Genomic DNA, 144,179 nt, shown 5'->3' on the forward strand with positions numbered 1-144,179 from the left:
TTTGCCCAGTACTTGCTGGTACACATTACTTTGCCCAGCACTGGGAGGTACACATTACTTTGCCCAGTACTGGCTGGTATGTATAACTTTGCCCAGTACTTGCTGGTACACATTACTTTGCCCAGTACTGGGAGGTATGCATTACTTAATCCAGAACTGGCCTGTACCCATTACTTTGTCCATTACTGGCTGATTACGTATTACTTTGCCCAGTACTGGGCGGTACGCATTACTTTGTTGATTACTTGCTGGTACACTTTACTTTGTCTGTTAGTGGTTGGTACACATTACTTTGTCCAGTACTTGCTGGTACACATTACTTTGCCCATTACTTGCTGGTATACGTTACTTTGTCCAGTACTAGTTGATATACATTACTTTGTCCGGTACTTGCTGGTAGACATTACTTTGCCCAGTACTTGCTGGTAAGCATTACTTTGTCCAGTACATCCTGATACTCATTACTCTGTCCAGTACTGGCTGGTATACACTACTTTGTCCAGCACATGCTGGTACACATTACTTTGTCCACTACTGGTTGGTACACATCACTTTGTCCAGCACATGCTGGTACTCATTATTTTGTCCAGTACTGGTTGGTATGCATTACTTTGTCCAGTACTGGCTGATATGTATTAATTTGCCCAGTACTGGGAGGTACACATTACTTTGCCCAGCACAGGGAGGTACACATTACTTTGCCCAGTACTGGCTGGTATGCATTACTTTGCCCAGTACTTGCTGGTACACATTACTTTGCCCAGCACTGGGGGGTACACATTACTTTGCCCAGTACTGGCTGGTATGTATTACTTTGCCCAGTACTTGCTGGTACACATTACTTTGCCCAGTACTGGGAGGTACACATTACTTTGCCCAGCACTGGGAGGTACACATTACTTTGCCCAGTACTGGCTGGTATGTATAACTTTGCCCAGTACTTGCTGGTACACATTACTTTGCCCAGTACTGGGAGGTATGCATTACTTAATCCAGAACTGGCCTGTACCCATTACTTTGTCCATTACTGGCTGATTACGTATTACTTTGCCCAGTACTGGGCGGTACGCATTACTTTGTTGATTACTTGCTGGTACACTTTACTTTGTCTGTTAGTGGTTGGTACACATTACTTTGTCCAGTACTTGCTGGTACACATTACTTTGCCCATTACTTGCCGGTATACGTTACTTTGTCCAGTACTAGTTGATATACATTACTTTGTCCGGTACTTGCTGGTAGACATTACTTTGCCCAGTACTTGCTGGTAAGCATTACTTTGTCCAGTACATCCTGATACTCATTACTCTGTCCAGTACTGGCTGGTATACACTACTTTGTCCAGCACATGCTGGTACACATTACTTTGTCCACTACTGGTTGGTACACATCACTTTGTCCAGCACATGCTGGTACTCATTATTTTGTCCAGTACTGGTTGGTATGCATTACTTTGTCCAGTACTATGTTATTCATGCTCTACACAGAGACACAGGATGTCCCACTTATGAGAAGCGTACACTGTATGCGCATGTACACCTGGCCAATCAGTGCTTGGACTGTTTTCTTATGCTCAAAGCCAAGGGCATCCGCACTAAGATTCACCATTACAAATCCTCATTCAAAGTCATAAGCATGAGAAATTCCACGTACTGTGATTACAATGACATTTATTTCTCTTTGTGTTAACAAACGTTTACAAAACATTACATATTTTTCCCATGGGTAACTTGTAGCTGAGAGAGTGACAGGAGTGGAAATAGCTGCAAGCTTTCCTCTTCAAACATGTTTAATGTACATCTTGGTGTCACAAGGGTTTTGCCATATCAACGACACCATTACACAGGGGCATGCTGGGTAAGGTGAGGGTAAGGGGGGTTGGGGGGGAGGGCATGGGGGGACTGTGCAGTAGGCTCTCAAATACTTTGATTAAAAACATTGCTAACATTCCCAAGTTCGCATATATGGCGACAAAATGAATTAGTGAATATTAGTGAATACGACATCAACTTGAGTGGGGCAGGATGATGACTTCATCAACGATGGCTTTTTAACACAGCAAGTTTGCGTCGGCGTTACCAGAGTGTACAAAAATGCCGTCCTTAATAGAGTCCACCAGAACAACGCTCACAATGTTCAGATTTCATCAAAATGTCATTCAAAATTTATGCATGAATAATAGATATACAAAGTTTACATATCATATATATATTTAACATGAGCTATAACTTACTGTTATAATAATATCTACAAACCCTATTATAACTTGAATATCCACTTAAAAACTAACCCAATCAGAGATAGCCTTAAATACTCCTTAGGAGCATAAAAGTTTGTGTTCTGGTATAGGATTGGCTCACAAAGCCAAATAAAATTGTAGACATCCTCTTTTCACCAGGAATCTATCTTTTTCTTTTTCAAAATGGAGATAATGAGTTGGGATTCACCACTTACTGAAGAAAAGCCATAACTAGAAGCGTGACTGTACATTTTCATTTAGCAAATGACATTAAAGCTACAAAAATTGCAATTCCTTATCTCTTCAAAGTAACATGATTAAAGCCTTGAACGTCCGTTCAGGCCTCTTCCTGTTCATAATTTCTTACCAAATGTAGGACTTCCTTTTTATAATTCATTATTAAACCGGCATTAACAGTAACATTTGCAATCCACAACAACAACAACGTGTGAGAATTATGCACATTAACAAAGATACATGTAACTTTTACAATATTAATAACTACAAATCTTCACAGACTCATTCACCACTGGCACATTTTGTGGGGTTATTTAATGGTTTTGTTTTTGTTTTTTTATAATTTTTTATTATTTTTTTTTTTATTATTTTTTATTCTTTTTAGATATTTCAATCAGCTTTCAGATGCCAAAACAATTTCAAATGTCAATTTCACCTGGTTAATAACAATTGGTTTTTCTGAAAAACTAAGCAACTGATAAAAAACACAATCAGGAAAAATGACTTTCCTAGTAAAAACAGATAAATTTGAAGATCATGGTCTTAGAGGTATGAGCGATAAATAAAAGATCATTTCTGCACAGCAGGTCTTGCCCCAGGTTCACTTACCAGCCAAAGCTCTGGGTGAAATACACTACACAATAATGTGTGTATAAGAATAATATGTTTCTGACAAACTGCATTACAAACAGTTTGCCCATGTCATTTAAATAACTGAAAATTTGGAAATATAAGTAGAAGAAAGATAAAAACAGGTATATGAAAAGATAATTTACAAGTGCAAAAAAAACCAAAAAAAAAACCGTGTTTAATATGCAAGGGTGGGGTGGTGTGATGCTGTAGTCTGCTGTAGGACAGTATGTACACAACTCAGACCTAATGATAATATACTAGCCCTTTTAAACCAGTAACACACATGCAGAACTTGCACAGGGTGAGTATCAACGTATTTAAAACATGAGAATTTAATATCTAATTTATAAACAGGCTAGATCAATATACAAGGCCTAGATTTCTCTTTGGTACTGCATTTAAGCACAGGAGCCAGTGACGTACACTTTTTTGGTACCCTAATTCAGACAATATGTCATTAAAGCAAAATTTCTCCACCACCAAATAGCCGACTAATTTATGTGTAGAAAGCTGTTATTAAGTGTAAACTGCCAATAAAACAATCAGAGTAAAAAAAAATCCTTTTCACATCAGAAAAAAAATAAATAAAAAAGTTGAAACAAACATAACCTGACAAATGTGAAGAGGCATGTAGTAGCTTACAGTACAGAATGTTAACTCCATGTAGTCTGTGTATATTTCTAATAACAAGCAACTTTCACAACTACCAACTGTACACACAGGCTTAACAAATACATTTCGCTGAACAATCAATGTCCGGGGTAGCGAAAGACTGGCTCTATCAGCCAGTGCTCACAAGGCACTCAACTGCAAGTATCCAACCACTTGCTCTAACCAACAAGGTAACAAAACCAAATATCTATATCAACACTTATGGTCGCTTTGCCATCCTTGATGTCTGAGATATTGTCATTGGCATTGTCATTTCTCACTGATTCCGCAGCAGGAATCTCCTAATTCTGACCAAGTAACTGTAGCACTGAATAAGGTTGGTTAAAAAAAAGTTTCAAATTATTCATTCAAGGGAGATCATCCACACATTTCCTTTTCATCAATTCAAATGAAATGGGCCATTCTTGAGTTTTGTCATGAAGAGCTCAATCAAGGGAGAGCACCCACAACACAGTGACCACTGAAAAAAGACATAACATTCCTTAAGTTAAACTATATCATCATGCCCATCAGGCCACGATTTCATCTCCTCTTTCAGTCCAAAGTCAATTCTGCCAGAGTTTCTGATTACACTGCACACGAAAACCTGTGACGATTGATCAAGAGTATCCCAACCGCATCTCTGATTGCACCGCACCAGCAAGTCTTATCTGCACCAGGCATGCTAACAGCAGAAGTTGACAAGAACAGTTACAAACTTGAGGCCCATAAAACAGTACCAGTGTGTTGTCACATTTCAAAAAGCAGCATGATAACATTAACACAGGTGCCCGCGAAGAGCGACGGTGCACAGTGAGACTCCAAGCCTGCTGATTGGCTAGTCACTCCTGCCTCTATGTGGCCCAGCCCTCCAGTCGGGGCCGCTTTCCGCTTGGGCCGTCGTAATCATTGTGAGTACTGCCTGTGGGTGAGGAGTTGCTGCTGTGTGACACATGCCCCGGCGACAAATGCCCTCCCCCTGATGATGGGGGGCGCAGCTGGTTAGGGGTGTGGGAGTCTCGTGGAGGTGATATGGGCTCGCTCTTTATACTGATGCCATTATTTAAGGTGCTCACGTTTAGGGCTGCCATTTGCCCAGCTGATGATGTTACAATCCTGCAAAAACAAACAAACAAGCCTCAGTACGCATGTAATCTGAAAAATACCCTTTTTTCAGATAAATTTGGAATTGGAATTTGGAGGAATTTGTAGGACAATTTGAATGTTCTTCAAAATTCACATTATATCCATCTGAATTAGTAAGCTGATGAGAATGCGCGTCTTTGCAATGGTCTAACAACTGGCTATGTAGTTGCCTTTGTAAGAGATGTAAACAAGTCACATAAATGAGTTTTCTAAAATTGTTGCTATTTGTCATCATTTAATTCACACATTGCCTCTGCAGTCTACATGCATGTGAACGTCTGGACGTACCCTGGTCCTGTGATTCCTGCCGCTTGAACTGCGGCAGATAGAGGGGTTTGAGCTGTCCAATGAGGAGGCAGTATTCCAGGTGAGTTAAAGCCATGCAATCCAGCCAGGTCGCCAGTGTTCAACTGAAAATCGTCTGAAAACCAAACAAATGTAATTCCTTAGCTGCTATTCAAATCTGTTTGACGACCGATTATGGAGCAGGTTACCCTATCGACGTTGTGGCCAAGAGCAATCCCTTATGTTTCATTTCATGTACTAGTACAACTGAATTATTTCCCTTTATTGGCTTCCCATACTCTTAATCATTTACCATACTGCTAAATCAAGCAGGCCAATCTTGAACCTTGGAATAAATACTCGAAACATGTTTTGCATGTATCTAAGTACATTATACTTCCAGAGTACGTGTTTATCTCCCTTTTCACTGTTTCCTCATTCGTCTAAATTTGACACAGTTTTTCCACCTTTAGTTTGTCCTCTCTTTAAATGTTTTCGTTTATTATAATCTAAATTGGTTGCCCAAGAACAAGTCTCCTCCACATCCACTGCCAGCATATCTATGTTAATTTTTCTTTACTGATTCAAGTTTTAGTTTCTCTAACTTACTGGGGTGAAATCCTGAGGGTAGGGCGGACGGATAGTTGGAAGAAACAGGGATGCTAGGTGTGGCCACAGAAACAACAGGAGTAGCTAGGGGTATATTGGCTTGTCTTCCTTGCACCTGTAAAATAGTCAAATATACACATAAAAAATTGATTTCTTTATTTGATTGTTGTGTAACACGATACAATAAGTTTTTACTTATGACAATGGTATTGTTTTTTGGTTTGAGGAAACCAGTGAAAACCACCAAAGACTGGCAAGTAACTGACAACCCTTCCAGTTATGTGATGTACAGATATGCACCCCGATATTGGTGGAAGAAAAGTGGTCTTCAACAAGTGATTTCTGAGGTAGAGAAAAACTGCGATGTCCACATCAGAACAAATAAATTCCCAGCATCCAGCATTTTGTAGGGATGCACCCAGGCAGAGCCCTGGAGAAACCCACGACCATCCGCAGTCTACTGCCTTCAAAGCCTAGAGGTTAGCAGGCTAATCTGCACATGTCACATGTATTATCATTCAAGCTTTCCTTCACACGTTGGAGGAGGTGGGGGAGATGAAGAGATACATTGTAAAGTTGACTTACCTCTGTATTGCCCACATCTCCTCGGTTGTTAGGGATCATGACACGTAGGTTAGGGCGACCAGGGGAAGGGCATGGCGACGGCACCTGTTGGCGACTTTTGTGCATGCTGGGTGAGGCCGGAGACGCCCTCTGCTGGGACTGGTATCCATTTGTCGTCAAGTCAACCATACCGCCTGCAGAAAGACAAAACGATTATATATAAATAATGAAAGGTCTGTACACACCCGTACATCGTGAATAAGAACAAAAAGAGTAGTTCAAACAGAGTTAGAATGATGGCTAACTTATCATTCAGTTGGAGGTAAATAAAAGGATGTAATTAAGACTTTCCCTCATATCATATCAGGCATCTTCACCCACAACTTTACTGCATAGATCTTTTTTTTTGTCAAGACAAATGTAACATCACGATCCGGATCTATAGTCTCATCAAAACTGTTGTAATATATAAAACTGAGTCTACTGTTGCACATTTTTCTGTGTTGTCTCACATTTAAGTCTTGTGTACATAATTGTGTAGATAACGCGCGCGCGCGCGCGCACGCACGCACACGCACACGCACACACACACAATCTGCCATTACAACAAAAACAATGACTACTATAGCCAAGAATTTGTCTTCCATGAAATAAGTGTCTCGCAATGTCTATTGCTTGGGAGTTTCATGTAACATGACACCAATCCCTCTTAACAATTATTCCTGCTGGACATTTTCTTTTTTACATGGTAAGCTTTATCTATCAATCGATTGGGACAAACTAATAATTATGAGCCAACAGGTTTAATTAATGGAGATCTTTTCATTTTGGGGCATATTACTTTATAATTAATAAATGACATTGTCAAAACTTAATTGGTTTTCAGGTTACCATAGAGGGGCATGTGCCATCATGCTGATTAGATCATGAGTAGACCCTCCCCCCTCCCTCAACCCACCCCTTCAAGCTATATAGAACATACCACAAAATTAAGCAGAATAAAAAAAAAAAGAGAGACAGATCCATGTTAGGCTCATCTACAATAACGTGTCTTTACTTTTTTGACAAAAGATAGAAGCAGATGACTGCACTTTGTGGCGAGAACTTTGATACAATTTCTTGATACAATCTCATTTCCTGTTAGTCACACAAATAAAACTCACTGGTCTCATAATGGTTTTAACATATTTCTTTTCCTCTAATTATCCTAATATACCATAACCTAGAGGCTTTGCAGCTGCATAAAATTATGATCGTATTGTGCTTTTTCACATTCAGAGTTTTTCCTTAAACACATGGGAAAGGTTTTCTCATGATAAAGCATAAATGGGCCATTGTATGTTATTTTACCTACAATATGACTGATCCAGTCTTGACATCATAATGAAATGTCAATCTAAACCTGCATCTTTATGACAATGAACTTTACACAGTATATTATTAAGCTGTCAGTTCTATATATGTCATTTTTCTTTGCAGTCCCAATAAACCATACCACTGTTTGATATCTATCAAAAATCCTGGGCTTTGGGCGTAACTGATTTCGAATGATAGGCCCAGAAAAACTGGAACACGACTTCCTTATGGCATCTTAAAACCTTTTATGTTTATATAAGCTATAGTAAATGTACCCCTTGCGAGTCAGGTAGACTACACTGTGTCTATGCTTCGACAGAATAAGTAGGAATATGCACAGTGATCTACATGAGTGAATCATTTTCTCGGGCTTGTTTGATTTAACAAAAAAAATGCAGGCTAACCAACTTGATTTCCAGACTGAATGCTGGCGCCTCAGGAAACTGTACCTTAAAATCATTTTTACATCCCAAGAAAACAGCATTTTTTTTGGGGGTACTTTTCCCTACATATGAGTACGCTGTACTCAAGTAAGCTGAAGATGTGGGACACATCTTTAATTGTGTATTGCATCCTTTAGCCTTGGTGTTACGTACCTCCAGAGCTGGGCCTGGGGCTGACACTCTGTGGGATGGCCTGTGAGGGGTGGAGTAATCCACTTGACTGTGTGGTGATGGGGTGGGGATGCTGCTGGTGTGAGGGGTGGGGATGGGGACTGCCCGCCGCCTGTGTGGAATAAGGCGAGTGCTGATGCACTGGAACCGTTACGGGCATTGATGGGTTGTGATACGGCGACATCTGTAACTGCAACAGGACATCATTCTGTAAGGAGGTACAATGGTAACACACTTTTAGCAGCTGTCAATGGCAGAAAAAACATAATAATACCATAATGTAATACACTATACAGAGAAGAAAACACCATAACACCATTCTGCAGATAGATATGACGACAGAACACACCAAGCCCCAAGAGATATAATGACAGGAAAATAACATTACAAAATTCTGCAGACAGATATGATGACAGGAAAACGCCATTACAAAATTCTGCAGACAGATATAATGACAGGAAAACACCAAGCACAAGTCTGCAGGGACACAGAATGACCAGAAAACACCATAACAGCATTCTGCAGACAGAGATGACAGGAAAACACCATGACAGCATTCTGCAGACAGAGATGATGACAGGAAAACACCATAAAACCATTCCGATGAGAGATATGACAGGCAAACACCATTCTGAGGAGAGATAAAATGGCAGGAAAACACAATAACACCATTCTGATGACAGACACGATAACTGAAAAGACCATAAAACCATTCTGATGAGAGATAAAATAACAGGAAAACACTTTAACACCATTCCACAGAGATATGACACCAGGACACCACTCTGCAAAGAGACATAATGACAGGAAAGTTCCATTCTGCAACAGATACAGATATAATCACAAGACAACTATGACATGAAATAACCATTACAAAACTCTGCAGAGAGATATGATGACAGGAAACCACCATTACAAAATTCTGCAGAGAGATATGATGACAGGAAAACACCATTACAAAATTCTGCAGAGAGATATAATGACAGGAAAACACCAAGCACAAGTCTGCAGGGACACAGAATGACAAGAAAACACCATTCCACAGAGAGATATGACACCAGGACACCACTCTGCAAAGAGACATAATGACAGGAAAGTTCCATTCTGCAACAGATACAGATATAATCACAAGACAACTATGACATGAATCTACATAGAACACTATTCTGTCATAAGGTACACCTACATCCCGTCCCTTCATATTGTACACCTATGACAGGAAAACACCGGGACATTGTGTTTGGAGGTACAGTGACAGGAAAGCACCAACACACCAAGCTGTAAGGCATTATAAGGACAGAGACATGATATCAGGAAAACACAGAAAACATAAAGACACCAAAATGTCACATTAACAGCAAAGCACCAGGATATCTTTATGAACTCGTAACTACAGCTAAGTACTATATATATAACAAATAAGGAATACAGGCTATAACTTATCACACTCAGTAATGCTGAGGTTCAAAGCCCTTTATTTAGGACACATCACCAGTTACTTCCTACGGCGCTATACATGTATGTACCCTAATTCTTCAACTTCTTCAATCGCCTCTGCAACCAATATTTGGAACATTGTGAGATGACTATGGGGTGTGGGAAAGTACTTTGCACAGTTTTAGGACGCTTTCATTTTTTGACACAAACAAATTATTTTAGCATTATTTTCATAACAATTGCATGCATAAATTCCACTGAAAAAAAAACCCCACTGCTTTTGAGGCTGAACAGGTTGAAGATTTACAGTAAATACATGCAGATTTAGCTGAATATATAATCCACAATTAAGCAATGAGATTTACCAAGTTGCCTGGTCCAACAAGACAGATTCTTAAAAGTATAAAACAGGGGTCAGATTCACAAAACCTGTCATAGCATTTACGCCTAAAAGTACAGGAAACTACCACGTCAAACAGCACTGTAGGCAGTGTCACAAAGACAGTTACAGTGTACCTGCTTGTAACATCAAGACAACTTGGTGAATCCAGCCCCTTGGACATTTGTTCTTGTCTTCTTAAAATAGATCATCTTCACACTAATTAAACAGATGCTGATCTATACATATATTATATGTTAAGTATATTTCTTTTCAACTGTCATTGAGAACATGTTTTCATTCTGCTGAAAATTAACTGTGAAAATGTCTGATCAAGTACTCAGGTTTTTTTTTTTTTTTTCGGATGAAGACAAAATCGTTATAATTCTTTACTCAACTCAACTCACAACCTTTCATAAGCTTGAGGAATAGATATGAAAACATGTTCCCTTAGTGCATGTGTCCTTACAACTAAATTGAATCAAACACAAATACTTTCCATATCTTGCACAGCTTGCTTTGTACATGTATCTATCTCATTCAAACCCAAGCCGCAAAAAGAATGTATTACAGTACAACAGGTGACAGAATAAAAATCTTGAATTATGTTCATACTCTAATCTTGAATCATCAAATGATAAATGCCAGCACGAATTGCAGGCATGCACGACCTTGTGGGTTTCCATGCAAGTCACCTGACAATAGCCTGGGGAACATTCCTTCTACACACAGCTCAATTAGCACATTTGACATTCATTATGGCTGTCCTTAAGAATTATTAATTTGGCTCCATGCCATCATGAAACCTTCAACAAATTTTATCAAATGCATGTCAAACCTTTTGGCCAGATTTCTAAAAATAGCCTCCAAATTACCGCTTTTAGCAATTTGAGAACAAGTGGTTGGGTTCATTCATTAGGTTTGGTCTGATTACCTCCCTGCATCTCTACCCTCCCCTACATCCCTTAGTCATGTAATACCTTATCAACCTCCCACCCTCATCGACCTCTGCCAAGTGATCAGCATGTGGGCATGTTATGTCTGAACCCCATTTACGCCAAACAATGCAGCAGGTTACGAAAGTCATCTTAAATCAGCAGACAACTAAAGAGACTGTCACAGACTAACAATGGCCTACCCTGGCCTCAAATCAGTTAAAGACTGGCACTATACCATTCACTGGTCATTAATGTATCAGATTCCATATGCTTCACCTGAGCAGGCTGGCAGGGTAAGTCTGGCCTGCCATATAGTCAGCTGAAACTTGCAAGCACAAGATGCACTTGTGCAATCTCTTCTACCTTGTTAGCAAAACAGTTTGTTTTGTAACTTTGTTTTGTAACTTTTCTAACTTTCTTTTGCCCTAACAAGCCATTTTACATACTTCTTGATGTATGGGTTTAATTGAATGTGGAAACATTTAGTCACCTTTGTTCTACAGCTACATCTCCATCACAAGTTGTCAGAGCAACCAAGGAATTCTTTAAATTGTGCTCTCTGTTTTCAAATTGGCTTGGGTATGAAGAATGACAGACTTAACCATAATAAAAAAAAAAGAGAGCAAAATGCAGAGTGATTGACTTACCGGTACTCTTGAAGTCATGACCTTGCTGAACTCCTGATTGATACGTTCATATTTTTCTTCAGTCCGTGGGGTCAAATTGAATGTGTCTTGATCTTGCTCTTCTGGGCTTTCACAACCTTTGTGCTCTTTTTTGTTTAATGCCTACAAAAGAGAACATACGCACTAACTTAACAAATTTCAAAAACTGATGGAACTATATAGTGAGTGTTTTGTTTACACAAAATAATAAATAGTGAAAATAAGAATTTCTTTTTGTCTGCCTTTCTATCTTCCTGTGGCTCCTGAACAGGGGCAAAATTGCACCATTTTCCAGTATCTGCTTTTTAAGGCTCTGAAAATAAGTGCCATTGCCCACTGTTTTGTAGATTATACCTCATTTTTCCACAGTTTCTTTCCTTACTTTCCAAGTCATATTGCGATAGGTAACTTTGATCATATTATAAAGATTTAAATTGTGTCTTATAAATCGCTAAATTATTTATGACAGAAAAAATACCTGCACCACTTAAACGAAAGTTACTCATAATATTAAGCAATCTGCTTGCAAAATTTATTTGGAATTAAACCGCGTATCCAATAAATTACTACAAGTTTCAATTTAGATTACCAAGTACATAAACCTGCCTTGTTTTTGTTTTGTTCTTCAATAATGCAGGTTTGTTCAACAGTTCTACACGAAGCGGGAAGACATGTATATACACTAAATCCTGAACCGTAGACAAAGTGAACTGGTTTGGCCTATTACACAAATGTTACCTGATCTGCACTGTTTGTTTTATCATTTGGGTGATGTTCTTATCTGCCCCTAGATGAACAACACATTTTTGTAAATCTTTGAAATTTTATGAATTATGTTTTCAAACTGCATCTGTAGTTAAACTTCATTGCACAAATATGTTCAGGATTTAGGGCAATGTGTTATGTAGCACACTTTAGGGGCACGTGAACTTCAGGGGCACATGGTTGTAAAGAAATTTCCCTCATGATTTAAAAAAAAAACAAAAAAACATCAGCATAATGAAAAGAGATTTCCAATTAACTTGGGATGAGTGTTTAGATGACAGAACACGATGTCGTGCTGTGATTTCATTGTTTATAATGTATAACATGAGAATGTTCCAACTGGTGGACTCGGCTGATAAAAACAGTGATATAGACGAAAGATAACTCGATAGTGTACGTGCCGCTCAAAGTAACAATATTTCGCACTATGTTTTTGCATATTTGTATCCATGTGTTCACGGTAAAATGTCTGCACCAGACGAACGGTTGGCTAGTGTAGCATGTCACACAGAATAGGCCATCCTTCTTATTAGCTATACATTAATATGCCAGACAAGCTGTCATCATTGACTGCAGCTCATTAGTATGCGTGAAAAGTACAAGTAATTTCGTGGATCTCACCAAAGTGATCCATACCGAAGGCAGAGCTAATATCAAGCCTAAGACTAGCTCCTTTGTTAGGGCATTAAGCAGTACAATTATCCACAAGTCTTTACTGATGAAAACTGCCTAAAAACAGGACATGTAGCCTATTATACAGAGGTTTACAAGTACAGAACGCCTCTGTCGTTCACCCCTTCCTTTACTTTATAGTTTTAACTCTATGTAAAGTTAATGAAATATATAGAGTTGCTTTTCTTTCGCCTCCTTAAAAAAAATGGCTGTATGAGCCCTCATTAAGGCACACAGGAAATCAACTGGTCGAGTTAACTGAAGGTGAAAAGCTCGTACAAATTAACATACAAAACAAACAACATTTATGTCTATAACGGATACCACAGCGACGAAAAATATACACTCACTGTGTATCGCCAAGGGCTGAACCTGAATTAGACGCGTAGGAGCAGGAATTACTCTGGTGTGAATAGGTCATACAAGTCCTAACCTCAGCTCAGTAAACAAGTGTAGTTGAGCTGCACAGAAAATTTTGTTTTCAAAATATTTAACTTTTGGAATAACTGCCAGTGTTGAACTATGCGTCTATTTCTGGACCATGTCTATTTCAATCTATGTGTCAGATATTTTGACATATATTGCAAAGTGTGCTAAAGAGATATTGCTTTTATGTTTGGGTGAACTGAAAATACTTACTCAGGAAATCTAGTTTATATTGCAAAAATATTTTGTACAAGAATTCTGTATAAAATTTAGAATTTAGAATATATATAATTCTTGTCAAAAAATGTCACTGTGGTGTGAATTTTCTTATCATTACAAATTATCAACCAGTCAAGGGTTAACTTCAGTGACAAAGTGGGTGGCCCAGTCCAAGACTTTTCTGTACTTATGCTAAATGTGTGTCAGAAGTACTTAACTTATCTACATATACAGTATTTGCTAGAATTCATGGACAAAGTCCTCAGTCTGTACTTTACATGAAGTAAAAAGTATGTCCTCTTAAACATCCGCACCCCAACTATTGTGATCTATGATAATCTTGAAAAAATTTCAGAGCTGACAAAGGTGTAATTTCAGTCTAAAGTTTGATGTGAGGGGCAATGTCGAGGGGCAATCTCCAGGTACAAATTTTCCTGTCACTTATTTACAGCCCTACAAAGAATTTTTGAAATAAATTTGCCTAATACAGATCTGAGAGCGTAAGCTTTGTTTCGATACCTAAGCATTGATAACAAAGCCATTTACACAGGTGGTTTATCTGACAGATGTTCCAACTTTCTCCAGGTGTCAGTTATTGAGCAGGTAACACAGAGCTAAGATAGGCTGTGACAGATGAAGAGAACGTAGTTCCAGAAAATTTTTTAGCAATGTACAAAGTTTTTAGAAGGAGGTGCGTGATCAGAAAATTTACAAAGAATAACAATGGTGATTCGTCTACATGTCTCATACCATTTCTCATTAAGTGTGTTTGTACTGAGGTTAATTACTTCAAATTTAACCAGGTATTCCTGACTGAGCCAGTAAACTTAAAAATTTGTTAATACAAATGGATGAGAAAAAAAGAAATACAGGATTTCCGGCAAAAATTTATGGAGTTGTGAAGTTTATTGAAACAAACTACTGTAAGCTGGCCAGCAATTCCTGTTCTTATTGGATTAGGGTTTTTAAAGTGAGGAATTTGTCTTGTTAACACATCTCTGTCTGACAGCTGTATGTCATGGCAACACAGATTTACCTAAATGCGATCAAGCAAGGACAGACTCTGACTGTGACCCTGGCGAAGTCTATAGATCAAGTGGTGTAGAGGGAGAGTAAAATGCAGACTGGGCAGCTTACAGAGCATTGCCTCATTATTGACTCACGAGAACGCTATTTTAGCCGCTGGCAATTCTAAAAATACCCCAGCAAACCAAACTGCACCTATTTCTGGCCAGTAGATCAATACTCAGACCCCTCACTTAAACTCGGCCATATTTCGGCCCCCTTCCACACCTGTGGTGCCACGACCCTTTCTCGCGCTCTGGAAAGGAGCAAACCTGAGAGTTCTACCTTAGAGCAAAACTAACGCCATACCTGGCAAAGGCTCGCCCTATATTCTAAGCCATTCATACGTCTTCCAGGGCTATTTGGGTTGCCATGGTTTCCATACGCATGTCTCTAATTTAATGGAGCCGAGCAGAAATTTGAAGGTGGAATCTGGAAGGCATCATCAGATCAGCCTGTGGAAACTGTACTGCCAGACTACAGCTTAGAATGCTGCTAATTCCCGAGGCAAGTGCACAACCTTTCCAGCAACAACTGGGCCACCGGTAGGAACAGTACACCCAGGTAGAGAAGATGAACAACACTTAACCATTACCTGCTGTCCGTCCTCACTAGAGCCAGAAATTGATTTTGATAGGGAAACCTGATCTTAGCAAGTTACGTGCCCACAAATAGGTTTTGAGTCCTATTATATTGAATATACTGACAAGTAAAATCAGCACAAGTTCATTCAAAATCTTACACATCTACCACATTCCCCAATCACTTAATATACAACTTTACAAGTTCAATTTCAGTCAATGTTAAACCCATGACCTATTGTGATAGTTGCCAACTACTTTCATCATCAAACACGAATATCTAAAAAAAAAATACTCATTTTCTTTCTTAATATTTTAGTTACCCATTCACCACACAAAAATTTCTGCATACCATTTATTAAGTACACATGTACTGTGTACAAAACAGCATAATTTTCATGTTGACATTCAAAGTTTAATTAAACTTTAATTACTCTCATTCTCTTTTGATCCAATGTCCTTAAAGCTGGACTGTTTACTGAAGAAAATAGTTTTTAATTTCAAATACATGTTTGTTTATGCACATTATCTTATTTACTGGATAGCAGTTCATTTCACCAAAATAACAGATGTCACAAAAATACACTTTTTTCTCCCTGTTGAATCTAAAAATTTACTTGCTGCTATTACCTTTTGAGTACACGACCCTCATAAATAAAACCGCAAATTTCAAATTCAGTGACTGCATCATAACGCACCATAAAACAAAAAGCACTGCATCATTTCCACATGCTGCCCGACTAATCGATTTTTCAACACAAATTAACACTTACTAAACCAGGTTTTATAGCCAGTTCAGGTAATACTACTTACAGTTATTACATGGGGGTATGCCTGTCATATGGACCTTTGACGTCATTCAAATAATGGTAATACGACAACAGCGTGGAAGCAAATCAATGGGCACATGCACCATCTGATACATTAAACGTGTTGGAACCAAGATACATGTACCAACTTCAGCGTCTGCGACGTCATACGCGATGTATTAATAACTTTATAATTAACTATTCACAGCCGCTTGGGTTGTAAGTTTAACACTTGAACAGAGTTAAGGGTGATAATTCGTGTCATACCTTTTTGAACACGTTTTATGAAAAATGCATTATGTCCGGTCTGACACACAAGATATCGGCAAATGCCAAACTGGCTACAAAATAAGCTGTAGAGTACATTGGCTTATACAAAACACGATTTTCAAACTTTCAAATCAGATTTTCCACGAGTCTGCATACTATAAAGACTAAACTCTTCTTTGTGGGTAGACCAGTTTTAGTCCGATTTATGCCCAGTATGAAAACCAAAAACTCCCCGGTCTTAATCATGTTAACTGTAGGCATGAGAATGACTGGTAAAAAACAAAAGATTTGAACATGGAAGGCGCTTGCACATTCTTTACACATTATCTGATTTATCTGATTTGACAAAATCAAAATCCAAACACATCAGTCACTGTTCGGCACAGAATTAATCATTACTCTACCTGAAACATGATGCTTCCCACCCTCAAATTGTCCACTTCGGTTTTTTCAACTACAGAAAGCCAAAGTACTTTTGTTCACAGTATACACTTGGAAAGAGTACAAAGTTTTGTGTTGCGCAGTTTGGCATCGGTCTTATCTGAACAAGGTGCTGCCAGTCGCGACAACAGCATGACTGGTTTACTGTACTACAGGATTTTTGACACAAAGACCAGTTGAAGTGATGGACATCCAACGTAAGCAAGTATATGTACGTCAAATCAATTATTAAATGATGGCATCTTCTTGCCAAACGGAGCCCCTTGCCTCAAATTTTCTTCTCGGATTTGCACGACTCTCAGAAATGATCTTTTCAAGAAGGAAAATTCTCACGCCTGTAATTGATAAAACAGCTGTAAATCTTCCAGCTTTACAAATATTAAAGAAGCTAAAAGTGAATTTCAGCCACCCGACTGACAACAGTGTTCCACTTACCTCAATAATGTCTTTATTTGTTCGACTCTCATGGGGTTCGTTGTACTCAGTGTATTTCAGAAGCACTTTGTCCATGTCTGTGCTGGCATACTGAAACAGCTTGTTAGCACTGTTGAAAATGATAAGAGCGATTTCACAATCACACAGCACGCTCAACTCGTACGCCTTCTTCATCAGGCCAAACTTGCGCTTTGTGAACGTAACCTGAAAAAGTGTGCAAAACAACCAGTAAACATCTGGGAAATAGCATATACAGTACATTTTTCTGAAAAACTCAACTACCCACTTTCTTCTAATTTTTGAGCCACCTGAACTGCTCATTTTAGTCGTAATATATGCCATTGTAACAGGAATTTTGATTTTTTTTCTCACATGGTTAGACAATCTAATGACTAACATGCTCATATCCTTTCTTTTCCAAAAGACTGGCAAGGAAATGTAATATTCTACTTTCAACACTACTAATTCAGTGTCTGTCACAAAAATTAGAAGAATTAGGGTAATAACAGGAGTATGATTATATGCTACATTAGTATCTCTCAAAACAGATGATTCCTCTATGGCCTCAAATTTCAACATTTCCATGGAAACCTACTATATCCTTGTAATTTAGACTACAACTTGCGTGATGATTTTGTTTGATTATTATTGGCATTATACACAACAGTTTGAAATTCCAGCATTTTAACTGGACGATAAAACACAATATTGGGACATTAGGTAAGTAGACAAGTTGACATCCTTTAGGAGTAAGACATCAACTTTACACTTTAAAGTTTTAGACACAAGTTTTACAACAATGGACATAGATGTAATATATATGAGAGAAAAAAAAAACAAAGTTGAAGTTAACAAGGTTAACTTTAATAATATTCTAAACTTGATATTATCAACTACACAAAACACTCTACAGAGATATAATACTGTACACAGTATGTAAGAACAAAATTCAAAAGTTTTTTCTAAAAGAGGTCAACAGGCTTTTCTTTGATAAATAAACGCTGGCATATCTTTTGAAAAGCATCCTGTCAAAACAATTGGGAGCCCACGAAGTAGCTGTGTTTTTCCCTCAATTTTGTGTGTGTATGACAAAAAATTGCACATACTCCATCTTCTAGATTTCTTTTTTACCAGAGCACGAGACTCAGCTTTTCTTATACATGATGTGATCGCTGATAATAATTATCCATGAAACAAATCTTCCGTTTTTGCCGTTAGCCTTTTACAGGTACATTTCAGGTGTGTGTTTTGTGTAGTTGATAGTATGGCTGAAAAACTTTGCTGAATGACCTAATGAGTACTGAGAAAAAACATGATGTTGATGACAACCCTAGTCCTTTGCTCAGGCAATCACATATCTATGGAGATTCTTGCTCCCTTAATTAGATCACAAGTTTGAGAGGTCTGCTTTGTTCTCCAATTTTTTCTTTGTTAATCTCTTAAGGCCCTGTTAATCGAGCACAACCATTCCAACAGGTATGTCAGAGATATATTAATCTGAGGGGCTAATATTAGCTCAACTTGAGGAATTAGGCTTATTTATAGATTAAGCTGTTTTGTTTAAGAAAACAGAATAACACACCGAATGACACAGTTGGCAATTAATACAACTTGCTGACATCCTACCTTTGCCACAAATTTTTTTTTTTTTTTACACTGCCTTGTTAATGCAACAAAGTTATCAACAATTTGCCCCGACAAATGTGTAGAATCTCGTCACAGTTGTGGATCAGTACATATATCCCAGAATTAACTCAGTTGAAATTAATTGTGACGACAAAAGGGTGTTATTGTTCTGAAAATGACTCACACACAGCCTAGCCAACCAAATTAAAAAAAAAAAAATGCATACTTATACTCGCATGTAACACTTGAGAGAAAAAAAAAAAAAAACAGCTCATTAAAATGCTAATTTCACATGAGTGAAAGCCGCACCTTTTTTTTGTTGAAGACTAAGACTTTTAAATTTACATTTTCTCTCCATGATCAGATCATTAATTGTAACAAACAATTTTTAACTTATCTGAGGAGAAATTTAGAAATTTAATCTATTTGGAATTTAGTCCTACACCTAACTTTCATGCCTTGGCAAAATTCATAATAAATCTAATAAATTAACAGCTAATTTGAATGCACTTTTAATAAAGCAAAAGTGACACAAAAATCTTAGATAAAGCTGAAGATTTTGGCACAGAAGTTGTTTTGTTACGTTGCCCCTGTGATAATGAGGTAGACAGGCCTAATTAAAACTGTCATGGCTGGACTGGTAGCTTGAACTATTACTCCTTCTCACATAGGCAGATTGTAGACCACTGTAAATCCTACAGCACCACCATGAATCATTCTCAACAGACTTAAAAGGTCTTACAAAGGTGATGGAGAAGCATTCCACTTCAAAAAGTTCACATTAAACTACTTAAGCATGTGCCGCCAAAGCATGCATATGTATGTATCAAATCTCTCTTGATTGGACTCTTGAGTGATCAGTGGAAAAAAATCGGCGCGTCGAAATCCCCAAGACAGAAAGGCTATTCATTAAGGGAGACATTAAAGACGAATAGCTCATAATGACTTGAGAACAATGCCTGTATTATCACGACACAGCAGCTGAAAAAAAAAGCCAGCTATCTGACATTTTATGTAATGGAAGAGTCTTTCCTGTTGGCGCTCTGTCAGAACATAGACGTGTAATTGTGCCAAGGTGTTTGTCAGCGTAATAGCGCCCTGTTCAGGTACACCACAACTAATGTACTGCATGCACCCTCCAGCCCGGTTTAACCTGATGACTGGTGCCAAACTGCATGAAGATATATCATGAATCATTTTGACCTCTGCTTAAATCCACGGAAACTTTAAAAATAAATTAAAAAATTCTCCTTTGAGTTTGACTACAACAAGACTTATCCATTGCGGTAGTGCGAAAAAAAAAAAAAGAGTTGACAAACGAAAGGCTAAGATTTCTCTACTGTCAGAAATCAAATTTGTCACCCAAAGAAAATGATAGTGTCAGAGAATCCTGCCACAAAAGATGTGTACAGTCTACAGATGTCACCTCCCACTCCCCTCACTACAATCTCACCTTTGTTTTTCATTGTTTACCAAACTATTGCCAGTCCTTCAATCAAAATATGCCATAACATGCACCTGTACCAATACTTCACATTTGGAAGGGTCATGTGATGTGTGTACTGACTATCGGTCACTATGTTTATCGGTAAACTATGTTCACTTGTGTGTGATCTGCTCCAGACTCACCTGTCTGTTACGTTCGTCTCCAATCCTGGAGATTTGTATTTTCTTTCTGCCCATGTTGTCCTATGTCTGTTGTACTTTACAAAATGTCGTGAATGACAGCAGACGTCTGTCTCGTCTGCTTTGGTCTCCTAAACTCTCGTCTTCCGATCTCCTTCAGATTTGTTTACACCTGCAAAGAGATTAAACAATTTCATTAATATACAACGCAAATCCGTCTGAGACAGAAGAAAGATCTATTGACAAAAGAGCTCCCTAATTAGCGGGGAAGAGACATTCATTGAAAAACTAAACCTGGAAGTATCATTACTGAATAATTACTGCCACAGAAACGCAGCACACTTTCCAGGTACAGATGTCCTCAGTGTCGCCAATATGCTGTCATTACACATATAAATATGAGAGCAAAAACAGAACAGGTGATATATATCTACATATATATGTAGCTCATCAAACGAAAAGACTTAGATTCTACTCAGCTAACAGAGAGATGGACATTCTTTTGTGAAAAACATCATTCAATAACAGTGTGATCCACTAGAAAAAAACAAGCAACCCCTTTTCTCAAGAAAATCTGTGGAATCTGTCATCCAATGAATGAATCCCTCAATGACTTGGTTATGTTAACAAGTTGCAGCAAAAATGCAACCTTTGCAACATTAGCAAACTGCACACAAACACTACTTGCTGTATATTGTTTTATTTTGGTGGACAAGACTGCAGTGGTTCACATAGAAATCAGGGCATTTTCTAGTTAGGTGTCAGTGGTAAATTAAGCACATATTGCACAATGCAACGTGAGGTTGGGCAATGTAATGTCAGCTTCTTATGTCCAGTGGCAAAGTGTGACGGCTAAGCACAAATTGCGACTGAGACAGTCAAACAAGTCCCCCGCTGCTTGGGGGATGTCATCCATGTTAATACCCTGGTTTACCACCAGGTGGCCGAGGAAAGACGAAGGGAGAACGTAGGCAGATGACCTGGTAGTGAATCGTCGCTAAGTGCTATAACCAATCAGAGCTTGTTTGCACAGTGTCCACTGGAGTTCCACTAAAACGAGACTGTCGTTCACATCACATGGCCAGTGCTACCACTACACAGGTGCCAACTGGACACAGGCTGGGAATCATGCCTCCACTCCTGCCATGTAAATCTGCTAAAAACTTCACTTATATCTTCAGCTTATAAAACAGAAAATAAATCCTCAAAAGACTCCAAAAATTTGGAAGTGAGTCTGACATGGTCAAGTGCGTCAAGATTTTGAAATTCTGCAGATGTTTTAGTCTATCAGACTGTGTTTAGATAAGTCACCACATATCACCATCAATCAGAATATGTGCCCACTACTAATTAGAATACAGAGGGTCCAAAATGCAGTGTGTCTTACTCTCCAGTATTAGAATTCACCACAAAGCTGTCCTAAAACACGCTTGTCTATACAATGCTGTCATGCACACCTCTCCACAGTACATTGTGGTTACATACATATGTGAGGGAGTGCACCCGATCATAATCAGATACTGTAGAGGTACAGTACAAGATCTGGATTACAAGCAATTATCTTACTATGAAAACGTCACTCTTCATGAATAACTAAATCTAACACATGAAACACTGTAATCACGTTTGGTTTAGTTTTAATCAAATCTGAATTGACCATGTCGCACCCTTGCAAACAGTTCACATCCTATATGTACATGTTTGCTTCTTGATATGTAATTACCACGGACGCCATATACAACATTACAGCTATGAACTAGTGACCTTTGACGTTATTCTCAGACATACAAACTGCCATTTTACACCTATTTAAGAGTGCAAGAAATACGGATACTCCACAATATCCCATAATAGTATACTACACAGTAAATGTGAAACTCAAGATATTCAGTCTTTCCTTCAAGTTATACTCGTTTAAAATCATTCACAGATTTGACTATTTAGAACAAAGCTACAATGTACAGGTATAAAAGTAATAGCTTAGTGCAAATCATCTCAGTTATCTGAACTGAACGACAAAGCCTATCAAGCATGTCGTATGCATGTCGCATGTGTCAAATGCATGTCGGAATCTGATAACCTCCTGCATGTGAGAGAGCGGATGTAGAAGAGCCTACGATCACGAGAGCAGCTAGCTTCCTGAGGAACACCTCAACAGCACGAGCCAGAAAACAACAACATCCTAGTAAAGAAGGGAAAAGTGACTGGCTGACTGGTTGACTGACTTACATCCTTGATTAATTTACTGTTCTGATCTGTGAGAAGATCAAATCTGAAGACTCATAACAAATACCACAGTTTTTGTTCTTCCCAATCAACACAGGTAGCATAAATAATAAATGTACTGTCAAATAAATGTGTCAGTACCCTATACCACCCTAAATGACCTAAAATTTTGCACACAAAAAAGTGCATATTTAGAAGCAAATTAGTGCCACACAATATTATTTTCAGTGGTAAAACTACAATTTTCCAGAGGAATATCATCCCATATTCCTAGCAAACATCAATGCACTTTTCTAAAATCAACAGAACTCTCAGAGTGAGGGCAACTGTGCATGTTGGTCATGGACGAAATATGTGGTCATTTAGGGTATAGCCAAGCTTCAATATGATGACTTCAAGTGTTACAGGTTTTAAATAGTATCAAAATATCTGTAAATCAACCAATCTTTATTATTTTCTACACATTTCAGAAATTCAGACGTGTAGAAAAGTTAAAACTTGAGCAGGTTCAGTGAGCAGAAGACATAGTTGAATCAGTCAGTAAATCATTTCCCTTATGGATAGGACATCCTTCCCTCCACCATCTAAACCTGTGGCCAGCCAGACCACACCTTGGCTATGAGACTCAGAGCTTCAAAACTTAAATCCTAGTCAGAAAGGGAGTGACACTTTATATGTGGTTGTCAGACCACCTCATCACAAGCGAATGCACCTTATCGCACTCTCATCCTTCGCCCATTTTTGTACACCTTTTGAAAATTTTCACAACAATCACACAACATTTTGAATACTTAGTGATTTGTATAGCACTGCGGTTATGTTGCATAAGCATCTCCTCAGAAATTGGAGTACTACAGTAAACAACTGAAGAAAGTCACACCTGGCAGTTAGGTGTGAAATGAACAATAAAGCATACTGTACCTGTACAAAAATACAGGAATACTAAGCACTGCGGAAGTACATACAATCCAGTCCTAATCACTGTAGGTCACCAACCCCCATTCAGGTCATGCAATTTTCAGAAGTAAAATTTTCAGTAAAATGTCAGCACAATATATGCCTAAACTAAATAATGTCCTGGGAGTAGCGTGCACAAAAAAACACCACCACAAGACTGCCAATACCCTATGAACAGCAGCACATAACAGTATAAAACAGACCAACCCTGTCCCTGTCAAGCCTTCAGCAAAGCTCTTTTGATGTAAGGAGTTCCACTTAGTCAGAGAGTGTACAGGTAACAGAAAGGTCACCGAGGTCACCGTGGACATGGTTGTTTGAGCAGGACAGTCTTTATCTACAACATCAGCAATTACCAAACGAAAGCTCACTGATGCGCTCACTCAAAAGCCCCTTACCCTTTTTCATGCCCTGCGCTCCAGCTGAAACTAAACGATCCCTCCCGAGAGTGACTACCTAACTGAAGGGTTATGGGTTCACACGAGTTCCAGGAAATAAAAGCAGATGAAGGAAATAAAGCAGAACGGGGGAGTACCTCACGAACTTCTACCACAACTGAAGACTGTTCTTAAACCAGCAGAACAGTAAAGAGCAATACTATTTTTATCCAACATCAATATTGTATTCACACTTAAATACTGAACACCAATCAATTATTAATCTGTTCCTGGAACAGACGAAATGTCAAAGCACATACATGTGTAAGAACTAGTAAATCAGAGTTATGTAAATTTTCAACCCTGAGGAGGTGGCCTCATAAATCTGTCTTCATGAATCCACTTAATAAAACCAAATGATAGTGTGACACGGTTGATTGCTGTCATACGTTACACAACTGTGAACCTGAATGGAATAATAACTGATTAATGTTGTAACATACAAGGTAAGACAACGTAGTGAACGATCTGCACATAACAGGCAGTCTTTTAGACATCAAGTGTGAAAGATATCAAATTATTGCACAGTAGTGTTATGAGACTTCAAAATTTCCAACCAAGTTCATTTGGACAGGGAGCAACCTACATTATGTGCTCACACTGTCTATAACACAAAGATATCTTTTTATACATACAGGATAAACACATTTACACAAGAATCCCTGTGAATCTGATGATTTTTGTATTTAGAAAATAAAGGAATAAGATTTTGAGTGCTGTGAGCATGTAACAAAACAGTATTGTGACATTTTAATTCCTATCTTTCTGAAGTAAACATATATTTAGGAGTACGTAATTTCAAAAACAGACAATTTTGGCATATTTGGAAACTCCTGTCTGAACGACATACACATGTACCCACCCATTCAACCAAAAAGCTGAACCTAATTGTCTTGTCAGCATGGCCCTTCCCTCCACACCTGTAAATCAGGGAACACCTATAACACACACACAAATATGTAATGGTAGTACTGAGCTGGACAGGAGCTATCATGTGTGTAAATTGACTGTCACAGCCACTTTTCTACCTGGTCAAGAACAGATGTCCTCATTAGCTAGGCTCCTGCTCCTTACTGTACCTGCCTAGGGGACTGAACACCTATAATACACCTGTATATAACCATCACACGGGTACACTCGCACAGTTTTACCCACAGATCCCCTGGTTCCTTCTGCACCAGTATTCTTGTATTTACTATAATCTTTTTAGGCCAGTCTTTTTTCTTACCTCTTTTAAATCAAGGTCTCACTTTTCCTAAATGCTACCAATGAATCACCATCACCAAAACAACATGTTTTAACAGTGTTAACTACACTCTGATATGGTCAAGACTTGTTAATGGTCCAGTGAAGATTTTCTTAACAAGTCTAATTAAATGATTGGCCATGAGCAATACATTAAAGTTCCTCTCTCTTCCTGCCAATTTACGAAGAAATTTTAAGTTCATGTTTGATTCAGCTGATAGACATGTTTAATTAGTTGAGAGACATTACACTGTGAAGACTGCTAGCAACTAACTAAGACTTTATCAAATGAAAATACGCAGTTAAGCTCTCTTCAACAAGCATCAAGTCTTTTATATTGAACAGTGTCTCATAAACCCATCAACCATAAACCACTCTGGCATCAATACTTGAGCACTTGTATCTGCAAAAAGCATGTGTGAAACAAATGTTCAGAAAATACATTTATCCACCAAATCAACAGGTAAAAGTCGGACAGTTGAATGAATAAAATAATGAAACGCCACCAAACGGATTTTAATGCGTTTACAACCCGTCACAAAACAATTCTTTAAAGCAGCAAAGACAAAATTACAGCAATTTAATTGACTTAAGAATTTTGAGGAGAACGAGGTTAAATGTGAGAATTACACAGAAAATCCATACATCTTAATGACATAAAAAAAACTTCTAATCAAAGCACAGGCTAATCCTAAAACACAAGAGTTTCTTTCTGCCCTATTTTGCCACGACTAGAACCTAGCTGTTTGACAGATGAATTGGTTTGTTTTGATTACATCTTAAGACTAAGTATGCAACAAGCTTACAAGTGTACTATTTATAACCATACAAGTAAATATAAATACACCTGTAATGCTACATATCACCATGTTTTGCGTTTGTAGGTTTCTTTCATCAATACAGGTATGTCATTGTGACACCTAACTGTTTCTGAAGGCCGACAATGGACTGACAAGGTGTGGATATCAGAAACACAAATCACCGTGTCCATTGCTATCAATCACGCCTAAGCATAATCAGCCATAATTACAGGTAAAAACAACTGATGTAGGACAGGTAAATAAATGTCTGGAGGGATGAGGCTATACTGTGGCCTATTACTGTTGACACTTCATCTAAAATAATGATAAATGAACGTGATACATACAGCAAGTCAGCTGCAAACAATAATAAAAAGAAAGGGGAAAAAAAGAAGAAAAAGAAAAGAATAGAGGTTAAACCAGGAAAATAAAGATAAGCAGGATCATCTAACCATCAAGAAATCATAAATTCATATCAAACCAGAAGTGAACAGAACCTCCAGTTAATAGGAAAAACACCTGGAAACCTCTTATGAGTTAACCAATACTGTAGGTGGACACAACGTCCTGTAAAACACCTTCATTTAACAAGAACACAGACAGTTGCACTTTACCACGCCCCGTTTCTTTTCTACTCTGTGACAAGTGGCATTGAAAGTTTCAACACATGCGACCTGTCCACCTGCAACCATTTGATCCCCACCAATATTCTGTTTACAACAAAACTGGGAAGTCTGAAATCTTTCACCATAAACTATGTGACCCGATCAGTTCGCCATATGTCACCTGAATACCTGTGGAGTTTGCCAGTAGAATGTTAATGACGGCAGCAGCATAGCGCCAATTTACACTGCGTATTACAGGGCATCTATTGATTAGAGATGAGGGTCGGTGCAGTGACCCCTGTCTGACATCCGTACACATCAGGGTACCAATCAACGAATACTCATCCACCCAAACCAGAATGGTTACTTTGTTCCTGAGGGACTCCTGCGTTTTCTGTCAAACCAGCAACAAAATTATGAAATCATCCCACGAATAGAGCCAGAGAAAAGTCAGATAAAAGGTGCGAAAAATTCATTATGCAATAAGCAATTAATAAGTTTGAAAGGCTTTATTGGCAGCTGGATTAAAGGCCTGCCTGTATTTATGTGCTGGTGATACATGCAAACGATTAAGGATTCGGAGCTGATTGTCTCTGCCAGCCTGTTTGATTGTTTAGGAGGCCTCACTTAGCGCGATTATATCACAAGGTGACGTTTATTCCTTAGGTCAGTTAAATTTAGAATCCTGCCAGACTGAAATAACGTGATTTCAGTTAATCAGTGTGATCCTTTCTAGTTCGTTACTAAATGTAACCACTTGTTGCTGTAAATTTAAGGACAGTGGTAAATGAAACTCTTAACAAATCTGTGTAAGCATTTTACTATTACTATTTTACTATAAAGCCTCTTATTCCAGTTTGTACTCTCTTATTCACCACATCATTCTTTGACACATCTTGTAAATGTCTTGCACCAAATTTTCATCTGGCCGTCACTAACGAATATCCTCAGGAACAGAATTCGTAGTGAAACCATTATCTGTATTAAATATCATGGCCACAGTTTAGAATGTTTTGGCAGACCAGATGATGACACAAGAACATGACCAGTCATTAAAACCTGCTAACCCACATATTACAAGACTCAAATTGTTTTAGAAAGTTGGATCACAATCTGTCCATAGGACTTATGTTAGCGCATGATACTGTATGAGCTACTACACTGCAAGTACTGGAATTAATTTGATCAACCTGGACAGTTACAGTGTTATTTAACTTCAAAGGTGTTTTCAATGATTACAGCAAGTAGAGCCTCTGTTTACCCAGATACTCGTTTGTTGAGGTAGAAATAACACACAGGTGTGTCAAGAATAGCTCACAGGTAAAGAAGCGCACCTAAGTGGGTGTCTTCAATCAATCCAACCCATTAAGCTTGGGTAAGAGTAGACACGGCTACAAAGATTTTACCCAGCGGGAACAATGGCATGGCATCGTTACTTCCAACTCGTCCCCAGCAAAATCGCTTGTAGGTAGGACCAATCTCAACAGGTGACAAAGAGCACAGATACTTTGATCTGCTACAAGATGATTAAGGCTGCTTCTCATATTAGTATTCTTAAAAAAATCTACATGCTTCTCCCGAGGAATCAAGAGGACAGCTTGGACAGCGGGACAAAGATTCTGTGAAAAATCAATGTGACCTGGGAGCTTTTCTGTGTCAGTCCTGACGTCTAACGAACATCCCGAGGCATTCGCCTTGGCCCAACAGTTCTTCAGGTCATTTCATGATGCGACAACAGACAGCGGATTAACAATCTGCGTACATCAGCCCGAGCTAGACAGCTATAGAACATACACTTGCAAACTACAACATCATGCTATAGGGCTAACCTGTCAAACACTGAAACATGTTAGCTGTCTTGATGTGTCCAAGTGGTTTGAACCTGCACAACAGATCTGTATAACCCGTGCAGGTATTAAAGTACCAAATGACCTGAATATTTCACTCATTTTTCTGTAAATTCAGGAAAAAGCAAGGCCTTCAGTCAGCATTTCCTTCAGTAAACATCTATGTGACCAATCTCTCTGAGCTAGGCTTAGAATGACACAGAACACGTAATCAACCTCAATTTCCGTATATCTGAACATGCCTATGCTCTTCTTATCAACCAGATAATACAAACTGATGCACGTATTAAAGTCTGACAGCTAATTTAAAGTGACACTACTTGGTTGAAATTTTCAATCATGTTTGCTTTACTCGAAAGTATTTGTTTCAATTTTCGCTCTACAGTCTTCGAAATGTAATTCACGTTAACAACAGATGACAAATGTTGCTCTGAATATGTATGCTTACAATTCACATCCTTCTTAGGCTTAGTACGTCGCCACATACCATAAATCCGATGTAAGGTAATCCAAATGTGGCTTGAGTTGCCATACATTTCTTACCTGTATATCACATAATGTCCCAAAAAATGAAATGAAAATGAAAGTCCAAAGTGTTTAGCAGACACAGTTGTAACTTGACACATATTCTCAGTTCAGGTCGCACAGCTTCAATCAGATTAGCCATGATGCTCATAAATAGACATGACATTAAAACAATGATAAACTAAATTTACCAAGATCCCTACTCACCTTACCTGATTTCCACCTGCACTCCACAGACTTCTATAAGATGTGACTAAACTTGACCGTGACAAGGTAATGACCAGTGATGACCGCTACGCATCAGTTCTCCAGGTCAGGACCACACTGTACCTGTGTCCTTATCTCTTACCCCCTTGTCAGAACTCTTATTGCACTGATCACAGCCCCATCTGTGGTCTCTGTGAACCCTAAGATAAACCCAGGCTTTTTGAAAGTTGCTTGGCTAGAGCAAGTCTTTCATTCTCATTACAATACAGAGTGGACAGAGCAAAGTGCCTGAGGTAATAAACAGGCAGAATGCTTTCTTTATCTGACCACTGTCTTTCTTCCACTCGAGTTCCCTTATCCGATGAAGCGTAGCGATTCACAAGTGGACCTTATAGACTGCCTGAACAATAGGCACATGTGTAGATAGTTCACAGGTCATGTCAAGTTATAGTTCAAATGTGCATGCCACGCTCAAATCTGTCCAACCAGAAACTCAAGATATAAGCACCTTACAAAGGAAAATGGCCAAGTAAGTTTTACATTGAGCAAACAAAATAACTCATTACCCAATGACACGTCGTGTGCCGTAGCCACATCAAAGGTAAATCAACAGCAGGTAAAATACAAAGAATTGAGGTCAGAGGAGCTTCCGTAGACAATGACTGATTCATACAGGTTGAACTTTCCAATTTACATAAAAAGCTGATTAAAATATTCAAATATATGGTGATTATCAATAGCTTCCACATCTAGTCTAAAGTACAATGAATATATTAGAGACTATCAAAAGGTAGCCTGTGGGAAGATATGCCTAACCCATATGCTAGCATACATGTGCCTTCCAGCTTTATGGAAAGCCTAGCTGCTAAAGGTGATGGTTATGTGCATATCAGACCATGTACTTAAAGAGGCCATAAGACATGTACAAGCTCCCATGGACTGCACAACCCAGGTAACCACAGTTAGCATATGCATTCAATCCACTTCAGCCCTTAAGGCCAACACTTTTAACTTCTCCTAAACATTTACATAAACCCCAGCTGCTGGAAGAATTTATCGTAATAAATCACTTCTATAGAGCGACAAAACAGTTGTGGGTACATTTCTAGAAAATTATGCAGGAGGACTAGATTCAGCCACAAGGGTAGAAAAACTAGGTGAGGGCACAGAAGAAAAGGTTCACTCCTCCACACCCCCTACATACTCCCTCAGATAAATTTACATTCATGGCCATAATGAATAAATTGTGAATATAAAAAGTAATCCAACAGGTGTACATGTATGCACTTATGCTGAGGGAGACACAAAAACCTGCACAATGGTAAGGTTGGTGTTTGTTTACACACACAGCCAAAGCCACAGGCATGTAGCCACCGTCACCCAATCGCCCGATATTCCCCTCTACCTAAGTTAGATGTGTTTGATTCTAGAATTAGCTCAGACTAAAATACCTTGTCGGTGGCTAAATTTGCCCCTCTAAAAATACATGTTACTACAAGTGAGAGAGCGTGAAGCTGAGGAAGCTAGTAAAAGAGAAAACAGACTTGGGATCAGACGGAGGGATGTTAAAACATGTACCTACCTTCAGGAGTCTTAACTACAGCCACTAACGGCACCTAGGAATTCTCCCAAAGCTTGGTCTTCCAGTACAGTATTACAATCTCCACAAGACCCCGGATCTCCTCTCTACCTAGGCCTCACACTGTTATCAACTCATCACCAACCATAGGCCATACATGTACTAAACCATCACCAGGAATTAATCTTTTTTTTTCTAAAATGGGCGGAGAGGAAAACAAAGCCTGAGCCGTCCGTGGGAGTCATTAAAATCCTAGAAGATGTAGGCAAGAGGAGTTCACCTGTGGGAAAGGGAGATTTGACGCGGATGTCAGAGGTCAGTGATGAACTAGCTGTGGTTAGTGAAGGGGTGCAGTACAAATAAGGGTTGGTAGTTGACTGCCTGCTAACCAGCCAAAGCTGCCTGCTTGCCTGGTAGACCTGTAGACTTGCTACAGCGCTCAGGCTCAACCCCGCACCATCCTTTATCTACTCAGTAGGCCTTCACATCTGGGATGACTACTACAGAGCCCAGGAAGTAGGACGCTGCAGCTTCATACTTACTAGAGGAGACTCAGACACTTTTTTCTTTCACCTTGCGGGTAAGTCAAGAGAAAAAAATCCCATCAGACTCTGCAGGCACAGAGAACAGGACCATCCTCAGCACCTGAGAACATGGCTTCCATCTCTAAGGTAGAGATAGTGCAGCAATATCCAGCCAATCCTTAGCTTCTATCATTTCCTATACCTGTACCTACTTAACAGTTAGCCATAAAGAATGTCCCACAGTAACTTCTACAGAAGACAGTGGAAATACTTATGCCAGTATTTGCCAATTTGAAACAACAATGAAGATTTGGATATTTTCAATGAATAAATGTCAATTACTTTTGCAACTGACCATCATACTCACATTTATATTGGCTGCTATAGAACGTCACAACCTCATTGCTAAGCTAGTAGACTTACTACTAATCTCCAGAATATATCAATAAAATTATTAACTGCTCAAAACTAAAAATAAAATGTGTGGAAAATATTCATTTTTCTTTTAAATTTCTTATCTGAGTACCTATGATTATTTTATACCATTTACGAAAGAATTACTCTATGACTTTGGTCAAAAATTTTAATATAGACAGAAATGGCAAGCCTTACATACATGTACCAAGAAAACGCCATGTTTGTACTCTAGTCTACAGGAATATTCTGTACTCTATAACATCTGAAACAAACTCATTCTGCTTTCAAAAGTCACTACCATATTTGTGAAATCCTCTCTTATTCTACATTGTGCACTTTTACTATTCACGGGGTATCACTTTCCATACTCCACCAATTCTGACAACAAAGTCATGTCAGGAAGCCCAACGAATCCTTAACCCTTTCCCTTCGGCAGCTGTAGTCACAACTGTGCCCTACGGATTTCCTCACACATTTATACTACTTCACAGAACTGTCAACAGTATCAATTGCTGAACTACCATACAACTGTACAGTTAAGTTTCTATAATCAGTCTGTTTTTTGTTTTTTTTTTGTTTTTTTCACCTAATACAACCAGAATTAAAACCATAGAAAATATTTATATTTTTTTCTGTTTACAAGAAAAGTATTACAAATCTACCTGACAAATCCCCTCAAACAAAACTGCAGTAGAGTCCGCTTATAACATTTGACTTTGTTGTTTTAAGTGCTCGTTGGGGCTTGAAAGGCCATACAAGTTACAACCATATACATGGATGTTGTATGCTATCCAATAGCCTGAGAGATAATAAAATCAGAGTTATACAACGCTGAATGGTCTATCAGTATTTCTGTGTCTTAGAATGTACAATCTCCATTTACCCTACTGTTTTACACATATACGCATTCAAAGTACCTGTTCTACATACTCACAAATCCAAACAAAAACACTACAGCTTACTGTGTTTTTACTGATGTAAATGGCAATGAAAACATCGCAGGCCAGAGGCAAAATGTTACAGGCAATATTATTCAAAACAGATTTAATTCACATAAACAGAGTGCCTTGGTAGTCGACCCTAGAAGATAGTACTTGTATAAAGCTGGCTTATCCTACTGGCCATTATGTTCGCTATCTAAACGGTGATTGTCTTACTGCGCCAACCCCCTTCGCATTCCTCTTCATTTCACGCTTGAAAGATTCACGAACCTTTTAATGACCCTCTTTGGAAAAATCATGACAAAATCTGCGTGGTTTTCAACTCCTTAATTTTTTTTCATCTCCTTTTCAATCATATGGTTTAAATAGGTGTGCACAGTTAATGAGACAGACATTTGCCTCCAACTCGTCAGTGATAAATTCAATACTACTACTGTTAACACTACTTAACAGGAAATTAACTTCAAAACAAACCTATCTTAACAGGTTTGTAATGACTTAATGAAAAATTTAACAAAAACAGCATCTTGGTTACCAGAATTTTTTTATAGTCTTTTTCTCAAAAATCAAAGCAGAAAGTTTCTTTTCAATATCCCCAATTAATAAATATCATGAACTCAACTTGAAAGCAATCACATGTTGATGAACATAATGACAAAAAAGTGCAACTTTTAGTAAACTCAACTCAAAATGTATTCTGTTTGTACTATTTTTTTTTCTTAATACATCAAAACTTATGTATCCTAGTATATACATGTGAACGCTCTCAATAAATGCAACACGGAAAACGACCCAAGAATAAAATGCAATTTCTGAAACAAAAATGTCATCTCACACGTACATCCATTGTTTGTGGGGAGGGGATTAAAAAAAAAAAAATGAAAGACTATAACAGAAAAGCCGTTGGCCTAATTAGAAGCTTGGTAAATTCCACTTAAAAAACAGGGACTTGAAGTAATCAAGGGGGAAAAAAATAACAAAACAACAGAATCAAATGCTTTCTGATTAGTCAGAGCAGAAGTCCTTGTATTTTCACTAACAGTCAAACAGTACACACATGTAACCATGCGGAAAATCCTGGTTTTGATTCCTAGACGTGATATTTTGATTACAGTGAATAACAATGTAGCATAAAGTTTGTGTTGCCTACACTGGCATGATAAACACCATTCACACATTAGTTACTAAACTCAAGGCCATTCTCATCACAAAAAACTAGAGCCCAAGGGCTGTGAAAAGGGTCTATTGCTGTTTTATTATTTTTATTTTTCTTGTAACTGACCAACTGTCTTCTAGTACAATTCATTGGTCATCTCCACCCATAAAGAGCCTATCAAGGCAACATATTGCATGAACCATTGTGGAGAGCATCGCATACGTTAACTAGTTTGGAAGTCTACTTTCAATTTTGACACGACTGCTTCCTTTGAATCTCGCATGTACACAATAGCTTTCTTAAATTTAGGCGTACACACACATCATCATGGGTATTCAGTACACTCTATTTTAATTTTGCAGCGTATCATCTAATTTTTAAGCATATTTATGCCTGCATGCCCCTTATCTGTAGCACTGGGGTCAAGGTCAAATGGCATATCCGCCATCTGAAAGCTTCCAAGAATTCTTTATTTTCACCATTTTGGTGACTAACACAGCGCTTGATTGGCGTAAGGTAGGTCTAAATATTATTAGCTGTTAAATACAGGAACGTAGGCTACCTTACATGGTGTAAATATTTTCGCTACGCATGCCGTCATAGGCAATCAAAGTACCGACTGGTATGTGACATTTACCGTCACAATCCTCAAAATAACCTTTCCAGACACGGAACTTAAATAATAAAAATAAATAATAAATGAATACACGCCTCCAAACATAATTAAAATTTTTATTCAATGCATAATCATAACACATCAATTCCAAGAAAACAATGAAGAAATCTTCATGAAAGGAAGCTAATAACTGACCCTAACACACCGTCAAGTGTCAATGAAACGTCGTACTTGAGTGAAACAACTTCTGGTAGTTTCTTCACATTTTTTCATGCCTCTATAATGGGCCTCTGGTGATTCTCACCAACAGACCCATAATGAGGAGCGTGAGGGTGGCTAAGTGTCATAACTGTGACGGACATCCTCATATTCTACCTGACAGAATGGCACCAAAGATGTGACAGCCTTGTCAAACTGTGGAGGTGAGAATTCATGAATCGCACATAAGAGTCTATATTTGGACGAACGCAAGTTGGAAAAGCATGAAACCATCACCATTCTATCAGACAGTCCCTCATTTGGACAAATCATTAAAAAATATCAAAGACGTCACAGATGTACAATTTTTGAAAGATGTCATTTGGAACATTCCATTTTCAACTTGAAAATAAGAGAAGTGGTGGGAGGGTGAATTTGACAAGTAATGCTGTTCATATCAACCCCAGTCATGTATTACCACTACATGCTGATGTGACGTCACTAATTTTCTACTATTACTTTTAGCTCGCATTGGTGCTCACAGATTTCAGCGAATCACCAATTTCAGGAATGAAATCAGATGAAAGTTTAGAAAAGTATGGCCAGAGGAAATGTGTCTGGTTGGGAAATTGTGGGGACTTCCGGGGCTGTGGCATCCAGGGATAAATGATCAGGACTAATGGATTTATCATATACAGCTGTTGTCTGACAAGACACCCATTAAAGCCTTACTACTGAAGCCGTCCATTAAGCTATAAGACACATTAATAGGTCATCCTGGGACACAGGGCCTGGTGTGATACCTAGCGGGGCCTACGGGTGAGATGAGAAAGGGCACCCTGCCACACAACTGTCCATTCATTGCTCGTCCATGTGGAAGTTCTGGCATCTCCTCTGGCTAAAATTCACAGAAAATGTTGAAAAAGAAATCATCTGTCTAAAATTAGAAGAGCTGTGGCTAAGCATAGCTTTAAGCACAGATTGAACTGTCTTACCCAACCTGGCTGATCGGATTAGTGTTCACACTAAGGCTATGATCCAATCACAGCTTAACTCCAGACAAAATCCCACCTGATTTGCTGCCCTATCACACAGGTAAACTCACAAATACACCCACTAAAATTCAACCAATCTCAATTTTCGTCAACATGTACAAATTTTTTGTCTGATCTATATAACTGCAACAAAACTGGAGGCAACTAAAATACAACCTTTTTTGAAACATGCTAAATTCTATACACATAGATGTATACCATAAAAATATTTTCTGAAACATGTTTCTTTTTCCATCTTAAAGGCATCTGCTTTCCTATGTAATTTACATTTGCAATATAAACACAATACATTCATTTTCAACACACTGAATTATTAGGACAAATGACAGATAACACATATCAAACCTGCTCTTGTCATTCTATGACTGCACACATGAATACAGAAGATTACTGGTAAATGTGAAGACAATGTCATATGTTAATCATTTGTTTCACAACCCATTTACAGTTTACTGATTCTAAGCATCAAGAAAACAAAATTCACTGGTATTCTAATCTCTGAGCTTTCAGCAGAGTTGATGTTACAGTTAATTCAGCCCACCCAGGCGGCTGCGGAGGGGCATTTAGTGTGCCCACTGCAATGCAGGTCAAAACTTAATGTCGAATACAATATCATTTTGAAAGGGCAAAAATGAAAGTGCTGAAAAGCTACCACTATGACACCAGACAACAACAACAACGAAAGCAGATCAGAAGTCTACACCAACAATAGAGCCGTGCCTCCAAAAATAGGAGGAAAGTACCCTGAAATACACCAATACTTGCCTGTAGAGGCACAGAGCTCCTCAACGACCCGTGCTGTTACTATTTTAGTAGAGCGGTGAGTATATATAAATACACGATATAACGAGCCCGGCCTGTTCCACCCGTGTAACATTTATGTCACAGAAACCAGCCAACCAGCTTGGAAGGCCTCGAGATACCCTTCCTCAGTTAAAGTGGGCTGAAATCGGATCCTGTTCCCTGTCTTCTGCGTCATTTGCTATTTAAAGCCAGGAAATTCCCTACTGGATGTTAAATAGCAGTGTCGGGTGTGCTGGGCTCTGACGTCAACTGTCAGACTTGGAGGACAAAAAACCTGTCGGCTGTGCTCATGACCTGAGAGAGAGCCAGAGCTAGTGAGCCCCCACACATTGTCCTGTCTCCCAGCCTCCCTCCTTACTCCACACATCTCCTACCCACAGGCTACTGTACGAGTGTGCACCACGTCACCTGTCTTCACTACACAGGTATAATATGTCACTTACTTCACTGCTATGGTCAGGCTGTACTGCACAAATGTACATGAACACTGACGACAAGTCACGCTAGTTTCTGTACACAGCTATCATGGAACAGAATGACGCAGAATGGTAAATGTCTCGTTGATATGTTAAAACTTGTGTGTGCATTTTTATAAAATATATATGAATACTAGTAACAGTATAAAGACATCATATACACTGGCCACTGTAAGAGGGCTACTTTTCATGCTAGCTACAGTATGACATACTGTCCACTGTACAATGGTATTAATGTACTATTTATGGTAAGATATACAACCTACAGCTACTGTATCACGGTAGTAATAAATACATGTATACAGGGTGTTACTACATCTGTGTTAAGGATCTGCTACATGAGAGCTGTGCATGCCTGCTACATGAAACCCACACCTAGTCATAGGCCAGTACACCTGTATTATGATCTACGTTACACATAGTCCCTCAAGAATGAGACGCTGTGATGTCACCTATGGTATAACACTGAAATTCAGGCTACATGAAAATCTCAAACAGAAGTCGAATTTGTGCGGACTCTTATACCCATCCACACCCACAGCATGGGAGCACTGGTTACCATTACTAAGCACACACCTGTTATACAGATGCAGTAGGCCTCTACTATGTGCTACTTTTCACTATCTGGCGAGGGTTGTTGTATGGACATATGTATTTACTGTTTCTTTACTGTTATGCACAATAGATTTCTCTGTTTATTTCATTGAAGTCTATTTACTGGACTCTTTTGAATACTCAAGAAACTTTATTAATGAAGTGGCAGGATGAAAGATAAAAGGTAGCATCAGGAGAAAGCCTCTGATCTTCTCCAGGTGCCTGACAAATCTTCTGATTGAAAGCCTCACTGAATCCAGCCAGAGCTAGGTTTTGAAATTTTTGTAAACAGCTGATTAGCAAGACTGGCATTTAGCCAATGTGCCAGCCAGGGCACCAACAACAATATTGTGGCAAAAAAATTTAAATTATCCATTTAAGATAATGAGTTTTGATAAAAATGCACATAAGACTGAAACAAATTTATGACCTGAAATGATACATTCTATGAATCTATACAGGCCTATATGTAGAAGTAAGTATACAACTATACACACATATTCTCTTGTAAGCTTGACAATTAGATGAAATCTACTGGGGAAAGTACTATAGACAGGTGAGCCAGTCACAAAGACACAGATACAATCTTCCTCATCTTTCTTCACCCACATCAACTGAGTTCTTTTCCTTTTTATGAAACGTCAAATAAAAAAAATAATGACAAATCAGAAACAAGTAACTTCAAGGCAGTTAATTTCCGGTGTAATCAAAAGCTGTGGCTCAAAAAAAGGAAAGCCAAGTGAAAAAAATAAGTTAAGAAACATTTTCGAAATAAATGAAGGAATTATAACATATCACTAGGAACAGTAAGAGTTCACCGTGTACACAGATTAATATTATGGTGGCCTAGTATTGAACACGTTAGTGCAGCACAATCACCCAGGAGCCTTTATGCTGTCTTTGTGAATTAAAGTACAGCTCATGCTGGCTTCCTCGCCAGTCGTATATGGAAAGGTCTGCCAGTAAACCTGCGGACGGTCGTTGTTTTCTCCTGAGCTCTTTCGTTGCCCAATCATTAAAAACACTATTATGTGCTGTCAACATTCTCAAACATACAAACATTAATGTTACGCGCTGGCACATGAAGATTTATTTTGACTTTTGATTTAACTTCATAAGGAAGAAGGTATAAGAACACCTATGTTCATGAATGATCTATCTGATTTTGAAATAAATAATCCTCACTCGTGTTGCAATCTTTCATTGTGAAGCAAGCTTTTGCCATAAACACCTGATCTCTACAAGTGGACCGGTAAGTTTACTATGGGTGGACAGCCCACCACACTGCAATGATCACCTCATCCTGAAGCAAGTGATAATTTCTGAATGGAGGAGAGTAGAAATCCTTCCCCAGCTGTGTGGCCCGAGCCTCTTAGTCTGGCACACAGGTGCATATGTACATGTACGTAGTTAGCTGACCGTCACGATTATTTCACCTGATTCAAGCTCGTTAAGATTACTTTCAGCAGCATAACTTTATACCGCAACCAGCCTGCCAGCCGACAGCATATGAATTCTGACGGCGTTCTGTCACGCCTGCACACTCCACCACCAGATGGCGCCGTCTAACCGAGTTTTCCTGGCTGGTTAAGGAACTAAGGACAGCTTATCTGTCGCCAGTCGCGTTGAAGATCACTGTCAATCAACAAAGCTGTGGTCGGCTTGATCTTCCAAATCCACACGATCTGTTGTTGACGGCTACTGCAGTCTCCCATGAGCCTGGTCCAGAAGATTCTCGTTGTTGTTGACAGATGCGGGCAGCCATGTGCCCCAACTCCCTACTCCCCCCCCCACTCCCCACCAAGTCCTTAACCAAAGGTTTAGAGAGAAGCCAAGCCACAGTTCAGACAAACATTCTTTGGGACAATCTAAGAAAAACATAACGACAAGATGTCTACTGCCTTTGTCCAGTTGATGTAATAGGCAATTCACAAAAGGGGAGTGGACAGTGCAAACCTCATGACTACACAATGCGGACATAAACCTGCCGCAGAGGCTGCGAGGGCGAAAAAATGCACATTCCTCTGGAGCGTGTCTTAATCCACACAAACAAAGATTAATATTCTGTTTGCTGTTCCCATAGTAAACCAGGTCATTTGTTTACCTAAAACGTAAGCAAGGAGAGTAAACAAAAACAACTTACTACAGTACATGGACATAATAAGAGAGGTGTTTATTTTGTACCCCCTGATCTACGGGCTCATTCTGTAAGGCTGGTCATTATCTTTCTCAGGACAATTAATCAGCTTTCACACGTACTTGTGTATACTGTGTATGTACAGGAACTTGAAATATTGGACACTTAAATATTTTAAGAAGTAGAAAACAAAAAACAGAAAATTTTACTTGAAGAAACAGAATGCAGGTCATCTTATTAAATTGTAGAAATGTATAGGACAGGATAAGAATATACCAGGATAATGATGACAGAGTGGAAGGCCTGATTTCAGTTCTGATATTTGGGAAAATGACCATATCCAGGTCTCAATGTACATGTATGTTTTATATGCACTGTGAGACCATTCCTGTAACTGGTTCACTCACTGTTCATCCATCAGTGTTCAGGATGAGGTTAACAGGGAATGAGAACATATGTATAGTCAATAACCAATTAGAACCCCATGGATTACCATATTTTGAAATATATTAACTGAATGTGTGTACAGTCATCACTGTTTCTCTGCCAAAAGCTTGGGTTGTGAGGACGGACAACTTTCTTTTATTTTGCTGCATGACACAATATGGGTGGGTAGGGAACTGTGACATGAATGACATGACGGATACAGTCCATTCTGCACAGCATGAAATGAATGACAAGAGAGCCCAGCAAAGTAAACATGGGAAAAGAGTGCCCTTTCATGGGGGGGGGGGGGGGGCAAATATCTGCCCAGGCCTGACGGAGCCCCGATGCCCCAAGGCAGCTGATAAACCTCACAACACTGAACAGTTACGGATCAATGCTCCGACAGGAGAGTTTTCCAACAATATTTTATTGCCTCTTCTATAGGTACATACAGGAACATTAAAGGGCGTAACATACGGCCAGTTCATGACCTCTGAGGTGGGGAAAGTTTTCCCAGCTTACAAAGAGTGATTGCCATATGTCCTAAGTGCACTTACCTGTTCAACCAAAGGTGTAAAAATGCAATTTTGGCATGCTCTACAAATATATACAGGGGTCTCCTAAAATATTACATAAGTAGTCTGATATCGAACTTTGATCAAACCAGCTACTGTACAAACAGGTGAACCAATTAAACCAGGAGAGTGGATATTTTTGTGCATTATGTGCCTAAGGTAAACAGGAAGTGTAATTCTGCCTTCAAATGATTCCCTTATTTAATACAACAGCAAACTTTTGCCACCGTACAAATTAACCACTGTTTAATGAATCTACAAAAAGGTTTTCAAATTTCACTGAACATTCATTTATTACGTTTAATTTATTAACTGCCAATATTTCATAACTGTTTAAAGCTTCTTAGCAGTAAATCACAGTCTACATAACTGAACATATGATGTTTGTTACATTTTTCTCTATAACCAAGATATTTTCATTTTTCGAACAGATATATTGGTGCTTTCTTGCAGACTATGATATTTACTTATCAAATTTCAAAACATATATATATTGATCGTCTTACACTTCTTTAACACTCCTGCTCCTTGATATTCTTCCAGGCTTCTTTTTGAAGTATTACAAAGTATTATCCCGCAACAACAAGAATTTTCCTCTTCAAACATACTGTCTGTTTAACAAGTACAGTAATATGTCACAGATTTTACATATTAGAAACTTACAACTGTTCACAGTTTAGTGGAGCTGACCTCTGGGGCAATGTGTAGGGGTCAGGTCACCCACATGCATGTCACAAGGCCAGGCTAACCTATAGGTACATGTACCTGGGTGACCTGGTGATATCGGTCATTCTGGGCAGGTGGGCTTCTCACACCACACCACCACTGACCACTAGATGACCAGTGTCACGCCTGGGGCTACTCTCGATATTGACAGCTCAGGCCACCACCCACAGGATTTCTGTCACACTACATTTCACAACACTCAAGTTCTAAGGAGACACACCCACTGATTTGGGAAAATAACACAGCAATCCTAATACTTCAACAGTTTATGTTCAGCATGAAATTTACCATATATTCGTGACCTTTTTGCAGTGTTTGGGAAACTACATCTTGTTCTATGTACATATGTTTTATACTTCAGCAAACCAGTGAAGTGTGAAAATTCAGTAAAGGTCTTTGCCCTCTAGTACGCAAACAGGAACACAGCGCAAAGAATGTGTCTTCACAATCTATTGTATTCCATGTGATGAGGAATTGGCTCAAGCTAAATTCAATCTCCATAAGGAGAATAATTTTATTGCTCTACACAGCAACCAACATAAAAGTAAATGTATGTTTAAATTTACTTCTTGAAAATTGGCAAAATGGTTACAGAATTAATGGATCTGTGAGACCTGTCCATGATAAATACATCCTCATCTTGTTCACATATATTGTTTGATAAAATCATTGTTTATAGATACTACTAGATATCTTTTGTACTCTTTTGTACAAAAGTTGGACAACCTGGAAACTGTTTTCTTAAATTCACAACAAATAACAAACCAAACTGACTAAACTGTTTTGAAAAAGAGCTTGAGCAGAGGTCAAGCTTAGATATTGAGGGAATTGTCTGGCATAAACCATCACCCTCTGGCGGGTACATATACTTGACAAACCTGCATAATTAAAGCCATAAGCAAACCAGTGGATTCGAGCTTTCCACTTCAATGGACACAGGCTGATCAAATGTAGAAAAAACTTAGGCTAAATCAGCCAGTGACTGCTGCGTGTATGAGAAATGACAATTTAGTAGCTATCAGTTTGTTTAACTGATTGATCAATCACTAGATGGTTTAACGTGTCATCTCATCGAAGGGAATGGATCATTGTCAACCAGTAGGTTATGGCAGATACCCACTCAGACAACATGTAGACTACAAAACAAATCTGGACAAAACTGTTTGTGATTCTGCTCTTTAGTTTTACAAAAACATTTTTTATATCATCATATGTTAAGCTGAAGCTTGATCTGAAAATCTCTGCCACAGCATCTACTGGTTGTACATATGACGTGTGCTTCAGCTCATACTACACTTGCATGTGAAGCATCCATAGTTCAATATCCTTGTTAATTGTAAACATGAGAATGAGACACTTTACTTAAAAGGAATGCCTTGCGCCATATCCGTGAATACCTGTTGCGCCATATCCTAGACTCCTTCCTACACCCTGTATCAAGTCCCTGCTGTAATTGAGTGAAATGTAGCACATATTCAGAGTACATGAATTTTTCTTAAACCTACATGTTACAGATGTTTTGAGTCTCCAAAGTATGCAAACATAAAATCAAGATGACATCACAGGCAAAACATTTGCCATAAATCAGATTGCAAAGATTTTAAAAGAATGCCTAGAGCAATCTATAACTGTCTTGACATAACACGTAGATAGAAAAATTTAGCAAGAGACAATATTATCACTTTAAAATTTACATACAAAAAGTATTATATCTCTACACCTTTAAATGACAGTTCACAATTTCATACCGTACATTAAATTTGCATTAATCAAGCGCACATTATAAAACCCTCATTTATTTAAAATTCAGAACCTGTTTGAAACATGTTCTTTTTTGTCAAGGTGCCACCTCGTGTATGCATCAGTAATCCTGGATTCTAGTTAGCTTTCTCCTGTCACAGAAGAAAGCAACAACCGTCACGTAAAACAATCTATTAACACTTAAAATTCACGATTGTAATTGGTCTTAACCAGGATTACCTGGGGTATGGTGGGCAAGATTAGACACACCTCCTATAAACTGACAAGGTTGGGTAATGAGAGAAATAAGGCTGTTGACAAACAGGTTCTAACCACCCCGCTTGACATCCTCCTCCCTTCAGTCCATATGCACCGCTAACACTCTTACAATTGTATAATTAATATAAAATTATACCCGCACCTTCTTATTATAACACAACTAACGTTAGTCCCTATTAGGTAATTCAAATTTCATATCATTTTTTGATCTTCAGGCAAATGCCAATATATATTCACAGAGAAATAATTTTACCTCCAAAACATACCTGAATTTTTTAAGTATATCTAATAAAGAAATTATTAGGAACATTCGTCAGGCAATTGAATACATGCTTGAATAGAGTCAGGTTAACAGCCACTAAATCTGAATATGCAAGGTAAATAAAGAAAAAAATACTGATATTGTGATATTATGCTGACCAGGCTTATTAAAAATGCTTCACTCAAATGTGATCTTTCAATGTTTTAAATTTAACCAGTAAAAAAAAACAGATAATTTCGTGTTGCCCCTGGAGGTTTTAAACTTTGATACAAATCAAATTTTACATAACATTCACAAAGTAGGACAAATAGGAAAATATACATTAGATCCTTAAGAGGTAACTTTAACTGCACGTTCAGTCAGCAAGTAATTAACACGTGTACATGAAGTGCTGGACTAGGTCTTCAAACGTCTTTACAAATGACATTCCTACATACATACGTTAGTGAAGTCTTCATACAGCAATGCAGGTATGTTCAGGTATCTACCATTCACTATTAAAATTATGTATGTAAAATGTAAATGACCATACCTTTAACATGATAGTTTGAAAATTGAAAGAATTACATTCCTAAATTACAGTCTCCTGTTTTTCACCGTTTTACCACAAGTCACACTATAAAAGTCCCATACAGATATGTGTAGTGTCTGCTATACATTAAGCAGTACATATTTAAATCATACATTAAACAGTACACAGGTAAATGCATAAATTCTGTATTAAGCAGTACAAGAAGTGCAGTAAACATTAAGCAGTACACCCACACCTGTGCCTGACATCAATACTTATGTAATACAGATATCCACTGTAGATCAAATAGTACAGAAGTGTATCCATACACAACTGGAATTTTATCTACATAACTTACTTGTGAAATTGTGATACCTTGTACCTCTATGAAGGTGATAAACCAAACTGTGCCTCGTCAACAGGAATGTATATACACATGTACAATGGTGAAAATTTCCCCTCCAGCCTTCCCTGTATACAAACACATGTTGTCATCACCCATACCAAAACCCACGTGATAAAGCATGATGTCACATCTAAATTTAAACTTTGGGGAACTACCTTCTTTCCGGAGGCACTTATGTGTCCTGGTTACGGTGAATACCTGTCAAGGGTTACTGTTATGATAACAGCCCCCCACCCAATCCCTTGTCTTCCTCCAGCAGTGCTGTTGTTCAATGGTGTACACATACAGGTAGGCTTACATATGAACTGCAATACAGGTTCAGTTTTGCTCCATTCATACCTGTGTGACATTGACATATACCATACAGGGTTTCAGTATATATTAACGTGCTGCCACTAACAGACATGTACAACTAATAAATGATTTTTCACGGTTTCCTACCACCATAATGCTGGCTGCCATTGTATAAGTAAAATATTCTTGAGTACATAGCAAAACACCAATAAAATAAATAAATAAATAAATATAAATGCTTTTTCATTTACCTGTATGTACTACACCGCAATACTAACTTGTATACAAACCTCCTGTCATGATTAATAAATGGATACATCTGAGATGGTATTTTTTTAACTGTTCAAGTCACTATAATATCATACCACCTTCAAACATAACCCTGCTGGTACATGTACCCATGCGTATCTGAATGACTCCAGCCGCACAATCCTGCTGGTACATGTACCCATGCGTATCTGAATGACTCCAGCCACACAATCCTGCTGGTACATGTACCCATGCGTATCTGAATGACTCCAGCCACACAATCCTGCTGGTACATGTACCCATGCGTATCTGAATGACTCCAGCCACACAATCCTGCTGGTACATGTACCCAAGCATATCTGAATGACTCCAGCCACTTTATAACATTAGCACCACATTAGTTTTGACAGAGTTAAGATGAATCCAAAGCTTTTTTCTTCCGATCAGTCATTCTGATCTAATTACAGATGCCGACACCTGTCGTATCAATTCCCCCTTTTGTTTCCCTGCTCATTACGCACCAGACCACATTCCTACATCTCCATCCGGTGTCCAGGTGACAAGGACAAGTGTCAGGTAATAAGGTAACAATTTTTCTACCTACGTCAAAGCAGCCATGGAACACACTGTTCAAAAGATTGAGATGTGCACTGAGCCTTGTGAACAAGACCGTCACTACAGAAAGTACCAACAATGGAATCACTATTATCCTTTGCGACCCCTCTTATTTCTGTGACTATCAACATGGGCCGTCAGGAATTCAGGGTAGCTCACTGGTTAGAGTTGTAACAATACTATGATGGAACAAAAGAATCCAACTGGACAGTTCATAGCTTGATGAACAAAGTAGAAAATCAAACATATACAGTATACACATGGGCCCAGTTGTTCAAAAGTGTATTAGCACTTAAGCCCGGTATAAACGTTAGTTCAGACTAACTTACTCTCATTTTCTTTGTATTAGGATGAGATTAGTATTAAGATTTAAGCCTGGCTTAACTTTAATGCAATTTTGAACAACTTGCCCCTGATCCTGATGTGTGAACATACACACTCAAGACAAAATACATGTAAATTGTGTACAACTAATAGTGGCTTAACCAACCACCTCTAACTGAATACTGACAACACAACCTCTCAACATGATTAAAATACAGTACCATACCGTGCCTAACTTCACAACAGCAAGTTAACTAATGACAACCCACATTCCCCTTACAGTGAAGCATGAACGACACTCAAAACAAATACTGGAAGATACACCACAAGAAAATTTAAATTATATACAAAAAATTTTGAGCATTAATTCAAATTACTTATGTGGGACAAATTCACTTGTTTACTGACATCACCGACATTTTCCCTAAATCCCCAAGTCTTATATTATGACTCTCCTCAATTTCATAAAACAAGCTACAAGAAAAGTCTTACAAGATTGTGACAAATAAACAGAATCACCCGGTAACACCCAAAGTTTTCACAGCTGAACATCTCCCATGGTCAACCTGGCGATATTAGCAACTTGATCAGTCGGCTAATTTGATGGTCCACTGCCAAAGTTGACAACACCATTAATCACAATCTAATTACCATGCTGACCTTTAATGATCTTTTACCTGGCAAGACCCTCGTTTAGCTCAGGTGACAATGACATTCCATACATGTAGGAAAGCTAATGAATAGTAATCGACATTGAATGCGTAACTGTACAAGTTCATTACCTGACCAGAAGGGAGATCCAGTTACTCTAGCCAAGATGTTTTATTTCACATGCAGTACATGTAACAATAATATCTCCACCACTGGTAACCCAGAGGAATTGTTTTGCTGCTAATAAGAACACTGCCCATAGTCCTTCTGTTTTAGAAAGGAAGGTGATTAAAGCTAACACAATACATGTTTATACCCCATATAAAACTAGCCAAAGGTGATCATAAAATACACCGATGTCACATAAGTAAGTTCTATGTTGTAAAAATAATTAGGATTATGACTTCAGCAACATGGATATGTCATCATTAAACATCTACATAATTTTGTGTTCACGTGTCTTTACGGACATCAGAAAATTGATTACAAAATACCTGCTAGCCGATATTTTGATTTATTTATTTCCACTGGTGTTTTACGCCATAATCTAGAATATTCCTGCTTTTGTGTGACTCTGCTCCTTGGAAGAAATCTTGTCTACCAAACTTGGCAGGCTCAGGTCATCCACAATCACAACGGACATGAACAGTATATCACAGGGCACAGATCCTAACATTTACCCGCCATGTACAGGACACAAATCCTATGACAATGGACATAAACAGTGTATCACAGGGCACAGATCCTAACATTCACCCGCCATGTACAGGACACAAATCCTATGACAATGGACATAAACAGTGTATCACAGGGCACAGATCCTAACATTTACCCGCCATGTACAGGACACAAATCCTATGACAATGGACATAAACAGTGTATCACAGGGCACAGATCCTAACATTCACTCGCCATGTACAGGACACAAATCCTATGACAATGGACATAAACAGTGTATCACAGGGCACAGATCCTAACATTCACCCGCCATGTACAGGACACAAATCCTATGACAATGGACATGAACAGTGTATCACAGGACACAGATCCTAACATTCACTCGCCATGTACAGGACACAAATCCTATGACAATGGACATAAACAGTGTATCACAGGGCACAGATCCTAACATTCACCCGCCATGTACAGGACACAAATCCTATGACAATGGACATGAACAGTGTATCACAGGACACAGATCCTAACATTCACCCGCCATGTACAGGACACAAATCCTATGACAATGGACATAAACAGTGTATCACAGGGCACAGATCCTAACATTCACCCGCCATGTACAGGACACAAATCCTATGACAATGGACATGAACAGTGTATCACAGGACACAGATCCTAACATTCACTCGCCATGTACAGGACACAAATCCTATGACAATGGACATAAACAGTGTATCACAGGGCACAGATCCTAACATTCACCCGCCATGTACAGGACACAAATCCTATGACAATGGACATAAACAGTGTATCACAGGGCACAGATCCTAACATTCACTCGCCATGTACAGGACACAAATCCTATGACAATGGACATAAACAGTGTATCACAGGGCACAGATCCTAACATTTACCCGCCATGTACAGGACACAAATCCTATGACAATGGACATAAACAGTGTATCACAGGGCACAGATCCTAACATTTACCCGCCATGTACAGGACACAAATCCTATGACAGTGGACATAAACAGTACATCACAGGGCACAGATCCTAACATTCACCCGCCATGTACAGGACACAAATCCTATGACAATGGACATAAACAGTGTATCACAGGGCACAGATCCTAACATTCACCCGCCATGTACAGGACACAAATACTATGACAATGGACATAACCAGTGTATCACAAGGCACAGATCCTAACATTCACCCGCCATGTACAGGACACAAATCCTATGACAATGGACATAAACAGTGTATCACAAGGCACAGATCCTAACATTTACCCGCCATGTACAGGACACAAATCCCAACCCTGGACACAATCTCTAACTAAACTGCACTTCACTCATTCCGCCAAGAAAAAAAACCACCGTCGGTTCAACAAAGACAGTTTTGATTTGCAGTGAAGACATTACATGGAATTTGAATGCTTATTTTTGGAACTTTTGAAAGACAAAGGTATCCCAATATGGGTCGTAAACTGTGCATCATAACGAAGCATAAAATTTAAAGAAAAAAATATATAAGAGAGCATAAATCTAGACAAGGTATCACGACTACATTCATGCATGTACTATAAGAAACTGGGTTAAATTCTTAAGGTCACCTGATCCCCTTGACTGAAAGCGGATATTCCATGAGAATGGTTCTACTATGTAATTCTTCATGCTCTCTCTACACAACAAACACGGCAGCCAGATTCCAGTTTGGGGAATTTAACAGATAAAATGAAATGTTTTTTTTTTTTTTGCACAAAGCATTTACATGTACTTGCTAATGCTGAAATGGCTGTGTATGTATTCTTTGTCTTACCCAAATAAAAACAATTGTTTTAAAATGTCATGAAAGTATTTTAGAAAGTCACCCACTGAGCCACTGCAGCAACGAAATGTTTTAATATATTTGTTCATGTGGTTTCATGACAGGAATTTAAGAAATTGATGCTAAAGTTGCTAATAGCCAAAGCTACCATGAACAAAGATACACAAAATACACAACAACTATGACATCATGTGGGAAGGATTTCCAGCCACGAAGAAACCTAGAGCATAATTAAACAATAAACTCTCCAAGTATTTGGTTCAACCCTTGACCCCTCCTCCCCTACAACTTCTCCTCTCTGCCCTTGAGCAGCTGTCAGTAATGAGGATGTAGGGTAGCTGGACTTGTGTTTGGTTACAGTAGCTGGAGGCAGGCAGTACTGCAACCTTGGCCCTGTCCATCTTCTGGAGGAGGCTGCTAAAGGGGTTCCTGACAGGCATGATTTCCATGCACAACACTAATGCTACTAAATAGATTCATCAATATTCATTTATGTAAAAAGATACAGGTGTACTGTGTAATCTTTGACAAAACACCATCTTTCCTATCAGCACAGATCAATTTTCACTTGAAAAATACAACTACAAAGCTGCAAAAATCAAGATATGAAAATAGCATTTTTAGTACTGTTCATGTAAAGGTTTCGACATGCTTTAGAGATATGTCATGCCACACCATAGTCACAAAGTTGCACTGTAATAAAATTATATCATCCTGGGCTGATCCTTCACCATATGACATAATGTAGGCATTAACCTGGATTCTAACCCAAACCTCCGTCCCCTAGAGTGCCCCTGTCAGACTGAAACTGGAGGTAAACCAACACCAGCCCCATCATTAGATAGCCTCTCACTGGTTTCTCCAATCCCCATAAAAAGGCTTAGAGGGCTATCCTAGCTGGCAGACTGGACGAATCCCTCACAGATGGACAGACACTCTATTCACACAATAACTCATGGGTCACCCAGGGCTTCTTAGGCATAACAGCACCCCTCTCTGAAATTCCCAGCAAATAAGACAAATTATGAACTTCTGGTCCTGCACTCATGAAGGATAAGCCTGTCATGACTGTGAGACAAGTATAAGCCTCTGGCTTCCAAACCATAACCAGCATTGCATTTGTTGACTGAAAGGGTCTCTGATAATGATGGTAATAGTGTGGCAAAATTTTTGGAATGACCGATTAAGACCTTGGTAAACCTTCAGCTGACCTCAAACAAGCCTGACCCTGCCTGCCCTTGTGATTTTGATGGTAGGGAAAACAGTGCAGTCAATACATGCAGGTAATCGAACATTCCTTCAGGGTAACACATCCATGTTACACCCTTAAACTGTATCTAATGAGCAGATTCTTCAAAATGACAACTAATTAATAGGAATAATTACATCAGGGTGTTCCCTTTTCAAAGCAAATTAATGAACAGCTGTAACCCCCAGTCATGGCCAATACAGTTTTGTCATCAAATAAATCTTATCTGGCCAGGGACAGGTATGCTCTACATTGCATTCAAACTTCTTCTTAGACAGAAATCATAAATAAAGGGATATGCGGTGTTTTGGGTTTGTACTGTGCCATGCATGTAAAAGTTGCTAGCTTTTGTGCTTAGGATAAAGTCTGACAAATGGTCAACAGCCATAGATACAAAAAGGCCTTTCATTAGAAACCACTGCTGAAGCTAAGCTGACTAATGATTGGCTGGTTCAGACTGACAGGAACATAAAAGTAAAAGACTATTGGGAACTTCTAGTCTCATGTCAGTACACTTTAGATGCATGCAGACAAACAGATCATTAAACATGTAAAGAATTTTATAATTTCTCCAAGCCACGTTCCACAAGTACATGTAAATGTACATAGTGCATGACCTCACAAGATATTTTATCAAAACACAAAAATATATTATAATTTTGATTACAAAGATACAAAACATCTGTTTCTCAACAGTATTTTTGGTAGAAGAGGATGTCAAGAAATAAACAGCTGAGGACAACCTGTGAAATGATTGTAGAAGTGAAGTCTAATGCTGCAATACTTTGAAAAGATTTGGTTATTTTAATTCAGACCATTTCAAGTTCACACCACTGTCAATCAAACCTGAAACTAATCCCTGAAAGCTGCAAGACATTATCTGACATTTCTTTTCACAAAACAACATCAAGAGCGAATTCTCTCAACAGCCAACAGTTCAATAAATTATATCACCACAATCAGTAGCATAATAAGATGCAGTGTCACACAGCATTTCAGAAAATATGAATATAAAACTATGTTTAGCTCACCGTTCTGATGATCACGTTTAGATTTACTGGAAAGATTAAAGCTTAAGCATTCTCAATGACTTAATCTTAGGAGAAAATCTGAAATCTGCCAAGCCCTAGCATTTGGGAACCAGCATGAGAGCCTCTCTAAACATGATGTAGCACATACCTCGATGCACAGTATCAAAGTACACGTAGACTGAAGAATTACATGTTAAAAGTTTCATAGCGTTATGTTGAGAAATAATCAAAGAAGAACAGAGAGGACCTTTGGACAAATACCTTAGAGCAAACAAACAAAAGAAAGTGCCCTCTCCTTAGTGAACATGTGCATTAACCATCTTAAAATTCTGATGGAATTTTTTGTTGTCAGATCCACATTCCTGTCGCGGAGTTGGTACATAGCAGAGAAGCTATGGCCTATATCGCACCTGCCAGCCAGCACAGGTAAATACATGTTCCACAAACAGCTCATAGCTAACCTACTGACCAGAATTTGACGGCCAACGTACAAGTGAATAGCCTCACCTTAACCCCCGAATTCCAATCTCACCTTGGTCTTTCTAATGAACCACAGAACACTGCACAACTCTCATCCAATACAAACCTTTGCTACAGACCATGGCACGTGGCAGTCAAGGTGGACAAGATTCCCATCATACACAGGATATTGCCAGAACAATGCTGATTCCAGACAACTGACATTACTACTGCACTCTACACCTATGGATTTACACTCTATAGTAGTTAGATATTCGCCACTAATTAGGCAAATAGTACAGGTATACCAATGTTATTACTACCTGTTCAATATTACCCTAGTTGGGATAACTGAAATTGATTTAATAATTCACCTGGTATACATTTTATGCCAGCTGAATTTTGTTTTAGAGAGGCAAAGAAGGACAACAATATAGGTGAGAATGCAGTTCCATACGGCTTCTATCCCTGATAATACCACACTTATCACCCTACAAACCAATGGGTTCAGTATTACCTGACCTACAGTGGGCTCAATGTTACTGTAGATATGATCAACTCAATATTACCCTACATACCATTTTGCTCAATATTACCGTAGATATATTGACGAGCTCAATATTACCACTTTCTGATGGTGAGTGAGTCATTGGGATTTAACATCGTAATTAACAATTTTTCAGTTAGATGACAACGAAGTGCATGTGCATGTAATGTGCCTCCTTGTTGCGGGATGGATTTTCACTGCTCTTTTATCTAGTGCTGCTTCACTCAAGACGACTTCCCAAAGGTAAATAAGTCGCTCAAACCATTATACTAATACAGGTCAACCAGTCGTTGCACTATCCCCTTCATGCTGAACTCCAAGCGAGGAAGCTACAACTTCCTCTTATAAGGTCCTATGCGTGACCCAATCCAGGATTGACCCTGGTTCTACTGCCTCCCAAAGCGGACGCTCTACCAACTGGGGCAGGTACTACATTCCAACTGAGACAATATTACCATACATGAATGGGTTCAGCAATACCCAACTTACCTATGAGCTTGTGTTACCCTATGGCACTACAACAATGGACTCAATATTAACAGGTACACCCTACGTTGTCCTCTGTACCAACGAAATCAGACCTATATCTTACTGGTACTGTATACAAGTTGCAATCTGGCTAACCAATACATATTTTTGTCACAAAAATGGTTACAAATATTATTTTTGTAGAAATTTTAAACATTAAGATATGTTTAGACTCATTATTTATCTTATACAAAACATTACATGATGTTGAGGACATCATTGTAACAGAGATTTTAACACTGTAAGAATACATTCTATGATATATTAAAAAGCAAGGCAGAGCACATTGTTTGAAATACTTGATGCAGACACTAGACAAAAAGAGCCCTACACTTCAGAGTATGCAATCACCGGCTTTTGCAGACGGCCTGGCAGTAATACAAATGACCGAAGACAAATCAATCCTCTCAACAGGTGAAAGATAAAGGAAATTAAGAAATAATAACCACAAATTTGCTTCCCTTTCTTGAAAACTGAATGCCTGAACTCAGGCTTCAAACGCAAGATGACTGCTGTAATTACCAGCTCTACCAGCCACCCAGCAATACCCAGGAAATCACATCTCCTCGATTTGCTGCACCAGAAATTAAAATCTCCCTAAGGGAAAGCTGAGGCAGGGACTGGAAACATGCTGTCAAGATTTATCTTACTGTTATTCTGATTTTATCGCCGGCATTAAACACATGTTCTTACTGCGCAGGAAAGTGCTTTTCTCTCTTCCTCTTAAACATTGTCTAGTTTCCTGAGCGTAAATAAATCATGACTTGTGGAATTATGGAACCCCCACCCACACGATTGAACTGTGACAAGCAGATGCTCTGGGAGACAGGGAGAGTGGGGTTGACGGACTGTACCTCAATAATCTTACGTTTGTCCACCCCCTCCCCAACCTCGTCTGTCTGTCTGTCTCCCTCCCTCCCACCCAGGTTGGACCTGTCTCACTCAGGATATTGTGTGTCTGGCAAACACCGGGAATCAATGTCTAACATCTTAAGGTATTTTAATAATGAAAGTTAAAGATAGCTAATTCATCAGCACTTTGCGTAGGATGGCACATGCAGTAGGGTAAGCAGTATGTGAGACTTGAGGCAGGCCAGCCAATACTGGTGACTGGTCACAGTATGTAACATACAGCATCACCCCCCCCTCCCCCCCCCAGGTAAACATCTCAGCCTATTAACTGACAGTCTACCTGGCTCTTAAGTTCAGCAATAAATCACCGACAGAAGAGAGCCTTCAGAACTTCTACACGACAATGAAAAACGTCTACTGTAGCAGTGGACAGGTTGTTATAAGAGACAAGACGGCATTCCTGCATGTTGGGATGTTACCTCAGTCTGAGACACCAGTCACCCCATTAAGTGATAAACCACGTAGACCCCCAAGACCCGGCAAATAACACACATAGTCCACTCACCTGAGTACTGCTAAGAAAGTCCAAGTGTGCTGCCAGTTGCTCGTGTGTCCAGGTATGAAGTGTGTTGTTGATGTTGAGCATTAAGACCATTTCTCAGCCAGTCCTACAGGGTGAGGTGTAAACAGAGAGACTGGCCTGTCTGCAGTTGACTGTAGTGAAAGGGAAAGTCTTTACATGCGGTTAAAGCCACAAATAGCCAACACAACATAGCCTCTCAAAACTTTCTGACCTACATCTGGAGTTGAGTGTGGATTAGGCAAGATCTTGGCCAGTTAGCCAATCAGATCCCTTGACTTAACATGCCCCCCCCCCACCCTTTCCCCAAACTCCTGGCCTTAACCATAGGTGTTTCACTGGTCAGATGAAGTTTGGTCAGCTGACCTATTACAAGGCTTCTTGAGGTTCTCTACTGCCTTTCTCAAATGTCAGGAATCATATTAGGGGTAAAAATGAATGACGTCAAACTGCTGTCATCAACTTAAGAACTATCATATAAACTCATTTTTCTTACATTCACATATGGTCAAGCACAAAAATTTTCTAGAATCGTATTGTGTCATGAAGCCTCTGTTGAGGGGTACCTCACTCTAGAGCCCCTCATTTGCACATCTGGCTGACATACCATGCACAGGGAGCAGGTAAACTGTGGGTCTGCAGCAGAGTGCCAGCTGAAGAACACACATAACTCCTACATTCCACAACATTACACAGCCCGTGCCCCCTCCAAGACAGCGCAGTGCAAATAAGTTTCCTCGTGCCTAATGACGCTTTTTCGCATGAGGAGGGGTGAGGACCTGGCCACGCTTCTAGTTACTACCAGGTAGAGATGGAACGTCATTGCTACCCCAACCCAGCCAAGGTGTTGTCAGGATGTGGTCACCATGACAACGTGAGGTCTATCCATGCTCCCCGCACTTGCCTACATGTCTACATGCATACAATCCTAAGATAAAACTTCAGGAACTGCTTTCCAGGTCCTAAAATGTACCTTAAAATCATGAAATTGAGGACATCAGGCAGAAATGCCTTTGGTTAAATAAGACAAGTTTATTTACTTTTTGAACAGCATTCCTTCATAGAATTTTTATCCCCGACTGTGTTGGAGATTATTTTACATACTCATCATGCTTCTACTCACCAAAAATAACTCCAAACAAACCTTACTCTGATATACATGTATGCAAAATTATTTAAGTCTTACAATTTCAATGAGACAAAATCTGATAAGTCCATTAAATTAAAAACTGTTATCATAACATGACGGGCTTAGATTAAGTCTTGATTCAAAATTCAAATGTTTTAGCATATTAGATGAATGTTCTGTGAACTGGATAGGTTATTTTACAACATCTGTGAAGTTCATATGTGGCCCTCCCTGAACAATACATTTTACTCTTCAAAACCTTATGAAATCTGTTTTAAAACTGAATCTAAAGTTTTACCTTAATGGTCAAATTTATTGAGGATTTAGGGTAGCATAATACTCATCAAAATAAAAAAATAAGTATTACATTCTGTGGGCAGAAAATCTCTCAACTACTGATGTTTTCCTAATGCAGAATGTCCATAAAATCATAATTACAGCCGAAGCTATACAATATTCCACATTATTTGTCCAGAACATGACTGACTTCAAGGAGAGGCGAATCTGAGATGTCCTTGGTGAGGACAATGGCAACAACACCTCTGCACGAATTGTTCTGCTCCATACCAACACAGTCAAACTACATATATATGGCTTCACCAATTCAGATGATGCCAGTCAAGTGAGAAAATCAAGAAGCACAACACAGCTCACCGCACTGATCAACACTGTACATTGTACCTGTTAAATACTACTCTTGTTACTGGATCAAAGTAGTCGAGCAGTTTGTCATATCAATGCAAGAAGATCCTGTAACTCAACACACCTTTACACATACCCAAACTACCAATACTGCGTGGCAACAACTCACCTGACAATTCCGCATTTTATATTAACATACACATAAATTTGCTTTTCAGATTCTTTGGAACAAAAAATGAGTCACTTGTGTAGCATTTTCAACGGGATGTCAAGCATTAGACAACAACAACCCAAAATTGTAGTTGAAGCTACAACTTCCTCTTTTAAGGTCTTAGGTGTGACTCCACCAAGCACTGACCCTGGATCTACAGCCCCCAAAGCGGACGCTCTACCAACTGAGCTATCGGGCCACTGTCGTCATTAAGTGAATGAATCTTGGTGAAAGATAGGATGTCAAAGGCTTTGAGCAGCGTATAGAGCTGCTTGTCGCAGATAAAAAAAACCAAAAAAACACCTACATGTACATGTCCATTTTTCTTCAAAAAGAGTTAATTGAAGGTAAAAAAAAATGCTCTTTTTCCAAGTAACTTAACAATGCACAATATAATCTGAGGAGAAACAAAGAGAAAAGATACACCACAAAGTACATAAATTAAAGGTTTTCATGTATATGTTGGCCCTTACCTATATGGATACTTGACTTAAGAGGGCTTAAGAGGAATGGTGAGACCTGGGAGAAGAGAAGAGGATAGATGGGAAAGGAGGGGGGAGGAGGGGGGGGGGGAATGGTAACCCAGTAAACTGGCATATTTAGCGGACTGACTCACCCTGGTGCCAGAAGCCAGAGATCTCTGGGGAGAAGGGCTGTATGTATGTATGTAAGGCTTTCTTGACCATTTCTTGCACCCACTGCTGGGCACCAAATGATAACCATGTGCTCCTTTCTAAACAGTTGAGGAGAAACATGTACCCATGTCTAAACTGTGTCCTTTCTATGCAAATAAACATTGACATGTTCATGTCAGCATTTTATGTTTTAGGATATCATTGGGCTCTATATATGTGTGACATATCATATTTAATACATTTATCCATGATGGATTTAAATCTTTGGCTTTAAGTCTTAGGTTAAGTACATATATATAACTATAACTTTAAAAATAACAGCCATTTTTAGTCATGCGTATTTTGAAAATCATAACCATTACAACATTTCACTAATAAGTGTCTGCTATATCAAATATTTTTAAAATCATTCCACATGTAGAATACGCAACAAACGTCAAAATATAAAACCAATTCGGTAAAAAGTGCCTCTCTTCTACTTTTCCAACGCTTACCTTTGTTCCAGTAAGGCTGTCTTTCTTAAGTTAAATGGAGAGTATTAAAGTGTCTCAAAGTTTTGATTTATTTATTTATTTGATTGGTGTTTTTTGACCAGCATTATGGTGAGAGGAAACCGGGCAAATCCCAGTGGAAACCCACGGCCGTCCGCAGGTTGCTGGCAGACCTTCGCACATACGGCAGCTCAATGCTGTGAGCATTATGTCAGAGTGATTAAGCATGGAATCCACTGGACTGTAGCTAATGCTAAACTTGACAACATCAGATCCACATGAACTTAATGGCAGATTTACAAGACATGTACTATTATGAACATGGGTCAAACCCGTTTAAGTAGTAGCAACTGCACTATTTAGCTTCTAGTCAACCGTACATATTACCTTGGCAGTTTCGAGTGCTCAGCTTGCATCATATGTGTACCACAAGGCCACAAAAGCTTATCAGTGCAGCCAGCAGAACTCTGACGTCAATACAGATTCCATCAACCAACATGCCTTTAATGGACTAGAACTTCCAGCTGTATTTAGTTACTGCTTTTTAACAAAAAGAACATTTCAAGAGTACATGTATTGATCATTAGTGCTTATAGGGTAAGGAATTCCGTTTCCAGGCGTTGGTTATTATTTCTCCAAATATGTCTGTGAAAGTCTGTGAGGAAAGAGGCCACTTTACTGTGTATCCTGTGGGCAATTGTGACCTCAACTGGCCCACATGGTGTTTAGGCACATACATGACCATGTGTAAAAGAACATTGTCACCTTTTTTTTGCGGGGGGGGGGGGGGGGGGGGGGGGGGGCTAAGGTCACGGAAAAAACTCCTAATACAGCATTTGGATTCCCATTATATGTCAGGAGAGCTGTGTTATAGCACCGCCCTGAAGGACAAATGCGGTAACAAAAGAGAGCAAGGAATTCAATGACGAAAGTTATGACATCATGCATGCTGGTAAGGGAAGAAGTCTCTGGAAGCGTTTTTGTATCAGCTATTGTAACCAGGCACTAACGCAGCACAAGTGTACAAAAGATATGTACACCTTACCAGCAGGTCAATAGAGCGCAGTATGTGAGGTGTAGGAGTAAGTCTAATACTATCTAACACTGAAGTAAGCCCAGAGAGGGTCTCCTCACACTGACACACTGACCTGTTTCAACAGTAGCAGTTCAGGCCTTACTAACTATACTTAGCTGGGGGGAGATCAATAAAACTTGGGAATCGCCCCATACTTCTAAATATACAATCCCAAATATAAACAGCTCCTTAACAGAAATAGCTTAATACAAATATATATTTAGTCTGCACTGTAACAAGTTACCAGACGGGGGTGGGGGAGTCACAATGTAGACTGGAGAGCTGGCTGGCTATCGGAGAGGGGTTTCATCTCACGGAGGAGACTATGTAGACAAAAATTAATTGAGCCAGGCGCGTGGGAGTGATCAGAGAGGCAACTCAGGGGAATCCAATAGTTAGTGATTACAGGATTACCCATATAAGAGAACTTGGGGAATTCCTGGAGGCTGGACACAAGCTGGCGGTGTTCTCTACTGATGTCTGACAGACCACAAGTCTATTAGATGGCAGGATTGGATGGATGGTAAAGACAACCTTTTCACCTGAATGAAGCTTCAAATGACATAACCAATAGTGTGGTGGGCATAGGGAATCTCTAGTGACCAGGAACATAGGGTGAAAACAGGGCTGTAGTCATGTAGTGTGGACCTCAATACAAACTCCAGACAGATGGGAGAGCTGGATGAAGCAGAGTGTGTAAACACTGCTTCCCTGGGTCTATAGCTCACCACCAGGACACAAGGCCCCTGCCCAATTCTCTGTGGCATCCCTGAGCAAATGAAGGGATTGGAGAGGAGAGGAGAGGGGGGAAAGAGGGTGAGGGAATACCCACACACATACCCAACTAACTGATGGTCCCTCACATTAACCAGTACAAGGTCCGTACTATTCTGTGGTCTTTGTGCTTCCTAATGGCTGAATTTGGACAAGGAATTCAATGTATAATCCCACAAGGGTTCTATCTACAGAACAACCTCGCAGCAGAATCTGTGCCTATGTGCTCGTGGGGAGGACAATCTAATTTGGACTTCAATCACTGTATGAGTTCTCAATTCACCACAATTATCTGTCTGTATTCAGATAATTAAATGATCTCAAAACCACAACACCTCAAACATAACGGCACAAGACTGGACAAAACTTTACCATATTGTTTTCAGTTTCGCTTACTGTATATCCGACAAATCAGAGGATTTATCAATCATATGAGCGGCTGAATTCCTTCCATAAAAGCTGCAAGGCAGTTCTAGGAGGCAACAGAGGCATATGCTTATAAACTGCATTATTTAACATTAAGAGACATGTAGGCTAATGAAGCAAATACACTGTTAAATATATTCAGAATTTGTGAAGCATTATTAAAATAATATTAGCCTAAATTTAAAAGCAGACTGCCATACAGCAACCAGCCTACCAGACCTTGTTAGCAAAACAGCTAAAGTAGATTTTCAATCTGCAGAAAAGATTAACAACGTACCAAGATCAAACACGTGCTAGAAACTACAAGATTATTAATAAAGGAAATGCGCTGAAGTTCAATTGTTTTAAAGACGTCAGAAATATGACAGCAACTTCAAAATGCAACTTTATTTGTCCTTTTTATCGATTGTGTGACGTCAAATGCAGTGTGATGAGCCACTTGAATAACTGTTTATTGACCGTGTCTGCGCCATTCTGAGATTATACTCTGTTTTCATTAAATCCCAGCTGATATTGATATGTATCCAGAGCTAGCTGCCCTTCTGATTATAGCCTACCAAAGGTGTTGATCATTAAGGATTAGGGAGGCCTGGCACGTGAGACTGTCACCTGCCAGACCAGATGAATCACCTGTGGCACAGGTATGCTGGTAGTCAAGTGCTGTCTTCGGGGGAGACAGACAGCTACAGACAATGAAACAAAGGTCGAGGGTTTAAATGATGCGGTACTGACACGCTTGAGTGCTGCTGAGCTGCTGGAGAAGACTTGCTTTACATGGACAAAGAGTTGGGGTTGAGACATGCCTCTGCAAAATTGCACAGCTATGGGTTCACTGTACAGCCATCTGTGCTGATCAAGCAGAACACACTGGACAGTGGTCAGGGAGGGACTGGGTCAGTCAGGCCAATTGTCCAGTAGGCTACTGACCCTTCAGTTACATCAGACAGAGAAGCTCTTTTGACACAGAGACATGGGCAGATGTCTTCGGACTGATACCCCCCTCTTCAGAGCCTATCTGACACTTTGGTCAAACTTCTTGGACTAACACCCAACAAAAGGTGTGAAGTGAGCTGGCCAAATGTCCACCCTAACTCAAGGAGCTATGATGCATCTTTAGTGTTACCCATCAAACAAAATCACACAAAGATAATTCTCATTTGGATGAGTGACTTTCTGCCCTTAATGGCCAGTGCTGTCAAATGGAAATGCCTGCATAACAGGGCACTTAAACAGAGCAGTCAAGAGATATCTAACACACCTTAATTACCTCGAAACAGTTCTACACTTGAACAGCTGGCTGAAGACACACACCTTACTGTGCACATCATGCAGATCAATTAATGTCATTTTCACCAAACAAAATCATGTCAACTCTAACATGCTGTCACCTGGTAGACACCTCTTCATTTTTAGCATATATGTACATTATCAAACTTCAAACGCGCATGCCACCATGTCACTGTTCACTTCAATCTTGAAGAACAAGTATTTTCAAAATACAGGTAACATAAGACATCAGCAGATCAAAGATCTTTGAACACCCATGCTTTATTGGAAAGATGTTTCTTAGCTGAATTGTAAAATATTGAAAAAAATATATATATATTTTCACGGACTAGGACGTACTCCATAACCCTAAAAGTGTGACTTAATGTCATGTTTCAATAAAACTGAAAAAAGTTCTGAACGCATGATTTATGTAATATTATAAACACATGGTCACAGAGCATTCTTTTTTCTGCAAAGACACCAGATTTTCAACATGTGATTATACCAAATATAAATTATATTATTCAAAAAGCATGGGCCTTGAACTTCAGAGCAATTACAGCATTTCAATCTGAGAACAAACAAAAAGTAAAAAAAAAAAAAAAAAAGAACTCTTCAAAAAAGTATGCCAGTGGGAGAAAAGACAATGGCTAAAAAGCACGAATCTGAAGAATTTCTTAAGTCCATGTGTTTTTGTGACAAAGAGCAGGTGATTGTTGCCGGCAGATCTGCTGATTACTTGACTGGCTGGGTTCAAGCCAGGTGTGGTGTCCACATGGGCTTCAATTACCTGTGTCTGATTAATACATTCAGGTGAAATGTATGTGCATAGTTTATGTCTGAATCACCCATTACAGGTGATTTTTACCTGTCCTCTTTTTATACATATTAATACACGATTGGGAGATTGATCTAATGGAACTGAAAGCTCTGTCACTTCCACGGTATTTAAAGGAGCTGTATGTATATCACAAGTAGGTATGATCAGTGAATTGTTTTGTTCTGTAAAGTGGTCTAATGAATGACTACATTCTCCCTCTGAGAGACTGTGATCACTCCTGTCTGACACACTGAACTTTTCTCCCTACACAGCATGATCAGTATCAAAGTTTCAAACAAGCCGCTTTCAGTGCATATGCATTAACAAAATTTTATTATAATGTGTGTGCTCTGTCATTCGGACATCTGACTGATTCATCAATGGCAAGACAATCTTCTTAATATATCACAGTTCTGACTATTATTGTTGTACATGTAACCGCTTAACGGGAACACAGTGTAAATAGACTGAAGCAGAATTTAGAGAGTAGAGAACTGTGCTGACTTCAATTACAAGACAAATGGGTGTTACACCCATAAAAAGTGATCAAGTGAAAAGATAAAACAAAAACACTTTCTGGAGGACACACAGTCAATCACATTAGAAGCGACCTTTTCTTCATTTGAAAAGCATGATGTAAAGGTGAGAAAATCAAACCAAAAATCTTCCTGCATGTACAAATATTATCTTAAAAATGCAGTCAAATTTAAATACCTTTTTGCATCAAAAACTCTGGGCCTCATGTACAATGTCGCAACTCTTAATTACACAGCTATAAACAAAGCAAACCTCTGTGTTGTGAGAACATCTCATCCGGAACCTTGAGTGATCTCCCTTTCCATTTCACACCAACTTTACACTACAAAGCACACTTTCTGCATAACTTAAGACTAAGATAGAACAAAGATGATATTTTGAGAGAAGCCGCAGCTAATGTAATAAACATGTACTTTTCAAACGCTAAGCTCAAATGTAACTAGTTACATAACGAGTAACACTGCATGCTGCTACCGACAAAAAGTGGACTGATTATCCATCATCAGATATTGTAAACCCTTCAAGGTCACGCACCAGACTTAACAAATACCGGTTTGTTCAGACTTTGCTTTTTATCTCAGTTGAGTAATACAGCTGTGGAACGCAAATGTCGCATACATGTATCTATGCCGAATACTCTGACTTCGTGATCGTGGCAAAAATCCACTTACATAGGTTATGAACAACACACTTCACTGCAGTCTGCACGACTGGCCACCCATGCTACACTCTGACATCCAGAATACTGCCAACAGTAGCCTTTCTGTGGTTGGGGTAGTGGCAGGAAGACTGGCCACTCCATCCCATGAAAAATTATTTTAATCCTTGAAAATTTTTTCAAGTTTTTCTTTATTTCACACTTTTAGACTGTAAGCCTTTAGTGAAAAGAGTTTCAGGGATTTTAATTCAGTCAATGATAGAACTCTTGAAACACTGATTCAATTACAGTGTACATGTATCTGGTTAATATTCATTTAAGTACAAAAGCTAGACAGACATTTAAGTACAAGAGCAAGACAGACATTTATGTACAAGAGCAAGGCAGACATTTAAGTACAAGAGCAAGACAGACATTTAAGTACAAGAGCAAGGCAGACATTTAAGTACAAGAGCAAGGCGGATATTCAAGTACAAGGGCAAGACAGGCATTTACGTACAAGAGCAAGACAGATATTTACATACAAGAGCAAGGCAGACATTTAAGTACAAGAGCAAGGCAGATATTTAATTACAAGAGCAAGGCAGACATTTAAGTACAAGAGCAAGGCCGACATTTAAGTACAAGAGCATGAGAGACATTTAAGGTAAAAGACAGCTAAAATGTGACATAAAGTTCATCACACAGACAACTGAAATCTATGTGCAAAAATCCTTTCATTTATATTTTTAGATTTCTTTGTAAGAGTGTTTAAAGGCATTCAAATATTTAAATTCTATGGTGGGCTTTATGTCCCATGCTGATGGTATTTAGGAACTCTGACGTCACCTTTTTTTTCCTGATGTTTACAAGAAGAAAGAAATTTTCTAAAAACATCATTTCAGTGATCTTTTACTCATGGCTTAAAAGAGTTATTACAACATTCAGTGTCATGATTAAAGTTGGAAAAACTTCCTGTGATATCAGAGTTCTTAAACTCTGATAGTATGGTCCATAAAGCCCACCTTAGAATTCAAAGGTTTACATGGCTTTAACTCTCTTCACAAAACATTTTGAAAAAATAAATGAAAGTGTATTTATGCACAGTTTTAAGTTGTCTGTATGATGAGCCTTACTTCATATTTTAGCTTTCTTTTGCTTTCAGTACAAGAACAAAACAGACAATTAAGTAAAAGAGCAAGACAGACATTTACATACAAGAGCAAGACATATATTTAAGCAAGAGACAAGACATAACGGCCAGAATAACAGAAACTGAACAATTAAGTAATCAAACGTCAACGAATGCAAAGAAAATTTTTTTTGAAAAAGGTTTTCACCTTCTGCATCAATACAATGCATAGTTTACAACATGACAATGTTGTAACAGTCGATCAGCCCGTATATTAAGACAGCCTGTTTTGGGAAATCGTGGACAAACATCAACAAGGGGCAGTAAAAAAAAAAGATTTTGAAAAGATGTTTGAAAGGTAACAACATGGTCACCACATTAATAAAGTGACCTTGAAGAACTTCAGAACGGTGAAAGGTAACATCCACAAGAATATTGCCATCAAACCAGCTGCTATTTCAGTTTTGAAAAATGACACAAAGTACTGTCCAAAAAGAACTTTTTAATAGCCAAAGCGAAAAATAGGCTTCCAGCTGGAAAGCCTATTAACCTTGAACAATGACTCGTAACTTGTAAGGCAGACTGTATTGAACTCATATAATAGCATTACAATATAAAAGTAAATCAATTCTTGTTAAACATACATCGTCTTCTTCTTTGTCTCTCCAATATACAGTGATGCTTTCAAAAGCATTTCCAGAGTGCAGTTTTGACCATCTGCGTTGGAAACTCATCAAGCCATCCAGCAACTGCTGGAAGGCATATAGCAAATGTCTACTGCAAATCCTGGATGGAAGGGCTTTGATCCACCAGCAATTTGGCCATAGCGAAGTTTCCACGTAGATCTGTGGATTCAGGGTTTTGCAAAGGACTGCTGTACCAATTCTATACATTACACTCTCCATTCATGTCACCTCAAATTATTAACGTACCAAAATGGACATATTAAAAAGATTTTTTCAAGACATGATGACAAGTATATTACCCTTAATGACATAAAAATTCAACCACAAAAGACTATTGGGGGGGGGGGCAAATAAATATCGTGAGATATTTCTTGTGGTGCTAAAATTTATATTTTCCCCATTGAATATCATCCTACCTTCCAAACACCTCTCAAAGCACCTTTCTAAACTCAGTAGAACTGCCAGAATGTGGAAAAATGAGCAACTTTGTCATGAACAAAATTTTAGGTTATTTAGGGTCATGGTGATCTCCCAAAAAGGAAAAGAGGGAAAAAAATGCAAGAGAAAATTGATATCTAGGAAGACCAATTCAGAACATTTCCAAACCTTGCACATAATAATTTTGTTGAGACAAATATTGCATTCAACACATTAGTACCTTAATATGATGGGAACCTATTATTATGAACTAAAAGTAATAATTTTTCAACTTTACTTGCACTGTTGTAAAAGAAGCGAATCTCAGAAAGAATTTCAATGTTGATACAAAATAATCACTGCGATAGGCTAAATCCAGGGGATCAAATTAAGAGGTCCAATTTCTGATTGTACAAAACATCATCAATTATAACTGCATCCCTGGAGCCAAACAACATGAATAATATAAAGTTTGCAATTTTCATTTCTAAGTCTACGATTTCTCTACGATTTCTCATGAACGTCCGCCGTGCTTTGATCAATTATATTAGAAGCAATAGCCAGCCCAATGCAACTTATACAAATTCATACACGTTTTCCAGTGTAATTTACATCCAACCTGAAAATAAAAAGCACTGAAGTAGATACTACATGTACATGTTTCTTCACACTGAAACCTGATTAATAACGAACGGACTTACCAGCTGCCGTTGCTTGATGGGCCTGATGCTTTTCTGGTGTCCCTGCAAGGCAAATACAGAAAATGGACATTAGAATAACAATTCAAGGGCTTCATGTTAACAAATGAAGCCGAATTTCATCTGGAATAAATCCTGTTCTCAACCAGCCGATAGAAAAAAAGTTAAATTTTTAACGTTGTAAGACAAAACTTGCAAGTTTGCAGTACTGAGCACAGTGCCGATACACACAGTTTCAAATCTCCTCTTGTGTAATACAATTTTATTGTACAATCAGACATAATCATCCACAATCTAACAGGTATGCAAACAGTATGTGTGCATGCAGCATATGTGTGCATGCAGCGTATGTGTGCACGCAGCAAGCAAACACCCCACACTATTTGTTACAGATCAAAACGGCTGAAATTTGCATGACTAACTAACATTATTAATTAAGTGAAGATTAATTACCAAGCAGCCATAATTGCATGCACCTAACCAAGGTTCAGGTAATCATATCATAGGTATCACCATTTCTGAAGCTCATGGCTCAAAAGTTATCAACTTTGTCTAGCCTTGTCTTTTAGGTAGGTTATGTTAGGATCCCAAAGCATAATTCTTACAACAATCTGGAACATTATTAGCATGCAAACTTTAGATAGGAAAACGTAACCTATATACATGTAATTGTTTCAATGCAAGGCCTCTGTGTTTACCTGTAAGAGAATCAATTGTCATCTTAACACACATGGCAATATTTACTAGTTCACATTTATGGAAAATGTTCAAAAACTTGAACTATTTTGGCAACATATTATGATGGTTTTTACGCAATACAAAGTTAAGAAATTATACTACATGTGGTTAAGCGTTTATCACAAATTTAGCACCCTACAAATCCCAGGCTAAGCAAGACAATCCATCAACCCACATGATGCTCTACCCTCATGCTTTTGGCTCCCTAAGCGACAAAGGTTTGTATTTGTGCAACTAAATCACCATTCTTTAAATTACAATCTAATGATTACTCAACTTGATAATATGTGAATATTATAAGTATTTCAGGGCAATGTTCTCTGAATATCAGGATTGATAAACTGCACCTCTATGAAATGAAAATAAATTGTACAAAGTTAAAACAAAATATAAACCATCTCCACCCACTAACAAAGAAATATAATACATACTTTGTATACGACATGCTTGAACTGATGTTTTTGAAGCAACATTGAAACAGGTAGGTATAGGAACTATGCTCCAAAACTGCTGTCCAAAAGTAGATGAAGCCTCTATAAATACCTATATGAAAGCCTTATGAATAAATCATACTAGCTCCCAGCAAAACAATTTTAACTTCCAAAATGTGTTCCTCAAAACATTTATCACATCCAGTAGGTTTCAGGCAAGGCACATTAAAAGGCAGAATTATTGTCACACCATTCTGGACTAATACTAAGTTATGCAAGTCTTTTCACAAATGAGACATAAACACATTCATACTTCACAGTACCTGGAAGACACAACTTCTGCAGAACTCAAAATTGATGATCATACTGACACTAAATACAATTCCAAAGAGGCTGGCAAGGGGATTAAATAAGGGAAGCTTCATTTTTCTAATTACTGTATTTTTTTTTTCCCTACAGCATCAAAGAAGGAGTGACATTTACAGCTTCTTGCAACTGCAAGTGGATCTGAGTTCTTAACCATTTTCACAAAGGGTAAAAACCAAGCTGTTGAAATATTCAATTTATGAAACTGTCTCCATCTAATGGTTATTTTAGTTGTAGGCGCCTTCATTTTTTCCAGACCATTATTTCTGTTTTTCATGTAATTTTTCATTTTTCTTTCTTCAGCTATCTATCTCAGTTGAAAGCCAAATTTCGTTCAATGTCTGTGTCTGCCCGGATTTAATTTGTCCAAGGCCAGAATACTCTCAGGCCGTCATGGTGTTAACACAAGCTTCATCTCAGCATTTCCCCTGAAAATTGCGTTGCCGCTGACAACTGAACGTCAGTCGCTGTTTTGGTGACGTAAATCCGCAGGATTCCGCCAGAAAAACGTGTCGCTGTCCAGCCAATTTCGAGATCGACCTACAGCCGATGCTACCTGCAATTCATCTATAAATTAAGGACATGTCCTTTTTCTAGTCTCACAGGGGCTTAAAATAGCCATTGGCATCGAAGAATGAAAAATTGCTAGAATTGTTATTCGTAAAAGTACGTAACATCGATTGAACATAGAAATTTTAATAAAAAAATTCCTCTGGGAACAAAAAAGTCAAAATGACAAATAATTAGCATATGACAGCGATCCCATGGATCGCAAATCATCTTTTTTCTATTTGTAGCATCTAGGTCAAATTTAAATGTAAAATCTTTCAAGCTCTTACCGTGTTTAATCTAAGCCACTGGTGGATGGGTGGCAGATGTGAAATCGGAACAGGGCTAGATCAACGTCTTCCTCTTTGCTTGAAGGGTGTGTCTTTATCTTCGGGGATGTTGTTCTCTTGTCCAGCTTGGGTTTCCTGCAGTGTCACCTGTAACCAACAAAACATCATCCAGAATAATTCCTGATGATCGAGGAAAACGAGTGCAAGTTCGGAGATCTGTAGACTGTAGTTTCCACGGGAAAGCTTATGGTCTGAACTCAGTGTGATAAAATTCCCTTGCTTCTCGCGAATGACAGCATTTCCTTCTCGCAAAGTCTCCGAATTTCACAAATTTCGAGCGTAAATCCTATGTCAAAATATTAGACAGATGTCTTAAAATTCTATAATCAGTGGTATAATTCTAATCTCCTACCCAAATAAAACCGCGAATTGAATAAAAATAACTCTATAGTTTCTATTTTTACTAACCAGTAAGATCTCCTTGCTAAAAATCTGCAACTAGAGCTATTTTAGGAAAAGGAAAATACACCAGTGGCCGACTCACTCTTTACTGAAGAAATTGTGATTACTCCGCTGGCCTTAGTGACAATTTGCACAACCCCGAGTCAGAGGCTTTTCCCGTCAGATATTTGAGCTTACGTGCCTAATGTATTTATTTTATTTGCAACAGAAGTTTAAGTTAGTGTATTAAAACATTGGTCTAATCAAGCATCTACTACATTTTATTGCGCACTTATACAGAAACAGTCGCTATGCAATTCGTCCGATTTGCGTCATCACCAAATGTAGGTCATCAGTGTGATTTTCTTCTGCATTTGACGAGGAATTTCACAGTCATTAAGTCAAATTTGGCCCCTGAACCCCTCTTTATACGACAAATAACACTTGAAATATGCCGTACATTGCGTTTGTTGGGTGAAAACGGTAACAGAGAAGAAAACTATAACTTATATCTGATATCACATTACTGTGCTCTACATTGGCGGGATTCCACGAGCACACGGATTGACGTCAGCAAAAAGTAGGGCCGTCCGAATATCGATCGCGCACCTTGCTGTCCAGGGGAGGGAACTTGTGCTGCTCGTGTCTCGTCTGGTCTTAACAAATACTCGCCTTGAGTAAAAAAAGAAGAAGAAAAAAAAAAAACAATATACACAGATTAAAATTAATTTGAATTTCATGGTCTCATGGGGTAACATGTGACATAAAGTGATAATTTATCTTGAGCCATGTAATTATGAATATCACTATTCTTTGTTCAAATTGTAGGCTATATATATATATATATATATATATATATATAAGCTGTGTCCAAATTTGTCTCTTTTTTCAAATATTTTTACACAAAGTGAACGAAAAACAACAAATACGCAGTTTAACTGTGTCGCTTTTAGTCTACCTTGAACGCATGAAATGTATCAATTAACTTAGGAATTTGAAAGGCATTTCACACCATCATATCCAATGGATGTGAAACATCTAGAAGGGGGAAATGAATTATATCACTAATATTATAACGAGATAAGCTATTGGCACTTTATTTACTTTGGCTGACACACTTGAATTATAGCCTTTTTATGAAGCACCAAGGTACATCGGTATATTTATAAGCATTATAAAATAAAATGATACTAAAATGATAATAACGCCAATACTGTCAACTTTGAAACGAATAGACACGTACAGCAGGTTAACAAAACAGTGAATGCGTTTGTATGACCCATTATATAAGGCTAAGCATCGAGCTATACCGGAACGTTTACAGTCAACATACATTGTGTGTTGCTTAGCATACCATATAGGCCTACGCTACAACCGGAAATCCGCTTCACTCAAATAAATAAAAGTGCTTCATCATTAACAGCTGATGCTATCTTTGGAATGTGATTTTGTCCGTATATGTTTGTATCCACATGCAAATTATTCAAGCAATGTTAATGAAACAAATTACACCTTTCCGGTAACCTAATCGAACGATTTTTGTATTTTGTATTTTTTTTTTCTGTTTTGTTTTGGTCTTATATCCAAATACCGAGGTCAAAATATGTGCGCAACACTGGTGTAAGAAAACTTTTACCACGCAAATGTAGACCTACCGTTCAACTTTACAAAAACGGATACGCAAATGTCTGTCTTCCTTCTAGCAACAAAATATATCACATGTAGTTCGATTTTGTTATTTGTGCTATGTGACACATGTTTAAACATGTATGTAAAATGATTTATAAGTGAAACTGATGTATTTCAAGGTAAGGTATAGGGATTTCCTGCTATAGTACTCGGGCTTTATGCGGTAGGGTCTCCGGTACTTTTTTTTAAAGAGCCACGTGTATACATATGCCCTTGTCTTCACACTGTCGATATATAAAATGCAACAACCTATGAAAACGCTACAAGTTTGTGGTGAATCAAATGTTCACATGTTTGTGCGCTACATGTACATGGGCGTGGTTTATATACGTGACACAACAGATCTATACAGGGGCATGGATGTGGTTTAGGTGATTCAATATGCTGTACGTCTTCATAATTCGCGAAAAGTCCCGCATGGTTGTGTTGACTGCCGGGTGTGTTGCCAGGCTTTATACGTTAACAGAGAAAAATTAATAGGTGCAATCTGATATCTTTTTTGAAAACTGGCGTTAATAACAGTTTTACCACCATAATACTTGGTATTTCACATTTTAATAGTGTATTAAACTTAATATAAAGTACAGGTTCTATATAGTGCTGAGGTCATATATCATTAGTTCCGAGTCTTCAACTCGCCCTCTCCGATTGTGTTAATCATGCACCTGGTGTTCTGCATATAGATTTTCCTCGTAAATGGCGTAATGGACAATTCGGTGGAAAAATTTCTAGAAATGGTACTAGCTGCACAAAACTTCCCCACAAGGATCTATAGCCCACTTGCACACAAAGCTCTGGCCGCACGGAGGTGGAAGATTCTTGATTGTTCCGTTACAGAGGCACTGGATTTTGGCACCTAAAACTTTCATATTCACTAATCAACTCAAATTTCTGTATTTACCAAGAATAGATCGAATTAAGGCTTTTCAGAAAATATCAGAAGCAAGTATCATTTAGACCTGAATAGTGTTAAAATGATTCTAGAATTTGAAAAGTTATAAAGCTATATATGTGGATTATAAAGTGTACGTACTCATACGTAAGCTGATATATTGTGTAAGGTAGTCATTTGAGCCATTCTAAAGTAATTGGAAAATTTTTACAGGATTTGCGCTGATCGATTTATTTGCCAAAAGTTTCCGGTAGGACTTTATACTTTCTTTAATGTACTGTTTAAAAAAAAAAGGTGGGGGGGGGGGGGCATACTGCAATGCGTTTGGAAATTCCGCACAGTAATTGATCGTACCCTGTGCCCTGTAATCATGAACTTCGCGGTAGCACTGCACAGCATCCGCACAGTATTTCATCACGAGCTAGCCGCACGCTACCCAGACGGCGTCTTTCCTCAGTACACCCACCTATAATACGCATTGGCTTCGAAGAGTTTCCTCGGTAAACCAAATTAGGATATATCCTGCATTGGAGGTGTTTCCTCAGTAAACCAGTGTATGATATACATTGCCATCGGAGTGTTTAATCAGTATAAACTAGTGTATGGTAAGCATTGCGTTCGAAGTGTTTCCTCAGTAAACCAGTGTTTAATATGCATTGCCATCTGATTGTTAGCTCAAATCTAACCAGACTACCCGTTAGTGTGTAGGATATGGGCCTGCGTTGCATCTGGGGTGTTTCCTATGTGAACCAGTGCATATAGGATGTGCACTGCGTTCGAAGTGATTCCTCACTGAACCAGTGTTTAATACGCTTTACCTTCGGAGTGTTTGCTCAGTAAACCAACCTGAGTGTATGATGTGCATTGCCTTTGGAGTGTTTCCTCAGGGAACCGGTGTAGAATACGCTTTGCCTTCGGAGTGCTTGCTCAGTAAACCAACCTGAGTGTATAATATGCATTGCCTTCGGAGTGCTTGCTTAGTAAACCGTTGTAGGATACAGGCCTACGTTGAGTCTGAGGTGTTTCCTAATGGAACCAGTGTATGATATACTTTGCGTTCAAAGTTTTTCCTCACTGTACCACTGTATAATACGCATTGTCCTCAGACTGCTTCCTATGTAAACCAGTGCATAATATGCGTTCCCCCTCGTGGTGTTTCTTGAATACACCAGTGTACAATATGCATCTGGTAGATATCGTGGTGTTTCATGAATATAGCAGTGTATAATATGCATCTCCCTCGGGATGTTTCCTGAATATACCACTATATAACATGTGTCCCCTTGTTGCGTTTCCTGAATATACCAGTGTGTCATATGCATTCCCTCGTGGTGCTTCCTGAATATACCAGTGTGTCATATACATTACCGTAGTGATATTTCCTGAATATACCAGTGTATAACATGCATTCCCCTCGTGGTGTTTCCTGAATGTACCGGTGTATGATATGCATCCCCCTTAGGATGTTTCCTGAATATATCGTTGTATGATAAGCACCCCCCTCGTGATGTTTCCTGAATACACCAGTGTATAATATGCGTCCCTCTCGTGATGTTTTCCGAGTATATCAACGTACAATATGCATCCTCATGGTGTTTCATGAATATACCAGTGTATAATATGTATCCCCTTCGTGGCGTTTCCTGAATATACTGGTGTATAACATGCATTCCCTCGTGGTGTTTCCTGAATATGTCAGTGTATAATATGTATCCCCTTCGTGGCGTTTCCTGAATATACTGGTGTATAACATGCATTCCCTCGTGGTGTTTCTTAAATATGCCAGTGTATGATATGCATGGTTAATTACCTAGATCTATAGCATAGAAATTAGCGCTTATTTGGCAAGTGGCAATTATTGTGCGCACAATAATAAATATATACTAGTATATTAACTCATATATATATTATTGCCATACGGGATATGGAGCATATAAAATATACAACACAACAGAAATAGCACCCAAAGGCCTTTATGTTAGCGTTTATTGTCAGGGTAGCAGGTGTAAATTTCAGGCAGTTTGCGTCACATGATCTGACATGCAAGCTTCGCCATATACACATAAAACAATCAGTGAAATGGGCCTTATCCGACACAGAATTGCCAGTGCTTTGGTAAATGAGAGGGCTACTGCCAGGTACATGACAGAATGGCGTCATTGGCCTATAAAATAAGACGCGGACAGCATACACCCTATGAAAATACACTTTGTATATTCACACACCGTTAACAAACATCAAACGCTCTCTTTCTCTACCTGCCCCCCCCCCCCCCCCCACAATTTGTTGAAGCTTCCAAGCAAACCACAAAACTTACAAGCAACGTCATATATACCTAGAATAGAATTTATAGAGAGTTGAATAGAATTTCATAATATCAAATAAGGTAAGATAAAATAAATAAAATAAAAAGATTGTCGGCATATGCTATGCGTGTGTGGTGTGCATACCTCCCACCTACAGACTGAAGAACTTTCACACGTGTAACATGCAAATACGTAATATATACACATGTACATGCAAATACGTAATATATAGATGCACACCATACTGATGGAAGACAACTTAAACGAACGTTAGACTACGCCAACAAACACACGAGTGTGGTTTACGTGCAGGTGCATTGTCACGAGTGATATATCCCACGAGCGTGCAGTGAAAGTAGGAGAATGCACTATAGCCTATTTCAGCTGTGTGTAATATCAGTCATACTCGGTACCAAAATTGCCTGCAGTTAATGACAGGCTACAACACAAGCACTACACGTGGATATGTTTTAAGTTTATAGCCTTGCTAAGAAAATGAGGTTAGAACACTTTTTCTAATCTTTAATGTTAAAGTCTATAAGCTCGGTTTCGACAATTGCTCCCAGTGACATCAAAATTATTTAAAAAACAGTGGTATACTGGGTATGGGGCGGAGTTCAACATGTTTTAAAGGAGGGTGAAACCAGTTGTTTCTGACACTGCTATATTTGAAATGGGAAGCTCATGCTACATACTCTCACACAAATTATTTCACCTGGTGTAAATTATTCTGTTTTTATTCCACAATGTTCACGATATATATGTAAAATACTTTTGTTTGCCTCTAAAGATGTAAATTACGAAGATAATAAACCTGTTTTTCAATGTGTACATAAATTTGTCAATGATACAGAAGGTTTTATGACCATGGTAATGGTAATAACAATGTTAACATTGTAAATAATAATTAATTTATTTCTACTTATATTCTGTGTATGTATTCCCATACTTATATGTACGTACTTCGTTAGCTACTATGTTGTTAATTGATGCTTCGAGGAGATCTCCATAGTAGCCATTAGACTGTGAGAAATCCTCGTTAAATAAATAATGAATTAAAATAATTGAAATCGTTTGCACGTTTGAATATAATATAACCGTAATAAATTAATTTTACTTTATCTCTTGTAGTATATGATCTCACGGTAGTATAGTTTTAGAGATGGATACTAGGAAATTAAGGCGATCTAGTTATTCACAGAGACAGTAGTATAGGCGGTGTTATTGGATGGAATTTGTTCTAACCGCTGGTTGGTGCAGCCATTGTAAAACAAATTACTCTCCACGCCCATTGTCCAACATGTAACTTGATTTTGAATAATTATGACGTCACCTGAGGCAATGCGTTCTTGCTGTCGAAAATGAGCTTATGGAGTTTAACATTATCAATTAGAAAAATTATTTTAACTCCAATTTCGTTGTAATAACATGGACGGTCAACTTATCAATGTGTAGAGCTCGGGTTGTTACGTGACACTGGCAAAAGCAATTTTGGTAACGAGTATGACTGATTTTACAGACAGTCGTATACAGGCGACTCTAGAAAAAGTAAACTATAGTTTTGTGTTCAATATCTGGATGGAAAAGTTCCTGGGTACACGGCGTGAAACACCAATCAAATAAATATACAAAGATAGGGAAAAAAGGAAACAGTATTAACTTAATATTATAAAATTTTTGTAACATATAGTGTTCACTGCAATGGCCTAACCGGAGACTCTGTGGTCGAGGTGGTTCGAATGAATAAATGTAAGCTTGGGGTTTTACGTCGTATTTAACAATTTTTCAGTCATATGACGACGAAGATTCATCATGTGTGTGCACGTGTAATGTGTTTTCTTGTGGCAGGGCGAGTCCATGCCGCTAAAGTACTGCCGCCGCTGAAGCCTCATGACGAAGACACCAGACATGACACCCCACCCAGTCACAGAGCGCCAAATGAGACAGCAACAAGTACCATATTTAAAGTCTTTGGTATGACCCGACCCGGGTTTGACCCCACTTCGAGTCGGACGCTCTACTCATTAAGGCACGGAAGCGGTCCGAGCTGGATAGCTAGGAGCCATTCACCAATGCGGTCGCTGTGGGTTCAAATCCAGCACACACTGCCTTCTTCTCCGGGCGTAGATGGGAAGGTCTGTCAGTAACCTGCGGATGACCGTGGGTTTCCCCCGGGCTCTGTCCGGTTTCCTTTCACCATAATGCTGGCTGCCATCGTATAAGTGAAATATTCTTGAGTCCGGTGTAGAACATAAATAAATAAATAAATAAATCAGTAAATCAATAGATAAATCAATAAGTAAACAATGTCCTAACCAATCCCGACAGTGGCGTTTGCAAACATGTCTTCCACAATTTGCGTCAATTTCTGTACAGGAGGCGTAGGCCTGCAATCTATAAAGATTATTCTTTAATAACTTCTGCACGTAGTCGTATTCATATGAGAACAGACACAGACCTGCCCAAAATGAGTGTAGGGTGGGAGCGGAGGCGTGGAGGCGGTGGGGAGGGGCATCTTTACCCCCTCGAAATATATCTATGCGCTGTTGATAAATGAATTCATGTACTTTCACACAAATGTTACTGATGAGAAACTCAAACGACTTAATGAACATCGTGATAGGCATATCCCATGAGTGGGTAACTTCTATACGAAGGGGTACTGAAGAGGGCTTTGTTGTCCTTGACGTTAATATATATAGCGGTGACTGCTTTTAGCCAACACCGAAATTATAATTAAGGATGAAAATCTATAAATCAACTCTCTTAGAGGAATAGTAGCATATGTCTCACGTTGAGAAACCTCAAGTGGTGTTGTTGCCGCATATGTGTATATTATGTGTATTTCAGAATCTATAATTCTTCAGTAAGACGTTTAGTGCACGGTGTTGAAAAATAGTTCGTGCTGACCCGTTTAAAGTGCTTAGAAAGGTTGTTGACCAGACTGAAAATTCACATTTGATGCTAATAAAGAAAGCATTTGATGCTAATTTGATGCTGTCCAAAAGAAAGTTGAAATGGATATTGCCGGCAAGCTATCTGGGGTTTGAACAGTCCTGTATGAGATCCGCTCTATAGCAGAGGGGTACCCCCAGTTGGGTGTTACCCCCCCCCCCCCCCCCCACTTCCAGCGATGCCTTCCTTAAAGTTCCTTAAAGCATAAATTAGATTTATGCAGCATTCCGCCAAAACTCGGTAGTCTCCGCCGAATTACGCCATACAAGTCCAACCTTTACAAATTGTCAGAGCTTCGCTATTTAGTTCAGTGTTGAAAAAGCTATAAAAGTGACAAGTATAAGGAATTTCTATACGAAACGGTTTGCTGTTCTGCATACGGCTGTAAAAACAGGTCGCCCAAGAACCCTCGAGTTAGTTTTTTCAAGTTTCCACACTATTTGGCCCCCAAGATTTACAGCATGAGGCGGCCGCATCTGTTCTTACCATTTCACAACTGAAAACTACGAGAGGAATACAGCTGACTTTCTACAACGGCACCCGCACACAGTAGCTGTAAAATACTATTAACTGAACTGAAAACTGATAGATAGTAAAACTTACGTACACTAACCCCGACGTCCAAATTTTACATGTATTTTATTGAACGCGCCTATATACCCTAACGGGCTAAAAGGCTATTCGGAATGCCGAGAATAACATGTACTGGTAGTTGTCATCGTCGTGGATTTAAGTCATTATTACGTTTCTCCTAAGCCCTCCCTGTACCCTACTGTTTAAATAGGTTATAATCTTTGCAGTAAGGATCAGTAGCTAAATCTGTACACTAATCCTTTAAGGCGGATTTTGTGACATGCCTATTGTCTACAGAGGGAATGAGTCTTGTTACATCCTCAGCACGTGGTAAAGTATAGTGTGCATTCAGCCATGCATTACATTGGGTCACTCTGATGTTGTTTAGTTTCCTTCGTGTTTGGAGTGGCTGCTGCAATGAGATGTTCTTTATAGTGTCATATATGCATCAACGCAAGGATTTGTATGGGTTCTGCTACGACTGTACCAGGTGAGACTGGATTTGGTTGCTCAAATTTATTTAGCATGAGGACCACCTTCACGATTTGTATATGATACATACGATGTTGGTGACTGCTGAAGAACTGTCGGATCAAATAACTTTGTTAAAGGGGATGTAGATCATCTGTGAATCTCAGTTGAGAATCTACGCGTGTACTATAGCCGTCAACCAAAACGAACTTTCCAGGACAATGATCGCAAGACCAATTCCAAAACCAACGTTCAACACCAACCACCAAAGAACTAGGAAGGTTATATTAAATAAAGATTAAGACGGATTCATGCAAAGAGAAACAGTCCAGATTTTCAACGATGACGGACAGACGTATGGAATGTTCCATACAAATATTCCATGACGACGAACCCCACAGGACATCACAGTCAGTCATGACCCACCTGTACTTGACATGTCCCTCTCATGGAGGGGATTAACCATATTGTACGGTAGCTGTCAGCTTAAAAGTCTTAAGTGTAAGCCGATTGGGTTTGAACTGGTGTTACGACCCAAACTGTCTGTATTATAAAGAGATGGCTTGTTCGAAATGCACGACAGTTTAGCCACACAAAAAAGTAACCAAAACCAGCAGATTTTATTTTACAACAATTTATTAGGTTTAACAAGAAGAGATAACAAGACTTTTACAAATACTAAAGTAATTAAGTTTAACAGGAGTGAGTGAGTGAGTGAAAGTTTTAACGTCGCTTTCAACAATATTTCAGGTTTATCGCGACAAAATTAAGTTTAACAAGAAAGGATAGCAGTATCTATACAAATACTAAAGTACTTACATGTACAACGGTGTCAAGTCCAAACGGACGCATATATTCCACAATGCGGAAAACCATACAGGCATACATGCACAAATAAGAGGGAAAATCCACAGTATAACTGAGTGTATGACGAAATATACACAAAATTCCAAAGACAGGGCCCGTGTACTAATAAGCACTGTGTATACAAGAGCACAAATTAAGCATACAAGTTCAGACTGAACAAGTGCTCGGTGGAGATATGATATAACAAAGCCAGAGGCTATAAAGACACCAAAATTCAGCACAAAAGGCCTACTAAAGTAACACACAGCGAAAGCATCCAAAACTCTCAATAATTCTCCTTTCTCCCCTTTTGACCTGCTTTCATAGGTCTTATATAGACTGGTGGAATTTTCTAGAATAAGAAAATTCTTGAACACTTGTAAACAAACAGGCCCCGAACTGAGCGTATTCTGGAACTTCTAAGGCAGAGGCAGACAGCAGGCCCTGAACTCAGCATATGGAAAGGGTGGCAAGGTAAATTTAGAAGCTGACAGCAGTTGTGCACATAACACCTGGGTCTTTTATGGGTCAGTGAGGTGGACGAAGAAACACACGGGTCTTTCTAGGAAAGGAAGCATAATAAACTGCGACCGTTGGGTGATTTGTATGGTTTGGTCGTTTTTGTGTGCGTCCGTCTTGTGGAGTACATGTAACAGGAATGGTATCCTATGATGCAATGTTTATGTAGTCTTTTATCTCAAGAAATGCTGTGCAAAAAATCACAATATACTGACGCAAATCCGCCAGTAGGGGCATATACACCTGATCTATGCAGCTTTACTGGAATCCTTGTTGGAATTATAAGCATTACCAATTTAATGTACAGTCATGTTGAACATATTGCTGCGTTTCAAACTACATTGACATTTCATCTCGGAGGTCAATCTCTTAGTATAAACTGATTGAACGTTATTTAACGCAGATCTCAAAAATTGTACAATTCTAACGTGTATGAGGACGTTCAGGTTTATGGGAAGAGGAAGCCGGACTGCCCGGAATAATCTGCGTTTCGCCAGACATCCTTCAAACCGCTTGATATAAAGCCGCGGACGAAACAGCGAGACATGGCTTCGAATATGCAACTTCTTTCATCAAAGGCTGAGTGTTCGCAATTAACCAGCGCTATAACCATACTTGCCAGCAAAATTGACCTATTCCGGTCAAAACGTGATCGTATCTCCTAGAAGCTGGTCAGCCACACCATGTGGACATTTTAATGTTGAGGGTGCCTTCCTTTAAAGCCATAACCAGTCCCTTGCCAAAAGTCAGGATGTATTAGGTACGGTATCTATTTTTTCACTCTGAACTTGTTAACTTTTTCAATGATTTCCAGATTGATGTGTGGTCGAAACCGGTGTGCCCTGAGTAAATCACCAATTTTTAGGGCATTAATGAACTCTTCCATGTGTGATATATCATATTGGTGTATAGCAAGTGAGCTTCATCCACGACCACACGAAAAAGCATCTTTGACCACTTAGTCTCCGAAAAAAACAATGAATGTTGGAGAACCTAAACGAGACTCCCTTTCCGAGAATGGGTTCGGTCAAGTCATCGAAGCATAAAAAAACAGCAAAACAAAATAATAATACTCAACATTTATTGCCATTTACAATGTTTTCTTACATGATGCAGGCAATGTTTTTCCATACAACTTTTCATGGTCTGTGGTGAACACTGGTTTCCACCACTGTATGTACATGGATATTTACATGCACGTTCAGGGGATTAAAAAAAAATTAACAGCTCAAATTACAAGAGTTTTACACAACCCCATTTTGAAGGCAAACAGTATCAATGTTGACTGGTTGACTGTGGCGATAAGAGATCCCTGGTTAAATTTGCAATAACTTGGTCAACGTTCACACTTTACTGATTTTAGAAAAACGGTAGCACAGCTTAACTAGTCAACCTTCCTGTGCTGAGAATGGTGTCAATCACAGTTGATTATGTTACTTTATAAATTCACTTATTTGTGGGTCATTTGAATTTATGTTCAGCCAGTCAAAGAGCACATTATTAAGCTGAATTCGACGCAGTTATACAGTGAAATACAGTAAAGCTGTTCAAAATCATCAAATGTCATAAGAATAACGCTCATTTTTTGGCTTCTCTTCGACTATTTCCTTCACAAAACCTGGCAGAATAGTAAGTAAAATTCAGTCGTTTGTTGTATTTTATTACAGACATGATTGTGGTGAACCAAGAAAATAGCTGAAATTTACTATCATAGCCCAAAAAGTCCGGGGTCCAGGGGCCGCCTAGGCCCCGGAAGCTAGAAAAATCTGCGGAAAACAGGTAAATTAATCGAAACTGAACAAAGAAAAAGCGGAATTCCGCTAAAAAGCGGAAAAAAATCATGTCTGTTATTACCAAGATGTGAACTTCCAATAATTTATTATCACCTCTAGATTTGCATGATCATAATTTAATATTGCCTTTGTTGTACACATGCCACTTAATCGGGTTTTTTTCCACATGCTGTCTGATCTGTGATTTCTCAAACATGTTAAAATATTCATTTGGAAAAAAAAAAAGAGAGGTCTTCAAATAAGTCACTCACTAGTTTTCACACTAGAGTATGCATAAAATACATGTGTATGTAGTAACAAAGCAACGAGATGAACAAAATAAACTACATGTATAACCATTCCAGAGCCAAAACATAGGATTTGTATGTTTGTATATACAGTCTATATATATATATTTATCTTTATACAACATTCAACCAACACTTTTCATTCTGTGCATATCCAGGACACACACACATATCACTAACAAAGAACAGCATTTATCTGCACAAAAATTATGGTGTATATTGACAATGAAATCTTCTTAAATAAGCATACAAAAAGCCCATACTTGCAGGTCAGCTAATACCACAGTAAAAGCACCTGTTGGCAAAGGAGCAGAAACCTTATTGCACAACTTAAATCATGTCCACTGTGTTTATGTTGGCAACAGCACACCATTTGAACCTAAAGAACATTTGTGTTTGATTGGTGCCTGCTACTAAATGGGCATGATGATATACCCATTTGCTTAAGGTAATCATCAACGTAAAGTTACAACTAAAACATAACATGTAAAGGTTTTCTGCAAATTCTCACTTTAAATAAACAATTGTGATTTCTTTAATGTCTGAAAACAAATTTCAGCAAGTAACTTTAGAGGCCAGAACCATCCCTTGTAAACAGGAGAAGTTGGGCACTGGGACACTTTCATTCTTGCTCTGATTCTTGGACTGTTATTTTTTACTTTCATCTGATTCCAAAAGTTCATTTACATTATCAAATAAAATGTTACTTTATAGAGATCTGCTTTTCTGACTGGAAAATCCCTTTTTGCAAGGAATTGTCCAATTCTCTTACCAACTGGGCAAAGATCTTCTAACTTCAGGCCGCACGGTTTATTCAAAGATTTTGCCGCCTAATAATTGGTCTGTTTGGAATACAAATGTACCTAAAAACACAGTTTTGGTCCTAAAATCTTGACTCTTGCACAGGCATACTAATTCAAACATGTTCTGTTCACAAACAATATCAGCTGTAAAAAGCAACAAGTATCCCATCTTATGATACAGGACAAAGAAATAATTAAAACAGTCTGACAACACAAAGAGAAATTAAATAAAACATCACATAATGAAGCACATAAATACATACAATGCTCTGCTAGCATTTCTAAAAACAAAAGAAGGTTTTGTTCTAAAAGTAAAATGATGGAAAACTATGAACAAATAATGCAATGAAATATAACAACAGATTGCTAGTGCTGAATCTTACAAGTTTTTGCACAACATGGGCTTCATTTTGGAGTATGAGGCAAATCTTCTTTGATATATAACTATGATGATACCATGAAAGTAAGTTGAATACTAAGCTACTTTTCAGTCAAAGAAAAGCTGTAGCCAATGATCTGTTGAAATAATGAGATCTTTGGGTTGTGCACTTGTGTAACATTTCAGGAACCTCTACCAAACTGAAACACTTTTTGATAAATACCAACAACAAATTACCTATTTCTTGTAATGAATTTACAGATGTAAAATTGAAGGGCCAACCCAAATTGGTTGATATGAATTTTGCTTGGATTTAAGGATTTGGGCAAGTAAAATAGTACTGGGGCATTTGTCAAGAATGCAAAGTAAAGAACAGTGGCATTTAATTTAGATGACTGGTAACAAGAGTTAGAAGGCACAGTACTTTACCCCAAAATAATACTATTCCAAACACTTTCTCATTTCTCTAACCAACACTGATGATTACGTTACTTTCTGAGAGATGCCAATACTACTGTCTGTGTTTCTCATGCATTTATCATTGCTTACAAAGCTGACACAAGAAGAAAACTGTTGATCTAGAACTCAGCAGAAAGAATAAATAATACATCGAAATAATACCAAGAACATGAATTCTAGTTGCCAAGGCAATGAGTCATAGGTTGTGAACTGTCATCCAACTGACTGTGTACACCATGCTCTTGATTATCGTGAATAAGAAAAAAATTTCATTACCAGTCCACTGACACACTTTATAACTAGTAGTGCTGTATTCCAAAGTTGATTTGTTTTCCAATCAGATTAGCAGGGGCCTTCTTGTATTATAATGTATTAAGATTTTAATAAATATCACTTTCTTTTAAACAAATTACATTTCAGCTGGGTTATAGAGGTATAATCATTATGTTAGATCTTGTAGACTTACTTGATGGCAATCCACCATCCTCATTAAAAAAAAAATCCATAATATCTTAATACTTTTGTATGCAATAAATATATTCAAGAGTTATGCAATTTACTCTTTAGTGTAATGATAAGAGAGAACATAGAACCAATCAAATATGAAAAGTATTATACAGCTAAAATAAAAACCTACTAAATCTTATTTAAGCAGTGAAAGAAAGAGTAACAGCAGAATGTTGAACAAGGATGACAAAAATATCTACATCTCAAAGAATTAAATCAGTCATGAGCACAATTCATTTGGTTCAATGAAAATATTTCCTGAGTTTTCACCAAATGATCGTTAAAAATCATCTAGAATTGTGGGCTGCAAGCATCTTCATGTTTGACCTGTAAACACATCACATGTGTGAGCTTTGGTGTTTCCAGCACGTCTTGGGGCTGTTGCTGGATCAGCTGTTCCTCACTGGATGGCAGCCTTGGATGGCAGCCTTGGATGGCAGCCTTGGATGTCACTTGTAGCCTGGCTTTAGGAATGAACATCCCTGATTTCCACCTGCATGGACAGGTAAGACCCTCATCTTTCTGCTCTGAAATCTTGAGGGTAATGCTCCAGTCACAACCAGTCTGTTGGTACATGCCAAGAACTGACCACGACTTCTTGTCCCTAGTATCACCCTCCATTATACAATAGATTTAGGCATATCTTTTCAAATAACAAGAACTTCCTAGAACCCGTATGTAGGCATATTTGTACATCACAAACAAGTGATGTTGAGCCTATCTCTTTCTGGTGACACCGACAGTGTTTCAGTCTCTGGCTGACACCCACCTGTCCATCTTCCAATCTGCACTGGTCAACAAAAACAGAAATTTGCTTGTCACTCAAATGTCACTTCCTTGCTCAGTTATCTATGGTCGTAATGATACATGTTCACGACTTCACAGCTTCTACCTCCATCCATATAGTCAATCCAGAGAGATGACGTCTGGAGGGGAGTCGGAGTTCTTGTAGCCGTATGCTGCTGAGGGGCTCTGGGACCTCATGAACGTCCCCATGGGGTTGGGAATGTTAATCAGATCAGATAGCTGAAATAAAACACCCAACAATTTATGAGACTATTCTATCTGATAAAACAACCAACACATTATATTATGAGCGAGAACACTCAGTTTGGTCAGATCATACAGCTAATAATACAACCAACAATGTAACATTACATGTGCAAAAATATACCATGATCAACATATTTCATCTCCTCAGATGACAAGCTGGAAACCAACCAACAAGGACATACTGCCTCATAAACAAGAATGTTTCAAAGACAACATATTTCATCCCATAAGATCAGATTGGACAGCTAGTAATTCAGCCTTCATGAACTCATTTATATTCTCCACAGGTTCAGCTTACCTCTGTATCAGTGCTCCTGGTGTCAGGGTTTAGCAAGGACATCAGATCTAGATCTGAAACAGACACAGTTAACACTACCATTATAACCACATTCTGGTTAGGCACAAATGAGCAACATTTTGATAGAACATCTCCAAATAATTGGCACAAAGCAACAAAAACACAGCTTTATACTAAATCAATAGCAAATTTGCAATATCAGTGACATATCCCCTGTGTGGCAGGTTTTCATGTTGTTTTGCACTAAAGCCTTCGCTAGGTGAAAGCACATTAAACAAGGCATTCAGAGAACACTGGTAGCTCGCCTGATTGAGCAGTTCCTAGAACTGCACAATGTTCAAGTGAGGTGATACGTTGAAATACCGTCCCCTAAACCAAAATAAAGTGTCAGAGACAGACATTATTCTCTAATTGGACAATGCTAAGATCTTGCCATTCAACAAAATTATCATACTGTCATAAATACCAGCAATTCTATGACTGACTGAGCAAATAATCAGTGAACAACATTCACTGTACATGTATGTAAATGGTTTAAACATTCTGTCGCGGTCTAGGAGTGAATGAGTGCTTAGGGTTTAACGATGTACGTGACAATTTCTCAGTTATATGACTATGAAGGAGTCCTTAGAGTGCATGTACGTGTAATGTGCCTTCATGTAGCTGGAAGGATTTCCACCACTCTTTTATCTAGTGCTACTTCACTTCGCTTCCTATAGACAATGTGCATACCAGAGAAAATGAAGTCCAAAATATAAATAAACTTGACACTCCAAAAATCTGGTGAAGTAGCTAGGCAGACAATAAGCTTCAAAAGATACTGTGTGTTTCCATAAACTGTAGCCCTACATGAAAGTCTTACAGAAATCTGTGTTTACAGAAGAACAGGGTGAATGCACAAACTCACTGGGAATTTAGATTTTACCTGTAGGAGACAAATGAAGGCATCAGCGGTGGAAAACTCCCCTTCTGTCACTGTGCTTTGTATGCACTTTAGGCTTCAGGTAAATATATGCTGTACTTTTTGAGATACCATTCCTAACATTTTGTTCAAAGGATTAGCATCCAGATTTACCGACTAGTCCCAATTATAAAGACTGTAACCTGTTTAAATAGTATATTACTGGGAGGGCTTCTGAGAATCATAATGACTTTAAAACAATAGATTTACTGCCACAGCCCTCTCCAGCCAGCAGCCCCGTATGGCTGAGCATTTGTTGTCACAGATCCCAACCCAAGACTAGCTGGCCTAAATAACCTGGGAATTCATATCTAAATGGAGCCATTTAAGAGACAGATTCTAGCTAAACAGATGTTGTATCAATTTAAACCCATAGTGGAACTATGTTGAAGTTCCAATTTATAACACTGACATCTCTGGCCAGACTTCAGATTCCGAGTTTTGAGACTTTGAATTTGATCTTTGTTCAGGCATTTCCCACTGCACTGGCAATACTTACTGGTAAGCTATAGTTTTATCCTGTGTTACACTGTACATTTCATGTGTTCGTCTTAAGATTCAATGTAACATTTATTTACTATTCTTTCCCTCTGTCCACTTCACAATAAATATCATTCTATTCTCTGAGGGATTCTAAATTCATACCCATATTGTTCACATATTCACTGTATATTGAAGCTAACAAAAAAACAAAAAAAAAAGCTTAACTGGACACCAACGTCTATACCGCTTTTCACCCCACCCCACCCCACTTCCTAACAACACCTCTCCTTACTTCGTACAGTTGGGCAAAAAATGGGACCACCATGTTAAATGCTTTGATCAAAAACCACAGTAGAAATTTGAACCCTACACGTAGGTGAAATTTGGTAGACTGGCTCCTTCAGCCTTGAAGAACACAGAAGATACAGACTGTAAACAAGGTACATGTACAACTACTGGGTTAGTTATCTTCAGTACTTAACACAAAACTTCAGCCTTATCATCCATGACCCACTTTCACACAACTTCTTGAATCAAATTTCTTGTACAGTTTTCATAAATGACATCTATAGGTTATAACAGCATAATGCAATGTTATGTGGAAACCTACAAAAACTTGATTTCCTAAGTTTTGTGAAAGTGCGCTACAAACGAAAGATTGCCCCCGACTGCTACTCACCATAGCTTGGATACGGCATGGATGGGAAGGAGGGTGCCATTGGCATTGGTTGGTACATGGATGAGCGGCTCATGGCAGGTAAAGGCATGGATGGGTAGAGCATAGAGGGTGCTGACGACAGGGTGGGGAGTCCTGGAGGAGTGGGGCTGGAGGAGGAAATATCTGTGGGGGAGATCATGTCTGCCAAGTCAGATAGACTGCTAAGAACCGCGTCAGGACTGAGAGTAGAGGTGGAAGGAGGCTGAGGCTGGGATGTGGACGGAGACATTCTGTGGATGACAGAGCCGCTCAGAGGCACAGACGACTGTAACGGGGGAGGTGACGTCGCTGGTATTGTGTCGGAACTCGACGACGTGCTGCCAGATGGCGATGGGGGACTGTAAGGAAAAAACAGACAAAATTACAAACTATTAAGTTTTCATCTTGATATATACTGACAAATTTTTGCTTTTTTTAAAATTAAGATCCTCAATGAGCATCACTGCCACCACTAGCAAAGATTGTCATACAGTCATAGTGATGATCTATCCTAAGCGGCCACTAAATTCATCTCCGTTCAATGGCCACAAAAGACAGGTTTAATGGTATTTAGGACTCAAAACTAGCCTCTTCCATGAAAAGTTAGCTTTCTGAATACAATCCTTGATACAACTAGAAAACAAGATGAAAGACTAAGCTGAGAATGTCCTTTTTTTAGGCTACGAACTGGATCGGCCAGACCCACTTAGCTTGAGTGTGACATACATTCTCCATACTTCCTGTTTCAGGATACGGCACGACAGAAATCTTAGAACTGCCAATAGAATATGTGTACGAGAGCAAATTACTGGATATTCTTGTTCCATTAACATAGGGTGTGAAGCCATATACATTCAGATCTAACACTGATCTGCAGCAAACGAAGTAGAATGGACATGCTGGCAGCGCATGCTTGTAACAGGAGATTAAATCAGATTTCTGAAAATGCCTGTAATATACAAATCCAGGGGTAAACTTCTAAAATCAATTACATAATCTGCAGGAACCATATACATATATTTCAATATTTTTCTTACACAAAACCTAAGAAATATGACAAGCATACCAAATCAGAGAGAATATAATTTTAATCTTTTCTCCATGAATCCATATACTGCTTAAGGGACAGCTCACCATGTATCATTTGGGACCATTTTCTCTCGAGCAGTAGCCTCTTTGCCGGCGCATATTCTATAAATATCTCTGCCTAAAGGTATCCTTCTCAATATCAGCAATGAACAGGCCTTCAGCTATTCAAATTAATTATAACATCAGGCCTTCCAACCTTCTATTATATTCCAATAATACAGTTAATAATCTAATAGTATGAGAAGTGGTCTCAAGAGGGCTAAAATCGCCTTTTTCAGTTACACAGGCTACAAGCCTCCTGCAAAATTCAGATGCATTAACCTTGCTTATCTAATAAGCAGGAGTTTGACAATGTGAGGATCATGTAGCCTTCGGATGAACTACGTCAATGAAAAATCATCAATGCAAGCAATCAGATTTGAAAAGGTCATGATTGCCAATGCCTGTGATGATTTAAAGCAACAGTTCATGGTCATACATTATTAACATCCGGTTATAACCTCTCTACAGTTTCCCTTTTTTTTCCTGTTATACTGACCGTTATTTCACTGACACTTCACTAACCTTGTATTTTTTGTAGCAGCAATTTGTTGGTCACGTTTTCAGGTAAAAATGTCACTTTGCATTATAATTCGAAGAAATTCTACTGATACCAATCTAAAAACCAGGCCTCTTATAATGCCTGAAAATTTCTAGATTTTTTTCTGAAGAAATGATGTATAATAGTAAATTGCAATTTTTCCTGCTTAGCTTTAAGAATGAGTGTGATGTAAAATCTAAATATAGACTGCATTTAGCAAACCTCTTATCCTTGTGCGACAGCATCATAGCTATGATTCTATCCCAGGAGTACTTTTTACTTTCAACAGAACTCTTGACCCAGCTATATTAATATATTGTGTAAACTTGACATATCTGAAACCTAGAATAAACTTAAGCTTGCTGTTCTGTTTACTTGTTTACAATAAACATCAGCATCTAAATCTATAAATTCATTGGCATATCAAAATAAACAGTCTGACAGTGGCATTTATAAACCTCACAGCCATTAACAGCAGTCTTGAAGGTGTAATTAACCCTTCAAAGCAATGAAATGTTGTAACAACCACAAATTATAATGCTAATCACTGCAAGAAGTCCTTGTTACACATTTGTACATATACATGCAACAAAGGCAACATAAATCATATGAAATAACTGTACTACCAATATACATGTATATGGAATTTTATTGAAATGTACAATTTCATTACTTCATAAAAGTACCAGTCTGAAGTCTTTAAATGACACATTTTGCTAGATTCTAATTGATTTATCAGAATCACTGATTAAAAGTATCTCTTTAAGGTATTTTTATGCTTCTAAAAGTGCATTTTTACAGGCGAAACTTCAGGTGAAATACAGTAGGTGAAATACAGTACGCTGCATCTGTTGCACTGATCTGCTTACTATACTAAATAACTGAGGTATATTCAATGTTGTGCTTTTCTGGGAGCCCACCCTATGTATACACATTCACAGAATGTCTAACTGTATTTCTTGAAGACTAAAGTTTGAGATTGTGAAATAAATTTCCTCCTGCTTCTAAAAGTGCATTTTTACAGGCGAAACTTCAGGTGAAATACAGTAGGTGAAATACAGTACGCTGCATCTGTTGCACTGATCTGCTTACTATACTAAATAACTGAGGTATATTCAATGTTGTGCTTTTCTGGGAGCCCACCCTATGTATACACATTCACAGAATGTCTAACTGTATTTCTTGAAGACTAAAGTTTGAGATTGTGAAATAAATTTCCTCCTGGTTACGTGACTTAATACCTATCACACATAACGGTCAATGTTTTTTGTGGCATAAAACATCAATCAAATAAATAAATCAATGTTTTTATTTGAACGCTCTCTATTATACAGCATTTGAAAGGGTGAGATACATGTAGTCAGGCCAACAGGTAATGTACAACGTTTCAGGTGTATACTTAGCAGGTCTCACAGTTAATGTCAACCACATGATCAACTTTTCCACAACTGGAAAACGTTTTAGATGCTTTAGCTATGTGGTTGGCAGAAAATATATAATTTCAAACACCGAAAAAGAATAAATCAGTAAAAGCACTGTGTTGAGTTAGGCTTCAATTCTCGACTCGTTTTATGTTCATTTACCCACTGCTGTACAAACCGATCTGCCCAACTTGATGAGAAGGGCATATGTATGTGGGTGGTGAAAGCACCTAGGAGTAATTAGGGTTAGAGCTTTGTGCCTGTGGTCTTATGAACTGGACTGATGCTAGCTCGCCTTGGGCTTCACATTGGCAAGTACTGTATTTTCCTCCCTTAAACCTCCAGTTATATGTAGGTCTACATTTGGACATCGGTTTGTGATAAATGTATTCTGTAACTGGAGAGATTCTGTTATCAAATATTTACTGACATACAGGAGTACCTGTATTTCATAGCGCTCACTAATGCTATATCAAGATTTAATTACCCATATTTATCTATTTGATTGGTATTTTACGCGGTACTCAAGAATATTTCACTCGTACCATGGTGGCCAGCATGATGGTGGGAGGAAACAGGGAATTGGTCAGGAATCCTCTTTTGTAATTCAATGTACTTCTCATTGTGAAGTTGTGCAGACTTATGGGTTAAGTTTGTTCAAACATCTACATGTGCTCTCTGAAGAAGCTTAAAAGTCCGATATATTAGACTGTGTTGACAGTTTGCTTTTCTCAATCTATTTCTTTCCATTTATACCTGCCAGTCTCCTTAAAACATTCACCAGACCGTATTATTGGACATCCAAGACTATCTGCCTGCCTCAGCATTAAGAGGTTAGAGCAAGGAAACAGGACTGGTTGACCGACCGGGTGTCAGTATAATGCCACTGGGTGGTGTATTATGTCTGGTGTCTATGGCATGATACTTCAGTGGCATGGACTTGCCCTGCCACAGATGGGCACAGTATATATACACACAACTGACTCCTTGTAGCCAAATGACTGAAAAACTGTTACATTTCCAGTAAACATATATACATACTAGCACACATGTGGTTATCATTCATGGATGGAGAAACCGGAGTGACCAGGGTAAACCAGCAATCTTTGGCAAGCCCCTGGTGAACATAACCTCATGTGTCCTACAGATATGCAAACTACATGTGTATTAGTGGAAGACCAAGGTCAGCTCTGCCTTTGTAAAACAACAAGCAAATCTCATGGATTACAGACCAGGGATAGCATGTTAACAAATCCACACAGTCTCTCTAAATTTCAGTCTATGCCAATTTCAGTTCTGTGGGGTTCTAAATGGAAGTCCAGCATTGTATTTATGTATGTAAGCTTGGAGTTTTATGTTGTTTTTCAATCATATAACGACCAGGAGTGATTAGGCCTGTGTACATATATTGTGTCTTCTGGTGGCAAGGCGAGTCCATGTCACTTTAGTAACATGCCAACCAGTCACATTATACTAATATCGGGCCAACCTGTCCTGCATCCTTGCTCTAAGCTCTCAGTGTGAGCGCTAAATGAGGCAATAACATGTATCCATTATAAGCCTTTAGTATGCCCCAACTTCGGTTTCACCCGGGTCTCCCGACTTCGAGGCCGACGCTCTAACCACTAGGCCACGGATGCAGTGTCATAATCTTCTGACAAAACATACACAAGATGTGTTGAAGAACTCCAACAAACTTCCTCTGTACATGCAAAATGGTTGAACAGTACATGTCTTCAACCACTACCACCTTAGTGCTATTTCAATGACTGAATCATATTAGAAGTACAGAATTAACGACCTGTACTAAATAACTGCCATGCCAACATAGCACACACCTCCAATTCTCTCAGCATTCCTAGCAAATGGAAAGGACAGAATGGCCCAAAGATTCCATACACTATGGATGTTCTATATTGTAGAGTATCTTCTTTCTGTTGTTACATTTCATCACAAAGGCGTTTGACCCAGATGCCATGAAGTAAATTAAAGTTAAATGATGCTTGACTTGAATTACATGATAATGCACCTCTGCTGATGTCTTGTACTAATTATTGTTTAACCCTCCCCAAACACCATCGAGCTCAGACAATTAGCCAACAGAGCTGGTCGACGAAGCAAAGTCAAACTGGCTGGAAAAGCTGTAGACATTAGGTCTTATATATTCCTTGTTTTCAATATGCATTGTGGAACTGAAACCATTTGACATGGTGGACAGCAGCACTCAGGAATGGCTCACTCTTATTGAATTGGTGTTGTAAGGGGGACTCGAGAATATTTCATGTATATGACAGCGGTCTGCATTATGGTGGGAGGAAACTGCGCTGACAAAGGAAAACTTTGAGGAAACCAGCATGCCATGACTTGGTGTCTTTGGAATTATGACCTTTGGCTCGATTTTTATCAAATGTACATGGCAAATGTTACATCATCCTTCAGAAAATGCACATACCTAAGATAATCATGGACATACCGTATAGCCACGTCGTATCACCAAGAAGTTTTTCATCTTTACTTGTTCAGAAACAAAGATTGATTGGCTGTTTAGTATACTGTAGATAATTATCTCTTTGAGGAAGATCTCAAGGAAGGCCAGCTTTTGTTCCCGTACCTAAGGCATACAGCGCCTTTAACTTTTCAAATCATTGTCATATTAACAAGTACTATGATTTTATGTACTGAACCGCAATCATGGAAATCTTAACCCTCTAACAACTGTACCTCTAGCAGTTCGGTCACAGATGTTCTGATATTAAAACAGGACTTTCCCAGGGTAAGTCACAAATACTGTCCATCACATTTTAAGCTTCATAATTATGTGTATTTTTGTGCCATAAAAATACAACTGAACTATTCAAGGACACACAGAAGAATCCTATTCCTGTTTTCCTCAAATAACAGTTGCAGAGAGATATCTCAACGACAAACACACCACACCATTTCATTCTTGTTCTGATTTAGAAGCGGTATATTGGATATTGAGCAAAAAGGAAAAAAGAAATAGCTGAAATTTGGTCAAATATCTGGTCCATAAAAGCTACCCGTTTTCTTTTAAGGGCTTTTTTTTTTTTTTCGAATAACCATCATGAAAGACACTGTGAACAGGAATTACAACACTGAAGACCCTGGTTTCCTTAACCCTTCACAATTTACTGTCTTGTGTACATGCCAGACCAACCACTTTTGACCTGGTCAGCAATTCCTAAATCCCTTTTACCACCTTAACATGCTCAATCAGTGCCTGATTTATAACTAGGTTCTACTAAAAAAACAAAAAGTAAAAGAAAAGAAAACAAAACAAAAATGGCACATGTACACAAATGTTTTAATTTGACAAAGAAACTTAATACAGAGTTGTTTTTGTCAAATCACAAGACAGTGTTACACTAAATGATGACCAGTCTACATAAATGATCATGTATTTAAGTAAGAATTCACTGGACTGAAAAACTACAACTAAGGAAAATTCTAAAATCTGCCAGGGCACAAGATTGAACATGTCAAGGTGGATAAATTTAGCTGTTTGAAAACAGTGTTGAATAGCAATGAATAATATCAACAATGAGAGCAGTGTAATAACGAAATAACAGGATGATATCAAAGAAATGCAAACTGCACTTGTAACTGGAGGAGACAGAATACGAACTGTTGGATCCGAGACTAAAAAAAAGTGTCCTTCAGACTTCGGCTTATATTATTTGACATGGAAACGATGAGTGCTCAACATGGCTCGCCACATCATACATTGACAATCTCTTGGATTAGCAGTGTGCAGTTCATGTGACAAACAACCACAACATAAAATAGAATCGGGGATTAAAAATCAGAATTTTGTAACATAAATGTGCTTGTATGCATGTATATGAAAGTATCATTTTCAAAAGAATTACTGCAGCTTGAATATGGGTTTGATTCAGGGAGTTAAAAGATGGGGTAAGGGGGGAGGGGGAGGGCAAGGGACTGGGGTGAGGATATGTTGCAGAAGAGATACTCGAGTGTCATGCTTGGCAAGGAGAGGAAACGAGGTGCACTGTATTTGTTCGCAAAAGCACCCCTCACTTGAATTCTTACAGCCTACTGCCTGTTCACCATCATCACACATGCTTTATAGGCTCAGTAAATCCTAAAGCTAACTATGCCAGTGGAAGTTGGGCCTAATTTCTAAAATAGCTGATGGAAGAGAACATGAGCAAGTACACATTAATATTCAACAATAATATGAATCAACTTCTGTAGCTGATACCTACAACTTTTACATGTGTACATTGAACAGATGCATGAAACAGAAAAAACCTTATTTACACTAACGTGCACTGAGACCTTTGCAGACATGAAGGTGTCCTAGATAAAACTTTGACCACATTTAAAGGTTACATAATTTACATATTTACAACTTACTATTTACAAACATGTAGACAAATACAAATGGTAGATGTATGTTCCCTGCCATCATTCTGGTACAAGGGCAGACTGATGGGTGCAAGTAATGCATTAGCTTTTCAATATTTGTAAACATAATTCAAAAAGTTTGATGTGTTTTATGTTTTAACACAATTAACCCGCATCTTAGTGATCTGTGTACACGCTTCACAATGTGAAAATTATGAAAAAAAAAAAAATGAAAAAAAAAGAGCCATCTTTGCAAGTTATCAGATTCTCTACATTCCAAAAAAAAAAATTCATGCTGATAAGGAGTATTTGGTTAAACTACAAGTATGCAAATCTGTTTATCTGACAGCAAATTAGCCTTATGTCCAGAACACCTGTCATTGCAATCCATGAGTTTAAAAAGGACACAACTCAAGTATAAATCTGTTTCATGGTAACGTTGTAGTCTGCACTTTTGCACTGAGGCATATTTACATGCCACAATTTCCTTGAAGGCAATTTCACTGCCTTGCTCATATATGTTTGTTCAGGACATTTGAAATGTGCCAAAAAGTATAAAAACTAAAAAACACTAAAAAATCTGGATGAACTACACTCAAACATGCCACAGCTCCCCCACCTACCCCCTACGCCATCTTGGACTACTAAATTGCCCATCAGTCTGCCCTCACCATAAAACATAACCTGCATGCTTTCACTTTGAGATTTCCTTCGTATCACAGCCTTTCAAGAAAATATTGTGGGAAACTTTACTGTGCAAATACACATGTAGCTTTGCTGACCTACATCCAGTCAAATTACAAGCACCCCAATATAAGACAACATATCAATGAAAAAAACAAAATGTAAATTAATATTTTTCATATACTTTAAAAATCTGACTGATGCAAGTAATGCAGTTGCAACCCCAGCCTCATGAATACTATTTCAAGACATAAATATCAAATGGTAAATATGAAACAATAAAAAGGCAATATCTAAGTGCTTATAACTCAGAAATTGTGATATTTGGCTCCTGTACAAATATTTCCAAATCACTCAAAAATGTAGCACAAATTTTTTTTTTTAAAAAAGGCACTATTTAAAATGGACACTTTATGTTACTTTCTTTCATCCATCATCTACATGTATGATATGTATATCTGCCAAATGTTTACTGGTTGGAAATGTCCACTTCTTATAAATATTGAACATTTTTGTTCAAGTTTCTCCACATACATGTACATTGCCAACATTAGAAGTAAAAAATACAATTGTGATTCAAATGTTCTGCCCAGGAACGGTCAGAGGGCAAGAAATTTGTAAAGGTTTTAAAAGTACAGTATACAATCAGATCAATTCTTTACGATGCCTTGTCTACAGGAGAAATCTTATCCTGCAGTTATCTAGATTTTCATCAATAGCGGATTTCACGCCTGCAAAATGGAAATGAAATCGTTGAGAGTGTCAAAGTATATTTACAATAATATTTCACAGCATTTCCTGTGGTACTACATCTAGGTCAAGGCATGGTAACTATGTTTAGCACAGGCACAGATCACGGATAGGATATAACCATTAGATCTATATCCCCACATATTTATTCTGAGCTCTCAAGCTACCAGGTAAGGAAATCTCTCATCAGTATCACATCATCTCCTACATGGACTCGCTTCATTTCAGATTCAGAGCTGTACATACATTTAAAAGACTTGATAAGAATCAAAACATGTCTTTCAAACCAATGTATTCACAAGTTATCAATATGTATAATTGTAAAATATACTGTTTTTTTTCTGTCGAACTACCCTGTTTTTCCACAAAACTTGCATATAGACGCAATCAATTGCTGTGCAAAGAAGTATTTGATCACAGATTCATATTCACTATTTTCTGGGCCCATAACTCCAGGACACACTTTCATACTTACAGTTCTGGCATGCACCATTACCACTTGCCCATTAAATAAACTGTGCAAATAACACGAACTGTTGTGAAATAAAACAGATTATTTATGTTGCCAGTAACAGGATGTTAGTTCAAACAAGGATACCTTTTATCCACATTCCTCATCGGTGGAAGTTATGGTAAACCTAAGAATCATTTTGCACAGACTATCTACACACTATCTGATTATGACCTAACTGACAGAAAAATGAACTGTTTTTTGCATTCAGAATCTCTACTGGCCTGAACTGCCAAGTATCTGATAGAAATTAGATATCAAAATCTAAGATGCATAGTGCAGAAACCAAAGTTCTCTGCAAGACTTATATGGGTTGGCAAAGAGAGCTAAATTATTTACTCCAAAAAAACTGTATAACAATTGACCATGCAAATATATGTGAATGAAATGAGTGACCCAATTTGACTTAACATCTTGAATTCAAACATATTGTGACACTATGCCCCAAGGATATTACAGGGAGGAAGCGGGTGTGAATCAGCTCTATTATGGAGGACAGATTTAAATAAGACTTCTCGGATGTTGCCACAAACTTTTTTGAGATGAATTTTTATTCCATTGGTTTGGTAACAAGAATTAAAGGACTCCAAAATGTGCAAGATTCTGTATTGCTAAACTCTATTCAGACACGGCCTAAAAACAATTAACATAAAAGAATATGGGTTGCTGATGAGCTAAGCTAGTTGGCCAAGACCCTACATAACTTACACATATTTTATCTATAAATGAATCTTCATAGCTCACATAAAAATATTTTACAAACCTATGTACATGAATTGCTCAAGACTGTATAAATTATGTACTATGACTATGCTTGATGTTGAAGGTGGCACAGCCCCTGGGGTGACATGTGTCAGGACCGAGGGGGGTCCTCAGGGTTATCACACTCCATCATCGAGCCTTTGCTCAGGTTTAAGGGACCAGGGATAAAGGACGAGGGGTTGTAGAACTGCGCTGCGGCCTGGTTAAGGTGAAACATGTTGTACACATCCTGGTAGTACTGATGAGGGAAGGGAGGTAATCCTGGCACTCCAAATGAAGGGTGGATGTTAGTCTGATACCTTTCATGATTAGATGGCTTTATGGGAGACATGTGCGCTGGTGGTGGCGAGTCCAGGCGACATTTGATGGGTAATGAGGTACGAGTGTAACTGTAAGGGGACTGTGAACGTGAGGATATACTGGGTGCAGGGGTGAGGGGTTGTGATAAGTATGTCGGGGTGAGGGATGGGGCAAGGGCGCTGTTCGAACAAGAGGTAGAGAACGGAGTTATCAATGGGGGAGTGTCTAACTGGACAGTTGCGGAACGACTCACACACCCTTCTCGTGTTAGCTTTGGTGGTGGGGAGGTTTCTATTGGATCATCATCATCATCGCTGGTATCCGACGTCAAATCTATGACTTCCGGTGCTGGCTTCTTGCGATCTGATCAACCAAAAAAGAGCAAACTCTCTGAAAATGATTGTTTACATCTATACTTTGTTTTGCCCTGTCTGCAATGTACAAGACATGGAGTAAAAGCTGTTACATTACTGGTTTCCAAAAATACTGTGCAATGCCCCTGGACCTTGAACACATATACAATGTAATGAACAGATCCAACTTAAAGGATACACGAAAAGGAACTATGAAACAACCATTATGTTTCTATACCAAATGAAGAAAATTATGCCCCGGGATTTTCTTTGAGTGGCATTTAAAAAGTTGTGAAACATGAAGCAGGAGAATACCTTTTTAAGATAGCTTTTTTGTTTACTTCAGACTGCCGTTGCAGCCTCTTATATAAAATTTATAACCTTGAAGAAAAATCAATAAGGTTCTTCGTCATGCTAAGGCTTAAGTTTGGTTAACTTGGGCTAAGCTGTTTTTGATATGTATTTGGCATGTTTACAAGCCTTTCATAAGCCTTTTAACTTAAATGACCTCAATGACCTTCAAGAAAAATGTCAAGGTCGCTGAAAAACAAAAGGGTTCCTCATAAGGACAAAGTATATGTGTGGTAAGAGGGCATAAACCACTCTGGAGAGATGTTTGCAAGAGTTTTGAAAAATTTAACCTAAATGGCCTCGAAGAAAAAGGTTCTTCCTCATGCCTAAGAGTAAGTGTGGTTTGGTCAACTTGGGCTAAACTGATCTAGGGATAGACCGTTTACAAGGATATGGACAGACAGACGGCACCCGCAATGACAATATCCTAGGCCAATAATGGCTGAAGGGTAAAAAAAATAGTATTTGACCAACCATTTCGAACACGTCTATGGGTAATTTGATTCTGAAAACCTTAGAAAGGAGAACTGGGGTGTTCTGGAAAATAGGATGATATTGTAATGGAAAAATGTAACTTTCGGCACTAAATAAAATATTTTATGACCCTCATATCGTCATTTACCATAGTATGTTTTTCAAATAATTACATGAAGGCCTGATCAGTTGCATATTTAGGAAGACACTTTACAAATTTACAGTTTAATGAAAAGTATTGCTGTTACAGGCTGCAGGTTTTGTTTCAGTCCAGTTGGTAGAGCTGCCACAACCGATGACAACTGCTAACACAACACAGAATTATCAATGTATGTCAGATATTATTACAGCAAAGTATCTAATAATATGAAGAAAAAATTGCCTGTTATTATTATTATTTCAACTCACCTTGTGATGGGCCAGACCTTTCCAGCATTGGACTAGTTATAACAAGTGTTTCTTTGTTGGGTTTCATAGGTTTCCATGAACAGTCCTCCATAAACTGGATCTCATTGCAGTCAACGGCTTGCTGGAGGATCTCAACAAATAACCTGTAAAAAAGATCAGTAGATTAACATGCAACCCACAGTAAATTCAAATGGCTGCTTAGCTTAATCTATCACACTCAGCATCAAATCCTGTGCCTCTGTACAGATTCTAAGCTAATTTTGGTTTACTACATATTAATGCTACGAAAAAAGTTAAGACGAAATCTTTACTCTCTACTGAAAAAAAGGTGGCCAATGAATAAGGGCAGGCAACTCACCCATCAACTATGAGCTTGTCAAAAGGAGCAGGTTTATCACAGACAGGACAAGTCCATGTGGGTTTCTTCTCATTCATCATCAGGAAGGTGGAGGCATCAAAACACTGGAGGTGTGAACAGGTGCTTGCTCGACATGGGTTCTGGATCTTCATCTTACCCAGCTAGAAAACAAAGAGTTGAATACCAAGACTAAGGAATACACAGAGAAACTTCTGCTAAGTGGCTTAAGTTTTGATTCGCAAGCTACTGGTGACAACTGATTTTTAGTAAATTCTGCTTTTCTGTATATGTCACATGAGAGGATGTGCCCACGTGACAGTGCAAAACCTGATAATACATTCTCATACAGAAGCGAGATTAACAGTTTGGGGGCCAAATTTTAGGTGTACACGTCCAAATTAAGGACAGATACATGTAAATTTGGTCTGAGCCCTGCCTCTGCTCTACCACACCTTCATAACCTTAATATTGATGACACCAGCACCGGATTTGGCCCTTGCCTTTGTCAAGGACAAGCAACTTTGTTAACAGCTACCTCGCAGGTCTACATTTTTCACTGAACTTGTTATTTATTTATTTATTTGATATGTGTTTTTATGTGGTACTCAACATTTCACTCATACAACAGTGGCCAGCATTATTGTGGGAAGAAACCTGGAAAAATCATTCAGCCTGAGGGGAAACCCACAACCATCCGCAGTATGAGCTAAGTGTTTGTTTACAGAGAACCAGGGTACAAAAAAATTATATCCCATGGAACATGTACTTACTGGGCATGAGAGAGATACACGAAGACTGGTTGTAGCAATTTCACTGTCGGGATCATGGGAAAGTTTTTCTTTGACTGCAAATGAAATCAGAATTATACTATGTAATGAGGATTTGGAATCCATATCCATATTAAATTTTTCCATGAATATGTTCCACTAATGTTAAATACACTTATGACGAAAGCATGAAAATGTCAACACAAGCCATCTTTGACAGCCTTTTCTTATTTTTCCCTTACCCTGTTTAATCATATGATGGATTCATGGAATTGTACAGAAACATATTCCCTATTGACTTATTTAACAAAATTTCATTGAAGCGATTATGATTCATAGGATGTTAACATAGGATATTCAGCAATTTTTCTACACTTACTGAGAGCTCTGGAATGATCAGCATGACGGTTTCCGTTCTGTTTTAATCTTGAAAAGAGGATGTCTGCGGAAAGCTTTTTCACTAAGTAAATCGCTACACAGTAGCCCTATAATTAAACAGATTGCGGTCAGTCAAAGGAACATTACCTTTTGTTAAAATTGTCTGAAGACACTATTCCATATCAAGAAATTAAAATTAAATTTGTATTGATATCCTATACAGTGCCATTATGTTGTACATTAAGAGGAGGCATCTTGTAAAATTTTTACACAGAATGATAAAAACATTTTTGACAAACCAATAACAAAAAAATTAGGTTTAGCTTTTTCCTATCTTAAGACCAAAACATGTAACCAGATTAAAGTCTTTTTTTAAGGTTTTTGGTTGCTTACTTTCATTAAAAAGATTTTCATGTATTATTTGCACAGCTGAGACTATGTTATTAACTGACCCTGCCATATTCTGATGCCCATGAGACATCCACGTGATTAGAGGAGGTTGGGGAGAGACGACATAGATTGGTTATATCAACCGGCCGACCTGGCCTCCGCGGCTCAACGCCAGGTTTGGAGGAGGGGGTAGGGTTCTGAAACACAAAATGAATTTAACTGATGTTTTACCTGTAGTGAAAAATATTCCATTTAGTTTAAACCTGGGAAGAGTAAACAATGTTAGAAGAGGATGTGCACATATGTACTGCACAATGAAAACAGATGTTTGACATATTTGCACAAGCAACTGGAGCATTCATGTAAGTGGCACACCCGTAACTAAGGACATAAAGTCCAGAGAAAACCTTTGTACCTGTACATGCAGTGTAATTCAGCCAATTCAGCTGTCCCCTGCACAGTTGATTATGGCATGGATTCTCAGCTGGTTATGGCATGGGCACCATGCACCTAATAGCATTTTGGGTCGGGGGAGGAGGAGGTGTGTGTGTGTGAGTGAAAATAATCACAGTTGGTTAACCAGAAAAATAATTCAACCTCCTGTGGTTCCTTCAATGAATAAGTTTCCTGTGCCAATTATATTTCCAACAACTGATCTAAATGATCTAAAGTTTCGCCCTAGGACCCAGAAAGTGTGTCCCAGGATTCACTACGTCGGTTGTGGTTGTGGCCGTTACTGACTGACCGCCACGGGAGAGCATCAGGGCATAACCCGACAGTTCAAGAGTGTAATAAACAAGCTCACACTTCACACTATGCTCCTACAACCAACAGCTTATGTTTTCCTCAGTTTAAATTCATAATTTTAGTACCAGCACTTTGCAACAGGCTGAGTGTTTTAATATCATTATTTTGTGATAAATGGGAATTTGGGAGAAAACTAAGAGATTAAGCGTGACTACCCAGTGCCAAGACTGTCAAATTCTGCCCATATTTCGTAAACAGGAATACTTAATTTGCTTAATACTGAAACGAGTCCCCTCAGATGAAATATTAGTTATACACACTGATCTTATTTACATGTAGATACAAGCCACTTACACTTTATTTACATGTAGATACAAGCCACTTACAATCACAGGACTCCAAATTTACATGTGTCTACCTATTGATCATGTAATTTTTGCTGGAGAAAGACAAAACAATAATCTTATCCGTCGCTGGCAACACGTAAATCACGTCTGGGCAATACTATGTACAGGAAATTATAAAACATTTGTTTTTAACGCCAATGGCGGTGTTGTGTGGACTCCTAATGTGATAACTCAAACAAATCCTATCTCTCAATGTGCTGGACTCGCACACAGTGATAGAGAAAAGAGCAAAAAGTAAATTGTGTTAGTTTTCGGAACTCGTTTTCTGTGTTTAATGGGGTTTCCGATATAAAAATGCAGGAAAAGGAACACTTCTGCAATAGGAGGACAGTCCCGGCTGTAAAGAAACAAAATGTGAGCGAAGACTGACATTCTAAATTTGAAATGTTAAAAAAAAAAGTATGCCAGTTACAAGTGCAAATATGAAATATTAATGGTAGCAGAGCAACCTGTGATAAACACTTCATATGCTTTGACTGTATTGTACAGTGCTACATGCATGAAAATATACACCAGATTATTTAACTACAGCGGTCTTACAAAGCATTCAAAAGCAGAGGTTTGGTGAACTTACTGGAAGAGCAGCCATTTTACCATTGACTCTGACACAAATACTGGGTGGGAAGTTGTCATCCTGTTCACAGCTTGTCTCCAACAAACAAAACCTGCCACAAATAAGTCACTCAAATGGAGCCAAATTCAAATGACTTTTACACTCTTTCACTCCTAAAATTGCATGCTTTTCCCGGTGATCCTTCTGACTAATTTTGGCTTGCACATTGTGAATTAGGAAGCCACCAGATTACATACACATGTGTACCCAATTCCTCTAATTTTTGGGACAGATATTAGTAGCGTTGAAAGTACATTATTACATTTCTTCACCAGCCTTCAGGAAAAGCAAAGATATGAGTATGTTGTTCATTTGATGTTCTAATCATGTGAGAACAAAGAAACTCAATATTCCTGCTACAATTACATATATATGACCAGGTGTACGAATAATTATAAGAAATAGTGTATGTCCTTCCTAAATGACAGCGTTTCTTCGATGATTTATGCTTTGTAAGACAAGGTAAGTTTAAAATTTCTCAGCAGTACACAGGAATTAAACTCCTTGACTGTACCAGAATATTCAAAAAACATTAGAATCTTGGAAGACAAAATATATATCAGTCATAAATAACAGTCTGAACCACTTGAGCGTTGTACATTCGAAAACGCATCCCTTGTGAACTTGTTCACTGTAACTGTGGAAATCATCGATTTTAATAAAGTTACTTACCTGAGTTGTACTTGAACTAAGAATTCAAATTTAGCACATGGTCTGAAGTCTCTGCAACAAGACAAAGTTGATCGAGATGCATGTTAACAATTAAATCAAGTACCAAACCCTTGCTCAATGTTTTCACATACTTGTACTGACTGTCCAAAAAAAAAAGGCTACCTCAGTTTTTTCCGCAACTTTCCTTGATATTATTAATTTGGATTTTCCCAGCAGGATATCATCCTACCTTATAATCATCTCTCAAAGCACCTTTCTAAAATCACCAGATCTCCCAGAATCTGGAAAAATGAGCAACTTTGTCATGGACGAAATTTTAAGCCATTTAGGGTAATATAAAACATTTTGTTGAAGTGGTGTCTGAATTATTCGAAAGTTTAATGAAAAAAACTAGATCTAAATACATTAAGAACGTATACAATTAAATGAGCAACACAGAAATATCCTTAAAAACAAACCTACAGTAGTTTCAATACAATTTTTACAATGTGACCCGACCATCTTGGACATGCTACACTGAATGGTACAGATGACACCGTGTGTTCTTTTACGATGACAAAATGGAAGCAACAGAAATAGTGTTTCCAAGACTTGCAAAATTGGCCGATTCTCAATCTAGTCCACAGAATCTTACCCACATTGTTTTAGGCTTCTTCTAAAACATGTCAGATGCAATGTACCAGCATCATGGTCAATTTTAAATATCAGAAGTACACTTTAAATCAAAACCACTTCATCCTTGCTGTGTAGTACAGTGTAAAGATAAGACAATATATACCACAGCATATTATGTTTTACTGCCAGTATTGTATGTATTGTAACTCAGTGTTGTGCATGTCCCTCCGCCCCCAGTTCCCTCAGACCGGCCACATGTCGGCTGAAGGAAGCTGAGATGAGAGGTCAGTCCACAGCGTCGACTGATTTCAGGACCCCTGCACTTTCATCACAGTATACATGTGTGCATAGCTAGGCCTACAGGATCTATAGTGCTCAGTGTCTCCTTCCTGCAGGATCGTTCACTGACAAACAAGCCTCACATTTCACTTTCCACTGAACTGTTCATACTTGGAGCGCAGAAAATCTATGAAAAGTTAGAAAAGCCGTGTTTCCATGACTTTTCAATTTATTTCTTGTTCTAAATTTCAACCCTGAAGTTATAAAGGTTTGATCTTTTTCATGAAAAAGATTCTAACGAAAGGCATGAAAGCTACTATGACACATGTAGGTTATTGATCCATTTAGATAGTTCACGTAAACATACCTTGACATAGCAATATCTTGAGCTTGCTGGGGGGTCAAGTGAAATACAAAGTAATTTTCTTGAAATCTTACAGCACCACGTGGAACTGAAATGATATAAGACACATTTGACAGACTAATTAAAACAGCATATTTCTCTGTGAGCAATTATCTCTGTCGCAGTGAATCAAAAGTTTTATACTAAGTAAACATATTAATACTGAAGTAATCTCCAGTTAAAGAAAAAACTAGGAGCAAACCTTTATCTGGAAGGATGAAAAGTGCTCAGTAATACTGGCTACAAATTTAATAGAATTTGACAATACCACTGAATATAGGTGGACAATTCTTAAAGTTTGCAGTCACCTGGTGTCCACCCACTTTGATTTCACTCACCAAGACTAGAGGGCTTGAGTAGTTCTCCTTTTAAATCATAGAAAGGGAGCACTTTCAGCCGTACATCTGGATGAACGGGCACAGAATTGGGCGTCCTCACTGGGGCCATCATGGGCACATGTTTGCCATACTCTAACCCTGGGATGAACAGACAAGAATACTGAGCATGGTTTGGATACTGTTCACACTGCTGTTATAACAAAGCACAATTTTGCTACAGCAAAATCACATCGAACGAATGAATGAAACACTTCATGAAATATACATATGACTCACAAGAAAGTGTATACATGCAGAAGTCATGCAGGTATCAAGACAACGAGAAAATATGGTACAACCACCACATCTCACATATATACAAACAAAAAGCTGTACTATTTATATTCATATAACACCACTAAATTACTGAATATTCATTTCCAAACACTGTCTGAAACTAGTCTGGGCTGACTGAAAAATGCTTAGTCTGCATACATGTACTTTAATTATTTATTTGATTGGTGTTTTACACCACTCAGAAATAATTCATTTATATCGCGATGTCCAGCACTTGGAAGAAACCTGGCCGAGCCAAGGAGAAAAGACACGTCACTGGATTTGAACTCACAGTTAACTCTCCATGCAGAGAGTCAGATTAGCTTAGAATAACTGCTGTAAGAAAACATATAAAAAAAAAAAAAAACAGATCAAAGAAATGGTAAAAGAGGAATGTGAGAACAGCTGTAATTTTACACCCTTAGTGTCACTAGATTTATTAGAGATTTGATCTGATCTCCATTGTTTGACTTCTGTACTATATATGTCTCAGCAGGTAATTCAGAAGTACATCTAATTCCATGTAAAACTGGACATAAAAACTGTGAGATGTGAGACTGTTAGATGAGCTGAAAAAGTTTCACAGGGTCAAATGCGTCCTGAAGATGCCGGACTCCCAGGTCCTCATAAAGCTATAATATTACCTTTGTGACAGGGCTCAGGAAAATAGCAATAACTTGCATCTCTGTTCATTCTCAGAGTGACAGACTGCAAAACTCCCTAGCCCAAGACTGACTTCACAAGGACTGCCTTGGTACAGAGCAAACCTCCTGAGTTAGTATGTGGTCTTGATGCAACACTCACAGCACTGCATACAAATAAACTCTGGCCAGCTTGAACAGTTCTTGTGAGGTCTGCTCTTGAATTCTGCCACTTCGCAACAAGTCAACCAATCAGCAGACCTCTTTATAACTACCAGAAAATGTGAGCTTGGAGCAAGGAAATGAGGTTGAGGGCAATGAAAGAGGGGTGGGGAGTAGGGGTGCAATGAAAGAGGTGGGGGGAGGGAGGGTGTACTATTGTCACAAATTGTCATGCTGGGTTTTAGACACTCTATAATTATCTTTTTCCACAAGAAATCCTGTGTTCGTTCTTACCAAAAAAAAAAAAAAAAAATGGCTTAGATGAAATTAGGACTAATGCTCTGTTTCAGACACAATCTTGACACATCCTCCCAAACCACATCTACACTATTAAATGTTACATAACAAAATGGTACATGAACAGAAGTAGATTGGCCCAATTTAATTTTATGGCTCTAAAAATTATTTAAAAAAAGTGATGATTATATAACTAGTGAATTTTCACCTCAAGTTTACCTTTTTCCAAGTGACACATTTTGCTTGATTCTGAATGACTCACCCACCTTACAGGGCCACTTAAGAGTTCTTTGTGACATCTGATTAATTTCTTATCAGAAAAACATAGATGTGGGCATCAAGAGTATCATTCTAAGGGCTTCTTAGATAGAATTCTAGAATTCTTCTGAAAGATTTGTTTTGTTTTTCAGACAAAACTTTTGGTGAAATACCAGATTTTAAGCCTAGTTATATTTTGGGTGGGGCACCCTTTACCACTGCGCCAAAAGAACAATGTTAAATTCCTTCCAAAGCTTGAACACGAGTTCAGGTGAACACAACATACACCCCAACAAATGGTTGTGTCCATGTGTGTAGGGTTTTATGAGTGTAGGGGAAGGAGCAAGGGGGCACATGTAATTAACTTTGTCTAACATTTCACATCCAAGCTGGTGTTCCTACAACACATCATAGAGTGTTTGACACAGGGGACTTAGGGGTAGTTTCTTGCTCATTATTACTTCAGATCCCAGCTTTGTTTGATAGGATTAAGGGGAGGAGAGGCAGGCATGCAGGGGGTGGGGAGAAGCAGTTTCCTTTCACACTAACATTTCAGATCCAAGCTGGAGTTCCTTTAACAGATCAAAGTCTAGTGGTGAGACTGGAAGGTGGGGGTAGTTTCCTTTCTTACCATAATTTCAGATTCAAGCTGGAGTCCCAACAACAGCGAAGCGGTGGGTGATGTGGAGAGCGAGGTAAAGGGGTGGCTGTAGAAGTAGTTTTGCACCAAAATTTTCAAATCGACTTTATACATCATGATAATTTGTTTGAAGAGAGTACAGAGGAAGGGGGTTGGGACGGGAAGGGGGGGGGGGATAGAGGTTAGGGAGGGGCAGATGGAGAGATAAAGGGGAAGATAGGGGTAGTTTCCTGGCACACTAACATTTCAGATACATGCTGAAGTCCCTACACCCCATGATATTGTGTTTCATAGGGTTGGGGTGGGGTGATGGGTCTAAGCTTCTGTCTAGATGCACACGTAAATTTCAATGCCAATTTCACACCTGCACAACCTGTTTGATCTTAATAACATCAAATTCCTAAACTGGACAATGTCATGTACACATATTACACTGAACCAGTAGAAATCCACACTCTCTTCTTACCCTTGTTAATTGTTTCGCGGATGTTTCATATACTGCAAACCGCATTAGAGATTTATGCTGTGTGACAGGAGGCGTACTACACCTGGACACAAAATGGACCCCAGTAATATTATAGTTCTCAACAACAGCCTACAAAGCTTGGACCTGATTTGTCAAAAGCACAAGATGCAATGTGTGTTCGAGAACCGACAAATGTACTAACCACAGTCTCAGTCATCCAATGCACTAGTGAGGCCTATGATATTTAATTATATGTGTTTAAACTGGAGTTTCTCCCAAATATTAAAGATTAGTTGATTCCCACGTGCAAGATGGTGGTGAGGGAGGAGGAAACCAGATAGAATCTGAGAAAACTACTGCACTTCACCAATACACCACCACCAGATTATCTCCCTTGCTCCACGCGAGATCAATACAACAAGCAAATGCAGTAAATATCCTTCCAATCCACTATGTCCAAATTCAAAGAAGGCCACAAATTATCTTTTCACAATGATTAAAGCTCAACAGTAAACACAGAGATAAATCAGCAGGAGTTCAACTGAAGCTCAAGGGCCCACTTGCAAAAAGCTTACGGTTACCATGACTACCATTGCAAGACATCTCTACACTGTGTGTCTCCATGGAACTTGTGGGGCCTTAGTGACAAGTTATGTCATGTCGGAACTGCTTCGCCGATTGCTGGAACCAACGGACAACTTTCACACCATATTTGAAAGGCCTGATGGTGTCACTGGCCAGCTAATACACAAGGCTTTTTTGTGATACTCAAGTACTGATGTGGTAAACTATCAATGAGAGAAAGTGGTTCAAGGAACTCTGTATCAAAACCATTTGAGACCCTGCTACTGCCAAGCATCAGTGTCATAAATTTTTCATGCCAAACATTCTTTTTCCAGATTTTCATAGTGGTACTTAAAACAGTATGATGAGAAGGTAAACAGTGATACACTGTTAAAATGTAGACATTGATAAACGAACAATTTCTGATGACATAATACCTACACTTAGCTCAGGCGATTAATAAATAAGCTGCATCCCCACTCAAATTCAAAACCGTTTTCATTTATTTGATTGGTGTTTTACACCGTACTCAAAAATATTTCACTTACATAATGGCAGCCAGCATTATGGTGGATGGTGGGAGGAAGCCCACAACCACAAAATCACTTTTCAAACAATTTACACACCAAATCTTCACCCCAAAATATGTGCTCAGAATTGTCATTTTGCGAGCAAGTGTCCATGTAAGTAAAAACCAAGGAAACCCGATCATTTCCTGGCTGTATTCTCACAGCCTATGACCTATGAGGATTTACATAGACTGTGTTCGAGATTACAGATGAGAATGTTCCCACACAAAGTTGTATGTGATCTGAATTAGATACTGCTGTTAGACATTAAGAGAACAGCTGTTAATACAAACAGTTAATAAAAACATCACCACTAATAATGGTACATACCGCTAATATCATCAACTGACTTAGTAATATCTTGGTTCACAAATCCTGAAAAATCACAAATTCAGTGATTTACTAAATTTTTTTTTATCAGCATGATAACTGAAGTTTTGTTACAAAAATACACTTTTTTTGCATTATTCCTCATTACTTGAGATTGATTACAAAGTAGTTTACCCTCCACTTCTGACCATATAATGACACACACATACACATGCATGCCTTTTAAAACAAAACATGGCAGGCTGAATCTGAGGAACATGCTTAATCTAACCCAACAGCTGTTAACAGAAGCAACACACAGCAGACTCGAGTACCAAATCCACTCAAAGTGATCTATCACAATATGGCAGTACTTATATGGGGTACTTGTCTTTTTGAGGAAGTCATGTTGTGACAAGATTGTGTAATAGATATAATTTAATTTCACTGAGTGTATATCATGTATGCAACAAACGTTAATACTGAGAGGGGAAAAAAAGGACTTTAATCAATTACATGCAGCAATGTCAATTATGTGAAAGTTGTAAGCGGAGTGGATGTTTATAGTATGTATATATGTATGTATGTATGAGGCGTGTGTACATATATTGTCACCTGAAGTACTGTGTATCATGCCGAAGACACCAGACAAGACACCTAACCAACCAGTCCAGTTTCCTTGCTCTAGCCTCTCAGTGCAGAGTGCCAAGCGATGCAGCAGTAAGTATCATTGATAAAGTCGTTGTTTATGGCCTGACCTGGGTTTAATCTCAAGGTCTGGCTTCGAGGTGGATGCTTTAACTATTAGGCCACCGAAGCGATTTTTAGTGCCTAAACAATGAGTACAGTTTTTAAAGCAATGATACAAATTTATTTGGTTGGTGTCTATATTTTTATGATTATTTATCTTTTTTTCACATTTTTTTTTCCAGCCAAATTTCTAACTAAATTTCTTCTCTCTGCACACCACACAAGTTTTGGTTTCACTTCAGTACAGTCACATGTATATGAGCACATAAATACTGCAAGGCTTTTACATTTGAGGTTATCCTCCTAGTGCTTGTATGTTAATGTACAATTACCTGGATTTTTCACTTTCTTCAAATTCCATTTTAAATTCTGAAGTATACATTTTTTCTTCTCTTTCTTACTGGTGTCTAGTTTCATGAAAATTGTAGAAAGAGTTACATACACAACCTCTTTCTCTCTTTTTATCTTAAAAGGGTATTAAAAGAATTCTGGTAGTATCCTTGTCAGGTTTGCGTCAAATAAATTACATTTGCAGGTAATAACACTACATGACATCAATAAAGCAAAGGGAGTAACAGGACACAAGTATCTTATGAATGAAAACAAGCAACACATCATTAAACGAACAATGATAATGTTCTTTGCCTTGTTTCACAAAGCAATTCAGAGAAAATGACCTTTTATACTGTAAGCATGTGCCAACATCTACCTTATCAACACACATGAACCTTATCAATCAAGTCAAGATGGCTTTGCACATAAACTGATCGATCACATCAGCCAATAATTAGAATACTTTATATTTGTTGATGTTACATTTTTGAATGACAAGTTAATCTTTTAAGTGAGCAAGCTCGGATGTAAATATGTTTGGTTGGCATGGCTATTACAGTCGAGGCGATTGATCAATTGCCTTGTGAAACAGAGCTCTCAGGTGCAACACTAAAGGGAATGTGGTCATGGGGTTACCACTTGGTAACAACTCACCTCGGGGGTCATGTGGGGGCAGGGCATTATTGTCTGGAAACAAAGATGAGAAAAAAAAAAAGACGTCTTAATTGGAGCACATGCAAAAAATAATGGCAAAAAAGAATGCCTAATAAAAAAGCGTTGATTGAAGTGGTTACACCACGAAAATAAAAAAGTTACAACCAAACATGCATTTTAGTTACCTAATTAAATTAAATTTAATTGGTGTTTCTTACATATACAATCTCTACCACCAATCTCTGCAAAGGCAACAGAAACTCAAAGCTAAGCAGTTAAGTAATGGCCAATAAAAGCCAGCTAGGATAATAAATTAAGAACAGAATAAATGTAGTCGAATTTTACTTGTACTCTTATGAAAATATGTTCATCATGCTCAGTTAAAACAATGAAAAGTTAACACATCAACAGAAAATTCAACATGTGAACGTTAATATCCTGAGATATTTTGAATTAATGAAACAAAAACCTGTGAGAATGAAATGTGCAGAAACGTGGGGTAAGGGAAAAACTGGTAACATTAACAGTGGATCTGAAAGCTTGGGCCATCATTGGGTTTATACATTCATAAAACACACTTCCATAATTAGGTAATTGAAATGAATTACATTTAAGACGAATGCAAGTGCGAGTGTGGGTTTTCCTCTCTCCAAATTCATTTGAAAAAACACTCTAAATCAATATTAGGAAACATCTTAATGAACAAATCTGTTAATGGTCCTCTTTCATCATTTATTTATTTGGTTGTTTGCCATACTCAGAAATTTTCTCATACATCTTACTACTTGATGAAAATATGCAGAGACTAATTACACTGTATGATATGCAATGCCATTAGTGTGTTTGTGAGCCTTAAGATAGAACATTTATTTGGTGACGGCCAATATTTGTTTTAACAATTAGTGAAATGTTACTGACAAAAAGGGAGCAAACTTTTACCTCTTGTCTTCTGAGGTGAACTTTGCTCACTGTCAGAACATACTGCTGAAATCCCCACAGTTTTGCTTGTCAGAGTTCTAAACCGGATACACTTGGTCTATCCCATGCATGGTGGATATAAATACCTTGTTTTGCTGGCAATGTGCCAAGTATTGCAACTATTTAGTTGTATCCTGTACAAACACTAGTAGCAAGTTAAAAATTCCATATGAGATCTGATACATTTGTAAACAATGCAGGCAGCAGGGGAAAATTTTCCAGATCTGCACTCCAAATATTTCAAGAACAGGGCAGCTCAATACTCAGAATTCTGAAACTTTCATAAAGAACACTGTAGTCCTCAGAACTTAGTACCATAACCACATACTAGTAAAACGTGTCTTAATTAAGGAGTTTTGAATTTATATTTCATTTGATAATGATAACTGACATGTCTAATCAAAACTAGTGTTCTAACTGGTGTCTAAGTACACGGCTTTCTTTGAGACTGGGAGCATTGATAAACATGCAAATTCTATTCACAATTTTACAAATATCTTTAAGTCTTAAACTATTGTAGCATTCTTTAAAAGATGGCCCAACACTAATGTGTAACAATGCAGAAAACTGCTAAAAGGAAGCACCTAACAACTGTTCAAATTATCAGGCTACAATGATAAAACTTGAAAAGATGATATCATTTCCCAATTTATGTATTGCAGACCCCTGATAAAGATCTAAGGCATGTTTTGTTTTAATATGCTTGTCAATGTCTGCGTATGTATGTATGCTTGGGATTTTACATCATACTTAACAATTTTTCAATTACGTGACGGCAATGAGTTATTAGGAGTGTGTACATATAGCGTCTTCTTGTGGCAGGGCAAATCCATGCTGCCAAAGTGATGCAGTATCATGCAGATAACACCCCAACCAGTCACAATATGCTGACACTGGGCTAACCAGTTCTGATTCCCTGCTCTAGCCTCCCAGTGCTGCGCGCAAAGTGAGTCAAACACAAGTACCACTTTTAAAATCCCTGGTATGACCTGGCCTGAGTTTGATCCCAGGTTTCCTGATTTTGAGGCAGACGCTCTAACCAATACCTCAATGAAAAGGTCAAATATGCTAGTAAGGCATGCTGTAACTAGGTACATGGAAATCTAAGCTGTAATGTAGTTACTAGTGTCATTCCATATATCAGATACCTATCACCCACATGCACTTTTTATATGGAAAAATCAAAGTCAAGTCACTTACGTGGTGACTGTTGTTGACTGGAAATATCCACAGGACCTCCAGGTTTCCCTGCTGGGAATCTCCTCCTGGCAGAAAGAAACAACTGGTCGTTTATTTTCCTGAAAAGCAAGTTAACAAGGAACTGGTGTGATTGGGTTAAAGAAAGCACACGCAAAGCCAAAATGAATTAGTTAAAGCTGCATTAGAACAATTAATTTTTTTAACTGTCATTAGCAAGTACATGTATGTGCATACCTCTAAAACCCTTTCCTTCCAACGAGCACAAAAAAAAAGACCACAACCAAATTACCTGCTATAGCAATGTAGGTAATGGGAATCTTTCCTGCCCAAAGTAACTCAGGCCTAAGCCCTGTAGTATATTGTTCATTCCTACCTGTGCTAGTGCGATTAGTGGGCAAACTGGGAACTACAACATAGTATCGTAATTCCTCAACCTTTTCGAATGTGAAAGAGAAACTTTCAGTAAAATTTATGCACATTTTTGATTTGTTTCTGGATACAAAACTACAATGATTGGATTGGCCAGTTTCAGGGCTTCACAAACAGTATAATTTTGTAAGTTTACACAGAATAATCCAATCAGAATTGGCTTGAATAAACGCCTTGCAAACATGCAAAAAAATTGAAGAACTACAGTGCTCATTCACTGCAAGAGCGCAATGGTCAAGTCTTGAAAACGAGTCGCCACTGTGCAGGAAAACAAAATCTTGGTTACACGAACAATGCCATTAAGTTCTTAAAATTCCATAGTTAAAATATGGTTAGAAAATATGGAACTATGGTGAAGTTACACAACCATATTACTTTAAGAAGTGCTACATATACATGTTCCTTGTGTAGCTATCTTACAGTGCAATAGTGGTAAAATTATGAATAAGTCTTACAAGTAAACCCAAAACCATTTTAATGTTCAAGCATATATAAATAGCAAATACAAAGGCTAACTATATTTTGCTTGCTTTATGTTAATTTATATGTATTACAAGAATTATTTCAAATTATATCACAATAGTTTAATATCTTCTTACAAAACACTATGGTCTTGATACTCTAACATGCCTAACTAAAGCATTATACCAAAGACACACGCACGATATCCCACCTGTCCCTAGTACGTGGCCAACTGGTTGGCGCTTCCCTAAGGTGCTGGGTATGAAGGACAGAGATTTGGTACCATTTATGTTTCCTTCACAAGACCAGCGCTTGAAAATTCAATGTTATTTAGGAGGCGTTGGATAGACATCTATATCATTCACTGTTCAGTGTGTGAACTCGGCTTTTGCAACTACCTGCGTAAAAATGATGCCTATTCCATAAAGCATTTTCAAAATTTTAAACTTCTCCACAATGCTTAGTTTATGGTAAAAGAAGCTGGCATTATGACAGAAATGTAAACCCCTAACAAGAATTCAGAAAGGGTAGGGTGCGAAGGTTAATTCCTCAAATCTTTTTACATTGTGATAGACAAAAATGGGGCAGGGTGCATGTTTTAGGAGCAGGATGTAGCACCCTTCTAAAAAAAGCCTAGCTAAGAGTATGCATATTATATGTATTAAAATAGCATTCATGAAATGGTAAAAAATTTAATTTAGGGCCCAAAAAGGAAGCTATAAAATCATATTTCAAATTTTGACTTAAATGATACAAGAAACATTTGGTTTTTATTTCTTAAAACAGAGTATATGATATGGCCTAACATATAAAAGTACAAAAAGCTTCTCAGCTTTCTTCCTGGGGCATAAAAATGGTTTAGAACTATGGTTTTTCGAGCGGTAAGTCCAGAAATTGAGTATGCTGCTGTTGTGACGTCAATGGTGATACCTGTCACAACAACTATGAGCCCAAATTGAGGAAAGTAACTGGAGCTTCGATCGCAGCATGTTCAAGTCATTTCCGCATATTTACAGAAAATATGCATAAAATAGAGGGGTTATTAAGAAATTACTTATGCCACCAAAATAGTTCAATCAAAGAATTTACGTTGTTAACCTCGTTTAGTTTATGTGGGCAGCTGGAAATGCAAGTTACCTGGCACCAAAACAGGGGGTATTTGATTGGGGGGAAAATGGGTATTTTCCCATACATGTAAGCTCTACATGCAGACAAGTATGGCATTAAATTTAGTTCTTACCAGGAAAGAACTTTTTTAAAGTACTCAGCAGAGAGTCTATTAACTTAAGACCTAAACAATAAGAAATTGTTTTATTTATGTTTATTTCATATACCTTTTTGATTTATTTTACTTTTTTTGATTTCCACTACATCAAATACAAATAGCACCGGAGACATGAGTGTTATTTGTCCAGGAATTTTGACAGATAGTAATGGGCAAGGCATTTGAAACAAAACAAGGTCCTGTGACTGACTTAAGTCAATCAATTAAGTTACTTGTAAAATTCATACCATTAGAATCCAGTGTTTTTGATTCTAATGTTACAAAGTTACAAAAAAAAAAAAAAGAAATTCATTTTCTTGAATAGTTTTTAATAGAAAACTTTGTATAATGATTTTCATATCCTATAAAATTCTATGAGTCCACATGCTGTCGTTGCTTTGACAGTTCCCTTTGTCCACTTCGTAAAAAAAAAAGATTGAATAGACTTATTTTGTACGGCTAGTCTTTCGTTAGTGGGCTGACGCATCCTCTCTAGCTGACCCAAACTTGGCATGCTGTTGGCAATAGTGTAACATTCAAGTTTAATTGTTGTGCAAACTTGTCGATTCACAGTTGTGCATTATATATGCGCGGTTGGCTGAATGCTACAATCTAGGAAACCTCCTTTCAGGGTAAAACTCATGAGGCTAACAAAGTTTATAGAGGCAGGATGCACTGCATTGTGGCTTCACAGGCATGACAGACCTCCTGATAGGCATTCTACTTCACTTGGACAGGTAGCTGGTTAACCCTATCCACCAAAATCTTTCTTGTATGCATTGGCAATGAATAGAGTGGATCTACATTTGAGGCAAGAAGGTCAAATAAAAATTTGCCATGTTGTTGATTACATTGCTTTATTTACTTGCCACAGTATTTTAGTCTGTCACTAATGGGTTGGGGGCTATACTTAACAAGCCCTGAGGGGCTCATTTCAGAAAATCCACAAATCATCAATTTCACATAGTGCATTTTACTACCTTGGTGAGATATGTATATGCAGTACTGGTTGTCATGGAAGTTGTGCACTTTGTGAAAGGGACTCATGGTTCTATGTTTAATCTCAAAACCCTAATCATGCATGAGCAATGACTATAATGAGCATCATGAAAAAAAAAAATCTCTGACTTAAATTTAAATTTTGGCAGGTTTATGTTAGTCTGAATCAGGACTTAACTTATTATTCCTCCAAGAATTATGAACACTGATTTCTTGCACAATGTACTTCCACCACTTTTTTTACTCAACAAACATAATCATATTTTGAATTCACTACGTTGTTTTACCTAGCCTCTATATGTACAGGTCAGGATTAAAAATTAACACTAAATTGTCACTGGCTAATTATGACCAGTATTCCTTCAGATTTACTGGTGATTCTTGATATTAACTGCTCCTTCAGTTAAAGGAAAACATTATCAAATTGTTGTACAATTTAGTTTTATCTAAATGTATAGCATTTCGTAGAGTCTATAGATTTATGTAACTGTTCTTTTATAAACATGTACATATAGGTGTGGTCATTGGTGACTAAATTAAATACTGATGAATCACAGGATGGTTGGACCAGTGCTTGTTATTAAGCTTTAAAAGACCTGACCAAATACCACTGGCCTCACACCAGTGGGCCAACCAACCTCAAGGCAAAGTCCTGTTAATACTTACTTGTACAAATCCCGGATTTTGATTTGAACTGGCATGGAACATCCTTTCTGGACTAGACTGAGGGCTCGTGACAAAAGTTCCTGTTTGCGTCCCGTTTTGTTTCGTCCAGCGAAGCCCAGTAAAACCTGAAGCTCCGACACACGAAAACTCATCACCATGTGCTGTATGAGATAAAGTGAGATAACCATTCAGTGTTCTATTCATGTATGTATGTGCCTGTATGATCTTTAACTCTTGTTGTACACTTCAGAAAAACACTTGCCAAGAAATCAAATGGGCAAAAATAAAAAAGAAATCAATTCATGATTTAATCTTTGGCTTTTAGATAATGTTATCTTGAATTCTGATATACATTTTCCTCTTTAAGAAGTGTCAATGTTACAGTTTTGCCAGGTTGAAATCACTGTAACTCTGGGCCATGTCAATGCAACCTACTTCTTGTCTGTTGTCTTTGAAAAAAAAAAAAACAAAAAAAAAATCAAAACAAAAATAAAGAATGACTACAGAAGTTCTGTGCTGAAATTTTAGTATGTAGGATGGCATGTCACTTTGCACATCATAGGTACGGATTACAGTTGTTCCTCTTCATTATCATTTATTTTGACTCTTACGTGCCAATGCATACCAACAAAAACATTCATTGTATACAATAAATAGGGTTACTGCTTGAACACACTTTTTTTTTTGCTTTGTCAAAAAAGTGAAGTTGGATTTCAGCTCAGGGCCTTGTAGGTCATCTGCCAATAGACAGTGTTTTCAGAATGACCCCCTCCCCCTCCACCCCGTTCATTTTTTCAAGCAGGCCATCCCTAGGTGTGATGAACGAACGAATGAATGATAATGGCATAGCATGATGATTGCAGCTATACTGTGGAAATCAATCTGAAGAAAGGTTACTGTAACATTAATAACCATCGCCAGCATCACCCAGAAACACACTCGGATAAACATTTCAGTGAGATAGAATGTTCTATTTCTACGATACTCATAATATGATGATTTGTTACAAAAAAAAACAAAAAAACAACATAAAATAAATAAATAAATAAAAATAAATGAACGAGAGAGATAATCGGATAATTTTTTCATGCAGTGTAATTTGCAGACAGGCAAAACATATGAGACTGTGTTCAGCCATATTTACTTTTTCTCATTCAGGAAGTTTTCGTTTCATAAACAGGTCCATCTTCCGGCCTTCTTCGCCCATTTCCCCCAAACCGTGAGAGAAGAGGTGTGCGAACTCCACAGTTATCAGTGAAACTACCCCTGAACATTATTCAGTTTCAACAACTGATAGTAATTAACAATTATTATGATACAAGCAGGGCTTCTACTTCATTCCTCGAGCGCTGTTTTCATTTTCACGCAGGGTAAAGTCAACACGAACAGTTCGGCAGTATGGAAATTTTTTCTGTACACACGCTCGATAAAAGAACCTATTTCTGTTGAAGAATCTGGCAGCTAATGAAAACATTAGACCTGTCTATTAGCTGGGACATATATCCTCTCTCGCGTCTGTCCATTTTGGCGTAACTGTAAGTGGAACATGATAAATAAGCTTAAAAATCTTCCTAATACAAACCTTCAATTCGGCACTGTCCGCCATTTCCTTTCTTACTGCGGACGTGCGCACAACCGTTAGCCTCGTTCTGGCCGGCAGCAAAGATGGCGGCTACTCCGAGGGGTAAGGTGATGGTGACTTTGTGACACCTTGGAATGGGTTTATTCTAGCTAATTTCCAAGCGTTCTTGTTCATTGCCAGTTTTAACATTTAATAAGATAAATATATATAGTTATACGAGGATGGCAGCTGTGGGGAAATAAATAGCCAGATTAATTTTCGCAATGTTTTTCCCTTGGTACTGTTGTTCGGAAAAATTAAGTTGCATAATTTCGTCCAGTGTTGTTTTCAAAATATGGCAGTGCCAGTAATTACATTCGCCTCTCTACCTGGGTGAAGGACATCGTGTTGAAAGCAAACGTTCCACCTGTTAAATAAGAGGGATGTGTAATAAAAGATATAAAAAGAAATGCCACTTGACTACCCCACATTATGTACGTGTATGTGTAGCTTCAAAAGACTCCCATCTCCTTTCCTTATATTGGCCTAGCATCGTTGGAGTGTGGACCCTAACAGTATTAATTTTGTGCTCAACAAAGGTCCAGGCCGATTCTCTGTGTTATCAAACAAGTCTCGTGCAAATAAAAGACAACAACCTAAAGACATGCTTTCCGCACCCACCGCACAACCACCATGGGTCTCACTGTGGCAGTAAGCCGTCTGTCAAAATTTCAAAATGAGGCTGAAGCGATTAGAGCTTCTGACGACGGGGAGTGAACCAGCCAAATGGATGCCTAGACTTGCCTGGTGTTACTATATACCACAGTGGGTGTAGTGTCTGAAAATGTATTTATTATGTGAATTTGTGCAGTTGTCATGGATTGTGTTTAGTTTGGCGAGACTAAGAACAGGTTAGTTGATTATGGGAACCACTCGGTTGACATCGATTTATGCTAGGGAAGATTTAATGCGCATGTGAAAATGCTGTGAATGTGGCTTACTGTTGGTCCTACACATTAGAGGCAGTTATTGTCTGCAACTCTTCAAACACTTCGTTTTGGTTGATACAGGGATTTACATTTCGCAACTAGTAGTTCATCCAGATGATCGCTGTCAAGAAGCCATTGGTGTACGACCTAAAGGCTGGCAATAATAGGACATATCAGATCCAAAAGCACCTGTTATGTGAAAACTTTGTCCATGCTTTGCAAAAACCTTAAGACACTGGGAATGAAATGCCAATATGTGGGCTGTGTCTGTGCAACAAGAACTTACGTAATTTGTTTGGCGCCTTATAAATGTAGGTCAACTTCGTGTCTGAAAGTCAGATGTTAGGACAGCTGTCATGGTGGTGGAAGATGTCATTACCATCTGAACATGCTCCTACACAAAAGCCAGTTGTTAGGTACTATGCTTGATAAAGGCTTAAAGGATGCATGAAAATGAATTTTCAAACAAAGATTATGTTTCTGTGCCAAATGAAGAAAATGACATCGCAGAATTTTTGTTAAAAATTTTTTATTTTGGGGGTATTTTTAAACCTGTTAATTACTCCTCTATATTATGCATATTTTCTGTCAATGGTCAGATTTTTTCAGAAATTTCGTCTGATCTGGCTAAGACCTCTGTGAACACCCGCCGAAAGGCCCCGAGGCGGGTGAACCGTGTCGCTACAGTGTGGGCATTATGACATGTACACAGATACTGCATGGCTTCGTTAGGCCAGCTTAGAGCCCTATCTGCACCCCTACACCCACCCCCATTCAGTCTGTTCACCACACCCTTGCCCCCATTCACCCAGACCTGCAGAGTCTGGGTGAATCGTCGTTGACAGGGACAGGGATCATCGTTGACGTCACCACTGCAAGCTGCTTAATTTTTGGGCTGGCCACTGGGGCATTAAGAAAACTCTACTTTGAAGTTTTTTTTCCCACCCATAGTGAAAGTTGAAAAATTTGTTTGTACTGTTATATGTTATTACACATTATAATCTGCACTTTAAGAAATAATACCAATGCGTTTCATGTATCTTTTAAGCAACTTCACAACTATGAACTATCTTTGTATTGGTGTCTCTACCATCGTAAGACATCACTTTGCAGGATTGTCACAGCACTCTGAATCTGATAGGAGAAGATAAAAATGCTTGTCACAATTCCACGATTGTACAAGAGACGGTGTGTTCAGATGTTAATTACAACCCCTAGGGGCCAGAAAGTCACCTTAGTGTCTGAATTACAGACTAAGATCAATCTTGCGACATGGAGGCACTTGAGGCATCCGGTTGTATCAATATTTATTGTTCTTCTTTCGCTTGCGCTCAGTAGGTCAGTTTAACTTCACTCATCTCAAAGAATGATAATAAAATAAATATCAAATGAGCATTCAAGGTGGTTTATATTTTGTTCACATTAGTATAGCAAGTCATTAAACACAAACAATATTGAACCACACAGCAAAACTAATTATCCATGCTAATTTTGCAAAATCGGTGACCTCATTTGCCCTGTGTCTATCACCCAGAATGATTCTATGTAAGTTCAGAGAATCTGAGTTGACATTTTGACTGGTGGAGAAAAAAAAAGGCAAGAGATAAAAATAGGAATTAGTAGAGAGGAATATGTTGCCTAGTTAGTGACCATGTGGCTTTCATATAAACTTGTAATGAGGGACGTGTTATACCCAGAACACGGAATGAATGATTAGAGATTAATGCCACTACATGACAATAAATACTTGTGGATGAACTGATGACCATCACTAATTAGGACTTCAGCAAAATGTTTCAGAAATGCTGCAATGCTTGTATGTAATACCAAAATCAGGCGTATACATTGACACTTCTTATACGCCCACACTTTAGGGGCTCATTATGTCGTGGCGTCAGTCTGGGTGTCTATTAAATCTTCTTGGGTGTTTTACACTTTAGATGCAGTTGACGTCATTTCTCAGGGATACAGTGTGTCGCATATTACTGTTGCTGACATGGGTAGTTGGCATGGCAACCAGATAGCCAGTTCCTCTGGATTTATCACCGCGTAATATTACATACAATTATGGTTCTGTGTTAAGCCTACAACTCCAATTGTTCTGCACTCTGACATTTGTGGAGTTCTGCAGTTGTCTTGGTAACCGGTTTGCCATTTATAAATGTATGACTTCCTGACTGGGTTACAACTCCAGTGTGTAGTTGCATATGTAGTTTGGTTTTGATACATACACTATACATAGGTAATAATGGACATTAAGTGATTGGCATGCCCGCAAAGCTCCCTCCCCCCCAACTCACCCAACTTCCTTCTGTAACTTTTCTATAACAAGATTCAAAACCATAATTCACAGAACATTTACATGTATATTTCATGGAAAAAAACTGTAGTTTTGGGTTTAATATTTAATAAGTACAGAAGTGTATTCATCAAAACCTATGACCAATACGTGTACATTCCCTCAGGGCTAATAATATATTTGAGCGAGCATGTTTTAAATTCATAAGAACTCTTCACTTGTGTTTTAAGTCTTATTTCTCTCTGTTTTAGCTCTGATGTTATCTGGGCAGTTTTCTTCCCTTGTGAGGTCCCTGTCTCAAGGGTACATCAGAGTGCCTGCCACATGTGGGGGATGTATGTCTCATAGTAGCACCCTGCACACCCAGCGTAACACCTCTGACAAAGAAGAACACTCTGTTAGGTAAGTACTGCACCCTGCCCCTGAACCGAGCAAACTGATCCTTTTTGTCAGGTACAGTGTTAATAGTCAGTGTTTTATTGAGGTGATGTGTACGTTTGATTGATGGTTGTGTTTGATTGATTGTTGTGTTTGATTGTTACATGATACTATACTTTACTCAAGAATTTTTCTCTTCTACAATGCCAGCCAGTTTTATGGTGGAGGAAAGCGGAATGTCTAGGGTAAACCAAGACAAGCGGTCTTCAACTAGACTGTTCAATCAACCACACCAGCATGATTCACCACGACTTCTACATGAACTTGAAGGTGTCCGTAATGGGTCAACAAACTGTCATAGGTTGTTACAAGATGTCAAATTTTCAAATGCATGTAGGTGTATTAAAGATATTAATTATAGTTGTTGGTACATGTAATTCCATGGTTCTTTGCGTGTGTTATAGGACTGAATATATGAATATAGGTTGCCTAAATTGTCATGTGGCGTCTACTGAATGATGTATCTGTGTGAGGCTATGACATCATTAAACCTGTTGGATTTGTCCTGTTTAGGAGATGCCTCATAAACATGATAGACATAGGGGCCTCCGTGGCTCAGTCGGTTAGCGCGATAGCGCAGCGTAATGACCCAGGAGTCTCTCACCAATGCGGTCGGTGTGAGTTCAAGTCCAGCTCTTGCTGGCTTCCTCTCCGGCCATATGTGAGAAGGTCTGTCAGCAACCTGCGGATGGTCGTGGGTTTCCCCCGGGCTCTGCCCGGTTTCGTATAAGTGAAAAATTCTTGAGTACGGCGTAAAACACCAATCAAAAAAAAAAAAAAAAAAATGATAGACATACAGCAGAAATGACAAGGAGAGCAATGAAAGATCAGAATATTTATTTTTTCCCTACTGTTCTCAGTGGGATACACCTAAAGCCATGGGAGAAAATGCCCCTGTGACCCTTGACCCTTGACCTGTTGGTGTCTGGCATGATATTCTTGTGTATTAACAATCTGTGTTAGGTAATTATATGTTTTGATCCTACACTTTGTTTGTTTGAACAGCTTGGTTCCGTACAGAGAACAGAGTACATCACAGAGTGTAGCGAAGAGGAAGCCTTACTCCCCATTTCAGAATACCAGCAGCACAGTTGAATATGCTTTAGCCAGAACAGATGACCTTGTCAACTTTGCCAGAAAGGTGAGAATAGTGGTTCTACCATGACTAGGCTGAATCTTTGATTGCATGTTAAGCCCCATCCACATTATCCAGCATCACTTAACTTTTGTTGACTCAACAAGAATCAACTTGAAGTTGAGTGAACAAGTTGAGTCACGTTGAGTAGTGTGGACGGGTTCCTCAGCTTGGTCGAACAACACTCAACATCATCCAACTTTGTTGAATCGGATATGTGCACATGTATTTTCTGTCAACAAGTTGAGTGAAAGTAGCCAATCAGCAGGCGTGTAGAAATAATGTGACTGTCTTAAGGCACATGACCTGGGCGAAATAAAGGCATCAAAGGTGAAATAGAGAAACTGGTCTCACGATTAGACAGTTTCGTTGGCACAGGAGTATGAGAAATAACCTTGTGTGTACAACACTCTCTCAAAAGATTACAAAGACAGTGACCGTCTTTGTCACAACTCAGCAAACGACAACAGAGTCTGACAATGTTGACCTATCTGATTTGTAGTGTGGACACTCAACTTATCAACAAACGACAACAGAGTCTGACAATGTTGACCTATCTGATTTGTAGTGTGGACACTCAACTTACCAGCAAACGACAACAGAGTCTGACAATGTTGACCTATCTGATTTGTAGTGTGGACACTCAACTTATCAGCAAACGACAACAGAGTCTGACAATGTTGACCTATCTGATTTGTAGTGTGGACACTCAACTTATATCAACGGCATTCAACTTGCTGTTGAATCAACAAAAGTTGGATGATGTTGGATAGTCTGTAGAGATAGGCTCTAGAGATACATCATTGTCTGCGATATGAATCTATTGAAGTGAATTTTTTAGTAAATTCATATAGGAGATATTTGGTGTAAAGGGGATAACTAGACCTCTTTTTGTCAAGAATTAGGCAAATCAATCTCTAATGCTGTGTTACTTTAGGTCTTTAGAGACAGCACTGAGAAGGTGTACACCTCATCCTGGTAAGGAAGAGACAGGTTTAATCCTGGGTTGGATCAACATGAGGGGATGGGCCAGTTACTCCTTTTCCTAATGTCTGTATGCTGTGGTTTTGTTGGGCAGCATATCTGTGAGGTTGCACTAGAAATTTTGAGTCTGCATGAAAATCATTACTGATTACGTGTAGCGTGATTTGAGTGATATTGATTTAACTTAAATAAATAAGCATTTGTTTTTTCAATTCAGAACAACAAAGTATTAATGTGTTTAAGATTTTTGAGTGTGTTGTTGTGATCTTTCCCATTGCTTTTCTGGTGGTTGTATTTGTAGGGCTCCCTGTGGCCGCTGACCTTTGGCCTGGCCTGCTGTGCTGTAGAGATGATGCATATGGCTGCTCCGCGATACGACATGGACAGGTTTGGGGTGGTGTTCAGAGCCAGCCCCAGGCAGGCTGACGTCATCATTGTGGCAGGCACACTCACCAATAAAATGGCACCTGCCTTGAGAAAGGTGACAATATTAATATATATGCCAGTTATAACAAGTCTGTTGTGGTAGAGGTTATTTGTTAATAATGGTCAACTTTTGCTCATATTGTTATCATTAGGAAAAGCATGCACACCAGTGCAGTCAGTACATGAATACTTCATGGGGCAATTGTCTTTTCCTTTTGCAGCAAATAGCTGAATCAAATGCTTGCTTACATTTGGAATTGGTTTCTACATGTACAAATCCCACAGTATAAACAAGACTTTACCAGTGTTGTATAATTGGCCTCTGTGAATGTGCGCAATGATATGCCATGTGTATTGTCTGTGTTCTTCAGGTGTATGACCAGATGCCAGAACCGCGGTGGGTGATCTCTATGGGGAGCTGTGCTAATGGGGGAGGCTACTACCACTACTCTTACTCTGTAGTGCGAGGCTGCGACAGAGTTATCCCAGTTGATATCTATGTACCAGGTAGGGAAGTTCATCCGGACAGTTTCCATGTGCAGTGACATTCCGCATGTACAGTGTCACCAATTGGTTGGCCCTAGCTCTTCTTGGTCTGGCCACAGCATTAGTCAGGAGGTTTGTCAGGTACTTGACAAACAGTGGTTTATTTTGGGCACTTCTTTGCCCTCAATCCATAACCCAGATTATGACACCAATCAAATAACTAACAAAATGTCATCTGAATTTTGTCCGCTTATTGTTGGGCTGGTTAGCAGGGGTTCAGAACACCTGGCTGGGTCATTCGAAGCTTGTCTTACCGTAGCTGTTTGACCCCTGACCAGTGAGGTGTGCTCTTATCCCAGTACCACAGGAGATTTGTCATGTTCACATTTATGTACTTGTGCTTTGGAAATACTTTAAAATTTCAACCCCAAAATTACTTTCTTTAAAGGCAAATAAATGTCATAAAATATTGCTTTTTCTGCTGAAACTTACATTTTCCAGTGGGATATAATCTTTCTGTCTCAACAAGCCTCAAAACACCTTTCTAAATTGAACAAAACTTGCAGAATTGAGGAAAATGAGCAGCGTCATGGGGTAAATTTTAGATCATGTACAGGATGCGAATAGTAATGTATGTCTAATGAAAAGCCTTATGAAATTTCATAACAGGTTGTCCCCCTACAGCCGAGGCCCTGTTATATGGCGTGTTACAGTTACAGAAGAAGATAAAAAATATGGAATTGTCGCTCAGCTGGTATAGAAAGTAATGGCGGTGTATAATAAGTATCTAGACATTTTTTGTTTTGTGGACATGTACATATGATTAGCAGCATATTATGCGAGAATTGCACTTTCTTTTCTCGGCCTGTCCAGTGCACCTAAGGATCTTTTGTGTGACTGTTTATCCACTAACAATGCACAGGGGAAGTCTCTCAAAGACAGTGTACATAATTTTGTCCCTTTGCTAGTTTTGAGCAGTGCAGTTATAGTCAATCCCCAGATCCATATTGTATTTGAAAGGAATATGAAATAAATTTGTTTTGAATTAAACACTGAATTTGTGGTGATTGTTAATTTTAAATTATTCTCTACATGGAAATAGGTCCGTTTGCCTGGACAAACTGGTTCAAAGCTTTGCATAACTACATTATTCACAGCCGTTATGCTGCAGTGATTATGAACTGCATGTCCCTCACTGCTTCATAAGGGTGAATATACTGAAACAGTGATTCATTACAGAAAGAAAAGAACAACAGCAGGTTAACTTGTTTTAGGCGGGTAGTAAACCTTGAAATGGAATTTAAAGGATATAGTTCATGTAATGTGAAATTCTGGTTCTCGACAAAGTGAATTTAATTCAAAATGATAGGATTGACACATGAAAAGGAGTCCATCCAATAACGTTCAAATCTCGCTCTGAACCCTAACATGACTGATACACCGAATTTATAGATTCCTGAGGTCATTGTTAAAAGGGGCATTATTTACTGGGCAGCTGTACACCAGTTTAACGAACAGTGTTGTTTGGTGTCGTGTATGGTGACTTTTGCCATCCAGTGGTACCATTGAAATAATGTTAACAGCTCAAACCAGCAAACACAATGACGTACATACGTGTAGCAGGATACAGGTCATGTAATGCTGAATCTTGCTTCTCATCATGAATTTTTTCCAAAACCAGGACATGTAACATGATGTAAGTTTGTGTAAAAACCTACAAATCTCGCTCTAAAGAGATTTTGCCTTACATAAATTCCACATTTGCTTCGTCATAATCTTGGCAACACTCTGTGCACACAGAAAGCAATTGTTGCCGAAAACAGGATTTCATGATCCAGGTAACAAAACAGCTTTAAAGTTTTGCTCACTTGAGGGTAACCACAACAATAATACATAGGACCCTCGTTTGATTGCGGAATCTTCAAAGACAACAAATGTTGTCCATGTGCTGGTAACCAATCTTAGGGATCTAAGATACAAGATTTTTCAGCAGCAAATGTTAATGTATGCTGGGCTTAAGGATTTAGCTAGGAACTGATTCACCACAGTCTCTCAGTTGTGAGAGCCTGTTACCAGTAATTACAGGACACCTGAGGTGAACTTCATCATATTTATTCTGTACACAGACAAAAAAACAAAGACAAGAACCAATGAAAAGATCTAAAATACAGATGACTGGAACATGTGGTGATAGCAGTTTTGTAAAGTCAACAGACAGATCATATAAAAAATACTTCAAATTACGCTTTTTGTCAGAAAACGAAAATCACAAAGGACAGTCCATATTTTCACCTGCTGACACTTTTTTGGCAAGCTAAGACATAGATATTGAAATAATTTTTTCTGCAGATATGGAAGAATTTACTTGAATGTCCAAATGCGAGAGCTTTCCAAAAATATAAATAAGTATGTATTTATGTAGACAAAATAAATGTTCACAGGTTGAGCTAAAAAGCATGCAACACAGAGGCTTGTCAAAGGCTGGGGGAATTACGTCAGTAAGTCTTGGCTTGTTAGTTTTCACATCAGATCACATCAAGGATGTAGTTCCACCGAGGAAAGACCTTGATTTTGGCTTTGGATCGTTCATGAAGCCCAGTCGACCTCCTCCTGAGGTGTAGCTACTTGATGAGCTGCCACGCCCCCCAGTCTTGCTGCCTCGACCACCACGACTAGTCTTGTTACCATATGAGTATTGACTGAATGAGTTTCCACCTTTGGAAAAGCTGCTTCTGGAAGTATGAAATAAGCTATGTTATCCATATGCATATCCAAACATTTTCATTTCAACTGAATCTTTCTCTTCTATCGCTTTGATATTTATTTATTTATTTCATTGGTGTTTTACACTGTACTCAAGAGTATTTCACTTATACAACGGCAACCGGGCAAAGCCTGGGGAAACCCACGACCATCTGCAGGTTGCTAGCAGACCTCCCCACGTATGACCAGAGAGGAAGCCAGCATGAGCTGGACTTGAACTCACATCGACCGCATTGGTGAGCGACTCCTGGGTCATTATGCTGCGATAGCGCGCTAACCAACTGAGCCACGGAGGCCTCTTCGCTTTGATACATTAAAGAGTATGTGTGCTTGGGGTTTTACGTGCTACTGAACAATTTTTCATTTTCATTCATCAGGTGTGAGCACGAAAACCGTGCCTTGTGGCATGGCAGGATCATCTATTTCCACCCTGACCCAGTTACATTATACTGACACTAGGATAACTAGTTAGTGCTCAGCATCAAGCGAGGCAGCTACAAGTGTCATGTTTTAGATTTAGAGTTAAATTTAGCCTTTACAATGGTGAATAGTATGACTGGTCATGTGCATGGTATTAAGACATCACTCATTAAAGGATACATGGCAAAGTTCATCATGTTTTAGACCTACATGTAGATTTCATTTTGTCACTTTATGGGTGGCTGGGTTACAATATGGGTAGAGGAAAGCATACCTCAGCACTAAACTTGACAAAGCTTGATCCTCATCTACAGATGCAGAAAAGGTGCATGTATCTAGAGCTAGATTTGAACACGTGATCTCATTCATGGTCAGGTTCACGGGTAGATAAAACCACTGCAATCTTTTACATCACCACACCTAACAAAGCTGCTGGTGTACACGTAGTATAGCCGCAGACAAAGCAACAAGAGCTAGATTTGAACACATGATCTCATTCATGGTCAGGTTCACGGGTAGATAAAACCACTGCAATCTTTTACATCACCACGCCTAACAAAGCTGCTGGTGTACACGTAGTATAGCCGCAGACAAAGCAACAAGAGCTAGATTTGGACACATGATCTCATTCATGGTCAGGTTCACGGGTAGATAAAACCACTGCAATCTTTTACATCACCACACTTAACAAAGCTGCTGGTGTACATGTAGTATAGCCACAGACAAAGCAACAAGAGCTAGATTTGAACACATGATCTCATTCATGGTCAGGTTCACGGGTAGATAAAACCACTGCAATCTTTTACATCACCACACCTAACAAAGCTGCTGGTGTACATATAGTATAGCCGCAGACAAAGCAACAAGAGCTAGATTTGGACATGTGATCTCATTCATGGTCAGGTTCACAGGTAGATAAAACCACTGCAATCTGTTACATCGCCACACCTAACAAAGCTGCTGGTGTACATGTAGTATAGCCACAGACAAATCAACAAGAGCTAGATTTGGACACATGATCTCATTCATGGTCAGGTTCACGGGTAGATAAAACCACTGCAATCTTTTACATCACCACGCCTAACAAAGGTGCTGGTGTACACGTAGTATAGCCGAAGACAAAGCAACAAGAGCTAGATTTGGACACGTGAACTCATTCATAGTCAGGTTCACGGGTAGATAAAACCACTGCAATCTGTTACATCGCCACACCTAACAAAGCTGCTGGTGTACACGTAGTATAGCCGCAGACAAAGCAACAAGAGCTAGATTTGGACACGTGAACTCATTCATAGTCAGGTTCACGGGTAGATAAAACCACTGCAATCTGTTACATCGCCACACCTAACAAAGCTGCTGGTGTACATGTAGTATAGCCACAGACAAATCAACAAGAGCTAGATTTGGACAAGTGATCTCATTCATGGTCAGGTTCACGGGTAGATAAAACCACTGCAATCTTTTACATCACCACACCTAACAAAGCTGCTGGTGTACATATAGTATAGCCGCAGACAAAGCAACAAGAGCTAGATTTGGACATGTGACCTCATTCATGGTCAGGTTCACAGGTAGATAAAACCACTGCAATCTTTTACATCACCACACCTAACAAAGCTGCTGGTGTACACGCAGTATAGCCGCAGACAAAGCAACAAGAGCTAGATTTGGACACGTGATCTCATTCATGGTCAGGTTCACGGGTAGATAAAACCACTGCAATCTGTTACATCGCCACACCTAACAAAGCTGCTGGTGTACATGTAGTATGGCTGCAGATAAAGCAAAAAGAGCTAGATTTGGACAACTGACTTCTCATTAGTGAAAAACCAGTTGTTTGCTGGGATATCTCGGCCAGGAAAGCAATATGTCACAATATCATGGTGACACCTGTAAAGAATCAGCAAGTTTAGACATAAATAATGTTACCTTATTTCCGGTTATTCCAAATGACATGTATCCCAGCCCTTCTTAATACCTAACATTTCTATACCTTACATGTAGCCAAGGTAAATGTTTGGAAAGTTCCCCTTGGATATGTTGATCCTTACCCTTTGGACTTCTGTGCCCCATAGCTCCCACCTCCTCGCCCTCCACGTTTTCCACCTGTCTTCTTGTAATACTTCTGCAAGGGAAATCTCGATTAACTGTCACTGTCATCTACACGTGATGTATATATGTGTAACATCACACTATAAACAACTGACTGCAAGTAGATTTATCAAAGTTTTGACCTACACGGGGATACCCAAGGTTTTGCCTTGGACATCGACAGTCATCCCTTGCCTAATTAACTTTTACGAAAAAAGTTGTCAGAAATGTGACTCTAGAATTACTGAAACATTTTACAGATATTTGTAGAGTTGAGACTATTGCATATTGCCTGTACTAATCTCCTTTGACATTAGTTTTACTTCGGTGCAATACATATTTACTTATTACTTAAGAATGTTGAAGCTTAGTGAAGGTTCAATTGGCTGAGGCATCCATGGGTGATGCTTCAACTGAGTAATCCAGTAAGGACTCTAGTTAATCACTGTGGAGAAGATAAAAACATCTTACTATGTACAGGAGTATTTGGGCATAAAGAAACATATACATGTACAATATGTATGGTATTAATGACTTTACAAACAAAAATTTTACCTTCTTGAAGCCTGTCTTCTTCTTGCCCCTAAAAGATGTGTGGGTGGAGTTGGGGTTAAAGTAGGGAGAATCCCATTCATCCAGAGCACTGTCGTCTTTGATATCATCCTCAGGAGCATCCGGTAAACCTAGTTCAGGTCAATCAGTCATTTCAAACATGAAGCTTAGTTTTGGATATTAGGCATGACATATTTAAAATACAACCCTTCATTATGCAACAACAGCTACATAAAGCTTCTTTTTGTTATGGCTTAATATTTATAATCAACATTAAGAAATGTTCTATCCTTTGTGGAACTTGAACAAAAATCAAAAGAAATTGAATGGCAAGCATAGGCCTACATGTCATTTTAAAGATTTTATAACTGATATAGGTTCAAATGATTTGCACCTGGAAAGGAGGTCCATGTTAAATGTTGTGTTTATTTATTTAGTTAGGTATTAGTTTTGACTGGTCTTTTATGCCATCTCCAAGAATACTTCACTTATATGACAGCGGCCAGCATTATGGTGGGAGGGTCATCCGCAGGATGCTGTCAGGCAATCCACAGGTTGCTGGCAGGCCTTCCAACATCTACCGGAGAGGAAGCTAGCATGAGCGACAGCATTGTTGAGAGCCACTTGAGTCATTGCACTGCACGTACTGACACACTAACCACTGGGCCAGGAAGGCCCAAAACAGTGTTTAACGACAATATTTATTTGATCGGTGTTTAACGGTGTGCTTAAGAGTTTTTTCACCAACATCACAGCAATAAGGTTTATATGTGGAGGAAACTGAGACACCATAGTAAACCACCTGTCTTCAGGTGACAAATGACCTGACTAAGACATAGCCAAATCAGCAAAAGCTGGATTTGAATCTGTGACCTCACTGGTCAAGGGAGGATGATGAGGTAGCACCATAACCATAACCATGACATTATAAATTCATGCACCTATGCATGTGTGCGAGAATCTGCAAGAACTTCCCTCTACTTACTGGAGATGAGTGAGAGGTATTTGGTGGTGATTTCCAGAAAGCTGTAACATCCATACTTCTCATACTTGTGTTTGGTCAGACCAGTGATACGTTTCTGTGCCTCCTCATCTGTCAGAGGCAACTCCTCTGCCATTTCCCTCAACATATGGTTAGGGAACACTGTGGCATAGTTGTTCACATTGTACACCTTGGCTGCAAAGTTACAAAGCAGAGTTCAACACTGCACATTATACACCTTGACTGCAGGGTTAAAAAACACTTCAACACCTCACGCTCTCCACATTGGCAACAAATTCAAGAGAGAGAGTTCACATGCATGTCTTACTGGTGAAAGACAAGTGCTCTAATGCAAAAGGAAGACTGCTGAAAAATACTTGCAAGCACTGCATATTCTCACCAAGTCTCTACGAAAGGTGACGGAAAAGTCCAGAAGAAACTATTATTTACAAGTAACACCCCTTGTTTACATATACTGACCCGTCTCCTTGGCTTGCTGCAGAAGTTCCTTGTAACACTCTTCGGTCAGCTTCTGTTTATTCGTCTGCGTCTCCTGGCCTATCTTACTCACTTTACTGCCAGTCTTGTTGTGGATTTGAAGCTCAATCTAACAGAAATCAGACAGACTATATAGCATGATCGCAAATACACAAATGAATCTGAAGTTGAATGCTGTAACACACTGAAGGTACAGCTTCATCTACTTAATTACACTTCACTAACATCACACAAACATATCACATATCAGTAAACCCTCTTGATATAACATAGCTACGTAAATTCAATGTTCTCTGTTTTAATGCTCTAAAAAAAAAAAAAAAAACAGTGAATATATATTTTACTGCGTTACCAAGCAAACACTTTTCACAATGCAGCATCCACTCTGACACTAAAATATATCCTTAACAGGAGCACATTAAGACATGCAAACTTAAAAATTCATATACCGTTGTAATCATATTTTGTTTTATATATATTTATGTGTCTAGCTATAAACTTTAACTGACGAAAATTTATGTTCCATTCTTTTTATATATGACGGTTTCTTTGATGAACCAAGGGTTTTACTCATACTTACATGTATCTTCTGGTGTCTTATCAAAATCTATAGTTTTTACAACTGTGTTGATCTGACATAACCGACACTGTGTCGCAGGAGGCTTACAAATAAATCACCCTGAGATTTTGACAGTACCTTCAATTTGCCCTGCATGAGATCATTGGCCCGCTTTCCAGGATGGACATAGCACACTGCATGATCTTGAGCGGTGATAACCAGTTCTTCCATCAACACCCCCTCCACAATGAGCTTCCGTAATAAGCGCTCTACATCCTGCTTGGCGTACGCTGCGCCTTTTCCGTGTAGAATAGATCGATCATGACCCGCTGCCTTCACCTTAACATTCTGAGATCCTGTTGAGGAGATGATAACAAGGAGCAGGATTCAGGATCAACAGACAGATTCATACTCTGTTACTCTAGCCTAATGTTTGCATTTGTCTAATTATTAAAATTTATTTAATGCTGCACATAAAAATTTTACTCAAATGACAAGAATCAGTAAGTTTTACAGGCTGAGAAAACCAGAGTGTTCAGCATGAACCAGCAACCTGTAGCATGTACGTGTAACTGGCAAACTAACCCTTCACCTGCAAGCCTCCGTTTGCCTCATTGTGGGAACATTGAAGGCAAGACCTTCAAGCAGGGCAACCTGAACTCCCTGACAAGCGCGCTGACTGCTTAATGCCACCGAGGCTTTAAGAATTCGCTTTAATGGGATACACAATAAGCCGAGTCAGCATTTCAGGAGTTCAGCGAGTTCACGCATATATGGATGACACAAGATGGCTCTCGAAATCTAAAGCTGTTATATGACGAGATTTTACAATACTGAATACACATCCCACACAGCCGGGTCTGTTGGTCCAATGGCGCCTTTAACAGCCTCTGTAAAATGACACCTTTCAGCGTCGTCAGTTCGCAAGAATCCCCGCCCTCTCTTGTCTCAGCCTGCATGAACTTGAGAGATTCCTGAAACACTCACTCTCTGACTTATTGATGCCGACTGGTTAACAGTGAATGTAAACTTTCCTGGGTTAAACTCTGCATACCTAAAATTCAGCTAAGGCTAGGCATAGCCTGGACTTGCCTATCTCTCACACCAGCCAATCAGAATTGATTCTGTATCCCTTTAAGAGGACAGGGTCGAATCACTCGAAATATCAATAAAGCAGAATTATTCCATGGTACAAAATGCTGTCCTAATGAATTGTTCAGGATGGAACCCAGTCTTTATATGTCAATAATGAAATGAGTAATATGACTTTAACACAGGGTGTATAGATTTTGTTACCAAGACATGAATGAGGCAATCACCAACCTTTGAAGACTTCTGAAATGTGAAGCAGAGTGAATTGTCTCCCCCTGCCTGAGGTCATTTCCCGCACACCCTTCACAATCAGCTTAGCATCTTCTGTCACATCCCGAGTCTCAAACGAATTCTGACAAATTAATTCAGATTAAATATACACATTTTATCTCACTTTATACACTATAGTCACAGTAAGCATATTTTTTAATAATTATTGCTGTCTGGAAGTCTAGTCTGAATGAGGCTTGACCTGATTTCCTTCTCTTTCTTGAAAAGATTTTCTTAAGAAAAAAAACACAACTTCAACACCTTAAAATCATTGAGACCAAGATACTGAACTCTCAGCTTCAAACACTTATTCGTGTGATCTAGAGCAGTACAAAAATACTTTGCGCAAATTTTACCTGAGATTCACATGTGTCGCAGGTAGCACCTCTGTACACGTTACACTGTGTGCGGTCAAAGTAGTTCTCCCCAAAGTACTGGAGTATCTGAGAGCGCCGGCAGTCGGCCTGGTTCTCACAGTACCTCACCATCTGGAACAGGTTGTCCATGTGAACCTTCTTAGACTCATACGATGCATCTGTGTTCACTGGGCAAGAAAACAGAGGACATACTACAGGCTTACTCTGTATCACCCTTCAGGATACTGATATTCTGATAATTGTATTTTGCATTATCATTTGACGGGTTTAATGCACATATTCAGCAATATTTCACTTATTCGGCAATGCTGGTCAGGACTTGTGACAAGTAACTAATGTTGCAGTGGTTGTATAGCATACGACATATTGCAAGGATGTGTGACACCTTGTGACACCTTAAAAAATTTACAGTCGTATAACAGAGGACATGACTACAGATGTGGTCTCAACCATCCTTGGTAGTTGTATAGCAGACGGCATATTAACTACAGGCTTATTTTCTATCATCCTTTGATGCATCATGATGTCCTGGTAGTTGTGGTACAGGATACAGTGACTCCAGACCTACTCTCTATCATCCTGCGATGTCTCATGACATCAGGGTTGTTGTGGTACATGATACAGTGACTCCAGACCTACTCTCTATCATCCTGCGATGCCTCATGACATCAGAGTTGTTGTGGTACAGGATACAGTGACTCCAGACCTACTCTCTGTCATCCTGCGATGCCTCATGACGTCCTGGTAGTTGTGGTACAGGATACAGTGACTCCAGACCTACTCTCTGTCATCCTGTGATGTCTCATGACATCAGGGTTGTTGTGGTACATGATACAGTGACTCCAGACCTACTCTCTATCATCCTGCGATGCCTCATGACATCAGGGTTGTTGTGGTACAGGATACAGTGACTCCAGACCTACTCTCTGTCATCCTGTGATGTCTCATGACATCCTGGTAGTTGTGGTACATGATACAGTGACTCCAGACTTACTTTCTGTCATCCTGTGATGCCTCATGACGTCCTGGTAGTTGTGGTACAGGATACAGTGACTCCAGACCTACTCTCTATCATCCTGCGATGCCTCATGACGTCCTGGTAGTTGTGGTACATGATACAGTGACTCCAGACCTACTCTCTGTCATCCTGTGATGCCTCATGACATCAGGGTTGTTGTGGTACAGGATACAGTGACTCCAGACCTTCTCTCTGTCATCCTGCGATGTCTCATGACATCCTGGTAGTTGTGGTACATGATACAGTGACTCCAGACCTGCTCTCTATCATCCTGCAATGTCTCATGACATCAGGGTTGTTGTGGTACAGGATACAGTGACTCCAGACCTACTCTCTGTCATCCTGTGATGCCTCATGACATCCTGGTTGTTGTGGTACAGGATACAGTGACTCCAGACCTACTCTCTGTCATCCTGTGATGCCTCATGACGTCCTGATAGTTGTGGTACAGGATACAGTGACTCCAGACCTACTCTCTGTCATCCTGCGATGCCTCATGACGTCCTGGTAGTTGTGGTACATGATACAGTGACTCCAGACCTACTCTCTGTCATCCTGTGATGCCTCATGACATCAGGGTTGTTGTGGTACAGGATACAGTGACTACAGACCTACTCTCTATTATCCTGCGATGCCTCATGACGTCCTGGTTGTTGTGGTACAGGATACAGTGACTACAGACTTACTCTCTGTCATCCTGTGATGTCTCATGACATCATGGTAGTTGCGGTACAGGATATAGTGACTCCAGACCTACTCTCTGTCATCCTGTGATGTCTCATGACATTCTGGTAGTTGTAGTACAGGATACAGTGACTACAGACTTACTCTCTGTCATCCTGTGATGTCTCATGACGTCCTGGTTGTTGTGGTACAGGATACAGTGACTACAGACCTACTCTCTGTCATCCTGTGATATCTCATGACATCCTGGTAGTTGTGGTACAGAATACAGTGACTACAGACCTACTCTCTATCATCCGGTGATACAATGACTACGAACTTACTCTCTATCATCCTGCGATGCAATGACTACAAACTTACTCTATCATCCTGTGATGCCTCATGACATCCTGGTAGTTGTGGTACATGATACTGTGACTACAGACTTACTCTCTATCATCCTGTGATACAATGACTACAAACTTACTCTCTATCATCCTGTGATGCCTCATGACATCCTGGTAGTTGTGGTACAGGATACTGTGACTACAGACTTACTCTCTATCATCCTGTGATACAATGACTACAAACTTACTCTCTATCATCCTGTGATGCCTCATGACATCCTGGTAGTTGTGGTACAGGATACAGTGACTAGAGACTTACTCTCTATCATCCTGTGATGCCTCATGACATCCTGGTAGTTGTGGTACAGGATACTGTGACTAGAGACTTACTCTCTATCATCCTGTGATGCCTCATGACATCCTGGTAGTTGTGGTACAGGATACTGTGACTACAGACTTACTCTGTAACATCCTTCGATACAGTCACTACAAACTTACTCTCTATCATCCTGTGATGCCTCACGGCGTCCTGGTAGTTGTGGTACAAGACACAGTGACTCCAGACCTACTCTCTATCATCCTGCGATGCAGTGACTACAGACTTACTCTGTAACATCCTTCGATACAGTCACTACAAACTTACTCTTTATCATCCAGTTACAGGATACAGTGACTACAGACTTACTCTTCATCATCTTGCGGTATCTCATGACATCCTAGTGCATGCAGCTGTAGCACGGGACACAGTGACTACACTGCTCCCTCAAAATAACATGCTCATCCACACCAAAAAGATTCATACCATGTTATAATCGAATCCGCACAATGTTGAATCCTGACAAGGGAGATAATTTGTAATGGCTGGAATAAATAGATATCTGAACTTGACTGATGACAGTTGTATGATACAAAATGTACACAAGAATTTCGGGTAGTTGTGTTGAGTTATCCGATTTAATAAAACAATATAGTGGAACATTATCAGGTGTAAAATGATTTACCGCGCCAAGAACTGCCAAATGAGAGTCTGTTATCTCGAGAAAGGCAAACTTTAGACCTGCATGACAAGAATGTATCGAGAATTCTTTATTTTTTTGAATGGAATAATGTATTTTTTAAGAGAACAAACCTTAATCCATAACGCTTGACAATGTGTAAGACAACAAAGATGGTGACCACACACTGTTAGATTGCTGGACTGGTGACAACAAAACGGTCGCTCAAAAAAAAACACAAAGGAGGATTCTTGCCAAGTCATCGCAGGCTGAGCAAAGGTTACTCCAAAATGCATCTATTTCCATTTATATTTACATAACAGCTGAACAGATTGATAATGTTTTTCAACCAAATTCCCAGCGCTCAGGCAGGCAAGCCTCCTGGCGATTTGAAAAGCACATAACCTGTGAGAAGACTTCGAATAACTCTCCACCATTCGATGTTTTAGTAAATGTATTCTAAACTGAATGCACAAATGGGGAGGGCCATATACTAAGAGAATTCATAATTATGTGCAGAATGTCGCGCCACCAAATTACCTAAACAAGAGTGCAATCGTTGAATTTCATCAATAGAACTTTACGCTTTAGAAAATAAATGAACAACTTGGAGTCAACGGCAGAATCATGTGTGGAGGATTTTAACATCACGCAACAAGCGTGAAGGAAAGCAATTCAGCTGAAATTACATTTGTTCTTTGACACCTGCTCGAGCATGTCATTTTGTTTACCCACGTACAGTAGGATTATGATTGTCACCACAGTTCTCATTCATCAAATTATGAATTTACATGAATAAAAACTTGATATACACTCATTATTTTTAATATTATGGAGACGTATTTGTAACAATTTTTTACTGGTACAAAAGTCTGATTTTGCGGTGATTTGATCAGCGTAAATTTGAGGGAGCAGTGTACAAACATACTCTCTATCATCCTGCGGTGTCTCATCACGTTCTTGTAGCTATGGTACATTGACTGCAGACATATTCTCTGTCATCCGGTGATACAGTGACTACACACTTACTCTCTGTCATCTTGTGATACAGTGCCTACAGACTTACTCTCTGTCATCCTGTGATAGTGACTATAGACTTACTCTCTATCATCCTGTAATACAGTGACTACATACTTACTCTGTCATCCTGCTATACAGTGACTACAGACTTACTTTCTGTCATCCTGTGATACGGTGACTACAGACTTACTCTCTGTCATCCTGTGATGTCTCATCATGTCCAGGTAGGTACAGTGCAGGATAGAGTGACCACGGACTTACTCTCTATCATCCTGTGATAGAGTGACTACGGACTTACTCTCTATCATCCTGTGATACAGTCACTACAAACTTACTCTCTATCATCCTGCGATGTCTCATCACATCCTGGTAGTTGTAGTAGAGGATACAGTGAGCCAGCAGCCCGTCCCTTCCTGCCCTGCCAGCCTCCTGGTAGTAACCTTCCACAGACTTGGGTAGGGAAAAGTGGAACACAAACCTCACATCAGGCTTGTCGATACCCATACCAAATGCAATTGTGGCACACACAACCTGAAATAATACGTAAATCAGAAGTTACCTCAATATACCTGGGGGCAAAACAGAGTCATAACAATTATAATATGGCCCATGAGAAAATCACATACAGTGCCTTCTTAAGTTAATGTAAATCTTTAGTTGCTCCTCTAAAAACAGGACAGCTGACAACACTGAGTCGTTTGTGATCAACCTTTCATTCATTGTTGTTGTTAATTTGAGAACTATCAATGTTACAAGTCCGTTTTGACCTTATTAAAGTAAAATACACAAAGTATGTCAAAAAGGTACAAAAACTTAAGCAATTTCAGCCACTGGAAAATGACATATTCAAATTAAGCAGAAATCTGTTGGAGTTCATGGCTCTCAAAATTTTGCACATTTCTGGTTGGATGCATTCTATACAGACAAAACAAATCAGTGATTCGAAGAGCTGATCGATTAAAAGGGTGCTATTAAAAGTAGTAGTTTGCAACATAACAAAAGAATTTGAAAATTCAAATGTAACAACAGTCTCGCCTCACATTCCTTCCCGTACCTTACAGGCGTCACTGTTAATCCACTTCTCCTGCACAGCCACCCTATCACCATCACTCAGGCCAGCATGATAGGCCTCAGCCTTGATTCCTGCACGCCGTAGCTCCTGAGCTGTAGAGTCACAATCCTTCCTGAGAAAACACACCACAACATTCATTTTAGATTCATAGTCTGTGAGGTTGTGTCATAATGTGCTCATCTTTTCTCACAATCTCTTTTTTTTTCCCCTTCCAATTAATACTTATCCCTACCCTAATTCCTCAACCTTTTCGCATTGAAAGAGCAACTTCAAGTGCAATTTAGGAACATTTTTAACTTGTTTTTGGAGAGGAAACATCACTAGTTGGATTGGCCAGTTTCAGGGCTTCACAAAAAGTACAATCAGCCCACATAGAATAATGCCTTAAATAAACACTTTGCAAACATGCGAAAAGATTACAGTATTTATACATAATGACTATCTAACCAGCATACAGGTGCACAAATTCAAATTAATTCTTAAAATTCTGATGATGTCCCTATTCTCTGAACTCTTTCGGTTAACCATTCCACATTATCTGTATGAGCTCACTGTGGTTGCCAGTCATGGTAGATGAGCAATGATAATTGCTCTGGCAGCCTGGGTTAGCACAGATTATTACATTGGCACTATTATGACTACATGGGATAATTCTCCCAACTCTCGTCACTAACGACCAGCCACTGACTCAAACTGCGTGCTTGACATCAGCTCCCATTGGTTCACCTGGGTCAGCTGGTTTACTTCACATGAAAACTTGACTGACGTTGATGTATACTAAAAGTGAAATATACATTAGATAAATAACTAAATAAATTCTGCCTATGGAATAGGAGATTCACCTGGATAGACAGTAGACAATACCACACTCTCCCCTGAAGACAGACTGCATCATGTTAATCATTTCAGAAGTCGTGGATTTCCCTTTCTTTGGCAGGACTCGATACTTTAGGTTTGGACGATTGAAGCTCTGCATAAACCTTCAACAAATGTAGGAAGATACTTGCATACATAAACAGAACGCACATACATGTATGTAACTGTATATCCGTGTAAGCAGTCATTGGAAGACCATCTCAGTGGCCTAGCTCTTAGAGTGTGTGCCTTGAAGTTGGGAAATCAAACCCTGGTGAGGTCACACTGAATACTTTAAACACTTGCTTGTGCTCAGCACGGATAGGTTACAGCAAACAAACAGGACTGGTTGGCCAGGTGTCAGTATAATGTGAATGGGTGGGGTTTCATGCCTGGCGCTTTGGCATGATACTTTGGTGTCGGCAGTGCTTTAGCACCAAGGACTCGTCCTGCCACAAGACACAGTAATTGCACACACACCAAATGACGACTCCTTGTCATATGGCTGAAAAATTGTTAAGTACACTATGAGACTGAAACCATTATGCCTAAAGTGGCACTATAACATTAGAGACAATACAGCACTATTAGAGTAGGTCTATTACAATCACATCGTTACAGTAGTACTATTATAGCAGCAATCAAGTTGAGGGACTACATGTGGGTATATGGGAACATCTAAGCAATACAGAGGATCTACTGTGTGATAATATATCATCCAAATTCTCGGAAAATGGGTAAGTGTTACACTTGATAGCTACAAAACATACTACTGTGACACAAAATCTTGCTCAATATTGCCTTTGAGGTATGCAAAAACGTTCATGTCCATAGTTCATGATGTATACAATTCCACAAAGAATACTGGGTTGTAATACTTTCTGTTTTACTCTTGGTAACCTGAGCCCCATTTCATTAGCAAATATATATACTGTTAATGTAGATTCACTAATGTTTGTTTGCCTGACCTAAGATTTACAGCCACTTAACAAAAATGTTATTTCAATCAGCAGGATACGTTTGATGTTATAATCTGAACTACGCTGCCTCACCCAAGTATTGTGTGACTTTGAACTTTAATATAGTATTTGGATACGGATAAATGGTTCTGCATTTTTTCATAGATGGTAAGAGCAGAATGAAGATGCCAAGGTATGATTTTTAAGGTCACTGCTTGTGAATGGACGTTTATTCCCACCATTTCTAATGTTGTCGCATAAACCTATTTACCATTTTGGATTGTGCATGGAAAGTTGATGTATGATATCTTTACGGACACGGGGCGTGGCAGTGGCTGTCAAAGCCATGGTGGGAACTCCTTCAAACCTCTGCCGTAACACATTAAGACGCTTGTAGTCAGGGCGGAAATCGTGACCCCACTGTCAAAGAAATGAAAAAAAAAAAGTTCAGGTTTAAACTCTCAAAAAATATAGAACCACAACATAGTCCCAAAACATCAGATATGATGCCTCATCCCCACGAGTAGTTGACATTTCCAGTTACATGTATGCAGAATGCCAAGGCCAATTCAGCACGTGTAGGAAGATTGCCCGGTGAATATTTTGAAATTGACTGTAAATGATTTTTAATTCGCGTGGTACTAACATTTGCGGATTTCGTGGCAAACACATTTCTGCGAAAATGAGTGCCATTGGATATAAAGCCCATGTAAGTAATTTATTAATGTAGCATGCATTACAGTTATAAATTCGTTAACAAGCACTACAGTTCTAATACTTTTTCAAACACGTTAATTAGAAACACCAAATTAGAATGTATTCCGACATTCACAAATCCAACTTAGTTGATAGTCAGTTAATCTCACTTTCTTTTAAGGAGGCTTATCTCCGTCTAAGTATTGTCACAACGTGACGTTGTTGTTGTTGATTTATTGCCGCGGTTAGACATAAAAATCAATAATTTGTATTGTTGGTGTGTACGTGATACAATACACATACGATGAGAAACGCTGTTTCTTTATCGACTGTACTTGTCTTCCAGTCAGATCACCTTTCCGACGTCCCTGCTACATTGCTCAGAGGTTTTCGCACTTCAAACTTCCTTTTCATAATGATGATTTCTGAGAAATTTACTCAAATCTGTCACAGTTCACTCAAAGTTTCACCCACACTGCTGATGCATGTGAATTAAACAGTGGGATTTATTTAGGGCTATAACACATTTAATCTTTCGTCGTCTCCCGGAGTGAGTGACATAAATATTTGCTAACACAGCAGGTAAGGGCTTCATCTTATAAAGATTAACAGTCTTCAAAAGATTAAAAGCTTAGGAGGATCAACTTCCTTTGTCTGATCAAGTAACTATATTGTATAGAATTTTTGTCACATCTTACAGGCACAAACAAGTTTAAATGATAACATTGTTACTTGAATGCTTGAGTTGTTTTATTACTTGACGTTTTCTGTCTTGTCAGTTGTCAAAAAATTCTGTTAAGATCCGCGAAAGTTGATTCCCGCGAATGTGTCTTCTTACCAAATCTGTGAAAGTTTATGCCCGCAAATAAAAAGACATTTACAGTATGTTTTCAGCATCACAGACAGATTCAGGAAAGTGTGTAAGAGCAATAGTACATGTATACCTGTATATTAATGATTATGAGACTGTGGTTGCTACATACCTGACTGACGCAGTGGGCCTCGTCAATGACAAACCTGTCTAGCAATTTACGCTTGTACAAGTGTGACAGAGCATTTAGCAACTTCTCACTGGCACTCAGCTGCAAAGATACATCACACAGGTACACAATAATCTTCTATCAACAGCTTCTCAGCTGGAAAGACACATCACACAGGTACACAATAATCTTCTATCAGCTGCTTCTCAGCTGCAAAGATACATCACACAGGTACACAATAATTTTTCAACAACTTCTCACAGCTGGCACTCAGCTGCAAAGACACATCACGCAGGTACACAATAATCTTCTTTCAACAGCTTTTCACAGCTGGCACTCAGCTGCAAAGACACATCACACAGGTACACAATAATCTTCTATCAACAGCTTCTCACAGCTGGCACTCAGCTGCAAAGACACATCACACAGGTACACAATAATCTT

The 144,179-nt window shown here is 38.7% G+C and overlaps 4 protein-coding genes across 14 annotated transcripts in view; 1 reads left to right on the forward strand and 3 right to left on the reverse strand.

The window, feature by feature from the left end:
• Positions 1–1,656: 1,656 nt before the first annotated feature.
• LOC135472702 (myocyte-specific enhancer factor 2A-like) lies at positions 1,657–69,326 on the reverse strand. 5 transcript variants are annotated; one of them, XM_064752331.1, is made up of 11 exons: positions 69,270–69,326; positions 68,802–68,948; positions 66,431–66,472; positions 20,692–20,860; positions 17,437–17,640; positions 11,736–11,876; positions 8,317–8,524; positions 6,386–6,558; positions 5,801–5,915; positions 5,195–5,327; positions 1,657–4,876 (listed from the first exon to the last, which is right to left on the reverse strand). In XM_064752331.1, exons 4-11 carry the CDS (start codon positions 20,743–20,745, stop codon positions 4,615–4,617), a joined length of 1,290 nt encoding a protein of 429 aa, XP_064608401.1. In that variant the 5' UTR covers positions 20,746–20,860; positions 66,431–66,472; positions 68,802–68,948; positions 69,270–69,326; the 3' UTR covers positions 1,657–4,614. The 5 variants fall into 5 exon arrangements, with proteins under 5 accessions (XP_064608401.1, XP_064608397.1, XP_064608398.1 ...); XM_064752327.1 differs by having other exon boundaries at positions 8,317–8,542; XM_064752328.1 differs by lacking the exons at positions 66,431–66,472; positions 68,802–68,948; positions 69,270–69,326 and adding an exon at positions 54,834–55,122 and having other exon boundaries at positions 8,317–8,542.
• A 14,818-nt stretch (positions 69,327–84,144) lies between these two features.
• On the reverse strand, positions 84,145–118,814 carry LOC135473055 (E3 SUMO-protein ligase PIAS2-like). 7 transcript variants are annotated; one of them, XM_064752844.1, is made up of 18 exons: positions 118,791–118,814; positions 117,209–117,369; positions 113,389–113,453; positions 111,211–111,243; positions 109,495–109,539; positions 105,253–105,390; positions 104,879–104,963; positions 103,618–103,668; positions 102,907–102,997; positions 101,241–101,375; positions 100,790–100,895; positions 100,414–100,487; positions 99,644–99,804; positions 99,286–99,428; positions 97,957–98,062; positions 87,196–87,572; positions 85,073–85,125; positions 84,145–84,747 (listed from the first exon to the last, which is right to left on the reverse strand). In XM_064752844.1, the coding sequence occupies exons 1-18, from the start codon at positions 118,812–118,814 to the stop codon at positions 84,628–84,630; spliced, it is 1,968 nt and encodes a 655-aa protein (XP_064608914.1). In that variant the 3' UTR covers positions 84,145–84,627. The 7 variants fall into 7 exon arrangements, with proteins under 7 accessions (XP_064608914.1, XP_064608913.1, XP_064608916.1 ...); XM_064752843.1 differs by having other exon boundaries at positions 113,389–113,486; XM_064752846.1 differs by lacking the exon at positions 109,495–109,539.
• A 56-nt stretch (positions 118,815–118,870) lies between these two features.
• Positions 118,871–126,583, forward strand: LOC135472287 (NADH-quinone oxidoreductase subunit B 2-like). The gene is made up of 6 exons (XM_064751730.1): positions 118,871–118,892; positions 122,309–122,459; positions 123,501–123,636; positions 124,916–125,095; positions 125,412–125,547; positions 126,196–126,583. Exons 1-6 carry the CDS (start codon positions 118,874–118,876, stop codon positions 126,291–126,293), a joined length of 720 nt encoding a protein of 239 aa, XP_064607800.1. The 5' UTR covers positions 118,871–118,873; the 3' UTR covers positions 126,294–126,583.
• Positions 126,584–127,734: 1,151 nt separating this feature from the next.
• Positions 127,735–144,179, reverse strand: part of LOC135472289 (recQ-like DNA helicase BLM) — a 25,845-nt gene continuing 9,400 nt past the window's right edge. Inside the window, exons 13-25 of the mRNA XM_064751732.1 lie at positions 143,739–143,837; positions 142,331–142,479; positions 141,088–141,225; positions 140,228–140,357; positions 139,509–139,704; positions 135,110–135,297; positions 134,715–134,835; positions 133,530–133,747; positions 132,815–132,941; positions 132,338–132,529; positions 131,356–131,483; positions 130,761–130,834; positions 127,735–128,258 (exon numbers count right to left, since the gene is read on the reverse strand). Of these exons, the coding sequence (XP_064607802.1) occupies positions 128,057–128,258; positions 130,761–130,834; positions 131,356–131,483; positions 132,338–132,529; positions 132,815–132,941; positions 133,530–133,747; positions 134,715–134,835; positions 135,110–135,297; positions 139,509–139,704; positions 140,228–140,357; positions 141,088–141,225; positions 142,331–142,479; positions 143,739–143,837 (1,962 nt within the window). The 3' untranslated portion in view covers positions 127,735–128,056. The remainder of the gene's footprint in view (positions 128,259–130,760; positions 130,835–131,355; positions 131,484–132,337; positions 132,530–132,814; positions 132,942–133,529; positions 133,748–134,714; positions 134,836–135,109; positions 135,298–139,508; positions 139,705–140,227; positions 140,358–141,087; positions 141,226–142,330; positions 142,480–143,738; positions 143,838–144,179) is intronic.

Source organism: Liolophura sinensis, chromosome 8, assembly GCF_032854445.1.
Source record: "Liolophura sinensis isolate JHLJ2023 chromosome 8, CUHK_Ljap_v2, whole genome shotgun sequence".
NCBI classification, from domain to species: domain Eukaryota; kingdom Metazoa; phylum Mollusca; class Polyplacophora; order Chitonida; family Chitonidae; genus Liolophura; species Liolophura sinensis.

What these genes read in the sequence shown, in the direction of transcription:
- LOC135473055 (XM_064752843.1), bottom strand. Translation starts at nt 118,814, where the DNA reads ATGGCGGACAGTGCCGAATTGAAG. An exon ending in CAAGATATTGCTATGTCAAG is followed by an intron (nt 103,669 to 104,878) that starts GTATGTTTACGT and finishes GTCTTGTTGCAG; the next exon opens with AGACTTCAGACCATGTGCTA. An exon ending in CATGCCGTATCCAAGCTATG is followed by an intron (nt 85,126 to 87,195) that starts GTGAGTAGCAGT and finishes TGTCTGTTTCAG; the next exon opens with ATCTAGATCTGATGTCCTTG.
- LOC135472287 (XM_064751730.1), top strand. An exon ending in TTGTCAACTTTGCCAGAAAG is followed by an intron (nt 123,637 to 124,915) that starts GTGAGAATAGTG and finishes TTGTATTTGTAG; the next exon opens with GGCTCCCTGTGGCCGCTGAC. An exon ending in AGTTGATATCTATGTACCAG is followed by an intron (nt 125,548 to 126,195) that starts GTAGGGAAGTTC and finishes ATTTCATAACAG; the next exon opens with GTTGTCCCCCTACAGCCGAG.
- LOC135472702 (XM_064752327.1), bottom strand. Translation starts at nt 20,745, where the DNA reads ATGGGCAGAAAGAAAATACAAATCTCCAGGATTGGAGACGAACGTAAC. An exon ending in CAAATAAAGACATTATTGAG is followed by an intron (nt 11,877 to 17,436) that starts GTAAGTGGAACA and finishes TCTCTTTTGTAG; the next exon opens with GCATTAAACAAAAAAGAGCA. An exon ending in TCATGACTTCAAGAGTACCG is followed by an intron (nt 8,543 to 11,735) that starts GTAAGTCAATCA and finishes ACCTCCTTACAG; the next exon opens with AATGATGTCCTGTTGCAGTT.